A 144179-nucleotide genomic window follows, 5' to 3' on the forward strand; every position below is an offset into this window, starting at 1 on the left:
GCCCATACTCCCTACCTCACGCCATTACTCCTTGTTTGATCAACAGTCCATTGGTGGAGTGATGGCCTGGGCAAAAAACTGAACTGGTGAAGTGCCTGTTCAAGTCGTTTGCCCATTTTTAAATCAGGTTGTTTATTTTCTGGTTGAATTTTAAGAGCTTTTTGTATATTTTGGATAATAGTTTTTTTTTTTTATCAGATGTGTCGTTTGCAAATATTTTCTCCGTCTGTGGCTTTTCCTCTTCTCCTGAGATGCTAGAGTTTTTTGCACCCAGAATTAGCGGGACTTGCTGTTATACAAACCCTTCCAGATCTGATATATCCCCAACCACACATTGATGGAGGAGCATGAGAATGAAGACCCACTGACTACTACTGTGGAGAAGCAGATGAGGTGATCTGATCCCAAGTAGCCCCTTGCTTTGGGTTCCCATAAGGTCCAGTGCTCTTGTAATTTGATTTGGGGGAAAGTCCTGAAAGATTTCTTTCCTTTGTTTCTGATGTTATTTTCACAATCAATTCCCACTACCTGAGTTCACCTAGATGCGTCTGGTCTCTACATCTTACACCTAAAATGACTGGTGGTGTAAAATGATGAGCCAAATAATCCAGGGGAAAAAAGCATTTGGACACTGTGGGAATGGATGCTGAAGATTAGAACCACCCAAATAATTCATTTATTTAAACAAAAACATTAATATCTTAACCTGACACTTATTAGTGGTTGAATCTTCAGGTAATCTGGAAAAAGTTGATAGCCAAATATTTTCAATCATAGTTTCCAATGTATTCATTCATTTCTTCACGGCACAGGTGTTAACTGAGCACTTATTATTGGCCAGGCATGTGCTCCATGCCTGGGTTTCAATAATCTCAAACCTAGACACACTAAAAGCTCTAAAAAATCCTTCAGTATAGTGGGGGAGATATAGCAGATAATAACCTTACTGAGTGGTTATTTACATGCTAAAACAAGACCTGTGAAGAAGGAATCAGTCTGAAGTTATTCTAGAAGATGGAGTTAAGAAAAATTGTCCCACAGAAATCAACCTTTAATGTGTAAGATAAGTAGGAGTTTGTAAGTGAGCTCACATGATCAAATTTGATTTGGGACTGTGAGAATATCACTCTGTGGTGTACAGGACATATGGGTAGGAACAGAGAAGCAGAGGTAAGCTGGCATAACATCCAGGCATCAGATGACTCCTGTTGGTCTAAGTGGTGGCACTGACCACAAAAAAGAGAGAACAATTCAATATTTATAAAAGAGAGAAAGTCTGCAGAGGTTCACGATGGGCAGAGGTTTGCTATTGGTAACAGAGAGGCAGGTGTTCAGAATAAATTCCTAAGTTTCTGGCTTGTTCAACAGGAAGGATGGGAGTAACTTTCCCTGAGATAGAAAACCCTGAAGGAAGACTAGCTTTGGGTGGCAGGTCTGAGGGGTTAGCACAGATCATGGATTTAGTCTTGGTCATATTGAATTTGGGGCGTCTCCAAGTGAGATGATTGAGCTAGACCTTAGAGATCTTGGCCAGAGATTAAATGTAGTGACACATCTGTATATAGATGTTGTTTGAAACCAGGGACATGGATGAAAATGGATGGAGAGATAATGGCAAGGGCTATGTCTTCAGAAATGCCAGTGGGTAACGTCCCCTGAATGACAAAGCTCCTGAAATCGAGACAGAAATGGGGAGACAGGGGAGTGAGGAGGAAACCCAGGAAATCCTGTTATCATGGCGTTCAAAGGGATCAAGGTATCAGAAGGAAGGGCGTGTTTGAATCCAATGCTAATGAAAAGTCAAATAAGATGAGCCCTGAAATATATTCACTGCTTTTAAAGACAAGTGGACTGAGTGATGGGGAGAAATGACAGACTGAATTAGATTGAGTACTAGGGCAAGCAATTAGAAATGAATAGAGAAAATTCTTCAGGGAAGTTTTAGTGTAGAAGAGTTTAGGGGTGCTATTTAAATTAACAGCAAATGATACTGACCACCGGCCAAGTGCAAGAGCTCAATTAAGGACTGTGGAGGATTTACAGTTTAATGTGGCATCTTTGTCCTAAAAAATTCAAAACTGATCACGACATATACCCTTGATGAGAATATAGAGAGAATTCATGAAGAGATGGAAGAAAATATATTTACTGAGCATTTATAACATTTCAGACATTTTTTAAAAATACAAATAACCCTGTGAACTAGGTAATTGGCATATTTGTACTGTAAAAGGGATACGTATTTGATGTAAATTAGTTTAGAAAATCTGGGTAAGGAAACAGAAAAAAAAAAAACACCTCCTACACAGGTATAAACATATTTTGATGTTTTTAAAATAAACTTCTCAGAGAATTTAAGTAGTTTATACACTGCCACTCAACTGTAAGAAGAGAAATCAGAATTTGAATGTTATTCTGTCTGATTTTAAAATTTCTGTTTTCTCTTCCAACCGCACTGCCTGATAGAAGCATTCGCAAATGTAAGAACACCTGCTTGATAAAGTGCATGAATCAGACATTCCTAAAGGAGAGGAGCATTTTGGGTGACTGTCAAATGTATTTCACCCAGCAGCTGGAGTTTGAGCTGGGTCTTGAAAGACAAATAGGATTCAGATTGGGGTCAGCAAACTCCGGCCCTCAGGCCAAATCCAGCCCGCCACCTAGTTCTGTATGGCCTATCAGCTAACCACGGTTTTGCACTCTTGAATATAAAATGTAAACAAGGCTATTAACCTTTCAGCAAGAATAGTTGCTCGATTTTGCCTCATGGTTCACAATGCCTAAAATATGTACGACCTCACCTTTTACCGAAAAAGCTTAGCTGACAGCTGATTTAGAAAAATACGTGAAAAGTGGGGCCCAGATGAGGACAAGGCCACGAGCTCGAGTCTAGAGGAGGAAAATTTGAGGGATGTCCCAGTGAATATCAGGACAGGCACGTGAGGACCTGCCGACTGTGGTCAGGCTGCAGTGCCCTCATCACGAGGCACAGAAGTCTGGACAATACTCTGCCACATAAACATTTGTCTAATTATCCCCGAACTAGATGTTGAAGGTCTCCTGGGCCACAGTCCTATTTGTCCTACCCGTGGGGCCTCTAGGAGTCTTATACGTGGCTGGGCACAGACTAGTCCTCAGCCAGCTCTGATGCCGGATGTGCACCCAACTGCGGTGTAGACAAGAGAAGAGGCTGGCCCATTTGAGAGTGCACGTGTGATCCTCCAGCTAGATACAGCTTATGCTGTGGTAAGCAAGGCGCCCACACCCACGATGGAAATAAGGATGTTCAGCTCACAATAAACTCTGTTCCGAGCACGAGGCTGAGCCTAGAGGCCCTGAACAGCGCAATCCAGGCCATGATCGATGAGGTGTCGGCGACTCTGAGACACAGCGAGTGATGCATCCCATCACCGAGGGCCTGAGTGCTTGTCGCCACGTCCCAGCACCTGCTGCTGACTGATACCTGCGATGCAGGAGCGAGCCAGGGAGGAGGATGCTCTGGACAAGGCCTGCCCACCACCACCCCCGCCCCGCCCACAGCTGCTGGGAGGAAGGCGGCGGACATCTGCCATCGGGAAAGACAAAATGTATCCACGCGGGGAAAAGTGGCGTGGGGTGGGGGGGGGAGGCGTTGCCGGTGCCAGGGGAGGGAGAACAGGTGCTCTGAGGCAGGCTGGAGGCTCCGGGGCCCTGGCCGCCTGCCACGCCGCAGAGCCGCGCCCGCCCGCTGGCAGACACAGGACCACCACCGTGAGGCCGTCTGTCCCTTAGCAGCTCTGCTCTCCGAAGGACTAGGGGTCCTCCGGGCGGCCAAGATACCCCACCCACAGCCCTGTTTTCCAGGAGAGGGGAAAGCATTTCCCCCCCACCATGAAAAATGATTTTTCGCATCCTTGCCCTGTCCCCCAATCTTGCTTTGAGCATTGACTTGCCAGCAAATTCCAGGTTGCTCCAGATTGCTCTTGCTCTCAGCATGTGCAAGGTATGGATTGTTCTGTGTTCTGTGTCTCCTCTGCCAAATTTGCCTCCTCTCAGGCTCTCTGGGAGGGGATTTGTTAAAGCCACAGTTCAGTTCAGGGAAGGAAAAAAAGGGAAGACAATGAACTCTTCAAAGCTATCATGTGTTAAAAAAAAGTATTATGTAGATGAAGCTAATGTGGCTCTAAATCCATTAAGTGTGTTAGAGGGTTAGTCACCCTGGAGGGCACAGAGAAATTGGCCGAGACCATTATGAAGGCTGTGGTGGTCGACCTTTATGTCTGTCCCTGCTCTTCTCAATACAGTTTGGAGGAGGGCGCTACTCAGGAGGGGGTTTATCAGAATCCCAGGGGGAGACTCTCACTGAAAAACTAAAAATATATACCTTCTGGAAAGCGTCTTCTTGTAATGGCATGCCCCTTTCCACTCCCAGCCCCAGGTAGGCTGAATCCCTAAATGCAGTCTAAATCAGTACCAGATCAACCAGTAAGGAAATTGAAGCCACCAGAACAAGGAGCCACTGTAAGAGTTTCACAGTCACTCCTCAGGCCTGAGACTCCAGGAACTAACACAGGGAAAGCCAAGAGTGTTTCCATCCTCACTGCTTTTTTAGAATTTGGAAGCATGTAAAGATTGCTCCTTTTTGTAGCTCCATGCAGAGAGCTGGAAAAGTGGGGCAGCCGATCTTTAAAGGCACCTGTTTCCTGCCTGACCCTTCCAAGTGCCGGAGGGGGCCCCTGAGGAACCTTCAGGAGCAGCAAACTTCTGTGGAGGCTGGCCCATCAGCTGAGCCCACCAAGGGTGGTCATCCATCCCCCAAACCGCTTTGCCTTCCTTTCAGCACTCTAATTACTGTGTAATTTACACACAGTAAAATGCCCAGATTTTTATTTATATGGATCGATGAGTTTTGACAAACTGCATACACCCATGGTCCCCACCACCCATCAAATACAGATGCATCCTCCACCGAAAGGTGCAGATACACCCATCACTTCAACAAGTCCCCTCACCCCCTTTGCTTCCATCTCTCATCTATCAAAGGAAATCACTGCTGCACTTTCTGCTGCTGTAGATTAGTTCGCATTTTCTAGAGGGTCACCTCAGTGAAATGATACGGTGTAGAGCCTTTATTGCCTGGGTTCCTTTGCTCAGAACAATGTTATTGGTGTCCATCCGTGCAGTAGTATATTTTCAGTAGTATTAGTAGTGTGTTCCATTGGTTGAGCTTAGATGTTATGTCTAAGCATTCATCTGTTGAAAGACATTTGGGTTGTGTCCAGATTGTGGCTCTTATGAATAAAGCTGCAATGAGCATTCTTAAACATTTCTTTGTATGACTATATTTTGTCATTCGTCTCAGGTAAGCACCTTGAAGTGAAATTTCTGAGTTGTAAGTAGGTGAATGAATTCAACATTATTAGGAACTACTGAACATTTTTTTTTTGCAGAGAAACTGTACTATTGTCCACTCCCTAGAGCAGAGTGGGAAAATTCCAGTTGCTCCACATGCTTTCCAATGCTTGACACTACGAGTCTTGATTGCTTTACTGTTGTAGTCTGGGAGCAATAAGAATTTCATTGTGGCTAAACTTTTCCAGAGCAGTCATTTTCCTGGGGACCCAGTGCTGAATTCTAGGGGAGCCTTCACTTGGCAGGGAGGGGCAAGAATAGAAATAGGAGGAAGGTTTCTATTTAGAGTCAGTCTGCATATTTCCATTTTTAAAAGAAAACCTCCCAGCAGCCATTTGAGTTCAACATTCCTCCCCAGAACTCTAGTTTCCTTACCAGCTGTTTATAAATATTTACTTTCACATTTTTAAGGATGACAATGTCTACAGCAAAAATACCAGGCGCTTAAAATTATAAATATTTATCACTGAGGTTGCCAGTTGTTTTTATATAGGACATAGAGAACTCTGCCTGTCTCCACCTACAGGTCTATGGGAAGCTTTTCTGGAAGTAAGTGATTGGACGCAACCACCCAAAAGAGTGAACTTCTTTGCTTTGAGTCCTTTCTCTGCTAGCAGTGTGACTTAAGGCAAGTCATTCTGCCTCTTTAATGGACCATAATATTGCCCTTCACGCACTGCTGTAACAATAAATCTATCCCCTAGAGTTGTTATGAGTGTTTAGTGACTCGGTGTGTCTGACATGAAGCCCACCGTCTGGCCTATGGGCACTGTGTCATACATTTTTTAAAAAGCAAAAAAGCAAACTTCCAGGGAAGGCTGACCCTCTTTCATTCTCCTTTCCTCCATCCTACACAACTGCAGGGCTGGCTTGCTATGTTTTGGGCCACCCAGAACTGATGTGCTGGGTCCAAGGGGCAGTAGGCAGCTGGTGCATGACATAATTTCAGGCTTCTAATGAAACTCTCTCTGAAGGAATATATCTCTGGCAAATAGGACCTGGAGGGATTTGTGAAGCCCTTGACAGTCCAAGCAAAATACTGTGAAGCTTCTGAAATTGTGTTCAAATGTGCATTTTCCCCCTGGGATCCATAGCTTACAACAGAATCTCAAAGGGGCCTGGGATCCCAGATCCCTTTGGAGTCACTGCAAAAGAAAGGACGGCCACTGGAAGGTATGAAACAGACCTGGGGGAAAGAGAGGCTTAGGACTGAGTTTCAGCTCTGCCGTTCATCAACTAATCATCCTGGGGAGAATTACTCAGCTACCCTATGCTTCCATTCCACGTCTTTAAGATGGAAATAATAATAATAGAGTAATAATGTCTTGTCCCTTACAGGGCTACTGAGAAGCATAAAAGAATGTTGTGATGGGCATGAGGTCACCGAACAAATGTTAAGTCCCTGTCCCCTCCACCGACCCAGATTCTTAAGGATGGAAGTTCTCCCTTGATGCCCTTTTTATTCTGTTCAGTGGCTCTTTTACAGAAAATCTTTTGACTTCTGATTTAAACACACTTCTAGTCTCTTCTTTACGCTTCGGGGATATGAGAGACAGCAAAAAGATTCCAATGGCCTTAGGACATGGCGGAGAGGCTGGTCAGAGCTGTGATCTGGGTCCAAGGTCAATTGCTTCATCACGACTGAGCAACTGGGCTTCCTTATGCTTGTTTGGGAGTTTAAGATGTTAGAAGAATCTCTGGTCTTTAAAAAAGCAAGAAGAAGAGAAACTGGTTGAATCAAAAAGAATTCCCAACATAGTGGGTTTCATACAATTTATTTCTTCTAATCTTTTTTTTAATATAAAATCTATATTTTATATAAGTCTCCTAAAAGACTTTGAGGACTATAAATCAGGAACTGAATATAAGAAAAATATAAACATGCCAGCATAAATGATGCGGAAGGAACAGAGTGGAATTTAAAGAAGTTGAAAAATCTTGAGGAAATGAATATAGAGTAATTTGAGCTGAACATCTATTAAATGACTGTGAGACAATGATAATTAACTCAACAGCAAAAATCAAAGTATTTCTCATGGAAATAAAGTATTATGGAAGGAGGATAAATGGGATTAAACTTTAGCCAACATAACCTCAAAGAAATTTCTAGGTCTCTGATTCAAAAGGATACTTCCTTATTTTTTTCAACACAGAGACATTTTGATTCAAATTCTTTGGGGGCTTTGTTTTCAGAACTGTCCAGAGGAAAAGCAACCTATGTATCAACATTGAATGTGGAAACAGAAAGGACTCAGAAAAAATAAGCCCAGTGAGGAGGGAAGGAGGCTGGGGAAAATCTGCCAGTCACAGCACTACTGGCCTAAGGGCAGGGACAGTAGATGGAGACAGGATGGAACTTGTCTTCTGACCCTCATTCTGAAACCACATATGAGGATGGTACTTACTAAAAGGATGGATGGGTATTAGCAAAGTCCAGGGTTTCAAAAGTAACTTTTCCTTAAGACTTTCTCTGTAAGCTCTGAAATGACATCTTGGCAATGCCTGAGATGTCTCCATCTCTACATTTCCTTACTCCAGGGTGGATGGGTGGAGGATGTAGCTGGAAGTGTCCCTTCCCCTTCATGAGATGGGGCTGAGAACAGATGCAGAGTTACTTTAGCTAAGGTGAAGCCAGGTTTTTCTTCCTGATTTAGGTATTTTGAGCAGAGCTGACTGCACATGGTGGGGAGAGAGATAGAGAGAGGGAGAGGGAAGGAGGAAGGGAGGGAGGGAGGGAGAGAAGGGAACAGGTTAATATGAAAATGCAAAGATCCTTGGGATCGGGTTTACTTTTGTATTAGGTTCCCTTGGTTCTGGAGCCAGAGATGGGAATTCTTGTGGATGCAATTGTTGACAGGTGGCTCTCAAGGGAGACATGGGCAGGGGGAGTAAAGGCAGCAAGTTAAGCAGGGGGTGGGGTCAAGTAAGAGTAGCCATCTACCTTTAAGCCTCATCTCTTGGAGAGCTCTGCAGCAGAAACTGCACCACAGAGTAGTCCCCACCTTGGTGCAAGGGACAGCTGATTGGGACCTGCCGTCTAACATCCTTGGCTGGGAACACTGGCTGCTGGCCATTCCCAGGGGATGCAGCAATACCCAACCTGCCCGCTACCTCTCTGTCTAGCTACGTACAGATGAAGTGATTTCAGTTGCCCAGTGTCACTTAAAGTAGAGGGTCGCTCTGAGCCATCAGCAGCCAATACTCACAGCAGCTGTGGGAGGGGTAAAACAGGCCATAAAAAGGAGGTGTGGTGGGGGCGCCAATGGCACAAGATTTGATCACTTAGAAGGAATGAGTAAGTCACCCAATACAGTGGGGTGGGTCACTAGGGCTGGGATGTCTCACAAGCAGTTGACTTCTGGCCAAGGCTGGAGTCAAGGCAAATCCTCCTCCATCTAACGCAAGCATCTCCCTTTCTCACCTGTCTGTGTATATGGAATTACATGCATTACATCTTTTATTTGGAGTTAATCATGTTTTTTCAAAAGCATAACTTAGTATGTATTGAAAAGGTGGTGTTGCTGACATTGCTACTTAGGTGTAGGTCCTAGAAGTATTTTGTTTCTATAGATGTAAATGCGTTTTCTCTTTTTCTAAAAGAAGGAAAGTGATGTGTCTTCACTTGGTCTCCTTTAGATGAGAGAAAGGTTAACACCGTTCTTATTTGTTTCTACTCCTTTTAAAGATGGTCTTTGTTCTATTTTATACTTAAATTGTAAGATAGTAGGATGGGAAATCCTATTCAAAATAAAAATTAACTGCAGCTGCCTTCATATATTTTATCGATACTAAAATGCATGCTTTCCCACATTCTACTATTGCCAAAATCATGATGCATGTTGCTTCTTATAATCCCTGAGGGTTAGGTCAAAGTTGAGACCTAGCAGCATTGCCTGTGCCTACAAAAACTTGGTCATCCCTTCATTTATTTTGTGTATCGTGTTGGTGCTGTGTTCTGTTTAATTGTCTTCAATAACTCGACCTTGAAATGAAATATTTCTGAAGGCAGAAATGCACACTAGAGCTTTGGGGTATAAATTTGATATTAATGAAGCAAATATTTGATGTTAGAGGAATGAACACAATTCCATGTTTTCTTGCAAAGCCACACCAACTGCGTTATGTGAATAAAGAAAGGAAGATACTCACAAGTAAAGTACTGAGGCACAAGGAAGAACATGACCTGTCCCATGCCAACCCATGCAGCTGAAGTTGGAGAAATGATCATATCCCTTGGAATATGTGAAAAAATAAAATAAAATAAAATAAAATAAAGCCACAAGAAGCAGATGTGACTGATGCAGGCATGTCATTGACTATCATAGAGGCGTGATGTCATAGTTTAATCGGCAGCGTGTTTTCTTTCTTTATTGGTACGTGTGCACTTCATAATTAATAACACCTAACCTTTCATGAAACATGGTGTTAGCCGACTGCAGAGTTATTCACGAGAAATTATTTTTGAAAAATAACTTGATGGGTAATGAAATCTGGATGATGGTACCATAGGGAACATACCTCAAGTAAACAAGATGCCTTTATTTAGGTAGCTGCAATAAAGGAGAATAGGATTCAGGGAAAGCCTGGGGGCACTGTGGTAAGGGGGGCTGGGGAGAGGGTGTTTGATAGGATGTAGACTCAGGATTAATTTAAAGAGAAGTTTAGGAAGCAGAGGCTGGTGCTAGATTGGATGATGCCAAGAAATGTTCTTTTTGTCTGGGAAGCAGGAGGACCAAAGCGAGGTGAGGCTTGCCATCATGGAAGAACAACAGTCACTCATGTTCAGCAGATGAGGGGACAGGTGGTCCTTGTGGTGGTGTGGACTGGCCTTGTCTCTGTCCTGTTGTGGCAATGGTTGTGATGTGACCTCATCTCAGCATTCCTTAAACTCAGCTGGGAACATCGTGTCCCGACCGCAGTGGGGCCGTGGTAGGAAGTATGTGAAAAATTCACTGGACTTGGAGTTAAGAACTTGGGTTAAAGGCCTCACATCTTATGGGTGTGGGAATTTGTTCAGTTTTCATAACCTTTCTGAACTTCAGTCTTTTAAACTATAAAATTGTTCTACGAATATGCATTTGAAGTGGTTGGTGCAAAGATAAAATGGAAGTATGTACATGAATGGCAGTCATGAGCAATCAAAAGATGCAGATCCCTTCGGGTTGCTTTGGACAGAGAGTCCAAGCCACTGGAAGGCCCTGGGCCTTGGTGGAGGTGGAGAGGTTTGGGGGGATACATCGTTAGGGGTGCTGGGAGGCTCTTGCTGCAGAGCAGCACATTCAGAAGCAGCATGTTCACGACACTTGTGCACAGCTGGAGAGTCAAGAGCCTACTGAATCCATCTGAGACCAGGTTCTCCCATAAGCAGACCCTGAGCCAAATATTCCTGTGAAGCTGATTTATCAACGAATGGCTCCCTGGAGAGGCCAGTAAGCGATGGGAAGCAGGGATGGGAGAGAGAGGAGGCCATGCACAGGCGTGATTGCAGGTGAAACCCCGGCTGCAACTGGACCCGGCGAGGGGCCCGGGAGCATCAGTGACATGTCCAGGCAGAGGGGTCGGGCTTTTGTGCTTCTGCATCCATCAGTCATCAGCTATGGGCTCCTTTGCCAGGCAGGGTCTGGGCGGCTGCGGTGCCCACCGTCACAAGAGGCAGCCATGAGCAGCAAAGCCTGCAGAAGCCGTGGGAAGTGGGTGCCCAGTGCCACTGGGTGACAGGATGGGCCCCTTCAGTGCCCACCTGGGCTGAGGGAACCACCCCAAAGGGCCTTTCCTGGGCATATTCCGGGAAATCTCCAGCTCCCCAGGACTGTTGGGACATCCGACAAGTGCCGTGCTCACCCAGAGAAGCAACTCTTCCTCAATCATCTGTCCCTTGCTGGTGCGTAGCACTGATGGCAAGGCTAGCATTTCAGATGAACTATGTCAGAGAGAATATTTAAAAGCTGTCACTCTGTCTGGTATGTCACTGGTATGTGACACGACCAGGGGGGCCCTGTTAGGAGTAATGAGGCCAGATTGAGCTGGGGCAGATTCATTCCACCAAGCACAGCTCAAGGACTGAGCTAATATTATTACTGACCGTAAATGTTGTTAGGGAGACGTGGGAGGATGTTAGTGCCACTAAGCATTACAATCAAATCTCAATAATGACCAGCGAAGCAGGCTAATAAATTGTAGATTACGTGAGCCATGCATATTCATTGCTTCAGAAACCTCAGCTTCCTAGCTGCAAGGATTTAAAAGGCTTCTGTTGGAAGCACTGGGCTTAAAGCCACACAGAGGGGGAAAAAAAAAAGCTGGCAATTCTATTAGACTTCTCTGAGTCTTCAGCTATTGAGTTACCTTCCTTCCTTCCCACAAATGAAAATGGAAAAATAGAGTAAAGATGCAGATTTGCTACGAGGTGGGAAACTCCTGAGTGCTAACCACACATCCACATTGAATCAGGACTCAGGAAACCAGAGCAGCTTCGGGTATCACTTGGAACGCACTGTGTAACATCAGGCCTCCCAATCTTATTTCTCTGGCTTTGGGGCTTGCCAGGCGTACTTTGGAAAAATAAAAAGTCCTTGTCATCAAGAAAGGGGATGCTATGTGTGTGCACTTGTTAAAAATAAATCTGCTCTCACCGAAAACCCATCCAAGAAAATCTAAGGAAAACCCTTCAGGAGAAATATTACCGTCGCAACAATGAGTTTCATGTTCTGAGGTTCCCCTGGGAACCACGGTTTCTTTAGAACTAGAGCATGATTTCTGAAGATTTTATATTTCTTAAAAAAAAAAAATTCGTTTTGGTGGGCCTGTTTCCTTACCTCAGGGTTTAAGACGTGGAAGAGGATGGCAATTCCTACGTGCTGTTAATGCCTCGCTGACCTCTTTACCCAAGATGCTGCTGCCCCCTGGAGTCAGACAAAGGAATATACACATTTTTCTACGCTCCGTTCCAAACCACTCTACTCCCAAGTCAAGTAAACAAACGTATCGGAAAATGACAACTCAGCAGTCTTGTCTTTGGCCAGAAATAGAGCCTTGACATAATCATGCTCTTACAATTCATCTGTCTGTTTCCACTCACCTTCTTATCTTTAAGAAAAGTCAAGTTCAGAAGGAGGACCTGATTGGCAGGAGCCACAGCAGGTGGGCAGCAGCTGCAGGCATTGTGCCCTCCCACCACAAGCACCTGAAGTTTAAGTCAGGAGATGCTGCTTCTAGCATTGGTCCTCCAGCCGTCAAGGGCATGGATTTTGAAAAGAGTGGGTTTAGAGGTCTTTCTCATTCCATAGTAGCAGTTCCGCACGGAGTCGGAGCACAGGAGAAGAGAACCCCCTGTCTAGAGACTGAGATCGGCGAAAATTCTCCTGGAACTCCTGCATTTTCTCCAAAGTGAAGGCTAACTCTCTCAGGCTCACATTTGGTTTTCCCCGGTCCCAGGGAACCTCAGCAGTCTGAATTCACATCTTGGGCTGAGCCGCCTGGGCCTGGACCAGTGGTTCTCAACCCCACATGCTCTTCCAAGAGCCCTCGGTAGCTGGAGCACTGTGGCTCATTAGGCTCATTGGTGAGGAGGGGATCCTGCTTAACTATCCTGGGAGTCATGGGTGTTTACACTAAACAACAAGGAAAGGAAAGACCAAAACACCCTTAAACCGATCTGATACAACTCTACTATTTGCTGCCTCTTCATCCTCAAAATTATTCGTTTAACATGGAAACATAACCCTTAAATATTAGGATGAGTCATTTATGTGTTGGCATTTTAGAATTTTCTGAGACTATCTTCTGTTACTAAATATTGGAAAAACAATTTCATGGAAATTAAGTATTTTCTTTTCAATCTTCTTCCTTCCTTCCCTTTCTTTCTTTCTTCCTTCTCTCTCTCATTCTTTCTTTCCCTTCCTTCCTTCCTTCCTTCCTTCCAACAGCTCTATCTCAATCCCACCTGCTGACCAAGAGACCAATGCATGAGGTGGAGGCACCGAAAAAGAGCAAAGGGAAAGCAAAGACTGGAAAATGCTAGAGACAAAATATCTAAGCCCCCTTTTTTCACAAGGATGCCACCAGCAAACTGTCTGACTACGCAGTTTAAATTTGCAATGTCTCAGACCCTTTTGACTATCTCTCACTAAAGCTTAATTTGGTAGGGAAGATAATTGAGTCATAAGAAACTAAAAGCTTTCATGTACTCATTTGGCAAATATTTAACGGATTTTTGTTACTTAATTGTCATGACAGTAATTCCAAGTGTTTATTCCTTTCTTAGCAAGTCATCGTCAAGTCCCCTAGATTAAAAAACATAAAAACTGATTGATCTTATTATCTGAATGACTTGGAGATAGAAAGGAGGGCAAAAAAAAAAAAAAAGAGTCAAGATCTCACACATTCATAACCCATCTGCCAGTGCCCGCTGATGACTTTTGAGGGCACATTTATTTTCAGGAGGAAACAAGAAAGAAGGGGGAGTAAGAAAAGGATTGCTGTGGTCCAGGCTATACATTTAAAGAATTTGGTCATTTAAGGATAACCATACATAATGGAAGCTAGAAAGGGACAGTGAGGAAATAGGAAATTGTAAATAGCCTTGGAGAGTTACTTCCACAGTGTCCATCAGTGGAAGACAATCTGTTGATCCTCGAAATTAATCTGTTGACCAATATGCTATTTTAGGTGTCATTCATTTATTTTTATTGCATGCCAGACTAATATTGAATACTGGAGATACAGCAATAAAAACAGCAGACCTAACCACTGCCTTTATGGAGTTTATCACTTGTGATTTATTTAGTATCTACTACTCATCCAATCCAACCCATATTTATTGTGTAACTATTTTGCATACGGTTATGTGCCACGGGTTTTACAAAGAGGAGCGAGATATAGAACTATCATCAAGCAGTTTATAGCCTAGTTTCCGTAGAAAAGATAAATATTGAATTCAATTGTTAAATGTGTATGGTAGCTTTGCTTACAGTATCTCAAAGAATCGTCACAAAAATCTTGTAAAAATTTAAATATGATTGCCTCTTCATTATTATTAATGTTTCTTAATAATTGAGAAATAAAACTGAGATGCAGTAGATTTAAGTGATTTGCCCAAGTGCACAACCAAGGAATGGGGAGACGGCTGGCCTTTGGCTTTGACTCCTTGTTTTCTTTAAATTACACAGTCTTCTTTCAGCAAGCATTCAAGTACAAAACTAACAGGTCACTTTTTTAAGTTTTAAGGCTATCACTTGGTTCAGAAAAAATTCTTGTTTGCTATGCGTGATATAAGGGATCATGAAAGAGGAGACTGGAATTCAAAGTTGAGCAGTTTGCATAGAAGCAAATGCTGTTTCTAAGTGTTTATGACATTTGTAGTTAGAGTAGGGGAGTCCATGTGTCTCAGTGGAAAAATTTTGGGTTTGGGAGTCAGATAATTTGAGCTTAAATCCTGATCTTGAACTCACTGGTTCAAAGACTTCAAGCTAGTTATTTATTCTCTGTACTTCAATTATTCATTCTCAGAGGCCATGGTGAGGTTTACATAAGACACTATATATAAAGCATCTAACTATTACTAATCAGTGTTGTATATAAAACCCTTATTTTGGAAAACAAATGTTTTTTATAAGGGATCATGAAAAAGTTTATTTTTCTTCTGCCTATCTGTAAGTCAGAGGCACACAGATTACTGCTTGATTGAATAACTAGGGACTAGAACCTAGCTAAGTTGCCATATAAAACTGACCATCACAGTCCACCCCTTGTGAACTGATGCCCATACACATCTCCTTAAGCCATATTTAATAATCAAATTAAGACAGTAACAGAGACATACCTCCCCCTAGAATGATATGACCATCCTGTGCACAATCGAAAGAGCACTAATCCTTTCCCCAGAAGAGTATTCAAAGTCCTTGGGTGATGTTCACTCTTCTTGGTATCCTGCAAATTAAATACAATGATATAAAGTTTATCATCAATAATATCGTGTTATATGATAAGAATAAGAAAGAAAAAACAAAAATATTTGTTATTCATACACACACAGACATGCGCATAACAAAATAAAAAGGCATATTATAACTATTGAACTCTTAATTTCTGCAGTTGACCACATGGTTTTAGCCACATAAAGGACCTTCTTCCACTACCCAATCTGTATTCCTTTTTTTAAAAAATTTATTTATTTTTTAATTGAGTTATAATCAGTTTACCATGTAGTGTTAATTTCTGGTGTACAGCACAATTTTTCAGTCATACATGAATATACATATAGTCATTTTCATATTCTTTTTCACTGTGAGCTACTACAAGATCTTGAATATATTTCCCTGTGCTATACAGTGCAAACTTGTTTATCTATTCTATATATAACTATCATTATCTACAAATCTCGAATTCCCAGTCTATCTCTTCCCACCCTCGTCCCGCTGGCAGCCACAAGTTTGTAATCCATGTCTGTGAGTCTGTTTCTGTTTTATCTTTAAGTTCATTTGTCTTCTTCTTCTCCTTCTCCTCCTCCTCCTTTTCCTTCTTATAGGTTCCACATATGAGCAATATCATATGGTATTTTTCTTTCTCTTTCTGACTTACTTCACTTCGAATGACATTCTCCAGGGACATCCATGTTGCTGCAAATGGCATTATGTTGTCATTTTTATGGCTGAATAGCATTCCATTGTATAAATATATCACAACTTCTTTATCCTGTCATCTGTTGATGGACATTTAGGTTGTTTCCATGTTTTGGCTATTGTAAATAGTGCTGCTATGAACATTGGGGTGCAGGTGTCTTTTTGAATTAGGATTACTTCTGGATATATGCCCAGGTGTGGGATTGCTGAGTCATATGGTAAGTCTATTTTTAGTCTTCTGAGGAATCTCCATACTGTTTTCCACAATGGCTGCACCAAACTACATTCCCACCAACAGTTTAGGAGAGTTCTCTTTTCTCCACAGTCTCTCCAGCATTTACCACTTGTGGACTTTCGAATGATGGCCATTCTGACTGGTATGAGGTGATACCTCATTTTGGTGTTGATTTGCATTTCCTGATATTTAGTGCCAATCTGTATTCCTTTTGTCCTCAGCATGTACCTCAGTTAACCATGGTTCTTTGCCTGGTGGGGTGACCCAAACCATTACTCCTGCATTCCTGAAGGGTCTGGGCCACTAGCAGTCCTGCCTTAGTTGGATTGTTGTAGATTTCCATTGACTTTAATCACAGGGCATGGTGTCTCTGAGAGACAACTTGAAGGATCTCTTGTATTCCAGACATGCTTCTTTTTACTTCTAATTACAGCCTGACTTCTACTTGATAACCAAGGTCAATCACCCCCGGCAGTAGAGTAATATCATCTTTGCTTGCTGATTCTGAGACACGAGGCATCCAAAGGGGCCAGGTGGCGGTCTGAACTTCTGTTTCAGTGGAATCACTGTTATGTTTCCCAGTAGAAGAATTTCTCCCTTTGAGATCAAGACTTCTAGACCACCATCACATAAGGTCATGGAGACAGAAGGCAGAGAGTTTTCTCCTGGGTCACTGGCAGTAATAGTGAGTGATGCCTCTCCATTTCCGTCTCTGATTCCTGGACCTGTCAACCTTGGCTATGAGAGAATCACCACCATATTGGATACTTATTTAGACATTACTGCCAGTTCTGCAAGGTATTTCCACCCCACTGGGACTGTGATTGAATCTTCAAAAGGCTATCCACCTGTTCTTTCAAACAGCTGCTTCAGTATAATGGGAAACTTGGTGGGTTTCATGATCCTGGGCCTCGTTGTACACTTCATTTGCTGTCAAGTGAGTTCCTTGACCAGAAGCAATGCTATGTGGAACCCAGTGACAGTGAATAAGGCATTCTACATGTCTACAATTTTGGCAGGAGTATTTGTGCATAAAAAGCTAATCCATATTTGGCATAAATGTCCTTTGCAGTAAAAATGTACAAATTCTTGGCAGTGAGGTGAGGTCATTCTTCAAGGAGACAGGGCCTTCTCTTCATTCAGAGGATTCTGAATCTTTAAACTGAATCAAATCTGGGCATTAACTGAGGAGACATGCCTCTGTTTTGGTGATTTAAGTTAGGGTTCTGTTCCCTTGACCTAGAACTCTTCCCCTTATACAAATGAAGTAAGAAGTTAATAGACTGCCTCTCTATTTATTTTATAGGAATACCATGATCAGTTAGCCAACATCATAGGTATCTGTCAATCAGATTATTCTGATTACTGCTTTGATTCCCCTGTCCATCGTGGTAACTGCACCCACTTTGATTTGATAATTAAGTTATGCCATTGGACCCTGCCACTCTGGGATCAGAGTTTGGTGGCAGGCACAGCCATTCTGACTTCCAGAGAAGAGCAAGCACAGAGTTCTTCAAGGATGCTGGGGTTCCCCTCAGAAATTTACTTCTCACATATAGTGAAAGGACTATGCCAGGGTGAGTGTGCAGGTCTTAAATGATAAATTCATTCTAACATTTCAATCTCTCTAAGACTTTGGATCCCTCTCCCCAGAGTAAACAAAAACAGTCCTGGCATTTCAACTTCATTCACTTTTGGTCCATGTTTTAGCAAACCAACCAACCTGATAGAGCTTTTCTAACTCCTTGAGCTGCAACATTAAATGCAGAAAATCAAAACTACAATGAGGTATCACCTTACATCAGTCAGAATGGCCATCATTAAAAAGCCTACAAATAATGAATGCGTGAGAAAGTGTGAAGAGCAAGGAACTCTCCTACACTGTTGGAGGGAATGTAAATTGGTGCAGCCAATTTGGAGGACAGTATGGGACTTCCTTAAAAAACTAGAAATAGACATCATGTAATCCAGTGATCCCACTCCTGGGCATATATCTGGAGAAAAATATAATTCTAAAAGATGCATGCACCCCAATATTCATAGCAGCACTATTTACAATAACCAAGACACGGAAACAATCTAAATGTCCATCAACAGATGATTGGATAAATAAGATGTGGTATACACACACACACACACACACACACACACATACATATGTACACACATACACACACAAACAATAGGATACTACTCAGCCATAGAAAGAATGAAATAATGCCATTTGCAGCAACATGGATGGATCTAGAGATTATCATATTGAATGAAATAAATCAGACAGAGAAAGAAAAATATCACATGATTTTACTTATATGTGGAAGCTAAAAAAAAAAAAGAAAAAAGAATCAAATTCTATTTACAAACCAAAAACAGAACCATGAACATAGAAAACTAACTATGGTTACCAAAGGCGAAAGGGCGGGGAGGGTAAATTAGGGGTAGGGGATTAACAGACACACATTACTATATATAAAGAGATAAATAAAAGGGAACTACTGTATAGCACAGGGAACTATATTCAATTTCTTCTAGTAACATATAATGGAAAAGAATCTGAAAAGAAAAACTAAATATGTATGTATATGTATAACTGAATCACTTTGTTGTACACTTGATACTAACATTGTAAATCAACTACACTTCAGTAATTTTTTTAAAAGAACAAGGGATGCAAAATCTTAGGGCAGTAAAGAAATTATAATTAAAAAAAAATAAATACAGAAACTCTGCTGAGTGTGCCCATATCAGCAAACGTGATCTGATAAAACTTTTTATTCCTTACACCATTATACCACATCCTTTATATCTATTCTCACACATGGTACCCAGGTATCTGTCTGTATAAACCGGAAAGTCATGCTGCTTCTACGGTGTGGTTTAGTTCATTGAAGGTCACACTTTGCAGCTCATTCTCTGGAACCAGGTGGAAACTGAGTCTAACTGAAGATCTAGAAACAAAGAAGAATGGTGGGGGTAGTTTCTGAGGGGAATCAAGAGTGTTTTTCAAGAAAATTACCTCGGGAGAGGCCATTATGGCTCCTTCAGGCAAAGCAGGTTTAACCCCCTCAGGGAGAAGCAGAATGGCCTCTTCTCCTGCCAAGGAAGAGTCAACAGGATTTAGGGGTTCAGTGCACTCAGGTTCACTGGGATCTTCTGTAAGTCTCGATTCCAAACTTTAGGATTCCTTTCCTCCTTAATCAATGACCTCGCCTTCACAGAGGATATCCATTAAGTTTGAAAATTCAATTTGCATTGTAATTCAGCCACTCTCAGGATGAGAGTCTGGGTTTGGCATTTAGAAATCTCAGCACTGCAGCTACAAGAGATGAATATTTCTTTCAAAGCAGGCATAGAACCTTTCAAGTCATGTACCCTTTTCCTAATGTCTCCTGTGCAAGTAGAAGCAACCAGCCAATCCCATTATTTTCCTTACATGGACTCAAATGTTCTACAGTATCAAATGCATGGGCACCCAGAACCTTACCTTCTGTGGGTATTTGATAGTATCCAATGGTGATATTTTGCCTGTCTCTACCACCGATACTGTGAAGTATCAGTGCCCACTTTACCCCTGGAAATAGTCATCAGTGCCTTTAAATATAATCAAACTAGAGAATCCACTCCAGGAAACTCAGTATCAGTTCAGAAACCTCATTTTTAAAACACTTCTAGTATAAAAATCTGTATCACCCAGGGTTCCACAAGAGAAACAGGCCCATAGCACGTGCGCGCACACACACACACACACACACACATGCACACACGCACATGCACATACTTATATATCTATCAAGAGATTTATTATAAGGAATTGGCCTTTGCAATTGTGAGGGCTGGCTAGGCAACTCTGAAATCTTCAGGAGTGGGCCATCAGGAAGAGAAGGCTGGAAGTTCTTGGGCACAAGCTGAAGCTTCTGTCCGCATGCAGAATTGTTCTTCCTCAGGGAAACGTCAATCCTACTTTTAAGGCTTTTCAACTGATTGAGGGTGACTCATTCAGATTATCGAAGATAATCTCCTTTACTTAAAAGCTTCTGGTTGTAGAGGGTAGTACATCTATAATATACCATCACAGCAACATCTTTAGTGGTTGATTAAAAGACTGGACATGGACTGTTCAGTCCATGAGTATAACCTACCAGGCTGTCACATGAAACTGACCATCACACTATCCACCCAAGATGAATTCTAAAAGTAAAATTCTGTTCATGCTTTGCTTCAGTTTATGCTACCCCTATTTCCAGTGTGCTCACATTAAAATATATATATATATAGAGAGAGAGAGGGAGAGAATTTTTAAGTTGAGTCCACAGTCACTGCTTGTTACTGACGTGTTTAGATCAGCCCTGAGTACCACATTGCATGTGTCTTGTTTCACAGGCATCAAAGTCCACATGGAATCTGGCTCACCAGGGCATTCAGCATGCCCTGTTTCACAAAAGGTTAGCCAGGAAAGAATGGAAAGTAAACGGATTTTGGATGTGAGTACAGTGACCAGCCCAGCAGGTGTGTATTTTAAAATGTTAGGACATTTTTTTCCCACTCTCTCTTAACCCCCTCACCTATCTGAGGTTTCCCTGTCTTGCTACTCAGGAGTCAACTCTTTATCCAAACCCACAAAAGCAAGGAATTGGCCCCGTGTTCACAGTTTCTATGGGATGAATCCACTCCCAGCATCTCTTCTTCCTCCTTGCCCCTCACCCCCAGAGGCAGTAGGCTCTGAAGAATGCTGCCTTCTTCTCATTTTTCTCAGGTTCCTGTCTGTAGTTGACTCACCTGAGGGAATAAAAAGTGCTGGAGGAAGTCAATAAACTGCATTCATTCAGTCTCAGCAGTTTTTTCTAGAATGGTCTATGCTTCATTCCATGCATACGTGAATGGCTTGAGCTAGGCTTTGAAGCACTTGCCTTACCAAGGGCATATAGAGAAAACATCTCAAAATAGTAATTTTTGAGCTTTCACTTTTTATGATTTCCTTTTTATCATGACCTGTCCCCTTCTCAGTAAGAGGCGTCTACATTGCCTTGAGGATGAGTAGATCATTAGAGAGAAAATTAAAAGAAGAAGCAGTCCATGTTCAGACTTCTGACTTCCAAAACAGTCTTTTGAGAATCAAAAGGGATGGCTTGAGAGAGACAGGGTGCTGTTTAGGCTGTAGTCATAGAATTAGGAGAAGAGTGAGTCTTCAGGTCAAGATGGCATCTTTGCTGCAGTCATACAGCAAGAGGAAAGAGATCTGTTCATGAGGAGACATGGATGGATTCAAATAAGAGACAAGCATTCCCCAGAACAAGGAACAGAATAGGGAAAAAAATGGTGATCAGAGCAGAAGGTAAGACTTTGTTGTACTTTGAATGTGAAGTAGGCGGTAGTCACAAGGGGTTTTGTTTTGATTCCTTCCAAGTCAGGAGGATCAAAAGGCCTCCACCGGGGATGACGATGCTTGAAGGGACACCTCCACTTGCGACAGGAAGATGAAAGCCCCATGCCAGTCTTTTCTCAGAAATAGAGGCCCTAGTGAGCTGAAGCCTGAGAAAGCTGGGGACAGAGACATATCTGTGTGACCAGGAGCTATGGCAACTGAGCCACTGATCTCCTGGCTCTGCCACGTTCCCAGCATGACTGCTGGGAATAGAACCCAGCTTCAGATTACGGTCCAGATGGGTCCCAAAACAGACACACAAAACAATTCATCATAAAGCAAATAAAAAGGGGATACTAGAACATTTTGCCAAACCAACAGAAGGTAGAGAAAGAGAATGACCTCAATAAAGAAAAAGCATGGTTGTCTCAAACCAAAACCAAGGTGATAGAAATAAACCTCACTAGACTCACAAAAAAAAAATCACATTCTTATTAAAAATCACAGTTTGTAAAATGGAATTTGAAATAGGCTGCTTCAGTAACACAAAGGATACACCTAAAACAATACCATGAAGAAAGATTCAAAATAAAGCCATGAAAAACAAAATAAACAGAGTTTAAAAATCACTGTAAGAAAGGTAATACCTGGAAAAATAAAATTTAAGACATTATTAGGGTAAAAAAAATGACACCACAGAATTATGAGAGAAAAACAAGCCAATGGGAATCTATGTGGATCATGAATTTGTAGGCACTTCAACTTAATGAAAGTAAAATTTGCAGAATTATGAGGAGAAATGAACACAGAAATACTGGAGATTTTAATGAAACTATCAAAAGTGGAAAAATTAAGAAGAATGCATTTAAACAACAAAGTTTATAACATTGATCTGTTATACAGAATTTTTTACAAACAAAATTACTGATTGGTAATGTGACTTCTGACATATGCTTGTTTTTCTTGTTCTTTTTTGTTTGTTTCACATTCTATAAAGAATGTTTATGGATTAAAAAACAAATATGTACTGAAATATTAAAAACCTTAGTGAGAATTATAAACACTGAATTGATGATCATGATCTGCTGGAATTTGCAAGGGAGAGATGGTTTTTAAGTTCTGAAGAAACAAACACTTAGGAAAAGCCAAGCTAGAGGAACATTGCCTGGGATGGGAAGTGTGGTGTAAGTACCCACTTATGTCTGTGAGTCTGTTTCTGTTTTGTAAATAAACAAGGTTCACTTGTGTCATTTTTTAGATACTGTATGCAAGTGGTATCATGTAATATTCATCTTTCTCTGTCTGACTTACTTCACTTAGTATAGTAATCTCTGTGTCCATCCATGTTGCTGCAAATGGCATTGATTTCATTCTTTTTATGGCTGACCATTAGTCCATTGTGTATATATATATGTACATATGTATGTATATATATCACAACTTATTTATCCAATTATCTGTCAATAGACATTTAGATTGCTTCCAGACTCACAGACAGAGAAAACAAACATAGTTACCAAAGAGGGAAAAAGGGGACAGGGATAAATTAGGAGTTTGGGATTAATAAGTACAAACTACTGTGTATAAGAGAGATAAACAACAAAGTTCAACCCTATATCCCAGGGAACTATAATCAAAGCTTGTAATAACCTATAATGGAAAAGAATATGAAAAAGGCTATAAATATATATATACGTACATATATGTATATATATATATATATAGCTAAATCACTATGCTGTACATGAGAAACTAACACAACATTGTAAATCAATTATACTTTATTAAAAATAAAAGAAAACACATACACACATACATGTGCACACACACACACACACACACACACACACACACACACACACACACAAGAGTACTGACCCAAGGGAACCACAGGGAGTACTTGGAATCAGAATTGAAAGAGAGCCATGTCCAGTTAGTGTCTAGCCCTGAGAACTAACCCAAGACATCACCTTGTGTTAACGCGGTGTGTGTCCCAGGTAGAAGAGCTACAATAGGTTCTCATCTCTCAGAATGGATATTGCAACTTCCACAACAATGGTCAGTATTTGAAAAGAACATCCTATCTAGAGAGATGTTATCACCTGAAACCTGTCTCTTTGGAATACACAACTGATTTCTATTTATTTAATAAAAGTTAATCTAAAAGAGAAGGATTTTCACTGGGAATTAGGAAAAGATATTTTTTGATCCTCTTTTATTCATTCTTTCTCCAGGTTTTCACAAACTCCTTCATCTATCTCTTGCTCCACTCTGCACATTCATATACAACTATTGACATGGCTTGCTCAGATATGAATGAGGCCTTCTTTTGCAGATTTTTGTGAGACCACTCTTAAGATCCTGTGTCCAGCAGTCTACCTGCTATGGACTGAATGTTTGTGTCCCTGCAAAATTCGTATGTTGAAAGTCTGCCCACAATTTGATGGTATTAGGAGGAAGAACCTTTGGGAGCTAATTAGGATTAGATGAGATCATGTGGGTGGGGCTGTCATGAATGGGATGAGTGCCTTTTAAGAGCCACTAGGGAACTTTCCTCCCCTGCTCTACTCTCCATCACTTGAAGATAACAATGAGAAGCCTGCAGTCTGCAACCCAGAAGAGGATTCTTGCCAGAACTCGACCCTGCTGGCATCCTCATCTTGAACTTCCAGCCTCCAGAACCGTGAGAAACGAATGTCTGTTGTCTATAAGCCACCTAGTTTCTGAGTGTGTTATTAGAGTAGCCTGAGCTAAGACTCCCTCCTACATTTTTTCCTCTCTTTTAGTCGCCCCTTGCCTGTCCCCTTCTCTTCCTTCCCTGCCTTTTCCACCACATTTATTGAGTGTGTTCTACCTGACACTGCTGTGCACTGTGTATACAGTGGTGAACAAAATGGAAACTGGGCCTGCTCTCTCATGAGTCTTATGGCCTAACGTGGAAGATGGGTATTTAACAAGGAACACAACTGAGTATGTAAATGCAACTTCTGAAATGTGCTGTAAAAGAAAATGACTTCTGTTCTGCAAAAGAGAGAATAGCATGGCAACAGGCTTTGGTTTGAGGGCCCAGGGAAGAAACAGCCATTGAACTGATTCTAAGGAATGATGAGTTAAAAAAAGGTGGCCAGTTAAGGGGAGATGTGAGAGCTTTACAGGCTGAGGAAATAGTCTCTTTCAGATGGCAGAACACTCTTTCCCCAGTAGGAAGGGAGGAGAGCATCTTTCTTTGGTTTATACACATGAAAGAAAGCTTGGTTTATTTTAAATTATGGGAGTCTCACATTTTCTCCTCATAATCCTGACAGTGGTTCTGGCATCTAAATTTCATAAAATAAATCAAAGGTCACCCACATTTTTCTTGTTTATGTACATTTTTTCTCATTTGTATTGTTTCTGTTGAGTGTTTGTGGTATCCATACACTATTTTCTTACATTTAAGACTTTCACTGTGTGTTAGAAGCATATCCTCAATAATTATTTTTCCCAGTTCAGATCTTTATTTACTTCAAGATATTTTTTCATTGTGTTTGGTTAATTCGATCTGATATCAAGTGTTTGTAGTGTGCATCTTTTTTCTCTTTTAAAGAAACCCTGATTATTCATATCTTTACTCTCCATTCACTGCTATAAAATGACATTATAGTCTCTCCAATTGTTTTTACTTCTTTTCCTCCAGATTCTCACGGATACTCCAAAGTGTTCAATGCAGGATCATTTCCCCTCTTTATGGAATAACTATCTCTTCTCCTCCAAGAATTGTTGGCCCCACACAGAGCAGCTGAACTCCAAGGTCCTTTTCATCCTCTGTCCTTACCCTGTCACCATGATTGACTAGATAATGAATAGGCATCTATCCAAGCCAAGCTCAGGAGAGTTTTCTCTCTCCCAAGAATTTATAACTGGGATTTAGAGTGATATTTGGGCTTTAACAGTTAGTTCCCAACTTTTGATTCTAGACCCTTCTCAGACCTACCAGGTTACAGGGCCCACAATAAGCCTTGTATCTTACTATTAAGTTCTCTTATTATGTTTGTGTTTGTACAATTGTGTTTTTGTTACTTGCAGTCAAAAATGTTTGCCTAAGTCCAGGTATCAGGAAGAATTATTTCTGTCTTCTAAATGGCTGCTCACTCTAACCTACACATAGAGAATTTGGAAATATTTAAAGAATTTAAAATTGATGAAAGACATTTTTCTGCTTGAACAGCAGAAATCTGAATGCAAGTTGTATATAGTGAATACTTACACATTGAAGATTTGAAAAAAAAGGAAAGAAAAAGGATATAAGGGGCATTAGGAGCCACCCCCCACTTCAGCTGTATACTGCCTTTGATGTTCATGAAGCCTGCCAAATCCCCATCAGACAGGCAGAGCAAAGCAGAAGGAGGTCTGTCATTTCCCACAGCAATGACCATTTCTACTTGATCCAGGAGACACTATTTTTTAATGAAAAGTTCGGAAGTAAAATAAGCGTTTTTCTTATTGTGTGGAGGCAGAATCCAAACTTCCGGATCAAAGCAGATCAATAATAGAATAAACTGAGATAGCATGGTCAAGGTGAGATTAGCACCTTCTCAGTCCAGTAACTGGTAGCTGAGAAGAGTATCTACCGAAGTTCAAGTGACCACTCAGCTTAGCAAGGGATGTGAAAGAGGATAAATCATTGTTTCCGCAGCTAAAAGACAAATCCGAGATGTCTTCAGTGAACTGGGAGCCTTGAGAGCCATCAATAGTCTCATGTGGAAGGCAAAGTCTTGAAACAGAAGTACAGCATTAAAAAGAGCAGAACACAAGATGATCCCAATTTTGTGAGTTCACGTTTGCATAGACCAAAAGAAGAAGCAAAGGAGTTTATTTTTATTTAACAATTTATTAGTAACATTAAATAACAATAAAACCACTACTCACTAAAATTTGTGTGACACAAGTAATGGTTCTTAATGGACAAACAACGGCCTTAAAGGCTTATGCCAGCAAGAAGGAAGACAGACAATTAGGGAACTAAGATTTCAGTGTAAGAAAAAGCAACACCAACAAAAATAAGAAGACTAATCAAGCCAAAAGAAAGCATTATAAATCTAAGAAGTAAAAGGATGTAAGTAACAAAGCACAGCAATTTGTATAAAGAAAACAAATGTACTGTAGATAACAGCAGTAGTGCCAGCCCTTATAATCCTCTGACAACCTGTAACCCTCTAACAGGATGTATGAAGACTAAAGGGCACAAGTAAAGATGTAGATAATGCAAGGATAACAGAGGTAATCATGGAGAAATGTGCACCATCATATTGGAAAATTTCGTGAAATTGAAAAAAACAGTTTAAATCCTGCCAAAACCGTGTTTGGGAAAGGATGTGAAGCAAAAGAAACTCTTGATTGCTCATGAAAGTATAAATTGAAATTATGTTGGAAAATAATTTGATGTTACCCAGTAATATGCATATCATTTAATTGTTCCATTCTATTCTATTCTATTCCTCAGTTTGTGCCTTAAACTCCTGCACATGTGTACCACGGAAGATGTACTAAAGTGTTCAGAACAGCACTGTCTAACAGCACAATTCTGCAAATAACCTGCATTAGTTTTCTATTGCTGGCTAACAAATGACACAGATTACATGGCTTAAAACAACACACATTTATTATCTCACGGTTTCTATAGATCAGAAGTCTATGCTTATCCTAGTGAATTCTCTGTTCAGGGTCTCATGCTGCTGGAGTCAAGGTGTTGGCTGAGCTAAATTTCTTCCCTTCTGGAGTTCAGGGTTCTTTTCAAGCTTGGGTGGTTGTTGGCAGGATTTAACTCTCTGCAGTTGTAAGACTGGGGTCCCTATTTTCTTGTTGGCTGTTGGTTGGTGGTTACTCTCAGCACTAATGGTCGCTAACAGTCGGTTGTTACATGGCCCTCTCATGTTTCAAATCTGACTTCTTTTAAGGGCTCGCATACATAGATCAGGCCAACTCAGGGATACCTCCCTAACAAAGTCACCTGATTAGGGATTTTAATTTCATCTGCAAAGTCTCTTCACAGTAGCACCTAGGTTCGTGTTTAATTGAAAAAATAGTAGAAAGTAAGTGTATGCCAGAGGGTAGGCTTCTTGGGGGCCATTTAGAATTCTGCCTGCTACACAATCCAAATGTTCAGCATCACTGTAATAAGTCATTTTATTGTTTTATAATAGTCATATGACAGTGACATATAATGTATAGCAGTGAAAACAAATGAATTTGAGTTACACATTTGTACCTGAATTCATGTCAAAAATGTTACATGAAAATTGAATCATAGAATATTACAGTATGATTCCACTTATATAAATGCTAAAAATGTGTGAAATTATATACAACTTAGGTTTATACTACAGGTGTGGGAACTCTAAACATAATGAAGGAAATTATTAGCACAAATTTAGGAGAAGATATTTTTTGAGTTGGGGAAGGAAGCAAGTGTAATTAAGGAGGGGAACACAGTGGGATTTAAAATTACTATTAATGTTCTATTTCTTAAGCTGGTAAAGATTATAAGATTTTTAAACCTCTTTACTGTGGTATGGTTCCTACACAGTAAATTACATGTATTTCAAATGAACAATTTGATGAATTTTAATAGATATATACACCAATGAAATCACTACCACAATCAAGATAGCTAACATTTCCATCACTCCCCAAGAGGTGCAATTTTCAAATTCCCAATTTATCCCCTCACACCCTCTTTACCCTCTAGTAGCCATAAGTTTGTTCTCTAAATCTGTGACTCTGTTTGTTTTGTAGAGAAATTCATTCGTGTCTTTTTTTTTTTAAGATTCCACATATAAGCAATATCATATGGCATTTTTCTTTCTCTTTGTGGCTTACTTCACTTAGAATCTCCAGGTCCATCCATGTTGCTGCTAATGGCATTATTTTATTGTTTTTTTATGGCTGAGTAATATTCCACTTCTTTATTCAGTTATCTGTTGATGGACATTTGAGTTGTTTCCATGTCTTAGCTATTGTAAATAGTGCTGCTATGAATATTGGGATGCATGTGTCTTTTTGAATTATATTTTTCTCCAGATATATGCCCAGGAGTGGGATTACTGGATCATATGGTAAGTCTATTTTTAGTTTTTTATGGAAACTCCATACTCCATAGTGGCTGCACCAATTTACATTCCCACCAATAGTGGACGAGGGTTCCTTTTTCTCCACACCCTCTCCAGCATTACTGTTTGTAGACTTTTGAATGATGGCCATTCTGACTAGTGCGAGGTGATAGCTCATTGTTTTGTTTTTTTTTTAATTGAAATATCATCAGTTACAATGTGTCAATTTCTGGTATACAGCACAATGTCCCAGTCATGCATATACATACATAAATTCATTTTCATATTCTTTTTCATTAAAGGTTATTACAAAATATTTAACATAGTTCGCTGTGCTACACAGTAAAAGCTTTTTTTAAGTCTGTTTTTATATATAGCAGCTAACATTTGTAAATTTCATATTCCCAAATTTATCCCTTCCTACTCTCTTTCCGCAGTAACCATAACACTGTTTACTATGTCTGCAAGTCTGTTTCTGTTTTGTAGATAAGTTTATAGTGTCCTTTTTTTTTTTTTCCAATTCCACTTATAAGTGATATCATATGGTATTTTTCTTTCTCTTTCTGGCTTACTTTACTTAGAATGACGATCTCTAGGTCAATCTATGTTGCTGCAAATAGCATTATTTAATTCGTTTTTATGGCTGTCCTAGTTTTGATTTGCATTTCTCTAACAATTAGTGATGTTGTACTATTAATGTTCTATTTCTTAAGCTGGTAAGGATTATAAGTTTTCTTAAAATACTACGTGTACATAATTGGTACATTTTTGTGTGGTAGATTTATAAAAGCAAAGAAAGTATGAAATACATAATAAGAAATGTGCAAGTTCAATATACAAAGTCCACTGAATAGCATAAAACATGACTTGAATAGAACTATATCTTTTAAAAAATAGGACCCAATATTATAAAGATGTCAAAGATATAGTTTAAAACACCAAATTTGTCAGCCTTTTTTAAAATTGAATTTACAGTGGTTTGTGTGACTTCCAGCTTAATACAAATATCAGAAGGATCAATCTTAAATCATGATTTCCATGAAATGCCTCCTTCAATTTTCTAATCTTTCCTTGAAAAATGAAACTTCAGTAACTTGATGTCATTTTATTGCCTACCTGGAGCAAATTATACAGAGAGGGGAGATCTTCATGGTGTTGCCATAAGGGTCCATCTAGGGTGGCACGCTCCCTGTAACTGATGCATTTAAGGAGCGTGAAGGAGAATTGGCCCCCATCTTGTCTAATTTCCCAAATAATGTCTGTGAATATAAAGTCTTCACAACCTGGCTTTCTAATTAAGAAAGTGACAAGGTTGGAAAGGATTTTAAATGACAGTGTTTGTCAAGCTGTTTGTTTAGTGAACTCTCTGGGTGTGCTGTTACACAAGAACTATCTTAATTAAGGTTAATTGGTGCATAATTAGAGCCGCTGCTGACTTTAAAGATTCCACTGGTGCTGAAGTGATGAGAACCCTCAGTGTCTAGACTGAAGGACAAAGCAATCACAATAAGCCAAATTTCAAGACGCACTCTGTCTCCAGTGCACAGGCCATACCCCTGCTCTGACCTGTTTAGAAGAGCATGTCTCATCCAAATGGTTGAGAACCGCTTGTGAGCTCTGGATAAAGGAAATCTGATTCCAGCCTCATGGTAGTTAGAAAAAAACAAAGAAAAATAAATATATTGGTGGCTGCCTATTCTAAACAATGTTACAACTTAGGTAAAAGGCAATCAACTCCACTTTCTCTCCACCCTTATCTTTTCCTTTGCATAAAGGGAGAAGTGGGGTGGATGGGAAGATGGGCATGGAGAAAAAAGGCAAAATTGTTCTTGGTACTGGAGAATGGGCAACCTGTTCTCCACATCTACCAGGGCACCACAGTGCAGCCCCCAGACTTACGCTACTTACAAGCTTGGGCTTCCTGTTAGTGAGGGAACCAAATGCCAAAATGAACTCAAAGAAAGGTTACAAAAATATCTTTCCCTGGTATTTTACAAAACAAGATGAAAGCACCTAGAAATGGCTGGCTTTATTAATAACTTATTTGGTAAACAACTTAGTAAATGAATATGAGGGAACACGTGAGAAAAAAGATCTTTCTCTCACCTGAATTTCAATCTCAAAAAGAAATCACTGGTTACAGGTTTTTATGTCACACAAAAGAATTTAGTAAAATAAAATTATTGATTTATCTGAAAGATTCAAGAGCTCAAAGAAAGAAATTATAGGCACCACAGAGACATTAATAAAATGCTCTGCTCAAAATAAAATAAAATAAAATAAAATAATTTCACTTGGAAGCTAGAGATTCACTAGGACTTCTGTATGGAAGAACCTGTATTTTGTTCTTTTGTTTGTTGTGCACTTATTTTTTAATTTCCAATCCATTGTGGACCAATATTTTAGTAAAATACAATATAAAAGAACTACTAAAATTTTTTTTAAAAGACATAAAGCTTAAGTCCAAATATATTAATAACAGATCCAGTAGATATAAAATGATTCAGTTATTTATATCCAGTTGTTATAAAAGCTTGTAGGTGTTTCTTTTCAATTTCTGCCCTAACCCTCGTGCAGAACCGTAAAAAGTAGCTGGGCTCGGGCGGGACCCGGGGTTCTCTGCACCAGACGCCCCCTGGATGCCCCGCCCATCAGGGGGCCAGATTTGCCGCTGGAGCATGCTCAGGCCACTCCCTCACTTCTGGCCTCCAGAGGTCTGTCTGTTACAGCCTTTCCACTGGAGCCCTTCCTCTGAGCCCGCCAGGCTTCTGGGCGAGACTCTGGTGCAGTGTGACTCTGAAGGACTCGGAAGGGGCAGGGGAGGCAAAAGACCGTGAGCGTTGCGGTTACGCGGTGGGTGGTTTGAGCCAGACTCCTTACGAGGAGCCTGGGAGGAAGGGCCTCCAGCACCCCAGGCACCCAGGGGATTCTCATCCCGGGACTGCCTTGCAGCGTCGGTGGAGCTCCTGAGATCCGGGGAGATCAGGCTGCTTCTGGGAAGAGTGGTCAGGGCTGCAGCGCTTGGTCCTGATTCTGCCATTCTCGGAGCCTCCTGCGACGCCCAGCCCATCCTCTGCCCGGCGTCCAACGGGAGCCACACACCGGGAAATCACAGGGCAAACCCAGTGGGCTCCAACTGCGCCCTGTGTAGAAGGAAAAAAAAAAAGGTGCTACTCCAGGAACCCCACTAAGAATACAACTGGACCAGATAATGTGTCGAAGTATTTCCTTCTCGCAAGTTTTGAGCCAACTTCACATTATTTGCTTTCTCCAGATGCTTGTTGCTTAATAGTTGTTTTCTAATATATTTTCGCTCTTCATTATGGAGACGTGAAATGTCCATACATGCATAATGCCTTTTTTCAGGTCAGAGCCACCTACCCTTCTGACATAGTCAGATATTCTTCTAAGAATACGTTATTGCTTCAGAGATACGATTTACTGCTCACTAAAAAGAATAGGTGCTAACAGGCACATTGCTTTGCTTTTGTGTTCAGTTTGAATATTTTGGACTTGGGGAAGATGGACTTTTGATAAACTCCATCCCTCCCCACTCCAACCCCCTCAACAGATAACGCAGTGGCATTATGGATAATGAAGTAGTGAGCTTGGGACCAGTTTCCTCTACCTGGCTGGACCTCGCCTGGTTGTGTGTTCCCCTGGAAAGTGAGCCTCTATCTGGGACATTTAGTGGAAAGGCTTTTCTTATGTGATAACAATGGTCACTGAATATAAGGAAACTCCCTCCCACTGTGGGTCGGGTTAAGATGCCATCTTATTCATCAGAGTGGGCTCTGGCAGGTGAGTGACCATACTTCCTAATGGTACATCCTAGTTTGTGAGGCGTTGGATCGTAGACACATGCTCTGAAGGCCCAGGATTTAATTTATCATCTGAAAACGGTGGATATGACAAGTCTCTTTTCATAACAGTTTTTCATGTTCAGAATGATAGCCTTTATAGACTCCTGGTTAGCGCACATCAAAGTTGACTCTGTACACCATCATTCTGTGAGGATCAGCAATTTACAAGTTTTCAGGAAATTGAGAAGCAATGAAATATGTAAACGTCTGATGCTCTGCTGAACTTGACTAAATCCTCCTTAATGGCTTTGAAGGCAGTTCAGGATTTTCCCATTTCTCTGTGTAATCATTAAAAACAACACTTCTCACAGTGCAGGACAGCATACATAAAAGGATGGATTCATGGTCTGGTTCTCCTTTATTCTGTGACACAGTCTAGCTGTTTATTGAGCAAAAAATCTAATAACTTTGTTCATCATTCAGCCATTAAAAGTACAGTTGTAGAGTTAGGGGTGTGAGTGGTTATTCAAGCTTTTCTTATAATTGTTCCATGTATAAGACTTTTTGGTCAAAGCATTTGCCCTAAGAGAGCAATTTTTTAAGCCATTTTATTGTTAATGTTTTCCAAATGGAGCTTTTAGAAGAACCTCCCTGATTTCTTGTTTTCTCCTCCTCTAATTATAAGGGAGCACTCAACCTCATGGCTGTTGATACAACTACCGAGAATTAATCAGAGCAGTGCTGGACCACTCACTAGGTGGTTTGTATATGCAAATTAGGGACTTCTAATTGATGTGACCTAGGGAATTGCCAGAAAACAACTTAGGTTCTTGGTCATTTAAGAAATATATTTTCCCAACTAGAAGTAGACATTTCCTAAATAGAAAATGTCCCTTTCAAGTGTGGAGAGGAAACTGTTTCATTGAGGCACATGAAACTGCCATTACTGCGGGTTAAGAATTGTCAAGTATTGGCAATTTCATGTGGTGATGAAACAGATGATGCGACATGTGTTTTTAGATTATTTTTAAGGTTTGAGTCTAAAGTGATTCTAAAAAGAGCAACTTGGATACTTTTGGTGGGTGGCCTGCAATTTGCCAGAATCTTGCCTTCATAAGAGCAATTTTAAATTAAACTGGATCCGCTTATAAAAAAGAAGAAACAACAACAAAAAAAACATTTAGCTGTCACATCCTGGTAGTACAGAGGAGGACACCTAGGGACAGTCAACGAAGCGGTTTAATGAGCTCTAGGTGTGGCTTTTGAAAGCCTTGTGATTCCTTTTCTTGATACTCAAAATGACATTTGAGAGAGATGCATTAAAGTGGATGGTCATTTGAGGAATGTTTCCCTTCAGTGTTGATTTCATGATATAAAAGTATCTGTGCATAAATCTGTGTATTCATTTAAAGATATACAAAGCTTTGTGTACATCTTTGTGCTGATTTTTTTTCCAGTGCACTAAAGTGGCTAATCATGTTGCCTTTTTCAGTTTATTGTTGATTTCAAGGTACACAACACCTGGTTCTGTGGGCAGCTGACATTGCTCAAGTACAATCCCGGTTTGGAAAGAGACCGACCTTTCTATAAGCCACATACATGGAGGATACGAGGAAGGACCGATTTCCAGGTGATTTTATTTGGTATAACTTCCCATTGAATTTGGATGTTTAGAAAGTAACTTCCACTCTAACTCTTGCCATTTTCAGCAGTAATTTGGATCTTTAAACATCTATATTATGTATTGGAATGATATGCCATGGTTCTGAGCAGAAAGTTGTTATGTGAATATTTGGACAATGATAAAAGCAAATGTGTCTCTGATTTCACATCCCTAGTGCTAGTCAAGATTTGGTAGTATTCCTTTCCAAAACGTATGTATTTATATACTTTTTCAGTAACAACAAGTCATTTCATTCCAATCTAGTAAGCAAACTCTTAAGAATTATACGTATATTGCTCTGTGCTTATAAAGCATACATGTATATAAATATATAAAATATGTATTTAATTACTGTGGTCCAACTTTATTGTCACATCTCCTTCTTAAATGCATTAATATCAAATTAGCATCCTTCAGAGTTTTTTCATATCTATCTTTCATAAATAAAACAAGTTGTTTGCCCCATACCACCAGTGTGCTGGACCCTGAACAAAATGTTTTTGTGTATCTTAACCCATTTCATTGTCACTTGCAGCCCTGTAAGTAGCTGTAATCCCCATTGTCTATCCTCAGATGTAAAAGATCACACACCTAGTGACTGGTGCCAGATCTTTTCTCTATTATAGTGTAAGAATTGCCCTGAAATGCACACTGCAGGAATAGCTAGATGTTATGAAACTTCTACAGTGGTATGTCTCAGATTTTGATAAAGGTCACCTGGGAATCTTACTAAACTGCTGACCCTCCGTCAGTAGTTTGGGAGGGAGCTGGAGGGTCTGCATGTCTTACAGGCTCCCAGGTGATGCTGATGATCTATGGATCCTGCCTGGAGTGTAGAAGGTCTGCATGACTGAATGCGTGGCCAGGTAGAGACTTAATGCCTGCACTTTGAAATGGGATAACTGCTTTGAGGAGAAGCAGGTGTCAGAAAACAACGATACCCTACAGAGCTGCCAGCAAACGTAGTACTGTAGGTGTAGGGGCTCCTGGAGCTCACAAAATTAAGTAGGAGTTGGAAGATGTGGGGAAATTGACCAATGGTGTTTCAGTTTGGAGGGGCCATACAAGGCAGGAACAAAGGAACACGAGATGGTCAGAAATAGGACAGTCAGGGATGAAATAAGGAAGAGACAAGTAGAATTTGTGGAGTTCATGGGGAACCACTTTCATACCCTGTTATGAGTGACCTCTGGTGAATCAGTTCTTAAAAATAAAAGATCATGTACCTGAGAATACACCTTAATTGGAGCACTCATCACACAGAACTGTCAAGGCTAGTCTGATCCTTTGTCTCCTCCTGGAGGGCAGAGACTATGATTTGCTCACCTGACTATGAATGTATGGGAGCAGGAAGATTTTAACTGAGATCAGGCACTGTCTCACTCTGGTTATTTGTCAACCAGACTTTGGTTAGTGAGGATTAGTTCATTTGTCATGTAGTAGCTTACTATTCAAGATTTTAATATTGGTAGCAGCAACATCACCTGGGAACTTGTTAAAAATGCAAATTCTTTGTCCCTGTCCCAGAACTGCTGAATCAGAATCTGCATATTAGCAAGATCCCCAGGTGATTCCTATGTACATTAAAATCTGAAATTCACTGATACAGCAAAAAGCAGGAGCCTAGGAGAAAGGCTCAAATGGCTGCCAGATTTGGATGGCAACACAAAGGATGTGGGAAAGAAAAAACTGACTTTAGTTTATGGGCTTACAAAAGAGAAGAAGCCCAGAGGATGCACGGATGCTTCACTAAACCAGTGATGCAAATCTAAAGCTACTGCTTGGAGCAGAAAAGAGCTCTTTGGATAACACTATTAACTTGAACACATCAGGCAATTCAGAGTATTGCCTGCCTCTCAGAGCCAGAATGCCTATGCAGTTACTTTCCTGGCAGCATCAGTGACCACCCATTACCTGATCCAAAACAAGAGGATTTGTAGCTCAGTCCAGCTGCAGTCACCTCCATCACTTGAGTAACCTTGCTTCCCAGCCTGGGAAAGGTACTTATGGGGACCGAAACATATGTTTAAGTTAAAAAAATAATAGCACACAACTTTCTCCTTTATTGGAATGCTTTCACTCGTGTAGAAAGCTACCTCTTAAGGACACTTGAGGACATGACACTCATTACTTTAAACTGTAGTGTCTAGGTCAAAAGCAGCTGAGGAAGAAAGAAGCCAGCTGCTTATAGCTCCTTGCCTCTTCCTCTGTTACGAGATTAAGCATGTTGCTGGGATTGGTTTATGGGCAGTATGAATTAGCATCTCCTGTGTTACACACCATGCTAACCCATATTTACTTAGCTTAGGATTCTGGACTCATTTGGGCAGTTCTTCTGGACTTAGTTGGCGTGTGCTTGTGGTCAACTGCTGGCTTGGCTGGGGGCTATCTGTTCAAGGTGACCTCTGTGGCCACTTCACCTAAGCTCTGTATGGTCTCTCATCCTCCAGGAGGCTAGCCCAGGCTTGTTCCAATGTCAGTAGTAGGTTTCCAAGAGAGCAAGCAAGGTATGTGAAGTCCCTTAGTCCCAGACTAGAGCCAGCATGCAGTCACGTAAGTGCATTCCATTGGCCAAAGTCACACGGCCAGCCAGACCCAAGGGGTAGGGAATAGACAGAAAATGCTTTGACGTCACACTGCCACTGCTGTCAATACAGGAAAGGGGAGAACTGTGCCCATTTTTTGCAGTCAGTCCACCGCACAGATCAGTTGAAGAGCCAGAAGACTCACAGACAGGGAACGTGCTGCATTCACCTGGGTTTCTCTGCTGCCATCTTGGTGTGCTCAGCATCTAACATGTTTGGGCATTTAGCAAGTGGATAGAAAGAGTTTAGTTCATTTTGATTTGCTCTTTAAATAGGCTTTGAAATCTCTGATCGGAATCAAAATTCTGTTAAAATGTGATGATTACCATACTCATAAAGATTACCTGATTACCCTGACTATGAGAAACCTTTTCAAAATTGCTTATTTAACAATGTATAGGAAAAGTCATGGTAAGGAAATTAGAAAACATGAAATCTGAATGACCTTGTTGAAAATAGGCCTTGCCTCACTTTAAAATTCTGAGAAAAAAGTTTTCCCAAAGATTTTATTTATTTATAAAGATAAACATTGTGAGAACAATAAAAGTATAAATCTAAATTGAAAGGATGGTTCCAATATATCCACATGACAGGATATTAAACATCTTATAAAGACATCAGTGGAAAATGTTTTATACTATAATTATAATGAATATAATATATGAATATTCATATGAATATATTTATGTTTATTGTATTTATATTAAAATGCTTAAATATAAATATATATTTATAAATATTATTTATATTTACAGAATATATGCATATTTACAAAGTGATATATAACATTAATGCAATGTTATATAATGTAAACATGAATAAATATAAGACAAGAACTGTGATTAAATATCAAGTGTGGATATATCTGGGCAGATGAGCTACAGTTACTATGATTTTGCTTTTCTCTAGTTTTCAAATATCTTGTAATATAAATACTTGTTAAGCCTAAAAAATTAAAAGAAAGAACAAAGGAAGGAAGAAGGGGAGAGGGAAGAAAGATAATTCCTTATCTTCTGTAAGGACTCTTTCTGTAACATCACAGGTTGTTCTTTCGTCATTTTATTCAGGCCCCTAACTTCTAGTAGTACCACAGCAGAGTGACCCAGAAAGTCCCAGGGAACAAGTTCAGTGGTTCAAGAACCTTCACAGTTATGGAAATCCACTCTCCTGGAAGTTTTCACTGGGAAGAGCATAGAAGGTTCATTCTCGAGAACAGCAGATATATGGGCACAGAAAGCTAATTTTGTGACTTTTCTAGAAAAGTTGAATGTCAGGGACAGTCTTGAAGAGGAAATTGAGTGTCTTGGTGGAAGTGGAGGTTGAGGCTGAGAGGGGACACAGGATACCAGCCTTATTTCAGGAAGCCATGTGATGAAAGGGAAAGGATGCAGATGACCTAGGGTGAGGAGGGCTGGGAGGCAGAATCCTCTGACTCAGGCTCACACATCAACCAGTGACAGAGGGGGTGTTGGGAGACGAGGCTTAGGAAGGAATCAGAAGGTGGTTTCAGTTTGGGGTCATTATTGTGCATAATTGCTCTCTGGGCTAACTTAGAATCGAGAAACACCAGTTTTATCATTTTTTTAAATCATTTTTAATCTCAGTCAAGAAATCTTCTTTTCCTTCCTCTTCTTTTTCTCCTCTTTTTTTCTTCCTCTTATTTTTCCTTTTCTTCTTCTCACTATCTCCCTCTCGCACGTCTCCTCTCTCGAGTCACCACCAGTCCCCAGCACAAGAATGATCTCTAAAGTGATGGATGTGTAAACCCCCAGTCATGATTTGATCATCCCTGAGTGTAGCTGCTCTCCTCCAGTAGTCAACAATCATCCCAGTTCACTCCCACCTCAGTATTCTCTTCTAAATCATTTAAAATCTCTCCACTTCAGACTTCTTTCCTCCCTGATTTATAATCATGGGATGTCAGAGACTTTCTGCAGGCTGGTTCATTTAAATATTAAAATATTTCAGCAGTGTGCAACTGCCTTTAAATTTCAGCTTTCATGGCTTGTGCTTTCACTAAATTAATAGTCAGTGCTTCCATAGCATTCGTGATTTTCAAAGCAGTCCACAAACATTAATTAATGCTAATGCTACCCTCTGAGAATGCTATAGCTAGCTAACTGACTGAACTTTATCTCAAATTATTTTTAAATGGTTTTCAACTTGGGAGGGAAGTTGCAGAGAATGTGGAAGAGTGTATAGTGTTTGCTATCATTTACTGCCTCCTAAAAGTAATGATGCAGCAAATTGAAGTGAATCATTCTCAAAAGGATATTAAGGTTTGATCCACCTGGAATTAATCATCTCTAAGAATTACCTGTTGCCTAAACTACATCGACCAAAGCAGCGCTTGGAATAAACATCTGAAGACAAAAATAGTTCGTCATCTGGTCATCTTTTCTCTCTTTTTTCACGTTAACTGCAGTCCTAAGATTTTGATCATCCTGCCTTCTTTGCTTCTTACTGCTATTTGCAAAACAAAAACAAAAACAAAAGATGAACAGAATAAAAATATAATTTGCTTGCAGTCAGTCAATAAGCATTTATTTAATACCTACTAAGTGTCACATTACTTAGTTCCAAGGGGAAGAGAGAAAACCAATCAAATAAAATAACAACCCATTGTTTTCTGCCTTAGGGTAGCCTTCTATTCAGTCATGAAATCAAGCTGACATGTAAAAATGATAAACAACTACTAGGTTTTGGGTCCACAATGCAGTAGGGAAAAAAAAAAAAAGAAATCCTTGTGTAGCTGGGTGCGGCTTCAAGGAAGAATTGGATGTGGAGTTGGCATAATTAGGTGGATTGGTGGGTTTTGAACCACACTGGAATATTAAGGGGGCCACTACAAGTTCCTGAGCAGGAGTAGAGAGAGAGAAGCTCTATTTTAGGCTGAGAGTCATAAGCAGGATACCTGGAGGTTGGATAGATGAGACATCAGCTGAGGACTGAGTGGGAGGTAGGTAGGTACAGTGCTTCCAGAAGAGTAGTGTGATTCGAAGGTGAGCATTGGACTCAGAGGAACGTGGGCTCAAACCCCTGTCTTTTGTAGATGGATGATGTTGAGAAAATTCTATTCTTCTTGAGGTTCTGTTTCTTCATCTGTAAAGGGGGGTGATGACAATTGTGGCTTATGTGTGGTGATGTGAAATTTCAGTGAGGTAGGACATGAAAAGTGCTACACTTGACCCCAGATAAAGGCTTGATAGAAACTTGTATTAAATGATAGGGATCATTTTGTCCTTTTGATGAACAGATGAAGCGTTTTTCCATCTCTGTCCTAGGTGTGCATTCTCCTTCAGGGTGAACATCAGTCTGAAGGCTTGCTTTTCTGTTTTCTTGGGTATGTCAGAGGGCTCTAAATGGCCATACTATTCGAGCAAAAGAAATACCCAAGAGCCCTTAAAAACAGAACCTGTTCAGATTTATTATGGAGCTGACAAGAAAGCAAAGAGTCTTTGAAAGCTAAAAACTTAGTGAAGGCAGGAATCCAGCAGGTCAGAGGAAGTGAAGAAATGGTTTCCAGAAAGCATGTATTGAACCAATGTGATGTGGAGCCTGGGTTTTCATAGCCTCCTGGGCGTGCACAAGTTAGGTGATAAAGCCTTCAGCCCACACCACTCCAGTGGTCAGCATATTAGGATGCTCCCCTCTGCCCCTCATATTGACCACAGAGGACTGTCTCTGGCTGTGAGGGTGAACTGGCAGTAAATCTGCCTCACCTCCTGCTTCCTGACACAAGGAAGTTTGTTCTCTTGAACCTCGGCTCTGGGTGGGAGGGGAAAAAAGTCTTCTTTGAGATTGCATAGTCAGCCCACACGTGAGTTTGAATCTTGAGTTAATTTGATTTGTGTGCTCCAAAAGAGCCTCCAGCTGGGAATTTCATATAAAATGCAGTGATTCCTCCAGGTACCTGGCAGAAAAAAATGCCACAAATCAATATCCTCTCTAGACCAGCCCTTCTTAAATTCTACTGTGCATGGGGTTATAAGTAAATGCAGATTCTGGTTCGGTGAGTCTAAGGCTGGAGATTCTGCACATTCATCGTCTCTTGGGTGAAGCACATGCTTCTGGTCCATGGGTCATACTTAGATTGAGTTATGAAACCCACATTCAACTCAGGTCTCAAAGAAGCTCCACAGAAAACATCCCAAGGATATGACATTATAACCCATAACTTTAAAAGACAAAAGAAAGCAAAATCCAGCAGGAATAAGAGAGAGAATAAGATGAGGAAAGACTTCAGATGTTAGAAATTATCCAACTCAGAATATAAAATGGATACTCCATGCATTTTCATAATTTATGAGATTGAAAATGAGAGTAAGGAGAAAAAAAAACTTATATGAATATCTGATAAGGTGTAACGAAATGGAAAAGAACTTCCAGACGTGCAAAAATGTAGATCTGTAATGATAAAGTTTTGTAAGTTAATGGATGGGTTCAGTAGCAGATTAAATCCAGCTGAAGGGAAAATTATTTCTTAACTGCAATATAGATTTAAAGAGTGTATTTAGCCTGAAACATAAACAGACAATGGAGAAAAGGAAGTATTTGGAGAAATATTACTAGATAATGCTCTAGAACTAAAGTAAGATGAAAAAGCTTGAGGTTCAGGATGCCCAACAAATTTGTAACAGATAATATATAATAAATCCATGTCAAAGAGAAGATACTCAAAGTCATTTAGTGAATAAGACAATTAACCTCCCCCAAAAGAACGATAATTAACTAATTGCCAAATAACAATGGAAACCAGATGATAGTAAAACCATATTTTCAATAATTTGGGAGAAAATAGTTGATCTAGAATTTCCTATCTGATAAGAACAGATACTACACTTGATCTTAGCCAAAAGGCCGAGAAGTGATAGAATTTCCCATCTGAACAAACCAACAAATAAAAAAAAACAGCTATTTTTTATAAAGATAATAAAGCTTTTTCAAAAGTATAAAAACATAGTTACATACATGTTTATAAACATGAGATCTATATGCAATAGTCTATGTAAAGGAAATTCTGGACAATGTATTTCAGATGAAGGGAAAATGATTCTAGATAGAAATTTAATGAGGCAAGGAGGAGTAATTAGTAGAAAAACGTCTGTTTTTTTTAAAAGAGATATAATACTTGATAGTAACAAAAATAGGCGTGGTGATATTGGATTTACCATGTTTAATGTCCTTTTATTGTCCCTGATATTTTAAAAATTTTTTACTGCTTATCAGCTTTATTTTTTAAACATACCACTTATTTTGTTGTAATTGTCAAAGACTGTGTTTAGATCTCAGTGCTCTTCTTAAATGTCTACAACAGTAAATAGTTTGAATTTAATAAATGTTGTTGTATACTGATCAATGCATGTTATCCATTCAGCCATTTTATAGATCATCTATTTCTTTCATGTGTAAAAGAGATACTGGGAAACTTTTGAATTTGATAAGTTCTTGTTTTCAGTGTTTAAGGAAACCAACAGAAGGAGAGAAGCAGAATGTATAACTTTGAATCTAGTGGAAACAAAATGAAAAAAAATCAATCCAAAGAAAGAAAGGAAAGAGGAAGTAGCATAGAAAAGGTGGCTGACATTAAAAAACACATACACAATAGAAATAAATAAACCCAAAGGTAATAGTAGAAATTAATGTAAATGTAATAGATTATAATGAGTAAAAATTGATTAAATATTTCAGACAGAGATTGACATGAGAAAAAAGGGAAACATTTTGCTGAGTGGGACCGGCAACCTTAGCGTCACCTGGGAAATTGTTAGAAATGCAGATTTTTAAACCCACCTCAGACCATCGGAATCTCTGATGGCGGGTGCTTTAACAAGCCCTTTGAGAACCACTGCTCCAGCTATGTGTTTTCTGCAAAAGGAATGTTAAGACATGAATAGAGAACCCCGGAAGGATGATGGTAGCTGAATACACAAGTGGTCACATTGTGTTCTGCAGAACAACCATCTACTTTATTTATCAAAAGTGCAGATTCCAGGGCCTTACCCTACGTCTGATTATCAGTCTTTGGTTGACCCTACTATTTGTTATTTTAAATGTTTCCTATGTGCCCCAAAGTGTAAGAGCCACTGTTCTACTCAAGTGAAGTAGAAAATCTTTGAATTCCTAAGCTGAATAGGAGTCTGGGGATTAGTGTGACATGAGAAAAGGAAAATGAAGAGAAAAGTCAGGTGTGAAGTGCGGGGCAGAGGGCATGTGGGAAGGCAAGTGGCCCATGGACAATTAACTGTAAAAGAGTCTTACGAACAGTGATACCTGATATTCCCTGTTAGTTGCTGCCACGGCTACAGTATACCCCCAAACTGATGGCTCTAAATCCTAAATGAAATCGGCTGCACCCAGACATGCATTGTGGTTGCTTTTTGTTTTCATATTTGTTTCTTGAATGTTGATGAGAATGAGTTCCACGTGGAGACTTATGGTGGGGGGTGAGGGAGGAGCAAGTAGGTGCTGATGATGTGGAATGAGAAGCCTATCTTCTTCGGCAGGTGTGGGAGCTCAGAGGGGCTATATTAAGAATGCAAGCATCCCAGGACTCCTCAGATGTTGTGGGGGGAAGAATTTGCTATTCCACTGAGGACAGACTGGGAACGTGAACACACCTACCCAGCTCTGGAGAGTTAGGGACACCCCACACGATATCTGGCTCCACATCTGGTTCCTGTGCCAGTACTGGTGCCATACTTGCTTGTCAGCTTGCTTTTACCATGCCTTGATCTCCATTTCTGAACAGGATATGTAATTTTAGGTCTAGGCATGTGAATTGCCTGACAGCGGTAAGAATGCTGCTCACTTTCTGTGGATAGCCAAGTTTGAGAATGTGATCATGCCCTTAAAATATATGCCTCATCTCAGGTTACTGAGGCTGTGTTTCTTGCAACCACCTCAGAACCAACTCTATCTCTACTGTTATCCATCTTCAGGTTACTCCAGGATTTGAGCACAAAGCAAGACTTATACTGTGTCCTAAATCTGTCAGCAGCAAGTGTTAAGCAATATAAAGTACTAGATAAACAACTTAGAGTAATAACTTGGATTTAAGATGCTGTTGGAAAAAGTTATGATGTAGTCAGGATGTATTCAGCCTGTTTGCTGAGTAAAACCTTTTCTTTTCTTTTTTTTTTTTTCCTGTGTGGAAAAAACATGAAGTCAGTTTTTCTCCTTCCTGGGATCCATCTTGTGCACTGAAATATCAAATAAAATAGAATTTGAATTTCATGTTTCAGATTTCCTCCTTGAAGAATCTCAAATACTTGGCAGGGCTATGGATTACTAGGTGCCATCATAAGGAAGAAAATACAAATTATAGAGGCACCAGTTGCTTTTTAATATTTAGGGTGAACTTATGTCCAGTGTTGGCCTTGAGAGGAGAGCATATTTTATTGAGAATCAATCCCAATTCAGAAGCTATACTTTACTATGGCCCCGAATTTGATTAAATGGCAATCATGAAAATTCAAGAGAATTGGACAGATGTGACTGCATGCTTATTTTGCTTATTAGATATTATCTGGGGTTCACCAGACCTTTAAAATGTAGGACAATATACAGTGCAGCTCCCAATTCCACATTCTCAGCCATTCCACATCCTGTGAAATCTCAAAGTCCACCCCATGATTTCTGTGAGTCCTAGAAAGCTTACAGTGTCTTCTGTTTCTGAGCTTCTGTTTTCATCTAGAATTTATGTCCCATGCCATGTTGACCCCAAAATAAAAGTCTTCTCTTGATTTCCAGAAGACACTCCAATAAAAAGGAAGCCATGCAAAAATCCACTCTCACAGATCATGTAAATGGTGTAACTCATGATCTGGGATCCTTGGAGAGGTTATAATTCACACTGTATGTTTGAAAGCTATGGGTCATTAGCATAAACTTTATTGCCTTTGCCCCCTTCCCTGTCTCACTGCAGACACCCCATGTCTCCTGGATCATCTCCTAAAGAAACTACTTGGTCCCATTTTCTGTCACGGGTTCTGCTTTTGGAGAAATCTAATTTGTTAAATCCAGTAATATCCCATTTCATAGGTAGCTGTTATAGGTCAAGTAGTTTTGAGAACTAAATGAGATAATTTATGTAAAACACATGAACAATGTCTGGGATATAGCCAGCAGTCAGTGAAATATGTGGAATTCATGGAAATCACTAAAGCTTTCCTTTCTGTGAGTCTCCATTCAAGATTTGGATTTGGAAAAGAGAATGTGATTGGATTGGAGGGTGTCACTTGCCCCACTCTGGCCAGGATGATGGCCAGTGAGTGATAGCCCTGTGAGGATGGCACGGAGTAGGAACAGATTAGTGTCACTAAGGAAGTGTCAGCTGGGAAGACACTGCCCCCTGGAGTTCTAAGCTCTGTTCTTTGTGCAAAGAAATGGAGGCCTAGAAAGATTCTGGAATTTGCCAAAGTCACACAGCCAACAGCTGGTAGAGCAGACATTGTATCCATCTCCTTTGATTCTAGATCTTTCTTCTGCAGTGTTGGTGGAAAAACAGAGCATGGCCATGATTTGGCACTAACTGCACATAGGAGCCTGAAAATGTACTTAATGTACCTATGCTTGAATTGCTGGCATTAGTGAAATTGTTTCATTTGTGCTGTTTTGCTTAAAATGAGTTGTAGAGAAAACAAGCAATTGATTTTCCAAATCTTCTGCAAGTTATTGATGAAAAGTATTAAGATTTCCAGTTGGGCTCTAAAATGATAATAACCAACGAACACTCCCTTTGAGCACAGAGAAGGGCATTAGAAGGTTGCTGCAGTCTGTGTCAAGGCAAGCTAACTGGACCAGAATCAAGAAGGAAAAAAGAGCTGCTTTTGGGGGCAAAGAAAGATAATACAGCGTTACAATAAAATGTGTTTAAATTCCAACCCAGAGGAAGAAGAATTTGGCATGCAGCGACCAGTCATAGTTCACTTTATTATTATTGTACGGGAAACCACGGACAATTTAAGACAAAGAAATAGTCCCAGTGACCAATGGGAATCAGACCAGCAGGTCCAATTATAACCCAGAGGCATAGTTTGACAGTTATGTGCTTTGGAAAAAAGACTTTTGGGCTCCCATAAATCACCCCAAATATCCCCACTCTTGACAGCGCCACCAGTCAAGGGTTATCTTTGAGTTCAAGGGATACCATTACTAATGTAAAAGGTCTTCAGCCTATTCAGGGAACAGGCACTATATATAAATCTAAAAAAACATAGTCTCTGAGAATTAATTCAACTTTTCCCACATAAAAACTTTCTGGATTCCAAGAACAGATGTCACCAGCCAAGGAAATTACCTATTTCCATTGCTCGGTTCAGTGTAGGAACGTTTTTAGAATAAACTGTGGGGCTGTGACCCCCATTTCACAACCTACCCACAATAAATTCACCTTGTAAATTCACCCAAACAATAAAGTGACCTTCTTTGGTAATCAGATGCTAGTATTTTTACGATATGCCTCACAGAACAATTTTCTGTGTTTTTGCAATAATGAAAATTATTTTGACCTTTATGCACCTAAGTTTGTTTTAAAGAAACACAACCCTTCTATTTCTAGCTACAAATCAGACTTTGAAGGAACTTTTGGCTGTGGTTCTTATTTGGACTGACTTGGCAGCTCAAACAGATTGTTTGGATCCGTGTTGAATCTGGGCAGTCATCATTTTTGTGCATTCAGGTAGATTTCAGATAATTATGTGTGCCTCTTTTTAGTGCAAAGGATAGCCATTTGCATCTGTATTCCTGTTAGAAATCAGGAAACAAACTACAGAAACAACAGAGTAACACCCTAATGAATTTAATTATTGGAGGCTTGGAGAGATTTATATTTAGATTTGGGGCTAAACAAAAATCAGAACTCAGTCCCCCCCCCAATTTTTTTTGAATTAAAGAATGCTCTAAAGTCTATTAATCTAAGAAGTATTTTGTGATAACACACTAGACCCTCTCCTTTTAGGGTCATGCATGATTGCCAGGTGAAATCATATGGATTTGGGCTTAGTTTGCGTTTACCTGAAATTGTGCCTCGGAAGATGTTGAAAAATTTTAGTAATACGTATAATCTACACTTAATAGTCCTTTCTATGTCCCAGTTGCTTTTCTGAGTTTTGTTTGGGTATCTATGTATGTATACGTATACATACATACACATTAATACGTTTAATCCTTACACCACCCTGGAAAGCGGGTACTATGAGTAACATTTCCACTTTGTAGATAAGGAAACGGAGGCACTGAGAAAATAAGTAACCTGCCAAAACTGGGATGAGAGAACCACGGTGGGGATCTCGGCACTCTGGCCCAGAGCCTGGCCTCTTAACCACCACATTGTACTGCCCTGAGGTCAAGTTCTTACTCAGTTTTTTCTTGTAGGAGGGAAAGAACTTCTGGATGATTGGGGTGCTGCGGCTTGCTGGTGTGGGCATAGATTAAATCTCCCTTTTTTTCCTGCAATCAGCTCCATGACCTTGGGAAAGTCACTTTGGGGCTTGGGATTCTGTTCTTTGCCATGACTTAGAGGAGTGAGTTTAGACCTGAGCTGTCTGTTATGGTATCCTCTAGCCTTGTGTGACTACTAAGCACATGAAATACGGTCAAATTGAAGTTCCCTTAGTATAAAACCCACACCAGTCTTCAAAGCCTTAGTATGAAAAAAAAAAAAAGAATTTAAAATGTCTAGTGTTTTTTATATTGGTTCTGTGTTGAAATGATAATATATTTTGCATCTACTGGGTGAAGTAAAATATATTTATATAATTAATTTCACTTTATACTACTTCTAACGTGACTACTAGAAATATTAAAATTTCATGCGTACTTACATTGTGGCTCCCATTATTATTTCTGTCGGATTGTAGCAACAGTTCTTCACCCACATTCCCCGATATTTCCATGTGAGACATCCCCTATAGGCACAGGCAGAGAAATGCACAATTCTAGAAACATCAGCTTTAATATCAGGATTTTCTCCCTTGCTCAAGAAGTTTTAGACTGCAAGTGCATGACACTGACAATATAAAAATAACTCAAGTCCATGCCAAGTCATTTAAAAAAAGTTAATTATTTGAAAATATTGCTGTTTGTTATTAGGAACAAAATTGTTTGGTCACATATCAAACTGAGGCGTCATTCTGGCATGTCAGGATATCACAAGTGTCCTAGATAGTTCTAATAATCCTTCCAGTTCTGAGATTCTGCAGTTTTATTCTTACAGAAACTCAGTGTGTATTTTAAGATGAAAATGGAGGAATAAAAATATAGGGCGGAACACACAGCAGCTTTATAGTTGGGAAGATGTCAGGAGTACTGCCATCTTTTTCCTTTTAAAGAGGAGCTAATGAATAATCTTGGGAAGCTGCCAACAGAGGACCCAGTGGAGGAAAGCAAAGTCAAGGGGATGGGACTGAATGCCCCACCAGGAGCACAGACCTGGCGTTCCTTTCATGGTTTTGTAGTTCTGCCCCTGGGTTTGCTCGCTTCACAAACAGCTCTGTGCACACCTGCACCGAGGTGTGGCCGGAGCAGCTGGGCTCCCAGTTTCCACTGCCAGGGCTTGCTGAAGGCGAGACACCTCACGCAGCTGTCCCAGCGAGCCCCAGGGATAATCTTGCACTTTGCTTTTGCCTCTGCCTCAGCAAGTTGAATGATAGAGATCAGCTTCAGGTTAGAAGTTATATGTCTGGATAATTTACCATCTCAAAGGTGTTGTGGGGTGATTCATGATGTAGAAGGTGTCAGGAGTCAGACTAGGATAATAACTCAAAAAATAATTCTTAGATTTTCTTAAATAATGTTGTAAATTGTTTCGCTAAATTCATGCAGTATGCAACAAATGTGTCTGAGATAAGAGATAAATTTATCAAATAACAAGTCGGTCAGAGCCAAAGAGTAAAAAACATTTGAAAAACTTTCCCCCTACATTTCCTTTCCCATCCTTCAGGTCCTAATACGAAGCCATAACAACACGGTTTATCGTCCAAGCTTTCTGCACCAAAGGGGTTAATATTGGAATGCAGTGGTGCTCAAAGTGTGGTCTCCGGATAACCTCAGTTGCATCACCAGGGGACCTAGAAATGTGAATTCTTAGGTCTCACCCCAGACACTGAAGCAAACGCTCTGGAGGTGAAGCCCAGGAGTTGATGTTTTAACAAGCCCTCCAGGACATTCTCACACATGTTAGGGTGGGAGAACCTGGGCTGTAGTCAGCGCTGCTGATACTGGACCAGGTTCCCTTTACCTGCTTGTGCGGTCACCTGTGAGTATCTGTGGGCAGCTGACGGCCTAGAGCTGCAGCCTTCAGCAAACAGTTGTCCTTGGTTAAAACAACTTGCCCAGACACAGGGAGACTTCAGAGGGGAGCCACAACATCTACTCTGGAGCCTGGCCAACCAGCAGCTGAGGTGGGGATACAAAAGCCCAGCCCCCTTTGCTTCTAGGCAGGAAGACTCCGTGGTGTGGTTTATACTCCAGAGCTCCTCTGTGGGATCAGGCCGAGGTTAGACTTTACCTGGCCCCACATCCTTGCTCATCTCCTTGCCCGTCCCTTTCCTGCTCCCCTCCTCCCTTTTGGAGATTCCTCCTCAATAAAGCACCTGCACCGAACCCTTGTCTCGGGCTTTGCTCCCAGTGAATCTGATCAGCTACAATCACAGGTCAGCAAACTGTGGCCTTGAAGGCCAGCCACCCGTTTGTGCAAATAAAGTTTTCTTGGGAAATAGCTATGCCTGCTATTTCTGTATTGCCTGCGGCCGCTTTTACACCACCACAGCAGACCTAAACAGTTGCAACAGAGGCGTGCAGTTCACAAAGCCGGGAATATTTACTGTAGAGCCGTTGATGCCTCCCTGAGACATAGCCAGAGTCAGCTGGACAACAGCTAGAAGGGAACAAAGACTCTCCTGTGTACTAAGCCTGTGTCACAAGCAGTGGTGTGCCGGGGCCAATGGTGTATGTCTCTTTCCAGCTCTGCACTGTGACATCATGTTGGTAGCTTGCAATCAGCCATGAGGGGAATATTTCCACTATGGAAACTGGAAAATTCTACAAAGAATATATATGTATTTTCCCCCCTGGAGAGCCAGGTGTTAAGTGTTTACCAGCACACCACCGGTTCTAAACAAGGTGTGCTGCACCCTGTAGTATGGTACAAAGTATCAAGACTTAAATGGAAGGTGAGAGGAAAACAGATTGAGATCCCCCAAGTGCATGCAAAAGCCTTCTTAAAACAATGGTTTAATTTGTTTTAATAGAAAATATTTCTCTTGTGGCCACACATAATTGCTGACGTCTATCTTCATGTTCTTTCCCGCATTTAAATGTTTATACTGGTCTGGGCTATTTACTAAATTTACTGTGAGATGGGGCCCTCCCTCAGCTTGCTCTAACAAGTTGCTCCATGGTCTCCTTGTGGTCAACCTAGGTACCCACAGTTTTCCTAACAGATTCTCTTGGGCATCCCATTGTTCTTGGCACTTCCAGAATCTAGACAAGCCTAAAATTTTGTGACCCCAGAGCAATCTCTTCCTTGGCTTTACTAGTAGGTGTGGCTCATGGGCTCTACGTGGTTGATGCTTTAAGTGAGGGTGTTGGGGAATTTTTATTCTCCTAAAATAGAAGAGGGATAGGAGAAGAGTAGATTCTTCAGAAAAATTTCTTTTGGGGAATGTGGTAAGCAGCCTATAAAATGACCCCCAGTAGTCCCCACTCTCTGTTACTTATGTCCTGTGTAATCCCCTCCCACGTGAACAGAGATGCCCAGGGAGAGAGGGCAGAAGTGACTTCTCAGGATAAGTCATACTTTGTGCCCTCAGATCCTTCATTCTGAGGGAAGCCAGTTACTGTGTTGTGAGGACATTCAAGCAGGCCACTGAAGAAGGCCTCAAGGGCAAGGAGAGGAAGCAAGTCCTCACCCACGACAGCACCTTAGAGGTGGATCCTCCATCACAGTCAAGCCTTCAGAGGATGGCAGCCCCACCCAGTGACATTGCTGTCAAATCCCTGAACCGTAGAACCATGTGGGATAACAAATACACGTGATTGTGTTAGGCCACTAAGTTTGGGGGGTAATGTGTTACGCAGCAATGGAAAACTAACATATAATGATTATGCCCTTCAGTGGGGGTTCATGCTCGATCAAAGTTTGAAATTATCATCTATGTTTAAAAGCTAGTACATCCCAACAGTCACCGGGAGACAAATTATTTTTACTCCGGTATGCTGCATAGCAAAAAGTATTTTTGCCTCAGAAGCCAAGGACAGGTCATATTAACCTGTGACTCCTCCGATATGAGTAACTGCCTCACTGCCAAATGGCACATACTAATGTGCCAACCCGTTACTCCAGGTCAGAGAGCAATTTTGCTTAATGATCCTGATTCTAACTGATTGTATTTAATTGTGATACATCATTTTGCAGCTGAATCATCTGAAATGCTCTTCCTGGCACTGGAGCCACAAACGACATCTATGAGCTAAATCCTCCAAGAGTTGGAGGTAATGCTACCACAAGCTCTTTGCCCCCCAAGGCCACCTCTTCAAATCTGACCCAGGTAAATTGCTCGGTTTTCCTTGGGAGACCACAAGGTGTGTTCAGAGCCCAGTGTGTCTGGGCTTCCACCCGGATGATTGAGCACAAAACTCATTTTCCACCTTTGCTAAGTTCCTCATGAAGTTACAGCTCTTTTTTATGTCTTTTTATCAGGTTCTGTACATTTTTACCACCTTAATTTGACTTTTCCTTAATTGGAACTTTAAATTTGCATCTTTTTTCCCCATTTAAAAAAAAAAAACTGTACTGGGAGAGAATGACACTGAGGTTTCTTTAAAGCAGTATTTAATGCATGGAAAATCTGAACCATTTAAAATGTCCTGTCCTGTTTGGAAAGCTTATCTATTTGCTTCTAGAGGAGTTGGCTCGTCTCCACTCTGTGGAGTAACATGGGCTAGGATGCGATTTTCATGGATGATTGTAGCCATAAAAACAAGTCTCCAATCATGTGTGATTCCTGAATAATAATAATAAAAAAAGCTCTTACCATGACAATACCAAATTGGCACTTGTTTATAACTTTAATAACAGTCTCTCTCTCCTGGGCAGAGGTTCTGGGTGGCAAAAGTTGGCAAGAAAATCTGTCTTGCCATCTTCTTCCTATGTCACTCTCTAGTCCTCTCTTGCTCCCTCCTTCCCTCTTCTGGGTCCCCTTCTTCCACGTCACCCCTCAGTCCCTGCCCAGGCCTCATCTGGACCCCGTCTCCGTCTCCGTGCTTCCTGACCTCGTCTTCAGATCACATTCTTCCTGCCTTAGCGTTGTGTTTTGCAAATGCTCTTTATAGTGAGACTGTAACAAAGTCTTATACGCTCCCCCAGTAGACAGATAGATAAAAACAATGTATTTTAAAATATATTTATTTGCAATTTTCAGTTCATCAGATTTACTTATTATAAATTCAACCAGGAGATTGTGAAGGATGTTGCCTGAACACAGATATAAAAGCAGGGCTTACTGGTGGCATTTGGAATCTTATGCCAACCTTATCGTATAATTTTTCTCATTTTCAAAAATATTTTTTTGCATATAGAGTTCAAAAAAAGCCCTGATTTAAACAAATAAGGTGTGGGAAATGGTAACAAGTTTGTAACAGTTCATCGTGTCATATCAGTATACACTTAAACATGTCCACAAATTTGAAAATGGATTAAAATAACATTTTTTCACAGTAAAATTATTTAAAATACCTATCTAGTTATTTTAAATATCAAATTTTGATAAGCATTCATTTTTGGGTAATGGAAAATGTTTTTCGGATATATTTAGTAATGTAAAATATTCAGAAATCTCGTTTAAAAAATTCTCAGTGCTCATCTCTGAGCAATGTACACAAAATTTCAGAAGAGCCATTTTTTTTTTCTTTTGCTGATATTCTCTGAAATGTTTTATATGCTTCTCTGTAAGGCCAGATCAAGCTCATTCAGCTCAAGGAAAAGAAAAATCCAGCAAGGTGTGCAAGGTTGGGCATGCACGTTACCTCTGAGGTGCAGCTAGCTCACGGAGCCTCTCTGTACTTCAAGAATTATTGACCCTGCCCTGCTGACTTCTGACTGTTAACATGGGGTCAAGCACAGGGGTTACCTTCAAAGGAACTGTGTTCAAAGGAATTGTGTTCATTTTGCTCCTTCTTAAGCGTCCCTTCACCTGGGGCAGCCAGTGCCTGGCTCCCTCAGTTGAGGATGAATCAAGATCTGGGTGGGGGAACCTAGCTTACATGCACCCTGAGATTGTCTCTTCCTCTTTTCCAGGCCTTCGTTACCTCCACCCTTTCCGCTGACACCTTTCCTCTTCAAACCCGGGGCTGTTATGTCTTGACCATGTGTGGCCAAGACTTCACCCTGTTACTGTGTACGAAAGGTAATGAAGATAAACTTACTATTCTGAGAACAGAGCACCTGTGTGCACACACAAGGCAATGTGCCTTCTCACCCTCTACTCATACTTTACCTATGAAGATATACAGGGTGTGTATTTCAAAAGACATAATCTTAAGAACCCCTCACCTTAGGGCTGCCTATAAACATCTTTAGGTAATGATAATGTTTGGATATCATCACTGGTGTTATTTTAGAGAACTCGCAGAAATCTAACTGGAAGGCCACCTGTCATAAAAATGACAACATTGGTGCTAGCATCCAACACTTGTGACAGATGTTGGCATCACAAGTCAGTGCTTGCCTAACTTTTCAGCAGTGTTTGGATGAGAGCTTCCTTTCCCGCTGTTTGTGCCGCTGCCTGTGCACCATCAGCGCAGGTGGTCTGACATACAAGTGCCAAACTAGATGATGGCACGTTGACAACAGTTGTAACCCTTTAACAGTATATTCCCTGCCAGTGTTTTCTAGCATCAGTCTTCCTGATGTTCATCTGCAAAGACACGCTTCTCAAAATATAAAGCTTCTCAAAATATAAAGGCCACAGGATTGGTCCTCTTTGTGTCCAGTCGAGTTAAATTGACAGTGATGGCCACTTCGTTGATGGGATGCGTTGGACAAAGCCTGGGTACTCCCTGTTATCATCAGGCAAAGGTACTGTTGGTGTGTTGTCGCTGCGTGTCCCTATCCTGCCCTCGCTCACGTTGCAGTAACTCCTTTGAATGATACTATAGTGTATTTTGTATTTTATTTCTAAAAATGTATAGTGTATTGTAGTGTATTTTAATCTTTGTGTCTAAATGTTGCTTGCATCCTTTTTTATAGAAAGCTGTGCAATTTTTATGCTAAAAGATGCTGAAATCCTTATTTTTAGATCCTGTTTGCTTTAAATATGGCATTGTAACTTGGGAAGGGCTACAGGAGAAAAATAGGGAAGTTTCACACATAAAACACAGTGACTTGGGCAGTTTTTACTGCCTTACAAAGATGAAGCCAAATTCCTAATCACCATCCCTGTGCTCTGTTGTGCCCTGCAGACTTGTGGCAGTTTTCACTATAGGATTTTCATATTGTCATCATTGTGATCGCCTATGGCTAAAAAACCCTTTGGCTGATCATATAGGATAGTGTGTCATTTCCTCTTGTGCCTGCTCAGATTTCCATTCTATCAACACATTACTTCTTATTTTTTCATCGTTTTAGCTGTGATCCATTTCTGGTTTTAAGGCTGATTTTTCACCATCACTTGAAAGATTATGATAACATTTATGAGTACAAGTGATAGACCCAAACACTTAAAATCCGTAAAGGCTAAAGCTCTGACATCATCATGGGAAACTGTATTCCATGTTCACTTAACTGCATAATTTCCTGTGCTGGGAGCAGAGACTGTGCCCCACATGGGCCCCTCTGGCGTGGGATGGAACATGGTGAACACGAGCTGCTGTTTGGGGTTCACACGCATAATTTTATATGTGCAGACTTGCCTACTCCTGCAGAAAACTATGAGTGCAGAATTTAAACCTCATCTTGCATGTAGAGAGTAGATGCGGGGTATAGTAGAAATGAGCACAAATTCTAGTTGAACTGGCAACGTGGCTTTAAGTTGGTGGTTTCCAGTGTGTTACAAATTTGGACTGGAACACATTTGAGCATGTAAATGATTAAATTAAAGCTTTAAAATATTTTAAGAACAGACTTTGAATCACACATTTTGCTGGGTCCCTACAGCATGTTCTGAATGTAGTTTGATAAATGCTGCTTTCATGCAACTTAGCTCCCTATACTGAAATTCAATATTGAGGGATGGCCTGAAGTACATTAATGTGCTTACTTTAAAAAAGGATGCTTGCTAACCCAAATAAAGCTCAAACTGGTAGCACTGCAGGAAGGATAACTGAGTCTAAGAAACATTGCCCAGTGAGCTGGCTAAAAATGCAGAGTCCTGGGCCCCATGCTCATTGATTCAGGTTTAGTGAGTTTAGGGTGGGTCCTGATATCATAGATTTTCAAAAGCACCACTGGAGATTCCGATACAAGTTGTACATGCATCATACTTTGCAAAATACTGGTCTAGAAGCTCCAGTTATCTGAAGGAAAGCCAGTGATGGCCAGTGGTGGCCGTTTTCCCCAGAGAGCTGTTGGAGTTGTGTGAATGTTGGTCTTTCTAGTGCCACGTGTTCACTTCAGACTCTGCCATGAAGTAGGAAGATGGGGTCACTGTTGCAAGCTCTTTCTTGCACCAAGATAACTAGCAGTGGCCTTTTAAAAAGACAGATACTGTAAAATCCAGAGAAACCTGGTAAACGTTAATTAGCTTTGTCACCACAGTTTTTCCCAGCTGTCAGTTAACGGTGTTTCCACAAGGAGAAATTCTCCCCGCACGGTAGTAATTCTTTTAATCAGAGTCACAACACTAGAAATGGAATGCATCATTCTGTTTTATGAAGCAAATCTCACCAGCCACTTACGGTGTTGTCACTGCACAACACGAACAAGAACACCCTTGGGAAGACTTGGGCCATGTTGGGGTGTGGTTCTGATGATGAGACAGGAGGCATCCATGCCAGTGGCAGTGACCTTGGGAGCCTTCATCCACGTTTCTGTGGTTTAGCCAGTTGTACCTGGGCGAGGCTGCTGCTGGAATCCCACCCCTCTCCACTCCATTGCCTACCACCATTTGATCATCTCTTCATCTGAGTTTCCCTAGGAGAAGGTCTTAAGGGCTTGAGTGCAAATTGTTTCATGGGGAGATACAGGAAATAACCAGGTGGGGAGAGGCCTGAGATAGGGCCAGGAAGAAAGTCAGTATAGGGTAGAGGCTGCGTTGCCAGGCCGGTGAGCCCTGGGGGCAGCTGCAGCTCCTTGGGGAAACTCTAGGAGACTGAGAGGTAGAAGCCCTGGGCTGACCTGCATGGGGAGAAGGCACTGGGGTGGGTCACCTTCGGCTTCCTGTGCCCCATGGCCAATGGTTGCTTCTCACGCTGTTTGGGCTTCCTTTTTGTGCGGGTGGAGCAGGCTCATGAGTCAGAAAAAATCAGCTAAGCCAGAAAAACAAATTCATCCTAGAATCTCCATCTGAAGGATTAACTCAGGTGTGGTTGAAAGTGGCTTACTATGAACAACAAAGGTGTTGCTCTCACCTCTTACCACTCAGGAAATTACAAGGGATATGGGAGCTCTGTGCCAGGGACCAGGGACAAAGGCCAAATATGTATCTCTTATTATGTGATAATATCACAACCTCTGTTAAACTGGTTATGCAGATTAATTCCACCAGGTGTCTTTGGAATCCACTCCTTTATTTCTGCCCTCCCCCAACAGGTTGTCTGTGGTCCTCAGCATCTTTCGTCTGGTTATTGCAATAGCCGTGTTCTTGGACAGCAGGTACACATGCCCCTTCTGAGTTTTCCTCTGTATTTCTCCCAGTGATTTTTTTTTGGAAAGCTAGAATTCTTCGTATATGCAAAGTGTATAAAAATAACAAGTACAATGACCCTTGAACATAAGGTTGGGGCACTGACTTTTCACAGAGTCAGAAATCAGTGCATAACTCATGTTCAGCCTTCCTACACATCAGGTTCCTCCATATCCGTGGTTCCGCATTTGCAGATTCAACCAACCACAGATCGAGTAGAACTGTAGTATTTACGACAGGAAAAAAACAAACAAACAAAAAAAAACCTGTGTAAGTGGACCCATGCAGTTCAAACCTGTGTTGTTCAAGGGTCAACTGTATCTTGTATTTACTCATCATCTACTGTAAAAATATATACATCCTCCTGGAGCTGAGTCCCTCTGTATAATCTAGATTCCTTCTTGTTTCCCTGCTTGAAACTGTTGCCCTGACTTTGGTGTTAAGCCTACCCGTGCATTTATTTCTTTATAATTTTACTACATGTAATTGTATCAATAAACAGTAGGTAGATTTTTTTTTGTATGTTTGAAAACCTTATAGACTTTATGTTGGTCTGAGTTTCTTCTGTAGCTTGATTTTTTTTTCCCACATAATAATAGCTTTTGAGATTCTTTTATATTGGTAAGTACATTTGTAGTTCTTATGTTTTCACTGCTGTATAATATTTCATTGAATGAATGAAACAATATTTCTCCATACTCTTCTTGGTGGACATTTATTCCTCTCGTTTTCCTGTTGTAACTGCAATGATAATACATGTCTCTTTTTGTCTGTGGGTGAAATTTTCTCGTGGATGCTTACATAGAAGTGAAGTTGCTGGACTGAGCGATAGGATCTTTAACTTGACGAGTTTTGCTGAATTTCTCTCCTAAGTGGTTTCCCACATTCATGTTCTCTCAGTAGAATATGAGCATTTCCACTGTTTGACCTCTTTACCAGCACTAGGTATTGTCAGATAAAATAATATACAATTTTCATCATTTACTAGTGACACAAAGAATCATTTGGTATTGTCCATTTGTACTTCTTTAAATTTCTTGCTCAAATCTTTTATTCATTTTCAGATTAGCTAATTTGTATTTCTATTATTGATTTGTAAGATATGTAGGTAGTTAGCACTAGAGATAGACACACCACAGACAAAGTAATGACCCCCCAAAGATGTCTCTGTCTTAACACCCAGAGCCTGTGACTATGTTACCTTACATGGAAAAAGTGACTTGGCTGATGTGACTGAATTAAAAACCTTGAATGAGGGGAGTAGATTATCCTGGATTATCTGGTTGGAAGCAATGTAATCACACAAGACTTTAGAAGCAGAGGCAGGAGGAGATCAGAGAGGTGAGATGAATGAAGGAGAGATTCAAAGCATGAAGGGGACTCAACCTGCCACTGTCGCCTTTGAAGATGGAAGGAGGAACATGGGTGGTATCTAGGAGCTGGCTGCCCTGAGCTGACATCCTACAAGGAAATGATGACCTCAGTCCTATAAATACAGGAACTGAATTCTGTCAGTAACCTTAAGGAGCAAAGACACAGGTCTCCTTGAGAGCCTCTAGAAAAACATACAACCTTGATTTTAGCCTGCTGAGACTACAGAACTATAAGCCAGTTAATTCATATTGTTTAAGCCACCAAGTTTGCGGTACTTTGTGATGGCAGCAATAGAAAACTAACACAGTCATGCCTTGGTATCCTTGGGGGATTGTTTCCAGGACCCCTACAGATACCAAAATCCACGGATGCTCAAGTCCCTTTTTTAAATTAGTGTAGTTCAGCCAGCCTCCCTGTCTCGGGGTTTCACATCAACAGATAAGGAGGGACAGCTGTACATGTATAAAGAGGGTACTATGTCTTTATGGTGTATGTAGCCTGCATATATTTTTGCAATGGTGGAGTATCATTGCACTTTTTAAATACTGTCTTTTAATACACAGAAGTTTTAAAATACAATGTCAAGTTAGATTCATCCTTTTTTCTCTATTGTTTGTGCATTATAAAATAAATTTTTTCTGTATACTATGGTCATAAAGACATTTTCTGCCATTAACATTTACAGAAAATTTTAATTTAGGGGTGAGTTAGTATTTTTATTACTAATGCTTTGAACTATTTATTTGGTAAATTATTTATTTCTGTTTTATTAGTTGTTTTGGTCAGGGGTTTACTTGTTCTCTCCATTGAAATGAATTCCTCTATCTTCTCATTTTGCTTAACTCTGTTTTGGGGAGGGTATAGCTCAAGTGGTAGAGCGCATGCTTAGCATGCATGGGGTCCTGGGTTCAATCCCCAACCTCATCCAAAAATAAATAAATAAGCCTAATTACCTCTCCCCCTCAAAAAGCAAAAACAAATTAACTTTCTCTGTTTCTATGAAATTAAGTGAAACAGTGGTTTTGTGGTCTCGAGGGGGTGTCCTTGTGTGGGAACATTCCTATATAGTGTGTGGGCCTTGGTGGGAGAGCTGGATCTGATATGAACACAAGTCACATATTTTCTCAATGTGTGCTAGCCACTGTCACCTTGATGGGGGCTAGGGATGGAGATGGAGGGGCTAGGGGTAGAGCCAGGCATGAGCCGGAGTTTCTCCTTTGCTAGGTGGCTGCACCACCCTGTTAGGTACAGGGTCGGGTTGCAAGTTGCTGGAGCAGAGTCCCTGAGGGTCTGGTCCAAGCTGGCTTTGTTCCCTTTAAGTGTGCACTCTTCCCTCTCCGGGAACTGGCTCCCTCGCCCCAGAGGGAATGAGACCTGGAGTGAAAGGGGCTGGTACAGGCACCCAGCATTGAGACATGTAATCCAGCTGGAATTTTTTTTTGTATGTTTTGTGTTAGAAATGCAATTTATTTCCAATGGATAATAATTGCCCCAGGATCATTTACTGTCTAGCTCATTCTTTCTTCACGAACCTGTGCCTCAGTCAGAGATCAAGTTGACATGTCTGTGGTTCTGTCTCTGAGCTCACTGTTTGGTTTCTTTATCTCTTTGCTTATTCCTAAACCAGTAATATAGTATATTAATTATAATACTTGTGCTTCAATAATTGTTATTTTTCTAGGCTGAGACCCCCTACCATGTTCTTCAATTATCTTAACTACTCCTGGCCTTTTACTCTTCCTTATGAATTTTAAAATTAGTTTTCAAGTTCTAAAATTAGATTTCTAAGGACCCTGTTGGCGTTTTGGTTGAATTGACTTAAATTTATAGATTAATTTTGGGAGAGCTGACATTTTTATAATATTGAGCTTTACCATCCATGAACCTGGTTTATCTCTCAATTGCTGAAGAATTCTTTTATGTCTTTGAATAACAAATTATAATTTTATCTATCTTACATAAGATTTATGAGTATTTTTATATAATGCTTTGAAAAAAAGTGTGTTCTCAATTGTTAATTCCTGGTATCTAGAGATGCAATTTTTAACAAGGATTTTGTACCTACTAATTTTCCTGAACTCTTCTATTAACTCTACTAACTAATATTGAGTTACTTATGTTGACAGTTATGACAATTCTTAACATCTATGAACAATGAATATTTTGCTTACTTACAGTATTTATATTTTAAATCCCCCTTCTTCATTTTAATAGGCTCCTTTTAGGATCTCTTGTACAGTAGTAAATGGAACATTCATAGTGAGTGTCTTGTTGCAAATTTTAAAGGAAATGATTCCATCGTTTACCTATGTGGATAAATTTGCTCAATGAGGTTTTAACAAGTTTCCTTCTATTCTTAGTTAGCAAGTATTTATTTTTTTTAGTACGTATGTTGGTTTTATTAAATGATTTTTCTGTATTTGTTGAAAATGATTTTTTCATCTCTTAATCAGCTTATATCAAATTACATTAATAGATTTTTTTAATGAAAAGGATATTTCCATTCCTATAATAAACCCAACTTTTCTAAATCATGTTTTACACAAACGTTTAAGTGTCTGTGTACAAAAAAGCAGGGTTCACTTTGCTTATATTTTATCTGGATTTTTTTTTTTTTTTGCCTATGGCCATAAGTGATACTCCTGTGGAGTTTATTTCTTTGTACTGTCTTTAAATTTACACATCAAGGTTGTGTCAACCTTAAAATAAAGAAGAAAAGAGTGAGGGGATAAAAGGAGGGAGAGAGAGAAAGAAAAAAATGAGAAAGAATGAGAGAGTGAAGGCAAAAAAGAACAAAATGAACAGGACTGGTAAGACATTGATAATTACTGAATGTGGATGGTGGACATATGGGACTTCACTGTATGCAGTGTTCTTTCCACGTTGAGGAGAAATAAACGACTTTTAACGTGAGGAATTTCTAGAGTAGTTTTATCTGTAGAGCTGCCATAGAGTACAATTTCTAAAGAATATCTTAAGGATGTTTTATTTCTTGAATATTTCTTTTCAGCCTTCATATATGGTCACCCTTTCCATGGAAATACAGACTCAGATTCACTAGCTTTTGGAGGTATTTGTTGTTGCATGCTGATACTGAGTGGTACACATAAAACAATTACTCATTTCTCTAACAGTCCTAATGTTCCCCTCCTCCCCTGGAGGTGGGGGTCAATCTGCTAGCTGGCATCTCTTAGCTTCTGATTTAAACTCTCAGTTTTGCACAATCCAGTCTCCTTTCTTTTCCCATCTCCCTTTGATTTTCCTCAAATGCTGCATCAAGGAAGAAGTCCTGTGGTGTGTTGGCCGAATCCTTAGAGGCCCTAACCTGGAATCATCAGTGGTCCTAGCCGTGGGTGACTTGTCTTCTCTGGTTCCTGGAGTGGTATCTGCTGAGGTGTGACGGGTCCTGTCTTGCCTTCTGAGTTGTTTTTCAGGCATCCGCCACTGACTGGTGTAACCCTTTGCCTCCTGCTGTGAAGCACGCTCTGGCTTCTTTACCACATGTTCAGATCGTTGCCACACATCTTTACACCCATCTCTGAGGCACAAGGGAATTTTGGCACTCTCCAGATTCTTCCCAAAGACCATGAAGAGACAGAAGACCTTTGTGCCTACCTTGTGCAAATGCTGTTTTTCCAGTGCACATTTGAAAGACACCATGGAGAGCATGGGGCTTCCTTTAGAGAATGCCCTACCCTTAAGGCTGCATCTATGAAATGGGTCCATTCTTCCTTCTCCTGATGTTATCAAATTCCCCTATAATTCTATAGAAGTCAATATATTTAGCACGTTCCTCTCCGTACTTCCCACCATGGGGACCAGTGTTCTGTCCAAAGAAAGGCAACATAGACAGATGCTTTTAACCTCTTCATCTTCCTTCTTCTTTCTTGTCCTGGAAATACTCTCAGTGCCCAGAAACCTCTCTATTTATGCCCAGAAGGGGGAACTGTATTTCATATCCTTACATCCCCTCTCTCTTCTAGGTTTTATCATGAAGTTGTCATGCTCTGACTCCCTACTGGATCTAGCTGTTATATAATGAGAGCTTTAGAATTGATACATTTCTTTTTAATCACCACCACTACGTCTTTAATTATGAAGCATGGGCATTCTTTTACAGGTGTTGAAAACTTGAGTAGTCAAGATTAAGAAATGTTCTGCTTCTTTAAAAAATATTGGAGGATTACACTTGCCCAAACCTCCAGAATTTAGTATGGCCGACTTTTGGTTGATCAAATGTGAGCAGAAGTAACCTGCGTCACCTCTTGCAGACGTTCTAAGGTAGAACGCACAATCTGCTGTGTTTCTTTTTCCTTCCCTGGCAATTATGGAAGTATGTTTCAAGGGAAAGTATCAGAATCTTGAGTTTCTGAATGATTACAATGAAAAGATCCCCTGCCTAACTACACAGGGCTTGTACCATGAACAGCAACAACAAAAAATATATTTTGTATTAAGCCACTGAGATCTGGGGGTTGTTAAGCAGCTGTATAATCTAGACCATCCTGACTGATGCACAGACCTTTAGGTATTACCGTAGAAAAATAGTCATCATGTTTTGTGTGTTTGTGTAATAAAGCCAATACGATCTCAATTATGTAAAGCTGAGTGTGTTACTAATTAGGATTAATAAGTGAACGAATGAATTCTTCCTTTCAGAAATTTTGGGAGCAGTAGCTGTATTCATGACTGGCTTCTATCTTTTGATTAGCTTTTCTGTGTTTGGGAAAATTCCCTTGTGAGGAATTCTGTCTTTCCAAAGAAGAAATCACAACTTGAGCTTCTGTTGTAACTAGGATATAGGTGAGTGACTTACCTGCATCTGTGGGAGATACTGGCTTGGAAGAGGGAAACAGAAGGGGATTAATTTGAGTAGAATTCTGTTTTGCTCACAGACAGCCTCTGGATTTGGGGGATGGTCATGGTTTCAGAGTCAGATTCTTACCATAGAGTGGTGCAGCCATGGGATTCTATCTCTGTATCTCTGCCCATCGATATAGCTATCCAGCCAACCAGAGAGATTTGTTTTAAGGAAATGACTTACGCAGTTGTGTGAGTTGAATGAGCCAGTTTGAAATCTGTGGGACAGTCAGTCAAGAGGGGAGATGATGAGCAAGATGGAACTTTATGGGCCCAGGCCAACAGGCAGAATTTCTTCTCACTTTTTCAGGAAAGCCTCATCCCCAGTTTTTAGGTCTTCTGACTGGTTCAGTAAGGCCTACTCAGGTTACTCGTAACAGTCTCCCTTACTTAAAGTCAACTGATTAGGGTCTTTAATTACATCCTCCACACCCCTTTGTAGCAACACCCTGATTTGTGTTGAAGTAACTCAGGACTGTACCATAACCCAATAGACATATTTTAAAAATCCCTCACAAGTGGCATTAGTACATGTGGCAGAAGTTGTAGAAAAACCAAATTCCTTCCTTTCAGTGTGATGTGACACTGGCATTGATTTATTTTTTTTTATTCTTTTTGAGTCCAGCCTATTCAGCAGCATGACTTGTACTTTGTTTTTGGAAGCTCAATCTTGTCTATTCCTCCAGGTAACAACTAATTCTGATAGCCACTAATATTTTTTAATAAATACCTTTCTAATTAATCTAGACAAGTGGATTTTATTTACTTTAATGAAAGCATCTGACCAATAGTAAAGTTAATCTTCATAGGGAGAAAAATCACCTTTTTCTTATAAGACTGTGGTCCTTGGTCACAATGACAATGCAGAGATTTCTGTGTTCTGTTTACAGGCTGGCTTTTTTCAGGCCATGTTCCTTTGCTTTTAGGTCAGTCAATTCCAGAAGTCATGACTTCTCTATGGAAGGGTACTGCCATGCTCTGCTCCTCTATTTTTCTCTGTGGGTGTCTTTGCAACCGAAACAGCTAGTGTAGTTACTGGAGATTTTCAAACCTTTTGGTCCATGGAAATGTCAATATCTCCCTTTTGCTGCTTGGTGTGCACACAGCAGAGGCTGAACTATAGATTATATGGAAAATGGAAGAGAAGAAGAAGATTAGAAAAGTAGGATAGAGAATGAAGTTTCTATTTTAACTAAGAAAAGATTAAATGATGGATTATAGCTTTTTTTTTCCCAAAATATGTATGTACTATATTTTCTCTTGGCTTGGTTCTTGTTAAAAGTTGCTTTAGGTGTACAGGAAGGGGATTCAGTTATTCATACATATAAAAATCTGTTCTTTTTCAGCCTCTTTTCCATTACAGTTTATTATGAGATATTGAATATAGTTCCCCGTGCTATTCAGTAGGCCCTTGTTGGGGCCTGAAACATTGTAAATCAACTATGCTTCAATAAAAAAAATGAAAACAAAATAGACTGCATTATGAAATATCATATCACAATCATAGTCAAGTGCTCTTACCCTGACTTTGCGTTAATGGTACTTCATATACCTATATATCTAGGTATATTATTCATACGTGTATACGTTGGTTAAAACATTCCCTTACTACTACTTACAACAAAATGGTGACGAGCACAGCTTTTGGAGAGAAACTACCTTGTTTTGTGTTGTTATTGTTAATTTTTTTATTGTAATAAAATGTACATTATATAAAATTTACCATTATAACCATTTTTAAGTGTACAGTTTCTGTAACATTAAGCACATTTACAATTGTTGTGCAACTATCACTATGATCCACCTTCAGAACTTTTTCATCATCCCATAGTGACATACTGTACCCATTAAACAATAACTCCCCATTTTCCCTCTTTCCCAGCCCCTGGGAACCACCATTCTACTCTCTGTCTCTGAATTTGAGTATCCTTAGTACTTCATATAAGTGGAATCATACATTTATTTAGCCTTTTGTCTGGATTATTTCCCCCAGCGTGATGTCTTCAAGATCACTCATGTTGTAGGTGTGAGAATTGTATGCCTTTTAAAGACTGAATAATAACCCATTGTATGTATATACCATGTTTGTTTACCCATTCATCTGCCAATGGACATGTGAGTTCTTTCTGTTTTTTGTCTATTGTGAATAATGCTGCTGTGAAATGGATGTACAATTATCTGGGTTCAGTTTTCTAGTTGCAAGAGTGTTTAGCTTTAAATTTCATTTCATGTACACCAGAAACTAACATCGTAAATCAGCTATACTTCAATTAAAACATTTTTATTTTATTAATAGATACGAGCCTCTTCAGGTCATCTGTTTTCTCTTTTCTGGAATATTGGTAGTTCGTATCTTTCAATGATTTTTCTAAGTTTAACTTATTGGCATGATGTTTTTCCTAATATTCTCTATGTCTTTCTGTTATGTATAGAAACTGTGATATTATTTTTCTCACTCTTGGTGTTGTTAATTGTGTCTTCAGCCTTTCCTCATCAGTGTGACTAGGTGAATTGCTCTTAACTGGTGTTTTCAAAGAACTAGCTTTTAGTTTCATTGATTTGAGTCTGTTTTTTTGGTTTCATTTCATTGATTTATCTTTTACTCTTTATAATTCTCTTTCCCCTGATTAATTTGGCTCTATTTTGTACTTCTTTTTTCTAATTTATGTAAAAGCTGTAGTCATTTATTTGAGATCTTTCATTTTTTTCTGATATTGGAATTTATTTCTATAAGTTTACCCCTAATTATTATGTTAGTAGCATTAAACAGATTTGATATTTTGGTTTTCAATTTTGTTTAATTCAAAATACTTTATAATTTCCTTTTTAAAATCTCCTCTAAGCTGTGGGATTACGTAGAAGTCTGTTACTTAGTTTGCCAAATATTTGTCCAGTTTTCTAGAGTCTTTCTGTTATTAATTTCTAATTTAATTCCATGTTGGTAAGGTAAAATACTTTGTGTGACTTATGATTAATTTTAAATGCATTTAGACTTGTTCTGTGTCCCATAATATGATCTATTTTGGTTTGTTCCATGTGCCCTTGAAAACGCTACTGTTGGTGTTGGGTAGTGTGTTTAACTGGGTTAAGATTGTTGATTGTGCTGCTCAAATATACTGTTCCTGATAGAACTTGTTCTATCATTATTGATTGAAGGGTATTAAAGTCTGACTGTAATTGTGGATTTGTCTGCTACAGAATTCCATTTTAACATCCCGTTACAAACAAGGGCAGTGTTATCTCTATGTGTATGTAAACGATTGTGCATTAATTTTCTATTGATGCCAAAACAAATTACCGCAAACTTAGCAGTTAAAACGACACCCTTTTATTATCTCACAGTTTCTGTAGGTCATAAATCTGGGCATGGCACTACTCAGTTCTCTGCTCAGCATCTTACAAAGTAGAAACCAGAGTGTCAGCTGGACTCAGCTGAGATCCTCTGCCAAGCTTGCTCAGGTTGTTAGTGGAATTTAGTTCCTTGCAACTGTCGGACTGTGGTCCCTATTCTCTTTTTCCTCCTGGCTGTCAGAAGGGGTTGCTCTCAGCAACTGCAGGCCACCCTCAGATTTTAACCAGGTGGTCCTCTCACACCATGGCAAGTTACTTCTTCAAAGCTGGCAAGAGAACTTCCCTTCTTTCAGAAAGGACTCAGGACCTCTGTTGAAGCCTTACATCACTAAGTCTGTCCCATCCTGGCTAAGCTCCCTTTTGATTAAATCAAAGTCAGCTGGTTAGGGGCCTTACCGACATCAGCAAAATCCCTTCAGATGACCATAGAGTGATATCACCTCATGCTTACAGGTCCCACCCATACTCAAGGAGTGGGAATTATATATCATGGGCCACCTGGAGTCATTTCAGAGCCCTGCCTACCACACATTGTATGGCCAGAAAAATAATCTGAAATAATACACACTGAGGTGGTAATATTTGTTGCATTTTAAGTGTGGTGGGGTGGGTGGAATCAATAGGAACAGGAGGGAGATGTAAACAACAAAAACAACAACAGCAATAAAAATAACTATGGGACATTGGGGGTGGGGGAGCCACAGTATAAAATTAAGTGAACATATAGACCACAAAGTCCACTATATGATGAAAGTATAAAAATGTAACCTCTTGAATATGTGCATGGTTTAAGATTGGAAGCTATGCTAAAAAAATAAAAATGCTAACTTTGACCTCAGTTAACCTCAGGATAGAATTATGGTTGATTTCCACCTTGCACTTTACTTTAGTAGAAGGTTTTCAGTAAAGCAAACAAAAAAAAACAATTAACAGGAAAGATTTTTATACTCAGCATCCATTCTGAAATGTCTCTTTCTTTTAGAGATAATAGCAATTCATGCTCAAAACTGTTTTATCTTTTATTTTTAGTGTTTTCCTTATCCAGAGGGTTAAAGTTTATCAGGGCAGGCAAGGGATAGTCGTGATGGCAGCCAAAGAGGTAAAGGATTCTTGTGAGAAATCAATTTCTAAAGGGTAACAGCTCAGCATGCCTTTGATTTTTTCATAGGATGCCACAATTTGAGATAATCTCACTCATCTCATTCACTAATACTTGAGTGAATATGGGTGCTTCATCACATTATGTTAGCATTTCAGGGTTATTTGAAGACGCCGTTGTTTTTTGTAGCTGTTGTTAGGCACATGGAAGCCCTGATTCTGAACAAGAATTTCTCCCTTTTTTTCTCCTCCACACACATTATATTAAGCTGTCATTCACAGCCACAGCAGGAACACAAAACTGTCTCAGAATAACTTGGATGACAGAAGCTCTCTCACGGTATGCAGCTCTCAAAAAAAAAAAATCACATCACAACAGATCTTTCTTTTGATGTGTTCAGTATTTCCAGATCCATCTTACAATGACAAATTAAAACATCTGTACAACGAACTTTGACACTGGTATGAATACACCTGTCCCTGGTCCTATACAATTTTTCTGTTTTTTTTTTTTCAGTCCCGTATCTTTGATAATACTCTCAAAATTCTCTGAATCCCTTCAAAAGCAACTCAACAACAGCTGGTAGTTGAGAATAAGCTCTACATTTCCCAGCTCAGCCAGTATAACCCCTTTTGAAAGAGGCTTGTGTATGAAGCTAAATTCTGAAGAGTGCAGTCGTAGAAAATCACATTCTGAAATTACTGCTTTGCAAAACGTACTCATTATACAATAGGCTCGAAACACCATACCATTCAGCCTAAGCTGTAGCTTTCTAATAAACAATCAGCTATAGCATTTTTTTCTATGACCACATATACTTGTTCAACCATCTCACTTTGTTGTATTTAGAAGCCCACTGTGATTTTTGTTAACAGTGATACCAACATGATATTTAGCAATTTTCTCTCAAATTCAGTTCCTAATTGGGCATAGATAATTTGTGAATTGTAGAACCCATCCAAAGGGCAAATTAACTGCTATGTCCAATGGAACAGAATGTACAGAAAAAAAATCTAAGTAGTTAAAATTTTTTTCTGTTATTTTGAAATTCTCAGTAGAGTTTCTACATTTCCAAAGTTGTTTTCTTTCTCTTAAGTATCTACTAGTTTCTAATTTGTTGCAGATGTTTGCTTGGTATTAAGATACAGAAGCATCAAGGATCTTTGCCTTCCTGGGGCAGGTAACCTTCCTACAGAGGCATTTAGCACTGGTAGGGTATATGTAAGTTATGGTCATGATTTTGTATTAGCATTTGGTGAGTATCCATTGGTGGGTTTCATCGGTCATTCAACATTCACTGCCTGAAATGTGCCAAGCATCAGGCTGAAATTATATAAATACATAAGGAACTAAAAAAGCAGCAGGAATGAGACCTCTTAAATGAAATTATACTTCCACATGATAAATTTAGGATTTGTACTATGTAAAATGTAGAGAGTTATTGAAGACAATAAAGCTTGTCCTTGCCTATTATGTGTGTGTCTGTGTATGTGTGTATGTGTGTATGTGTGTAGTCTATGTATCTATCTACCCACCTCTACCTACTTACCTGTCTAGCCACTGATGGGAAAGGAACACAGAATCGCACAAGGAGGATTCCACAGTTACAAGTAGGTAACCCTTGAATTGTATATAGAGTATGAAAATGGGACCCATTTTAATATATTAAAGCTTGGGAAGAAAAAAAGTTAATTTCTGGAAAAGAAAAACGTTTAGGTCAAGAACAGACTATACATGCAAAGACTGATTACATGTATAGAATGTACCAGGTGTGAGAGACAACCTTGGTGGCAGATGCTCTTGTTGGTCCTTGCTCTTTCCCCTCTGTATTTACCATTTCTGGCCCCAGTTCCCACTGTTCTGCCCCTTCTTATCCGGAGTGTTTTCTCTGTTTCCCAGCCTACTCCATCCATGCACGTGACCTCAAGTTCTGGGAGATACACCCGCCTCATGATCAGCTCTCAACCAATGATAGATGGAGGTTTGTGGATTAAATACCCCGGTTCTCTTACCACCCTGGTGGTAGGATAAATTCTAAACTTTATCCAGAGTTCCCCAGCAGGATAAGAATCTAATTGTCCACAGTGGTAACAGTTTGACACTACACCCCTGTGGCTGCCTTCCCTTCTCTGTGTCACCTCCCCATTCCCTAAAGGATCCTGGATCACTTCCCAAATAAGCTGCCTGCACTTGAGTCTTTGCCCCAGGGTCTGCCTCTGGGAAAACCCAACTTAAGATACTATCCATTCCTCATAGACTATAATTTCTGTCTTGAAGGAGTTTGCAGTGGAGTGGAACCTCCCAGTCACTTCATCAAATTATAAGACTACAGTACCTAGAATCATGGATAGATAGACAGATAGACAGTACTTGAAAAGTGATTTTACCAAATCTTTCACTTTTCTACTATTGCTTGAATCCAGAGCTCTTAATTTCCCACCTAAGCCTCTCACCGCATAGTGAAGCTGCATCAGAAGGAAGGTTACTACTACTACTTCTAATAAGCAGGTGCAATTGAGATTTCTGATGTGGCTGTAGCCATTGTTGCATAACAAGTCACCTTGAAACTTAGTGGCTTAAGACAATTACCATTTATTATTGCCAACAAGTCTATGAGTCATGTGGGTGGTTCTGCTGACCTGGGTGAGGTTCAGCTGATCTTGGCAAGGTTGGCTTATGTATCTTTGGTCAGCTGCTGGGTACACTAAATGCTAGCAGTTGGCTGGCTGGGACAGAGGGAGTAGCCTCTCCTCTTCCAGTAGGTTACAAGCTCAGACTTGTTCACGTTGATATAGGCAGGGACCCAAGAAGGAAACTGGCAACGTGCAAGGACTTTGAGTCCTAAGTTCAGAACAAGAATCACCTATAATCTTTCTATTTCTGTGTCTAGCAGGCCTAAGACGAACTTAAATTCAACAGGTGGAGAAATAGCTTTACCCTTTGATGGGAGTTTTTGCCAAATCACATTGTGAAAGGAGGTGGATACCTGGAGAGAAATAATTGCAGCCATTTTTGCTTCAAACAACCGATCAGCCTCTGGCTAGTGTTGATCTAAATGCATTCTGTGCTGATCAAACGCCTAGGACATTTTATAAACTGGGGGGAGGGCTGCCGCAGTTACCACTACACAATTTTATTCAGTCACCCCGAAATACATTTTTCTGTTATTCCTCCCCTTGGCCACTTCCTGTGATAGTTTTCTCATGTTTCTGAAATTCTAGTGTTCGATCCACTGATTTTTTTTTTCTGTTTTATTTAGTGTTCTCAGGCTGCGGATTAGATCCCTGAGTTAATTGAACTATGGAGCAGCCATTAGAAATGTTACAGCAGACAAGGTTGTATTCTCCAATTTTTATAATAACTAGTGATAGGGAAACCTGCACATGGTGAAAGAGGTTGGGAGAAAAAAAGGAGAGAGGCAGGAAGTGTATAAAGGCAGTCAAGAAACAGCATCCTTGCCACCCTGTGGAAGTTTCTGAAATTGCATTATCTCAAAGCACTGAAAATATGGCTACTTGCACTCCTTTGTGTAAATTTCTGTGCTGTGCACCAGCGAGGGGTGCCAGGCAAAGAGACATCTCCGTGTGGCAGAATTGAACAGAGCCAGCACATCCACCTGGTTCTGTCACATTTCTAACCCTGCCATCAGCCTCATCTCACTGGTGATGGGAGACGCTTGAGCCTTATCTCAGGTTCAGGATTTTAGGGTCAGAAGAAACCTTTGAATTAATATAACTCAAATTTCAGAGATTTTTGTTAGGTTAACTTTTTTTTTTCCTCTTAATTACAACGTACATACAGAGAAGTGCACAGATAATTATCCCAGTGAGTGCACGAGTGAGTTCACCACGTAACCTACACCCAGAACAAGAGGCACAGATTACCAGCACCCCAGAAGCCTGCCTCAGGCTCCCCTCTGGCTATTACATCTCTCCCTTTACCCTGACTTCTAACAGCATAGTGAAGTTTTGCCTATTTGGGAACTTGTTAATAAGTGGAATTACACTGTTTTCTTGCATTTGGCTTGCCCACTCAATATCCTGTCATTCATGTTGTTATGTATTCTCTTAGCTCATTCATCTTCATCACTGTGTTATATTCTGATACATGAACAAATAACATTGTCATTCATTTCTGAGGTTTATGGTCACTTGGGTTGTTCGCAGTTCTTGGCTGTCACAAGTTACCCAGTTCTGAGCAGTTTAGTGCACATCTTTCAGTGCACACAAGCTCTTACTTCTTTGTGTGTCTGCCCATGGGTAGGATTCCTAGGTCGTATGTATTTGGCTTAGTAAATTTTGCCAAACAGTTTTCCAAAGTGGTTGTAGTAATTACAGTCACCGTAAAGGTTATAAACTTTGGAAGGGTGATTCAGTCCATACCATTAGGGACTCCTGTTTCTCTTAACTGTTAACTTTCAAATGATTATTTGAAAGATTTCTAGGAAGTTGTAAAGACATGTACAGGGGTGTCCTGAGCACCCTTCATTCAGCCTTCTCTAACGTTAACATCTTGCATAATCTGGTTTTTTTTTTAATAAGTGGAAAAGTGGTCTGGCTGAGGCCTCACAGCTTAATGAATTACAAGGTTATTGCTAAAGTACAGGCTTCCTGATGAGTCATGGAAAGCTGTGCAAATTCTCCTTAACATTATCTTATCCTTTTATGATTTTAAAATTCCGTTGTCTCTATGATCTCTCAGTAAAATGCAAAAAACAGTTACCTATATTCTAGGATGTAGGGGAGAGAGAGGCATCGGGTCTGCTACAGGATCTGTGTTCAATAGATGGTTGTTACGTATTATTAACAGAACTGTCCCATGCACTGGACATTTTTATCTCCATTTCTTAGTAGAATGATGTGATGCACAAAGACATGTGATTTTTTTAAGGGATCAAGTTGATAAGTCACAGAGCCTGGACTTGAGCTAGAACCTCTGACCCTATACTTCAGTTGCTGATAGTGGTAACATCCTTGGTGATACACACTGTGTTGTGTTCCTTCCCTTCCCTGTCTCAATTCACCACTTCCCTACCAGTGTTTTCTGGCATCACATCCCAGGTAAAGTACTTGCATTAAATTCTTGCTCAGGATCCAAACTGAGACACTCATATGCACTATTTCTTCTCCTTTCATCTACCTCCTTAACTTCTGTTCTGGTCCAAAAATCAATTCCCAAAGAGTGGTTTCTTGGTGATACTGTCAAGACTCCTCCATTGTTCCTAAAAAGTCAGCATATCCATGACCAGTTCTTTCTGCAGGATTGATGTTTTGTGTGGCCACCATCTTCAACACATGGTTTGATCCAGATGAATTGCTTGAAGGACTCTGGCTTGGAAAGGTTTAGTTTTCTTCCTTGACCTTCCTATGAGGAATATTTACATTTTATGGGAACAATCTCTCTCGTTCCTTGAGCTCAACCACTCCAAGAGAAAGCCCTTCCATGTTAGAATAAAGGTCATGCTTTCTTCAATTAACAGCAAGTCCTGAAGTATGAGCATTTAACTAATGCTTAAATCCATATTAAGTTTAATTACATGTGGATGAGCATATAGCGTTCCACCCCACACCCCAAGGACTTACGGAATACAAGTATGCTGGAATATTGCCATTTGAATCCAAAGCAGGAGAAGGCGGCCCAGCAATCACGAGGACAACCTTAGGGCAGAAGCCATCGCTGAGCATTAGTCAGGCCGTTAAGATCAACATGGGATGGCACAGCCCTCCATTAGTTACTCATCAGTAAACAGAAAAAAAAAAACCCCGAGAGCTGGGTTATAGCTCTTTGCTGTATTTTTTCAAATGAGTAAATGGAAAAGCCCAGAGGCTGAGCAAGGGTCCAAAATCATGCAGCCCGCTAAGGTGCTGAGCCACCAAACACTGAATCCTCTCAGTCCTAATCCATTGTACCAACAAGCATCTCAAGGAGTGAGGAGATGTGAGGGCTAAGTCAGTTATCTCAGGCTTCAGCATGCATCTGAATCACCCAGGGGACTTGTTGATGCACGGATTGCTGTGCTCCATCACTCAGGATTTCTGAGTCAGTAGGGCTGGGATAGGGACCCTGAGAATTTGCATTTCTCACAAGTCCCAGGTGATGCTGATGTTGTTGGTCCAGGGGCCACGTTTTGAGGATGACTGCACTAGTGGGATCGACTTATTCTGAAATGGGTCTCAGGTGGTACACGTTCAATGAGCCTGGCCATCCCACTGGCAGATGCTGGGCATGCTATTGCTGGAAGCAAAAGCTTAGCCTTTAGGCCCAGGCAGGGAAGGTAAGATACTGCAGTGTCAAGGAATTAGGTCTCCAAATGAGGCTCCAAGCGGAATTCAGATTTGCAAAGATCAGTAAGACATAAAGTAGAAATAATAACGAAGTTTATAAATGCTGAACCGAGAATGTACCAAGGTTCAGAAGCACAACTCATGCTCTTCCAACCAGTTTGATTTCTACTTGGCTTATGACAACAGAGGGAGGAGAGTTTGTCATCCCAGGTAAATGCTGAACTCTGAGGAATAAAGGTGCAAAATTAGTATATTTCTTTTTTCCTCTAATGCCTCTACCTGGATGCTCTCTATAATGGATTCTGATGGATGCATGGTTGTCAACTGCACTCCAGAAACGCCTTTGGCCACGACCTTCTCCTTCTCCCCATCATTTTCTGCCTCCCTTGCATCCTTTTGTTTTCTGCTCCAGACCTCTGTTGATTAACTTAGTTATGAAAAGAAGCTTTTTTCCCATCTATTTTATTTAAATATAATACCTTTATTCACTAATAGTAGGTGAGGACTGAATTTAATGCAAGTATCTTGGGCTTCAGAATTTTACATAATTGACTTTCAAATCTTATCCTTGGAATTTAATGGCTTTTGAATCTTGATCAAGTTATGAAAACTCCTTGAGATTGTTTTTCTCATCTGTCTTATTCAGCTTGGAGTATTATGGCCTGGATGGCTTAAATGACAGAAATTTAATTTTTTGCAGTTATGAAGGCTTGAAATCTGTGAACAAGGTGCTGGCAAATTGGGTTTCTGGTGAGGGCTCTGTTCTTGGCTCTCAGTGGCCTTCCTGTTGCTGCGTCGTTGCATGTCCTTTCCTCTCTGCATGGGTGGAGGAGGAGAGAGAGCAAGCTCTTGCATCTCTTCCTCTTACAAGGCTCCATCCAGTCCAATCAGATTAGGACTCTACTCCTGTGACCTCATTTAACTTTAATTACCTCCTCAAAGGCCCTGTCTCCAAATATAGTCACACTGGGGGCTATAAACTTTGGGGGGGGAGACAGTTCACTCTAAAACATTATCTAAGTCAAATGGGAATAATGAAGTTTAGCTCAGAAGTGTATTGTTGTGAGGACTGAGATGATGTAGGTCTTTGCTAAATGTGAGATCGTGTTTTATCTCTGTTTTATTGTCTTTCTCCTCCTCCTGTAAAATAAATTGTTCATTTGTTAATTATGTCCTCAATGAACTGAATACTTACTATGTGCCGGTTCCATTTCTCAATGCCAGAAAAATAGTCGACTCACCACACATAGGATTTGCCCTCTGTTTGGGAGACAAATTATGAAAAGTAAATACACCTACTTTTATGGCTGTGATAAGTAATATGAGGAAAGATCAGCAGGAGGTGATTTCCTTTGTGGTGGTCGTGCAACGCCTCTCTAAGAGGTAATCTTTATCTGGTGGGAAGGGAGGAGGGGCCAGCCCGTGTCGGGACCCTGAGTCAGGAAGTTGTATCTTTCCTTTCTTGTAACCGTAACAAACAGTCTTCCACAGTCATTCCTATTTGGAGCAGAAAGAAAAGCACACAAGTTACTGGGCTCTGTTACACCACAGGCAATGAAGTTTGGTGATTTTAGAATAAATGAAGTTGAGTACAGGTTTCTTTCTTCACTTGCTGTGGGACTAGCAAATTACATAACCTATTGGAGCCTCGGTTTCCTTACCAGGAAAAAAATAGCATCTTGCTCATACAGCTTCTGTGAGGCTTAAGAGAACTATTGCATGAAAAGACATAGTGAAGATTCAATAAAACTCCATTACACCATCATTGTTACCACGGTTAACCAAGAGCTAGTAACTTTCCAGAGATGTTTGCCAAACTCCTGATAATGTTTATGGTTTATCTGGGATTTCACTTTGGGAAAACTGGTGATATTTGAACAAAGATCACGTATGAGGATACAAAACCACCCTTCCCTTCAGGGATTAGGGAATTGAAGGAGTGGGGCCTGTGTGTGTATGTGTGAGTCAAAAGTACTGCATTTGGAATTGTCTGGAACAGAAAAAAAAGAGACTGGTGGAAAATTTGGTGAAGTGGAAAATATGGTAACCTCTTTGTAACATTGTGCCCATGTTAATTTCTCAATTTTTGTAAGTGTGCCATGTTTAAGTAACATCTCCACTTCAGAGGAGCTGGGAACAGGGCGTACAAAAACACTCTGTGCTGTCTTTGCAACTGTTCTGTTAATCTAAATTATCTCACAATAAAGAGGTTGTTTTTTTTTTAAGTATTGAATTAATGAAGAAGGAGCCAGAGACTGTGGCTTAGTTTAATAGCGTTGTATGGGACACACATTTATTTGGTGAAAATAGGTTTTTTTTTTTTTCTAGAAGTAGCTAAAATGCATCCAGAAACAGGTTATGGTAGAGAAGTGCTATGTGTTCACCAAAACCAATTTCCTCTTTGCTCTGGGCTCAACCTTAGACTACATGTCCCGGCCTCTCTTGCAGTGGTTGTGTCTTCTGACCACGTCTGGTAGGACGAATGTCATCAGCAGCGATCAATTCTTTCAGGCCTGGGCTATGAAAACCTCCCACCATTGTCTGTTCTCCCTTCCCCACCTAATGTCCTTGGGGAAGGAGAGAGAACAAGACAGAAGGAAGCCAGGCCCTGAGTGAGCATACAAGCCTGCCATCCAATCAGAAATTAAATTTGAGCTTTGAGGAAATGAGAAGCTTTTTTTGGGGGGGGTGGTTTGAATTACTGAAACTAGTTACCTAACTGATGCAAAAATCTGGGCAGCATGCTATGGAATTCAACTGGGAAGTATTGTTTTGGGTTAAGCATAATTGGGCTCTGAAAAAAAAATCCCACAAGAGGTAAACTTTCCTAATATAAAAGTCCAGGGTGGACATTTTGAAATGAGAGACCTTATTTTATGTATACTTTCTGGCATTTGTGTTCTAATAGTTTATGTTCACATATGATTCAAAGACTATAAGCATCTTGAAGGCAAGAGACCATGCCTGTCTTGTTCTTGGCTGTATTCCCAGAATTTAACACATGCATTCAGGAAAAGTTAATTGAATCAAGAAAACATGGAAATAACTGAATGACTGACGGATTGATTCAGACAGAATAAGGAGAGGGTTTTTTGTTACATAAGTTGAGACAAACACAATGGTGAGTTGGTTCTTTCTGTAGCTAAAATACAACTGTATCTCCTCTGTTTGAATTACTAAGAACAAGCCTGCACAGTCCTCTTTGTCCCACACTATGTATTTTAGTTTTAAATTTTCTGCCTGGCACATAGTCAGTGTTAAGTAAATACTTGTGGAATGAGTGCATGTTACAAATGCTATTCAGCTGTCTTTGTTAGATCAGGGGTGGATGTAAACGAGGACTAACTACATCTTACTGCTTGAGGTCACTGATGATAAATAAAATTACAATTGTATGCAGTGGAGACCATAAATGCATATCCTACAAGGGCACATTACAGGTCCTAGATAAAATGTAGTTAGTGACTGACATAGGAGAGCACAGAAGAAAAGCTCAACTCTTATTTTGACTGATGGAGAAAACTTTCCAGCATTGTCTATATTGGATTAAAGTAATTAAAGGAATAAGGATTTCAAAAATGGCATGTAGTTCTGAGAATGAATTAGAATAAAAATTTCCTCTGCTATAAATCCAGTTACTGCAAGAAGATTCTTATGTGCATTCACTTGTTCGTGCCCAATAGTTTACTCTAAAAGAAATTAAAAAGCGTGAGGTGTCCTCTTGTGAGATACTGACATTCTAGTTTTTGCTGTGTGCAGGGTTTCCCAGAAGCTGCTAAAATTAATTTCTAAACTCTACCCTTTAGATTGCAGCTGCCAAGAGGAAAAATACAGGGAAACCGCAATAGAAATATGCATTATAACAAATGAACTAAGAATATCTTCAAGTTAATAAAGTCTTCTAAGGAACAACACTACTGAATAAAATATGACATGGACGAAATGGAAGTACCTGAAGTAGTTCCATCCTGAAACTGACACAGAATAATATTAAAATAAAGAGCTTTGTGTCAGGATATTTTGGGGTATACTAACCTGTGTTTTGGATCCACTGCTGTGTCATAAGCAGACAGAATGAGGGCTGTCCGTGTCTCGTACTCTGTCTTTCCAGCCCTCTCCACCCCGTTCCACCTGCTTCCATGCCCGGCAAGCAGACGTCGTTTCCCTTTGTTCCCTTGCCTCAGTTTAAAGTGTTGTTTTAAAACAAAAGGCAGGTAAATCCCTTGAAGAAGGAATTTTTTTTCCTGTCTTATGTTTCAAAACCGAAACCTCAGTAAGATTGGACGAGTCACTTGCAAGAAGGTAGGCAGGAACTTTAACTGGGAGAAAGAGAGAGATGAGTGCTTGTCAAAGAGAAGAGTTAGTCGAGGTAAAAGATGTTTTCCCTAAGAATGGGAAGGAAACTTGCATCTGTGTGTTCAGCAAGAAGCAGTCACCCAAGATTCCTCTCCCCTGTCTCCAGATGCTCTAAAACTCATCAGAGCCACAGAGGAGATGGCTGTGCAGTGCCTCTAGGAAGCAGAACAGAGTGGATGAGGTTTCAGAGCTCATGAAGATTCTTGGCCAGGGTGCCTGGAAATCTCCAGAGCTCCTAGGCTTCAGGGACCGAATTAGCTGGAAGATGAATTTAAAGATGACTAGTACACGCTGACAGTCAGTCTCCCTAAGTGTTCTGTTCTGCCCGAGAACTCTGTTACCCTTGAAGGAATTGCCGAGTGAGGGTGGAGGGAATGTGGCAGGTGAAGGGAGAGTGGTGGGATGGCTTCTAATAATTAACACGATTTCATTTCCCTTCAGACTTGAAGTTGGATTTAATGTGATTGCGAGAACATTAAGAAATGTGACATTTCTTTGATTTTGAATTGTAGGGATAGCAAATTCATACCTCCTACACATTTTTAAGATTATCTATACTCTATGGTATATTAGAGAATAATGCATTTTACTTAAACTAAATAAAGACTGTTTTGATCTCAAAAGCAATTCTTAAAGCAGAAAATGCATGCATGCACAGAAATTTTCTTTCAATAAAAAATTGATATCAAAGCTGTTGCCAGTCACTGGTGCCATTTCCAAATTAAACAGCTTTTCTGATGATTATAATTGAGCTGAACAGAAGAAAAAGGGGAAGGAATGTATTTTCTGTATGCCACCTAAAATGCATACTGCTGAGGGATTTTATTATAATGTCACATTTCTCTTCAAGTGACCTATAGCCTAGAATGTACAAATATAAAATGATGAACTTATATATATTCAGTGATGAAGCAGCATCTTGGAACTGAAATACTTGTCTTAGTTCTAGTGAACTCCAAATACTTCTGTTTGCTGTTCCATACTTTACCAACCACAGGTGTTACATTACTGTCCCGTGTTATTGATCCCTTTCTGGAATCACACACTCTGCATTTATTATAGCTCCTGTTGTGAGAGTAGGTGGAGTTTACTTTCCCCACGTAGCTTGGTCTTAAGAAGGACTTTGGCCAATGGTGTGCTGGTGGATCTGCTGCATTGAAGAGGTTTAAATGTCCCCTGAGGCTGTGCTCGATTTCTCGTGCTTCTACCCTTTATCATGTGAAGAACCTGCATCTAGTAGCCACTGGTCTAAGAAGAATTAGAGACATGGAGATCAAATCTGGACCCACACTGCTGCCTGGATCCCAGCCTGATTGAGCACAGCCTAGTTCAGCCAAATCCCAGCTCACCTGAAGACACATGGAAAAGAAATCAATGTGTGTTGTTAGTCACTGAGATTGGGATAGTTTGTTACACAGCATTATACTGTATGTAGCAGACTGATGTCTTTCCACTCTTTTCAGTAGACCTCCAAGCTTCTTGTAGCACCTTGACTATTTAGATTAGTGAGCTTTTCCTGTTTATTCATCCTTATTTAGGATCAAGGGAAATTTATATGCAGTGGCTCCATTCAGAACAGAACAAGCTTTATTTGAGACTGTGATTCAGCATTCAAATCCAATTTATTTCAAGAAAGATTTATGACACTGTAGGAGGGAGTAGGATTTGAATGTTAATTGGAGATTGTTCCGAAGGTCAGATAGATAGACAATTAACTAAAAAAAAGTGGAAAGGTAATATGCTTCTGGAGAGGTACGAAAAATATGTTCTGATTGTCACTTTAAGCTGGTCCTTACAAGAATACAAAAATTAATAGACAGAAAAGGTGAGAAAGATGTTTCAGTGGGAAGAGCATTAATTTATCCAGTTTTTATTTATTTTCTCACCGAATACATGTTTAAAAAGCACTTTCGATGAACCAAGTATTAGTGACATATAGTGGTAAAGGACACAGTCTTGGCATCTGGTTACTGGGCGTGGCAGGAAGAAGAAACAGGCTGGGGTAGGACAGTGGTCAGCTCCTCTGTGTGAGGCAGGGTCCAGTTCAAGACCAAGGAGCTGAGCAGTGGACAGCATTATGTCCAGAGGCCTTTGCAGCTCTGGGGAGAATCAGGAAACCATTGCTCTGGTGTGATCTGACCCAGGAAGTGTTCTGGACAGTCATCCAACCCAGAAGTCAGGCCGGACATAAGCTGGTAGTAGGGAACTCTTCATGTCGCCAGATCCGTTGGAAAAAGATTTAGGGAAGAGCCTTCACCTCCAGGGAAGAAGATTTTCAAGGAGACGCACAGGGCATCTTTGTCTTCGTCCATGTCCAGTGGGACATTTTGGATTGGTGACCATGTAGCCTTGTGTTGGAGTATGCAGAGAAGAGGGAGTTAACAAGGACAAAGACGTTTTTAGTGTTGGCTTTTGATAAATAACATTGAACAAAATAATTAAAGGAATTGGAAAGGGTTCAGCCACATTTGTGGATAGAAATTTCTTTCTGATATACCTCCAGCATGACACAAGAGATTAAACAGAAATGACTAATAAGAAAATCAATGCATGAAAAGTGACACAGGATACATTTGTAAGTGAGCTGATGAATGGTGATCATCTTTGAAAAGAAGCTTAACGAGTGCTGGTTCCATATTTATAAGAGAATGGGAGGGGACAATGTGACCGTTAGACAGGATAATCCTTGCCTCTAATGGGATGTCTGTAAGGATGCTGAAAATGGGATCTACCACAGGGAAGGGAGTTGCAGGCATGAGGCTGGAGGTTTGCAGCTCGTCAGCTCACCAGAGTTCTGGAATGGGAGTCGAGAAAGAGAATTGTAAGTTGCAGCCACAGATAGTTTCTGTTCTGTTCTTTGCTCTGCTATCAACACCTTGAACACTGTCTGGTACATGCGGACGTGAAGTAAAAGTCAATATTTGTTGAGTCATGAAGAATATATAACTTGATGCAAGGGGCACTCAGAGGACTAAATTATTATCAGTTCATGGGATAGTAAATGAAAAAAAAAAACTTCAGCTATTTTTCCAGACCCTCGTTGGTAAAGAAGGAAGAAAGCTCCATCTAGATATCAAAATTTCTCACTCACTGAGTCAGAGCCCAGTGCTGATTCTCCAAGGGTGGCCTCCGTCTACACAGGATGGGTAAGGATTTGCGGTGGTGGCTTCCTGCAACTTCACTTCAAGCACACTCTCCAGGGATGTGCACTCAAGATTTTGACCTTCTGTCTTTGCCAGAACCGAACTTGCAGATGGGAGGTTACGATTGCTGTCAACTAGACCAGTGCCACTCAAGGTCAGGTTGCAGACTAGCAGCTTCAGCATCACCTGTTCCACAAGAGACATTCAAATTCTCAGGCCCCGCCCCAGACCTCCAGAATCAGAGTCTCGGAGGGTGAGGCCCTGGAGGTAGTTCTTAGGGGTGCGAATGTTTGAGGAGCTCAGCGCTGAAAGAGGCTGAAGAGGTCTCCTTGCTGTTGTCAGTCGTGTGTCAGGTGCTTATAAATTTCCACTGTGCTTGCTGCATCACATAGCCTGAAACTGACCATCCCTGGCACAACAAACATCATTGATTTTTGACCGAAGGATAAAGGGAAGTTGTCGCATATCTGAACAGACCATGAATGTGTTCTCCTGTCTCTCTCTCCTTGTATGAACTTTCTTTGAATTGCTGTGAGGAAATCCAATAACATTCACCTGGGTTGTATAAAATAATGATTTACGACACGGATTTGGGGCCCCGAAAGGTCTGGTGTCAACTTCTACTCCACTGTTTACTAACCAGGGGACTTTGGGCGAGTTCATCTCTTTTGTCAGTTAATTAACCTATGAAATAAGCAGTGCTTATGTCATAGGAGTATTGAAAGGATTGAAAAAGGGAATTCATGTGATACGCGTAGTACCATGTTCCTTCTATGCTAAGTGCTCAAGAAATGTCTGCTGTGATTATTACTATTGTAACTATGATAAATATTGATATGTTTAATTTAATTATAATAAATACATAAAATAAATTTAAATATACATGACATAATAATGCCCCAAGATGTTTCTCAGTTATCGAATGGGTCACTGTGAATTTGTGGCACTGTAAATACACATATTTAGAAAAAACAGAAAATAGGATTACAGATATTGATGACTAAAATATAAAAATCACATACCCTTTCATTCTGTGCATCAATTTTTATCTCTCATTGTGTGTTTTGAATATAGGCCTCTTGATTCCCGCTTTGAGTTCAGCAACATTTGTGGGCAGAAATTTCTTTCTGATAGACCTCCTACATGACACCGGAGATCAAACAGTAATGACTGGAAAAAAAGAAAACCTCACTGCATGAAAAGTGATACAGGCACATTCGTTAATGTTGTTCATCCCTGAGAAGAAACAGCACATGGAGGAAAGCAACGGCTTTTGTAAAACTCAGCAAACTCCTTTAAAGTATTTTCTTTCAGCTCCCAGGTTCGAAAGGGGCAATTTGCGTGCACAATGGGAGAACAGGCCTGAGCCGAGGAGGGTACAGGTGAACCCGACCCCTGTGTCCCCTCTCCATCGCCCCACCCTGGTCTCACTAATGGTTTAAGAAAGAAGCAGATGCTGCGGCCTCGACAGGGAAACAGAATCCTTTCAGGCCCCAGGCAGTCCTTCTGTCGGGAAAGGTCGAGGTCAGACACAAAGAACATCAAAGTGGAGAAAGGTCTTCGGGGTAAAGAAGGATCTTGCGTCCCTATGAAGAATAGAGAATAAAGAGGAAGCCAAAGTCCGTGTTCTGTTGTTTCCTCATAAGAAGCCGACTGTAGATTTGCCCAGAAATGAGGTTGACTGCTTTTCTCCTAATTTGTATTATCTGAAAATGCGTATCTTTTTATTGCTGAGGTGTTCACATTATGTGGTAAATAAACCTCTGAGCATCTAGTTATAAGCATGTGCCCTCATTCATTGTGTTGGAACTTCCCCCCAAATACCAAAACGGGCTCATTCAGATTTAGTGATTTCTGTCTTTCTGAAATGAATAAAAGCACTGCAAAACACCATTTTTAACTGATATGGCAGTGGGGTTAATGAGTTGGACACAAAGCTGGCATCTTTACATTTTACTGTAGAGTGGATATAAAGTAAACCCCTTGATTCCTGTATTACCAATTACAGTTTAATATAGAAGAAGGAAGTAATATAAAGTAGCTCTAATAACCTCATGATGTCTCCTGCCAGCTTTCTTTACAGGGAGGCTGTTTTTCAGCATGATCAGCTCCTGGGTACCATATGTTCAGAACATTCAGCATTTTATTTCTCTGTAGAGTTTTTTTTTCTTGACAAACTATCCTTTTGATCTTTTTCTAATGATGAGGGAGGGAAGGTGTGTTGATTTGAATTTGTCTGTCTGATGCTTTATTTCAGAAACTCCCTGGATTCTTGAAAGGGAAATGGTTTCTTATAGTGCTATCATTTAGAATTCTAGTGATTTCTTCCTTAGAATTATGGTAAATAATAGCTAGTATTACTGTCACATTAGTATATAACCTTTTGAGTTTGGCAGAGTGAGTGTATTTATTGTGATACGGCATTAAGTAGATTTATTTGTATATGCAGCCTATCTCAAAGCCAATTTCTTTTAGAATCAATATATTTTTGCATTCCCGTACATGTTGACCTCAAAGAGATCCCTGAAACTATCTTCTAAGACCTAAGTTGTCTAGTGTCTGGAGAAAGATCATCTCAAATTTCTTTGTCTGTGGTGTATCCAGGGAGCCAATGAGGACAAGCCAGAGTTACATGGAAACCAAGATTTTAGTTGTTAGTTTTCGGTGTCTTTAGGGATTGCCATTGGTAGGAGGGGCCAGAATTGGGTCCATGGGGTGGACCCTTTATCCTATTTCCCTATGATTTTAGATTTTTTTTTTTGTAATTTGCCATTTGGAGTAACTATTAGGTAGAACAGGAGAATTTTTCACCAAGTTTTGCAGGATCCCAAAGCAAGCAATATGTTCAGGCCCCAAAGTGGAGCATTCAGGGGAAAAAAAAGTCAGATATTGAGAGAGAGATAGAAAAATTTTTTTTCTCACTGGCTTTGTATCCTTATCTGAGTTACACAACCTCTCTGTCTTCATTTCCTGTACTTGATCATGTGGCAGGAATGAAAATAAGCCTCTTAGATTTCTGAGTGTTCAGGGAGACCTCCCTCGGGCTGCTCCCAGTCAGTGAGCAACAACAGCAGGGATGTTAAGGGAAGCCCATTTGAGGAAGATGCGGGGATTGTCTGGTGGGTGACTTAGCTTGGAGGCTCTGTGGCGGACAGAGTAACTGCCCCGTCAAGATGTCCGCATCCTCATCTTCAGCCCCTGTGAATATGTTACCATATTTGGCAGAAGGAATTTCTGCAGATGTGGTTAAGTTAAGGATGTTGAGATAAAAACATTATCCTGGATCATCCTCGTGGTCCCGATGTCATCAGTAAGTGTTCTTATGAGAGGGAGGCACTAGGGTCAAAGTCAGATAAAAGAGACGTGATGACAGAACAGAGGTCAGAGATGATGGTGGAGAGGGAGACTTTGAAGACAGTGCACTGCTGGCCTTGAACATGGAGAGCCACACGCCAAGGAACAGAGGTAGTGTCTAGACCCCAGAAAAGGGAAGGGAACAAATTCTTTTCTAGATCCTCCAAAAGGAAGGCAGCCTTACCAACACCTCGATTTTAGGACTTCTGACCTTCAGAACTGTAAGATAATACATTTGTGTTATTTAAGTCACAAAATTTGTGGTGATTCATTACAGCAGCAGCAGAAATCCAGTACAGACTCCCTCACTGTCCTTGAGATAATGCCTTGGAATTTGCATTGCAGACAGAGACCCTTCCACTAAATCTTCCTTTCTTCTCTCCTTTACCTGGGGCTGTCTGCTTCCTCTGACTCCTAATTTTCCTTCATGGGAGTTTCCCCTAATAATTCTCTTGTACACGTAATTCCATTTTGGTGTCTGCGCCCTAGAGGACCCAGACTAATTCACCTCATAAACTTAATTTGATGGTTATAGGCATGTAAGGGGCCTGCTGCATGGTTTCAGTGTCCAGAACTGTAAGATTATTAGTTGCCATAGCACCAGGAATATAGGGCAAAATGCAGTTAACCTATTCCTTGGACAAAATCTTGGAAAGGCTAATAGTTTACTTGCTTACATTCCAGCAATTAACTTTTCCACAGTCATGTTGGTTCCTTGCACTGCCTCTGTTCAGCAGTCATCATGTCCAGTCCAGCATGAGTATAAACTCCAAACTTCCTCCAAAGTTAATGCTGTAGATCCAAGCTGCCCTGGATGGGTTGGCAGGTCTAGTGTTGAGGCTCAAAGTTAAGGAGCCCATTGCTGTTAAATAAACATCAAGGTCATGTCCTTTAATCCAGCTTTTATCCAGCAAGAGAGTTGGCATTTTGAGACCCATCTGCTTCAGCTCTTACTGTCTCTCAAGTTGGGAAGAGAATGTGTTTGAATGGGCAGTAGAGGAAGTAATAAAGCTATTGTCTCCTGTTAATTCATGAGTTCCACTTAAATAGTGTTACTGCTGAATATGACAAGCACCATCAAAACTCAGCACTGAAGTGATGGAATAGTCAATGAATACTATTTAAAAAATTGGTTTTATAGCTATGAAAAGGCATGAAATTAGTCACACCACACATAAAAATCAATTTTAGACGGATTATATGCCTTAAAATGTAAAAGTCAAAACCCTAATAAATGTGGAAGAAGATATGAGTAAATATCTTTATGAAACCAGAGTGGGAGGGTTTCTTATTTAAGACATAAAACGATATGGAATTTGCATTAAAATATTGATAAATGCAATATAACATAACTTACAGGTAGGTTGCAAATTCCTCCTATCCTGGCTGTCTACTCTTTGCAGTGTGGTGTCAAAGCCCGTTAGGAGTCTGTGGCTTTCCTGTCTTGACTCTGGGCTGGTCTTGAGGGTCTCTTTGAACAATAAAAAGCAGTGGGACTGATGGGGATGACTTTCAAGCTGAGTCCTGAAGAGACGTGAAGCTTGTACCTCCAGTCTCAGAACTGAGCTTCCCTGTGAGGAAGCCTGAGCTTGCCTTTGGGAGAAACAATGCAGAGGAGAACTAAGGGCCCCATCCAAAAGTCCCAGCTAGACACAGGAGTGAGACCATTTGGGACCAGCTATTCCCACCAGACCTCCCAAATGGCCACAAACACGTGAATGAGACCAGCCAAAACCACAGAGAGCAGAGACGAGCCAAGCCCAAACAGCCAAACCATGAAATCTTAGCAAACAATTGACTGTAGTTTCATGCCACTGAATTTTGGGGTGGTTTGTTGATAATAATAAATAAAAACTTCTGTGCTTCATGAGGCACTCTACACAAAGTAAAAAATAAGCCACAGACTAAGAAAATTTTTGAATGAATATTAATTGTCAAAGACTTATTACAAAAGATGTAAAAATGTTGACAACTCAGTCAGAAACAGATTAAACAAATTAAGCATTAAGAAAGGATAGGAACTGGAAATTCATAGACAAGGAAAAACTACTGTTTGATAAGTATATAAAAAGGTGCCCAATCTAATATGTACTCTGGGAAATTAAAACTAAAACATATATGAAAAGCAATTTCATACCAATCAGTTCAATAAAAAAAGTATGACAGATTTTGCTAAGAAGATAGAGTAATGACAGTCTCTTATGCTAATTGTGATAGGATAAATGGGTACCATCACTTTGGAAAATTTTGGCAATAGTGTAAAACTGACAATGAGTACAAGGCGATAGATGTAAGAATGAACATCAGTGTGTCCGTCAAGTGAATGAATCTTACCGTAAAGCCCTACGCAGAAATGGAAATGAGTGACCAAGTGCTACATCTAGTGATGTGAACAAAAAATCACAAAGTCAAAATGTTGAAGGAAAATAGCATATATATAGATGCACTTTAAAAGCATAAAATAGAATTCTGTTTTTATTGAATAATTGATAGAAGAAAAAACATAGAAAATTATTTAAAAATTAGTAGGAATGATAAACATCACCAGCCTGTAGTTGCTTTGGAGGGAAGGGATGCATAAAGGACATGGGATAAAGGATGAATATTTAATACATAAATAACTTAAGTTGGTTGGTGGCCACACAAATGTCCATTGGCTTATTCTAAGTTCTGTCTCCCTGAGTTATTTTATAATTAAAAATATAGAAAAACTAACAAACAACCCATGTCAAAAACTAAGATTTGCCTGAATTTCCTGAGAATCTGCTGTTGTTGTGTGGAAGTAAACATGTAGGAAAACAGTTTAAAGATGTTTATTTCCATGACTGACAGACGTAACTAAGAGCTTTGAAAGCTGACAGTGTTGAAAGTGTCTCTCTCCTCTTTTCCACACCAATGAAAAAAAGCAATCACATTTTTTTACCTGAAGATGAGCAAGAGATTTCAAAAAGAAAGAAGATGGAACATTTGATGTAAATACATGAGATTATCTCTTGTGCATTTGCAACCAGAGTCAAAGAAATAGATTTTTCATAAATTAGAGCAACTCTCTGATTTTAAGCAAGTATTCTTAAAGTGACAGAGAGCTGGGGAGAGGGGTAGGAATGCATTTGATGGGCAGCTGCTAACTCAGTGATTCAGGTAACTTGGCTGTTAGTCATGGAATGAGGAATGCCTCTCGCATTCCTGGGACTTCAGAAGATGGAGGATGAGGGCTGTAAGGGACTGAAGGAAGTAGACCAGAGAAAAGTAAGTTAACAAAAATGGTGTAGTTTCAGCTCCAAGTCCAGCCTTGTTGTGATGCCATGAGTTGCTGTGGAAAGTAAACAGTGCCACAGACTTCCTTCATCTTGAGGCAAGAGGGCTGGGTGGTCCGCTGCATCAGTCAGTCATTGGCTGTAGGCTGCATCTTGGAGGCAGGAGTAGAAGAGTATAATAGACTAGGAGAGGCAGCTCCCATCAGATGAAGGCACTTCTCCGAGAAGGGAGCAGCTGTGAGTTTAGCAAACAACCCTGCAGCTGTTGGATGGGGATACCTGCTGGTGAAGGGTGTCTGAGTGGCACACCAGCAGCACCCCATAGGATCTAAGAAATCATCTGAGTGCTCCCCCGACCCCGCAGAATTTCCCCGTGGGCAGGGAAAATCTCAGGGCTCTCACAAATTCCAACTTTCTTACTTCCTTTTCTTAATTCTCATTCCTCCCACAACAATTTCCATTAAATCTAGCCCAGGAAATGACATTCTTGTGCATTCCTCCCTATGGCATAGCTTATGATATAAATGTGATGTTCTGAGTTCTGCAGCCTCCTTAGCTCTTAATATTCAAAACCAGCTTTCAACTCAAAAGACCTGTCTTCCTGTCATCACCAAGGCTCTTGCAGTCAAATGTCTCCATTTCCAATGCTCTAATCTCCACAATCCATTAAAAAAAAAATTCTAGTCAGAAACTCTCTTGATTTTTTTTTTAAAAACTGAAGTCTGTCTTTGCTGTCCTTTTCAGGCAATAAGTACCATCCCTTGAATGAGTAATGAGCCACCAACAGGTATCTGAAAGTATAGTGATGATCTCTGAAAAGTGATTTGCATGATGAAAAAAGTTGAGTTTCAATTGCCACACTTTAGTATTGTCTGAATGAATTTACAATGAGTACGAAATTGAAAAAGAAAATGTTTCGGGAAAAGAGAAAGCACAGGGATTTCTGGAAAACCTGCAGTCCTGAGAAACTCCATAGAAAGGATATCCTAGGCCTTATGAATTCCATGTCACAGTTACAGTGAGATCTCGAGGTTCCTCCATGCCGACTTGGCTGAGTTATCATCCCCCAAACCTGAAGAAGGATGTGGCATGGAAAGGCAGAGGATGGTGAAGGCACAGTCCAGACTGGAGGGCAAATGGTAGGATTTATGGTCAGCAGTAGCTGGCACCTTGAAGCCATTCCCAAAAGCCAGCCTGTACCAGGTGGGAAAACAGCAACTCAAAAGCTACTGATGACGCATAGGAGAAAATATGGATCATAGAACAACCCACAGCATTGAGACTGAACTACACCCAGAATCTTCCCCTATCCTGAGCTCTCTTAGAGAAGAAGAGGGCAGTGAAACAATTATTATAAGGAGTGTAGACTTTAAATTCATTGATCAAAGACTAAAGAATCTTTAAACAAGGAAATAGATTACCATGAAACAACAAGTCTCTGTTTGGATTTTTGCCATCATTAAAAATTGAAATTATAGAATAAATGGTGTCAGTTATAGGAAATGAAGAATGAGATATTTTCATATTGATTGTTGAAACGGCAGCTTTGTCACAAAAAGAGACATCCCAGACCGCTAGTTCTTGGGGAGGGGTGTGTGGAAGAGGGAGCCATCTCTTTACTGAGATATTATTGACATATAACATACGTAAGTTTAAGATATATGGTGTTATGTTTTGATACATATATATATATATATTGAAAAATGATTACCACAGTAAGGTTAGTTAGCACTTCCATCCTTTATGTAATTACCATTTTTCGGTGTGATGGTAACATTTAAATCCAGTCCTAACAATTTCAAGTATATAATACAGTATTGTTAATTATAGTCACCATGTTGTTCATTAGACCCCAAGAACTTATTCATCTGTAGCTAGAAGTTTGTACCCTTTGACTAACCTCTCACCATTTCTACTACCCTCCAGCCCCTGGCAACCACCATTCTACTTTCCATTTCTATGAGTTTGGCTTTTTTAGGTTCCACATGTAAGTGAGAACATACCATGTTTGTTTTTTTCTGTCCTACTTAATTCACTTAGCATCATGCTCTCAGGGTCCATCCAGGTTGTTGCAAAGAATAGAATTCCTTCTCTTTTGTGGCTGAATAATATTTCATTTTCTCTGTGTACCACATTTTCTTTATCCATTCACTGTCGATGGACACTTATGTTGCTAACTTGGCTATTATGAATAATGCTGCAGTGCACATGGAGATGCAGGTATCTCTTTAAGGAAGGGATTTCATTTCCTTTGGATATAAACCCAGAGCAAACTTTCAGGATCATATGATAGTTCTATTTTTAATTTTTTGAGGAAGCTCCATACTGTTTTCCACAGCACTTGTATCATTTTACATCCCCACCAACCATGCACATGGGTTCCCTTTTCTCAGCAGCTCCTCCAACATTTATTATCTTGTCTTTTTGATGAGAGCCTTTCTAACAGATGTGATGTGATATCTTTTTGTAGCTATAATTTGCATTTCCTTGATGATTAGTGATGTTGAGTATTTTTTCATGTACCTGTTGGTCATTTCTGTCTCTTTGGAAAATGTGTATTCGGGTCCTCTGACTATTTTTAAATTGGATTGTTAGTTTGTTTTGTTGCTTTTGAGTTGTATGAGTTCCTTACATATTTTGGAGCTTAACCCCTTGTCAGACAGAAGATGTCCAGCAAATATTCTCTCCCATTCTGTAGATTACTGTCATTGTATCAGTTATTTTTTTGTTTTGTTTTTGTTTTTTGTTGTCTTGGGTTTTTTTGTTTCGTTTTTTTTTGTTTTGTTTTTGTTTGTTTGTTTGTTTTTCTGTGTAGAACCTTTTTTAGTTTGATATAGTCTCACTTGATGAATTTTAGCTTTTGTTGCCTGTGCTTTTGGTGTCATATCCCAAAAAAATTCATTGCTAAGTCCAATGCCAAGGAGCTTTTCCCCTATGTGTTGTTCTTTTTGTTTTATAGTTCTGCATCTTAAAAAGTCTTTAATCCATTTTTGGTTCATTGTTGTGAGTGGTGTAAAATGGGGTACGGTTTTGTTCTTTTGCATGTGAACATCCAGTTTTCTTAACACCATGTTTAGAAGAGACTGTGCTTTCCCCATTCATGTATTCTTGGCTTCCTTGTCAAATGTGAGTTGACTGTGTGTGTGGGTTTATGTCTGGTCTCTCGATTATGTTCCATTGGTCTCTATTTTATGCCAGTACCATATTGCTTTCATTATTATAGTTTTATAGTAAGTTTGAAATCAGAAATTATTATGCCTCTAACTTTGTTCTTCTTTCTCAGGATTTCTTTGGTGATTTTGTGTCTTTTTTGGTTCCATATGAATTTTATTTTATTTTTCTATTTATGTAAAAAATGCCATTGGAATTCTGATAGGGATTGCATTGAATCTGTAGATTGCTTTGGGTAGTATGGACATTTGAACACCATTGATTCTTCCAATCCATGAACATGAGATATCTTAATTTATTTATATCTTCATCAATTTCTTTCATCAGTGTCTTATAATTTTCAGTGTACAGATCTTTCATCTTCTTAGTTAATCTTTTCCTTAAGTATTTTTATTATTTTTATGGTATTGTCAATGGGATTCTATTCATTATTTATTTTTCAGATATTTATTGTTAGTGTATAAAAACACAATTGATTTTTGCATGTTGATTTTTGTATCTTGCAACTTTAGTTAGTTTATTAAATCTAACCTGTTTTTTTGGTGGAGTCTTCAGGATTTTCTATATATAAGATCATGTTATCTGCAAACAGAGATAATTTTACTTCTTCCTTTCTGATTTGGATGCCTTTTATTTCTTTTTCTTACCTAATTGCTCTGGCTAAGACTTCCGATACTATGTTACACATGAATGGTGACAGTGGGCATGGTTGTCTCTTTTCTGATCCTATCAGAAAATCTTTAAACCTTTCACCATTGAATATGGTGTTAGCTGTGAGTTTTTCATATACTTTATTATGTTGAGGTACGTTCCTTCTTACCAAATTTGTTGACTCTTATCATGACAGGCTTTTTAATTTTGTCAAATTCTTTCTCTTCATATATTGAGATGATCATATGACTTCTCTCATTCTATTAATATGGTATTTCATGATTATAGATTTGCATATATTGAACCATCCTTGCATCTCAGGGGGATAAATCTCCATGGTTTATGAGCCTTTTACTCTACTATTAAATTTGGTTTGCTAGCATTTTGTTGAGAATTTTTGCATCTATATTTATCAGAGATACTGGTCTATAGTGTTTTATTTTCTTGCAGTGTCCTTATCTAGCTTCAGTATCAGGGTAATTAAAATGAGTTTGAAAGTATTCCCTCCTCTTTAATTTTTTATAAGAGTTTGAGAAGGATTGATGTTAATTCTTTTTAAAATGTTTGGTAGAATTCACCACTATAGCCATCTGATCCCAGTGTTTTCTTTGACTTCATGCTCCCCAGGACATACTCAGCCATCCTGACGGCTAAGGGCAGCACAACAGGTGAGAGGCTCTTTAATTGATCATTAGTTTTTCCATCTGAATTGCTGTGTTGAAGACCCCTGTTGTTGTCAGATTCCAAATGACAGTTGAGTAGCTATTGTCCATAAAATGTGTCGCTCTCAATGACCCCTGGAGAATTCCTAACTGCTGCTGTATGCACTAGTAGATGTCTGTCCCATCTGTGGATTTTTCATATTTAGAGAGCTGATGCTGTGTGAGGCCCTCCATCCCATCACTGCTGAACCATAAACATGATGTCTCCTTGCAGAAGAAGCTGCTGAGAACAATGCACTTGATGCCTTTGAGTGATTAAAGGCTTGATTTTTACTTTCATTCTTGGCTTATTGCTTTAGTGGGTTACTTTGGTTTGGGTCAAGAATAGGAGGAAAATGGAAAGATAGCCAGGTGGACTTACATGCTATAAACTGTCTTTTCTGAAAAATGTACATATGCGGAGAGGTTTTTATGCCATTTCAAGGGTCTAGTTGGATATATCAGCTGTCTACTGCTACAGTAATACTGCTTTAAAACTCACTGACTTCAAAAAATAATTTATTACTACTCATGGGATAAAAGGTCAGCTGGATAATTTTGCTCATGCTGGGTCAGTTTGGCTTAGGAAACCTTTGGGTCTTGGTTAAGACTTTTTTTTCCTTTTACAAGTCTAACATTCAACAGGCTGTTAGCTGATCTGGAATGACCTTGGCTGGGATGACTGGCTCAACTCCACTTATCTCTTCCTGCAGTAGGCTAGCATAGGTATGCTCATCTGGCATTGGAGGAGTCCAAGAGAGGAAGGACAAAGGCTTAAGCACTTACTCAAGTCTCTGCTCATGTCAAGTTTGTTCATTTCCTGTTGGCAATTCACATGGCCAAGGCCAGAGTCAGTTTGGGAGGGCATGGAAGCAGAGGGGCCATTAATGGAGGCCATTAAAGCAGTTGATCTGTGTGAACACACACACACTACAGTCATGCACATACACACAGCATACACCCACACACCCACATGACAAATGTATGAATACTATGAGGAAAAATATCATTTTCTTCAAGGGACTACTCCACTACCTTTCTGTTCACAGCTGTCTCTAGTTTTTAAAAAAAAGCCCAGTGGTACTTTGACCCATGTCTAGAAGCACAACTGGAGGCTTTTAAATGACTTATAAATTCACATTATGCACCAAAGAATATGATAAGTGAAAGTCATCTTTTAGAGACTAACTAGTCCAAACTCTCCATGTTACAGGTATAATCTCTGGCTCAGAGAAGCTAGGTGACTTCCTCAAGTTCATACAGCTTATTCGATGTGGGGATGAGACTGGACTCCTTGTCCCCTATCCTAGTGTTGTGGCTTGCTGCACCATGGAACTTCCTTCTGAGGGAGCGTCTAAACTTTTGAAGTGTAACATAATCTAAATGTGCCTAATGTGCTATCTTTTACTACCACTTATGTAGAATGGAGGCTTTGGTAGACTGCGCCCTTTGAAGAAATGGTTAAGCTTTATGTGTGAATTGGAAAAATGCTCTGTTGAGCATGCTCAGGGAAATGTGTCCAGCCCTAGCCATGAAGGAATCGCCCACTGCTGATAACACGATTTCAGGAAGGTAGAGGTAGGAGCAGAGGTCCCATAGTCCAGAGTTCAAAAACTGCATGGAACAGTGATAGCTGAAAAGGAATGACTTTCCAGAATGTGGGCCCTGGAATAAAGTCACTTATAATTTCTTGAAGGATATGATCCCCTTTGAGAAATGTCATACCAGCTTTAGAACTTTTTTCTTAAAAATCTACACCCACCCCACTGCCTTTTGCAGGCAGTGCCATGCAATTCACACTCTCCCTAAATGAGTTAATAATCTCTAGTTGGGAAAACAGAACCTTTTCTAAGTATTTCCAATAAAGGAAATTAAATAAAGATAATCAGTTGCACAGATTCTGGAAGGGAAAAATTGCAAAACAAGAAGGAGCTGGATGAGCCAAAAGGAGGGAGAAGTGATGGTCAGAATGAGAAGCCATGAAGGCCCCTGGAGCTTCCACAGCTGATGTGTTGTTGGAGGCCATGGGCTCTTCTCTGCTGCTTTGGAGACACACGCAGAATTCAGAAGCCTGAGGACATCCACCCCTCCTTTCCTCTCAGCTTTGGATGTCTCACCAGGGTCTCCTAGCTGCAGAAATGCCAGATATCACTGACAAGGAGGTCAAAAAAAATATAGTGGGAGGACTTTCAGCCACCTTCAGCACAGAACAGAGGAGACATGGGTTGATATGGGAACTGAGAGCAAAGAGGCAGATGACCGCCACAGTAGCTGAAGCACAGACAGCAGATTCAAATAAGGATGTGTGAGTATTTCACAAAACTCAAGGGCATGAATAATAACAAAACACGATTAATCCCAAAACATAATGTGTGTGTGTGTGTGTGTCCAGATTCCAACCACAAGCTTGCTTCTGGATGTTAACAGAATACTGGCATTTAATGAATCATGTCTAAAGCTTGGTCCCTGAAATCTTCTGAGTTATTTGTTTAAAAGGTAGATTCGTGGAAGCTATTTCAGATCTGTTGAATTAAATCTCCTGGGTGGCCTTGGGAGTTTTGAGGACCACTGGCTCTTGTTGGGAAAGTCTGATCCTGTTTTACCACGGTGATGGTTTTGGCTAGTATTTGATGAATCAGTGGGTCTCTAACTTCGGCAGACATGGGATTGCTGGGCCCCGCCTTCGGAATTTCAGATTAAGGAGGTGTGGGGTGGGGCCAATAATTTGTAATTCTACCAAGTCCTCAGCTGATACTGGACTTCTGATTCAAGGATCACATTTTGAGAACCAGAAATATGAGTACTCTTTGTGATACTTTTCAAAGGTAGATGTGCATTTGGTCTAGTCAAGTCCAAGTAAAATTCCCAAAGTCATAGGACTTCGGGGCGGAGGTAGACTTTGGAGATAATGATTCCAAACTCCTTCCGTCGGCACTTGAGTTGAAGGTTCAGTGACTCCGCCTTGGTCGCTAGGCAGCTCAGAGCAGACGGCTGGGCTTTCCGGCCTCCCCGTCGAGTGTGCTCCCCACTGACCGTTCTGCTTAGGGACATGTGTCTTTATGTGCTTCTGGGGCCAAATTATCACTGACCCATAAAAGGTAATCTTCCCAGCTGAAATTGTTAAAGGTCAGAGAGGATGATGAAATTAGAGGTTTTCATAAGACTGAACAGAAAACAAGAGGTCATCGGCCTCCCAGTTAAAGAGCATGTTGAAGGACTTCTTTTGCCTTTTTGGGTATCTTAGTTAAATCGTCAGAAGAGTAGTTTCTTTTTATGGAGGATATTGAGAAAAGCGCTGAAATCTGAAGCCATCGTAAATAAAGGCTGTAGTGTTGGTTGCAGAGCTTGTGACCTGCTGCCAAGGAAAATATTAACAGAGAAAACAGATAGTCTGAGAGTCCATGGACAGTGACAGTTCAGATAAACATTCAGCTCATGACCTCAGGACGCAAAAATATAAGACAACTTTCTAGAATGTGTGGCTGCACAGACCCAAGGGTGGTATAACATCGGTGTCCAGCTTGCGGTTGACGAAAGGAAAAGACATTTGATTCATCACAGATGAGCAGTAATTGTCTTCAGAACTCATTATTTATATCATAGGCCATCTGTGATGCTTTCATGATTTCCGAAAGAGAATACACTCCACTTGAAAGGGAGGGGAACTTGCCAACTTAGAAATGACATCTGGAAGGGTTTGGAATGGGAAGGCTTAGCAAGAAAAAGTAGACCTGCTCACTGACGCCAAAAGTTGAAGCAGATCTCTGAGTCACTGCATCTGTCCTAGACCCTGGGGTTAGACTGGGTTCCTTGGAAGTAAACCCTGGAGGCAGGGATGCATGCAGGGCATTTTAAATAGGTGATGTTCCCAGTGGGAAGCCAGGACGCTGGACGGGAAGCGTTGCAGAGGCAGAAGGAAGTCAAGCAAGAGTAAAGTCTCTGGAAGAGAAGATTCATCTGACCCCACAGGGGAACTAAGGTGTGTTAAGTTATGCCTCAAAGTTGTTCTGAATCCCAGGAAGTTGGGCTTCTGCTCCCCCACCTGTCTGCCATTGGCCAAAGGCTGCCCCCGCCACCACATCTGCCTCCCTGCGAACATGCACAGTGCCCCAGTAGCCCACATGAGTGCTGACAGTTTCTGGGAGAGCACATAAAAGCTGGGAGAGGGACACATAAAACATGCTACAATGTCCCTAAGGGAACTCGGCCTGTCCACCTCGAGACCCAAACCCTCCCGTAATGTTAGGATTTTCCAGAGGAACAAGCTTCAGGAGAATTCTTGGGAGGTCTGCTAGCTCCCAAGTAAGTAATATTTTCAAATATAGCCTTACTGGTAATAGAACTGATATTTTGATATCAGTTGATCTATCTGATGGATCTTGACATCTTTTCCTTGAGGATTTTTTTTTTTTGGTCATTTAAAAAGTCCCCTTAAATGCTTCTAAATATGTATCTCTAATTGCTACATTGGAACATGCCTCCTTACAAAATGTCTTTAGATGACACTGGCAGGTACAGAGCACTTAGGTGTCACCTAGACAACTCCACTTGCTCATCTTACAGTCAGACCACAGTTTAACGCATTCGGGAATCGCCAGCAGATTGTCAAGGGTCAGTGCAGCTGTGCACCACGCCCTGCAGTTTGCCTTGACTGTGTAATGTCGAATTCTGGCATCCAGATATAATGTCCTGATACCCCAGGGAGGCAGGAGAGGAAATAATTTCTACTTTAGAGGACATGAAATTATCACTCTATAAAGAGACATTTAAATCATGTGTCAACGTGTCGTGTCCTCTTAAACTTGCAATTGTTTTTCCAACTATTTTCTAACTCTAATTCCTGTTGAAATAGGAAGCAAAGAAAAGGTGTGGGAGCCATCTTCTGGAGAGATCTGTTAACAATCCTCCTGGACTGTGCACCCCTTCTACTGTATTCCTCCCCCTGCACGTCTGTGGACACTGAACCCACAGTCTTTTTCGTCAAGCCTGCTCCTCCAGGCAGGACCTGCTCCAATGAAAGGTGGACCATCCATGTGTTTGCTCAGTTCAGAAACTCTTGGAATCATTCCAGGCTCCTAGGTCTCGCTCATCCATACATCTAGTCTTGTTCTTAAACTCGGCCTGTTCTCTCTGCCTCAGCACCAACTTCTTTATACAGTTCCTCACCGTTAACACCTGAGCCCCCGACCATGCCTCCTGTAACGTCTTCCACCTCTAGTATTAACTTTACTCAATCCATGTTTATAACACTCTTAAATGCATATGTTTGTAAGTTCTTATTTTCTCTGACATAAATCTGATCCTGCTGATCCTCTGATTTAAATGAGTCCACACATCCCATTGTGAATGACTGACCATGGCTCCCAGAGATGTGTCCACAATCTAATGTCTGGAACCTGTGAATGTTACCTTGTTTAGGGAAAGGATCCTCGCAGATATAATTACGCTCAGAATTGCGAGGATGAGGAAATTGTTTCAGATTATCCCAGTGGGCCCCAGATGCCATCATCAGTCTTTATGAGAGGAAGGGAGACTTGGAGAAGAGAAGACAGTGTGAGAACGGAGCAGAGGGAGACAGGGCCTTCAGCCAAGTGTTGTGAACAGCTCCCGGAGCTGGAAGGGCCAAGGAAGGGGTTGTCCCCTCGAGCCTGCAGAAGGAGTGTGGCCCTGCTGACACCTTGACTTCAGACTTCTAGCCTCCCACGACTGTGAGAGTATGAAGTATTGTTTGCAGCTCCCCAGTTTGTGGTAATTTGTTACAGCAGCCCCAGGAAGCTAATAGACCCATTGTCCTTAAGAAAATGGTCAAACTATTTTTGCACTGTTCAAGGCCTTTTGTGGTCTGGGCGCTGCCTTCATTTTCTAGCCTAATCTCTCATCATTTCCCCAGACGAACTCTGCGCTCTAGTGACTGGGAGGATTGGAAGGTCTTGAATTGTGCCATTTCCTTCCTCAACTTCCTGCGATTACGTATGCCCTTACATTTCTCTGGAACTATCGAACTCCTCTTGAGGTATAACAATCAGCTTAAGTTACTCGAAAATCTGTGTGTGGAACGTGACCGTTCTCCTGGGTGGGAGACGGAAGGGGGATGTGGAGGCAAGAGTCTGAACTCCTAAAACTGAAACTAATCAGACAGGGAAATTTGTGTAAAAAATGCATTGACACGTGTGACTTATTGTCACTCAAGCATACATGAAAATGTATCCTTATAAAGCTTATACTGATCGGATTTATAACTATTGTGCTAAGTCATTCCAAGGGTGATGGTTGAAGTCTGAGAAAGGAGTTTTTTAACACTTTCCAGGATTAATCCCTGCACATACATGGCCAGTGTGATAGATCACGTCGATGTCTAATCCAGATCCCATTCTCTCAATTACTGGGCCGGGTAACCAGGCCCTAGCTGCTGAGCGTTTGGGCTATTTTCTTCTTTTCCCAACTTTACTGAGCTATAACTGACATACAACATTGTGTAGCTTTAAGGTGTACACACCATGTTGATTTAATATAGTTATGCATTGCAATGTAATTAACTGAATCATCTCAACTAATACTTCCATCCTTTCTTTTTTGTGGTGAGAATATTTAAGACCTACTTTCCTATCAACTTTCAAGTCTATAACACAGGATTGTTACCTATAATCACAATGCTGTGAGTCAGATACTGAGAATTTACCCGTTTTCTAACTGGAAGTCTGTGCTCTTTGTCCAACATCTTCCTCACTTCTCCCACCCTCCAAGCCCCTGGTGACTACCATTCTGTTCTCTGTATATACAAGTTCAACTTTTTATGATTCCTCATATAAGTGAAATCATACAGTATTTGTATTTATCTGTCTGACTTATCTCACTTTGCACAATGTCCTCAAGGTTCACCCATGTTGCCACAATGGCAGGATTTCATTCCTTCTCATGGCTGAATAATATTCTATTGTATGTATATGTGTATATATATATATATATATGTATGTATGTATATATATGTGTATATTTGTGTGTGTGTATGTATATGTATATGTATGTGTGTATATATATATATATATACACATCACATCTTTTTATACATTCTCCTGCTGATGGACACTTTGGCTGTTTCTGTTATCTTAGCTATTGTGAATAATACTGCAGTAAACATGAGAGTACAGATATCTCTTCAGTATCCTATTGTCATTTCCTTTCCAATTAAAAAATGAGCAAAGGACCTGAATATACATTTTTCTAAATAAGACATCCAAATGGCCAAAACATAGATGAAGTGGCATTCAGCATCACAAGTCATCAGGGAAATGCAAATCAAAACCACAAAGAGATAACACCCATGACTGTTAGACAGGTTGTTATCAAAAAGACAGAAGATAACGGGTATTGAGGACGTGAAGAACAGGGAAACGCCATGTACTGTTGGCGGGAATATAAATTGGCACAGCCACCATGGAAAACAGTATGCAGTTTCCACAAAAATTTAAAAATACATTATTGGCTCTATTGTTCACAGCTGTCCTCTCTTGTCCAGCAGCCTGCCACCAAAGACTGACTGACAGGCAGGTACAAAAACCAGCCCCTGTGCTTCAGGTGGGACAACTCAGTGGTGCAGTGTGGTCCAGGGCTTCCTCTGGGACCTGAAGCCACGCCCCTTCCCCTGCCCCATCAGCTCCCCTCACTCCATTTCTCCTGAGAGCACTGCCCCAAGAAATCACTCATACTCAAATTCCTCCCTCAGACTCTGCCAGGGAATGTGACCTAAGACAGGCAGAATTCCAGACTTTACTGCTACCAGTCCTCACAGCCCAAGTCCAAGATCAGCCAAGAACTGCAGGAAAACCTCCATTCTCTAACACCTTTCACATGCAGTATGATAATAAATGCGAAGGTAGCATCAGAGAGTTTGAATCTCTAAAGAAATTCTCTTTCTCCACAGCTATTTATGGAATGCATCAGTGAGTGCATAAATGCGTGAATGGATGTTGTAAAAATATAAACAGCTTGTGACAACCTGCTGTGGTAATTTCCCAAAAGTACATGCAAATGCTGCTGCTCTTTGGTGAAACTCATTCTTATGCAAAGAGTTTGAAAGTCAGCCTCTCCCTTGCCCAGAAACATCCCCCACTGAGAGCCCACACCACCCTCCAGTCTGCCGAGGCCACCTCTACCAAGGCTGAACTCCAGTTCCTCTTCCATGAAGCTTCTTCTAGAAGTTGGCTCAATCCCCAGAAGGGATTTTTGCTCTCCACTAAACACTGTGTTGTCTGAATAATTTATTTGGCTTTTATCAAACACCTGTCTAATGGATCAAAGTTACTGCTGCTGAATAAGAGGGTTTTGAGTGTTGCAGACAAGTCAAAATGACTGATAATAACCTGAAAACAATCCCATTGTTAAAGGCAAAACAGTCTTTAAGGAAAACAGCACTTCAGAATGTGAATTGAGAAAGGGGAGGTGGGGAGGTCTGAGAGCCCTGGACCTGGGGGAGAAGAACCACATTCCCTTCCTGCTGTGTGTGATTCATGTAACCTTGAGTAGGTTACTTGACGACATCACGATGTCATGAGGAGAAAAAAGGCATAAAGCTTGTGGGTTGTGAAAGTGTTTATTATTATTGCTGTGTTCCATGGCTCAGAGGATTGTTCATCTGTCCTTTATTCATTATACTTTCAGGAATCAAATTTTAAGAAGGCTGGTGACTATTGTAGATGTATTAAAAACACATCTTAGATTTAATACAAATGCATCCCACTCTTCTACACTGAGTAACTGATAAAACTACCATGTTAATAACCTTGTATTTAACTTGAAAGTAAAATTATATTTGTTAACCTTTAGAGTCCATTACATGCAGAGAAATTAATTACCACCTAGGTGCCAAGCACTACCCTAGGCTCTCCTAAGATATGAAACATCATGCATCTCATTGTAGAGAAGCAAAGATAGACATTATACTGATATACACAAGAAGGATTATGTACTTAGAAATTGTGCCAACTTCCAGGAAAGAACAGCATGGATGTCGTGAGATAGAGACTTAGAAAGGCCCTCTGATAGATGGCAGTCAGAGTGCCTCTCTGAGGAACTGATTAGCTGAGATCTGCATAGTAAGCAGGAATCGACCAGGTGAAGGTCTGGGCAAGGAAGCTCTCAGCAGAACAACCACTGGAAGGGCCCTCAGTTAGGAAACGTTGTGTGCAGTGGATCAGTGGAGAGATGTGGTAGGATCTCAGAGTGGATTTTAGGCTAGAGAGCTAGGGTTCCACAGTTTAGAAGAATAATCAGCAAATCATTTGGAGCAAGATAATAAATCTCTCTATGTCCCCTCTCCTTGTCCATAAAATTGAGCTAATAGTAATGTCTGCTCTTAGGTTGACATCAGTTAATACACAGAAAGAACTTAAAAATTTGCTCTGCACATGTGAATTGTTGTACAAATGTATTATTCTTAGTATATTCGTATAAACACAACTTGTTATTTTTAAGTTGTTGACTCAATCATTAGTGACAGCTCAAGAACATTTAATTACATTTAAAAGCATAATGCAAATGTTTTAAACCTTGGAGCACAGCCCAGCTGACAGAAATATGTGGAAAAGGAGGGAGAGAAATGTAGGGAAAGTAGCCGTCTTAATTACTCATCTCACAAAGCAAGAGTCCACGGCTAAAATTGATAGCAGAAGAAAGCAGAGTTAAGAAAGCTACTTACAGTTACCAACGTAACCACAAAGGACGTTAGAAGCAGTGATGCTGCTGTTGAGAAGAGGCGGGGAAGGAAGAAAACAATGGACTAAATCTTCATGGAGCAAGAACAATGACCACTTGCATTCATATTACCTGGCAGTTAGGACAAAAAGCAGAGACAACCGATGTCAACGTGACTGACTTGTTTGTACCAGAAAAACTTGGCCTGAGAAAGAAGGACTATTCATCAATAAATATAACGTTACCACCACCTTCAGGAAATGCTACCAGATCTTTTTTTTTTTTTTTTTTGAGACAACAGCTCACTTGGGAAAACATCTCGCTTGTCCAACATTTTCTTATGCAGACGCATTTTTGAGACCTTCATTTCTCTATGTAACAATCCATTTCCAGTCCCAACTACACAGGCATAGACTTCAAGGACCTGCAAAGGTAGGCCCTGACCTTCCCAGCTGAGACACTACTGAGCTCTACCAAGCTGGTGTCCTCTCTGACTGCCTCATCCTTAGCTTTGCTCTGTTTATGGTTTCGTAGTGTTCTGGAGGAATTCAACAAAGCAAAAAGTCAGAAGATAAGGTCTAGCTGATAGTTCAGCAGACATTAGTAGAGATGTGATATCTGGAGATTTGAATGAAGCACCAGTAAAAGTACAAGAGAAATGTATAATGAAGCTTAGAAACAGTCATCTCAAGGACGGGATGAAGGAGAAGAGGGTTGTTTTTCATCCAACATTTTCTGCATTTTTTCAATTCAACATAGGGATTTTGCTTGACCAAAAACAAAAAAGTTACACTAAATGAGAAGATAGAAATGATCAGAAGTACAAAAATCAGCACTAAAATATTATCCTTAATTATTCCAGAATGTGACAGCCTATGGGCCTTTCAAGAGTTTGCCCAAATTAACTTGATTCTGCTGACCCATGCTCTCTGACTGTCATCCATCAGAAGGTTAATATCAATTAACTTGATATCTGGACCAGAGTAGGTATTCAAATTCATGAAACATTGGTGGCATTGATCCTACACTGGAATCTCACAGCAGTTAAAAATACTTATTTATTTCCAGTGGTTAAGATGCTGTTTCTTTAAATTTCAGTTGAGTCAGCTGCCAGTTTTGGGAGTGTGTTTGGAGACCCTCCTTTGGGATCAGGAATAAAGTGGGTATGGAAGAGAGACGGGAGTTCACCTGTTTGAAGTTCACTCTGAGCTCTTTGAGGATTCAGTGGTGCCAGGTAAGTGTATGTGGTGGGTAAGGTAATGTCCCCTCCAGTTCTTCCTTCCCTGGAGAAACTTCTGTGAGGAGTCTGTTAGCTGCTGGCCTCCAGCTGCTGCCCTTTGGAGCATCATTCACACTGTCCCTGGGCCACCCCTGGCCTGTCACTGAGGACAGTGAGGGACAGAGGCACGCAGTCCCAGCCCCAAGCAAGACTCCCTCTAAAGGGCAGTCTTTGGCCAGGGGCTGCCCACTGGCCCATCCAAGACTTTCTCAGGGCTGTGCTGTGGTCAGAGGCCCACCCCACCCAGGCCCCTGCCCTCTCTCTCCTCTCACAGGGCCAGAGGCTTTCTCTTCCACTTTCTCCTTCCCAGGAATTTCCCCCAACAAATCTTTCACAATCTGTTTCTCTGTAGGCACCTGCTTCTCAGAACTCCTGACCTGATGTGTGGATAGAGCTAAGGAATTAGTTTATGGTGGTGAGAAGGGAGCAGGTGTTAGCCCTTTTCTTTCCAAAAAAAATGGAAATATGTCGAGGGGCCCTTCTCCTCTTATTGCTTACAAGGAACTTAAGGAACGTTGGGAAGCCTTCTTGAGAATTTCCTGGAGAAATGAAGAAGTGGGGCTCTTAATGCGCATGCCTCCTTTCCTGGTTAGCTCCTCAGAGGATCAGACTCAGGCATAGATCTCAGACATGGGGCAGCTGCTCTGTATTTTAGTAAACTTGCTGAAACAGGAGCGCCTCAGCATCCACAGAAAGGCGAGGTGCTGTTTCCGTGTGAAAGTGCAGCTTGTATGATGTGGGTTGTAAGAGAGAAACAGCCAGGTATGTGAAGTATAGACAAGGTCGACGCCACTGTGGTTGGTGGGGACGGGCAGCACCCAGACCCCCCACCTGGCCACGTTTGCCCAATGAGGCATAACTCTGATGGACAATACTCACTCCAGCGCTCCCCAGTGGGTTGGTGCTTGAATCTTCCTTGCAAGTTCAGCTTCCCCTTTGCCTCCCACAAGTGTCAGTCCTGAAGAAGCACCTGGAACCCCAAACTGTGTTTTGGCATTTGATTCTCAAGAATACAACCTGCATCAAGCACTAAGTCTAAGTGTGAAAGGAACGAAGAAGAGAAGCATTAATGGTTCACAGCAGCCCTATTTACAATAGCCAAGACATGGAAGCAACCTAAATGTCCATCGACAGATGACTGGATCAAGAAGTTGTGGTATATTTATACAATGGAATAGTACTCAGCCATAAAAAAGAATAAAATAATGCCATTGGCAGCAACATAGATGGAACTGGAGATTGTCATTCTAAGTGAAGTAAGACAGAGAAAGAAAAGTATCATATGATATCACTCATACAGACTCTAAAAAAGAAAATGAACTTATTTACAAAACAGAAACAGTCTCTCAGACATAGAAAATAAACTTATGGTTACCAGAAGGAGAAGGGAGTGGGAAGGGATAAATTGGGGGTTCGAGATTTACAGATGCTTACTGCTGTATGTAGGATGATAAACAACAATTTTCTTCTGCATATATATATGTATATATATATACTAATATTTAGTAGTAATCTTTACTGAAAAAACATGAAAAGGAATATATGTGTGTATACGTAAGACTGAAGCATTATGCTGTACACCAGAAATTGACACAGCATTGTAAACTGACTATACTTCAATAAAAATAAATAAATGGATTCACAGAAAAGGAATTTGCAGCATGTAGGGAAATAAAAGTAAATATGGTTGTGCTGGTTTCTTAGAAGACATTTGATAACCCTGGGAAACTACTTTGAATTATTAGTGTATTCAGTGTATAGAACAGGAAAAGAATTATCACTTCCCTGCGTCTCAGTGTCTCCATCCATACTGCAGGTCTTAACAGCCGTCTCTTAAGGCTATGGTGAGGGTTAAATGCACTTATTGGGGGAAGCCCTCCAAATAGGTTGGTTAGTGTTGTGTCTGGGGAATCCTTGGTCAGTTAACTGAGGCATGACCCCATGAGGAGGAGTATGTTGGTTAAAATCTCCTGTATTAACCAGAAGCCACAAGGGAGCCCTGGACACTCAGAAAAGTAGCTTCTAGAGGCAGGTGGTTACATTCGTGGAGCTGAGTCATCTCTGGTCCCAGCAAGGTGGAGAAAGGCACCGAGGCCTCAGAGACGGTCACTCCCTATAAACTATCGCCTGTGCCCTGAGCTTTAACACAAGTTCTTCATCTTTTATTTGTCCCAGTCTCCAGTTCATTTTGTCTATGATGATGACTTCATAAGCAAAAAATCCTCTACCAAATTAGAGACTTGGAGGAGGGGGGTGCTCAACTAACGCTAGGTGCTTAAAAACATACTAAATTCGAATGCTAGGAAATTATCACCTGCCTTCCACATACACACACACAGCACACAGCTCATGGAAACATTTCAGTGACAGCATGTGTGCTGTGTCCTTTGGAAAAAAAAAATAAAATCCAACCTATGGCCAGCAGATGGAGACAGTTGATCACAGTTAAACTACAGGTAAATCAGGTTTTTTAAGAAGTAGTTTTTGAAAGCACTGCTCTCCTCAATTACTTTTTGTTTGTTGTTTGTTTTCTTTTCAATAAAGTCGAGATTGCAACTCAGAGCAGAATTAAAAGCAATCATGAAAATAATTGTAAGGAAGCGTACCAACTCAAACTAGGGCTCAAAGCTTTCAAAAACATAGTTATATTTACTTTCAGGCACTTTTTAAGGACAAGTTTTGGAAGGCGGAGGAGTAAAGGGCCAAATTCTTTGGACCATCGCCCAATGTAGGTAGCTTGATTAAAATCACTGCTCATTTTTGGAGTGCTCAGAGGTACTGCATCCAAGATGTGTTCTTTATATTTTTGCTCTCACATATAATTGTTGGCCCAGCCCCTAGAGGATACATTTTACAGGTCATAAATGTTCTGAATGTTTGATTCTTTTCAGAGCTTCACAAAGCCACGTGAATTCCAGGGCTGAGTTTTTGCTTCAGTTTATCTGTCCACCATCTTCAGTAGTGTGCCTGCAGATGGAATGCCGGGGCGGGGGGTGGCGCGGGGGGAGCACTCTGTGTCTGGACGTGGGAAGAAAAGCTATTGGAATGTTAAGTTTCTCTCTGGACATAAACGTCTTGTGCCAAAATATATTGTAATGCTGGGACACATAGTTGTCCATGGAGCAAAAAGAAGGGCTGAAAAGAATACAGGAAGAAAAAAAAAAAGCCAAGTGTATAGTTATTGTGAAGGTCAGTGTTGGGATTGGGGACATTTACAAAATATGTTAATGACAGCAAATGAAGATTGTCCACATGCTGACTAAATATTTCCTCGCTTTTAAAGATGACATTAAAATGGAAGATCTGTAGCCATTCTCGAAGTAGTCCTATTTTAAAGCAGTGTGACGCATAAGAGGAAGGATGTCCATCCAAGCAGGCAAGGTCAAGCTGGAAGGCGAGAGACGGGGAGTGGAGGGCGTGTGTGTGTGTGAAGAATATTCTTATCTCCACTCTGTGCCACAGATCCTAGGCCTGGCTCTTCTCTGAGTTTTGGCTCTACTGTAAAGCTTGCTGTTATTTCGAGATCTAAACTAACTGAGGGTCTTTGCGTCCCCACACAAAATCCTCCTGGGTGTCTAGCTAGTTATGCTCATCCAATTAGCGAGGGTATTGAAAAACAAAGCAACATAGACAACACACACACAAAACACATTTTTTATTTTTATTTTGTGTTTTTAATTTAAAAATTAAGCATAATAAAGTCCTCCTTTCCTCCCATCCTCAGTTCCCTTCCCACCCCCCACCCCAAGTCAGAAGCGATCAGATAATGAAGTTAGTGTCAATCCCTGTGGTCTATAAACAGTATTTATAATACTCCGCATGAAAAACAATTTTTAATGAAAAGTTTCAGGATTAATGTTTACCTTGTAATTTTATCCCAGTTCATGTCTTCATTGAATATCCTGAATACATTTTTGGACAGTCAGCAATAAAACAATATATCTCTAACATCTGCTTATTTGTAGAAGCGTGAAAACTATTAATGTGACTACATAAGGGGAAAAAAATGAAGAAAGTCAATGTAAAACATAGATAATTTCAAAGCAACTCATTTGAAACTAATTTCCAACTATTTAAAAAATCTGAATCTAAAAATATTCTTTAGACCATTGATTGAATTTCACCCGTTTTTTTTTAAGTGCAAAGATTTGAACATAGTACTTGAATTAATGTGGCACTAGAAACCATTTAAAGGTTAAAAATCAAGGAAATCGTTTAGCAAAGGAAGGCAGGTTTATTCATGAAGATGTTTATTGTTAAAAAAAATTAAGGACATGAAAATGTATGTTCCTAATACTTTTTAAAAACGTAAAGTTACAAAATTGTATAAACCATATGAATGCTAAAATGCCATCAATTTTAAAATAATGTCATAGGAAATGAAACTGGAAGAAAATTCTCTAGTATATTCATAGTAGAAATACTTACAAGTGATGTTTTGGTTAGTTCTAAAAAATTTTCCTCTATTATTTCCGCCCCAATTTTAGTGATGCTTTACTTTTTGTTGGGAAGATGCATACAGACATGTAGAGACACCCAGTTAATGTTGTGTGTGGTTGTGTTTCCAGCCTCAGTTTATTCTTTCTCAAAGTGAAGGCATTCTGGTATCCCCTGGGTCTGTAGCACAACAACCACCTGAGTGTTAAAAAAGAAATGGCTACTTAAGTAAATACTTACAATGACTAGGGAGAGTCTGAATTTGGGAGGTGGCTGAGTAATGATGCTTGCTTTTAAAATGAGATTCTTATTTAGGGAGAAATGTGTCCTTGGCGATGTCAAAGAAAAAATGAGGGGCCCCTCTTTCTTCCCTTTTTGTAAAGGTTTCCGTTCCTATGAGATGGCACAGTGTCTGACTTGGGACCCTTAGAGAGTTATTCCTTTTGGTTAAAATTCTGAACTCTAGAATCCTCCTTGGAAGTAAAAGTGGAAACCTTTTAGAGAGCCAGCTTTCCTGAGTTTTTTTGAGTCCTAAGGAGCAGTTTCAAGTCTGACAGGGTGGGGCTGGGGAGGAGGCTGGGGTTCGGGGAAGGGGGCCTCTCCCCATAGTTCTGCCCTAGGTGGTTTCCAGGTGACACTGATTACTCAACCCTGCTCACAACAGAAACACACATAAGCCCAGGTCCCCGTGGCCTGGGCCTCGGAGGAGACAGGGCGACCTGCTGAGACCCAGCACCGTGGCCTTCAGAAATGCCAGGCATCGGGGGTCTCCTCCCGTGCCCCATCCTCTCCACTGTGTGCAGGGCAGCCACGCCCTGCGGGCGCTGGGTCAGCAGTGAAGAGGGAGGGCATGGCTTTGATGAGGGCAGCTGAGCTCTGCACAGTGGACACAAGGAGACCTCATCTGGGCCTTGGACCATCCATCCCCTCACTGCCTCCAGTGTTGGTGAGGACAGTCAGGAATTGACTGTATTCCACCAGATGGAGAGCCACTAGTTTTTAGCAGATTTCCCAGAGTTCCTCCTTCTCCTTCTGAAATCACCGGTGTGTACTTTTCCTGCCTGTATTAACAGTCCATGAGAAGGTAAAGGACAGGGCGCAGCAAGCTCACTCAGAGGACTTTCTATGCAAACCCAAGAAAAAGAGACCCATTTACAACTCTGTGGTGGTGGAGCCCCCCTTCCTGCCCCACGCCTGTCACTCTTTGTCCAGTTTCCTGGGCTTTTGTGGGGGTCTGTACAACTATTTGTCTTTTTGCATAGAGTAGAAGGGGGCGGGAGGAGGAGCAGGGTGAGGGAGAGAAGAAAGGAAAGCACGGCTGTGGCTTCTCCAGAGCACGCTTAGGGCCCAGTCATTTTGGTTAGGGGTTTGTGGAGTCATTGCTGGACTTCCCACAGATTCAAGTGAGCTCTGATTTCACAGTTCAACCAAATACGCATTCGGTGGCATTATTTGTGCTGCAGAATAGTCACACAAGAGGCAACTGTAGTGCACATCAGCGACATCACAATCATTTCAAGGAATAAAAGTCAGCAGTAACATATGGTGATGTATAATAAAACAGGTGCCAATCTGTGACCCCCAAACCTTGTGAAATTACAGGCCCTTCCCCCCTCCTTATTCTAATGGGTATTTTATAGGATCATAACGGATGACACAAAGATCTAGTAATTGCTGAAACTTACAGAGTGTTTGCTAGAGGGCAGAGACAATTCCGAGGACATACAACAAAAACAAATTTTTAATCTTGTTGATTTGAACCACTTGCAATCAGGTACAGAGCCAAGAATTAAAATCTTTAGAAACAGTCGTAAATTGGGATCACATGTGCTTGTGTATCAAACATGTCTATGCGTTACTGGAAGCTCTTTGTCTTAAATGTGTACACAAAGACGATCTTAAGACTATGTATTTATAATATTTAAAAACATGTTTTAGATATTTATGCTGCACAAAAGCACCTTTGATTTCCCATGGCTTTCTGGGGGCTGGGGGGGGGATTGCTTTTCAATTAGTTTTGGTGGCTTATTAAGTCTGTTTTCCAATCTCTCCATCCCCTCACCCCTTTCTCTTTCCCAATCTCTGTCTCTCCTCAAAACAAGGCAGCTAAGTTGCCCTTGAACCAGTTTCAGACTTGAAAGATTTAGTAAACAAAAACGCTTTATAACATTTTCGGTGGGAGTTCTCAACAGATGTATTCGTCCTCTTGCGGCTTTCCCTGCTGTTTGATCTTTTCCTCCAGAGCAGCTCGTTATAATAGGATGGACAAAACCCCAGGCGGGATAATTATGCTGAAGTGGGCCAGCAGCCAGGATGCTGCGTCCGTCCTTCAGGACGAACGCTGTCACCCCTGCAAGGCTGCCCCAGCCAGTGTGGCCGCGGGCCCCCAAGAGACCCAGGGGAGGGATGGCTGTCTGGATCCGGCGACAGGTCAGAAGCTTGTAATTGGGCTGGGCTTCTTTTTAGCCGCTAGAGTAAGCCTGACCCATGACCTCTAGGGAACAAAAGCATGGAATGAGGCTGAAGCGGTGGAGATATTATCATCGAATCAGGATGTCTGGTCAAGCAGTTTTATTTTCTTTTGTTTTGAGTTATTTCAAGTTGCTGTTTGCTGCTGTTTCTAGAGTAAAGCAATCAAGTCAACATAGAGAACTCAAGTCTTTCAGGAATAAAGCCAAATGTGCTCTTTTAAGTTATGCTACTGTAAGGTGGCAAACGGGTACTTATTGCTCCGGACAGTCATGTAAAGGGAGGTTCTTGTTGGTGGGGTGAGGTTTCTGGTGAGCATGGCAGATGAGTCCTGCCACCCCTCTCTGATTGCCTGTGTCACCAGGAGGCGGGAATACTTCTAGCTCCAGTTTCAGTGCCCCTCCCGCCCCCACCCACCCTGTGTCCCTGTCTAACAGCCACAACATTGAGAGCTGAGGCCTTGTTCAGTCCAGCCAGCAGCTGGCCACTGAGCGTGGGCCTTGGTTATCCAGCACCTCTAACCTGGCAATGGGCAGGGGATTGGCGGGAAGTGGCATCGGGCCAGGCTTCCTTCTGGAGCCCTGCTCTGGTCTGTTATCCCACATATGACTGTCATCATTTTCTGTCACTTTCTGACAAGTTGCCCCAAATTTAGTGGCATAAAACAACATGGATATGTTATCTCAATTGGTGGCTCAGGCGTCCAGACTTGGGTTAACTGGGTCGTCTGCTCAGGCTGTCACCCGGCTGAAGTCACGGTGTCAGTCAGGGCTGCAGTCCCACCTAAGGTCTTTCAAGTTCACGGCCGAGGCCAGATTCACTTCTTAAACTTGTAGAAACGCAGCCTCAGCTCTGAGAGGACTCGCACTTTCCCTGCCAGTTGACCACCTTCAGAGCGTGGCCATTGGCGTCTTCAAAGCCAGCAGCAGTGTGTCTCTGATGACGTTCTCCCTTCCTGACCTGCACAACCTCTTTTAAGGCACCTGACCTGATTATGGCCGGTCCAGAATAATCTCCCTTGTGATTCACCAGAGTCAGATAGTCAGGAACTTTAATTATATCTACAAAATCCCTTCACTTTTGCCAGACTATATAATCACAGAGTGATATCCTGTCATCACCACAGGTCCTGTGCGCTCTGGAGAGGGAGGGGATTATACAGAGCATGTGCCCGGGGAATGGGGGGGTGGATCTTGGAAGAACTCCGCCTGCCACACTGATTAGAACATTCCTTTTATTTCCAAATTAAAGTTTTAATGTTCTAATCAGCCAGTTGCTACTGTGGTTTGGATATCCTAGGTATTATAAACATTTCATTATTTGTCTAGTAATGAAAGAAATTCAAACTAGAAACTCTTGAGTGGGCATAATGTCACAGTCATTGAGAATAGTTACAGCTCTACACTTAATTGTAAGTTTTGTTAGTATCACATCTCTGTTACTCAGTCTAACTTGTATATATCAGAGAAGCCTAAAGGCATGAAGTAGAGATGAAGGTGACTTTAGAAATATTTAGTGGTTCCAAATTTGGGGTTATCAGAAAAGAATATATGTATATGATTATTTTCACACAAATATAAAACTATTAATTGAAAAAAAACATAAATCTATAATAAATTCAATAACTTCCTAATCTTGTATTTTATTAATCACAAAAATATGCCCAGCCTTTTAAGAAGTAGTGTGTGTGATGTGTAAGTGTGTGTGTGTATGTATATAAAGTATATGTATTACAATATATAGTTCTATGTATAAAATTACATGTAGCCTAATTTATTCTATCCATGGACAATTCTTGAAACACACAGATTTTTATGCCTCGGGCAATACATCAATACCTGTCTAGAAAAGAACTGATCTATTCTAGTTTTCAGATGAGGGGCGTATCATTAAATAAAAGCCTATGGAAAAATGAGACTGGTGTAGTGCCCCAAGGTTCATGAGAAAACTGAAACTAGAATAAAGATCTCCCAGCCCTGTGAAGCTTCTGAACGTGTCACGCTGCTTAAACTTTGAACCACAAACGTCTAAGTGTCTCTGCTCAAAGAACATCTGCAAGTTAACAGATCCTTTTTGCCTGGTGAGTTCGAGAAGCCACTCTCTCTACATATTACAGGCAGACCTTGGAGATACTGCAGGTTCATTCCAGACCACTGCAACAAAGCCAGTCACACAAAGTGTTTGGTTTCCCAGGGCATATAAAAGTTATGTTTATGCTATACTGTAATCTATTAAGTGTGCAGTAGCATTATGTCTAAAAAAAAATTGTACATACCTTAATTGAAAATACTTCATTGCTAAAAAAATCCTAACCATCTTCTAAGCCTTCAGCAATTTGTCATTTTTGTTGTTGTTGTTGGTGGTGGTGGTGGAGGGTCTTGCCTTTATGCTGATGGCTGCTGACTGATCAGGGTGGTGGTTGTTGAAGGTTGGGGTGGCTACGGCAATTTCTAAAAATGAGACAACAGTGGAGTGGGCCACATCGATTGACTCTTTCACGAATGATTTCTCTGTAGCATGCAATGATTTGATGGCATTTTACACACGGTGGAACTTCTTTCAAAATTGGAGCCCATCTTCTCAACCCTGCCACAGCTTTATCACCTAAGTTTCTGTAATATTCTAAATCTTTTGTTGTCATTTCAACAGTCTTCATGCATCTTCACCAACAGTGGATTCAGTCTCAGGAAACTGCTTTCTTTGCTCATCCTTAAGAAACAACTCTTCATCCCATTATAGTTTTATCACGAGACAACAGCAATTCAGTCACTCACATGTTCAGACTCCACTTCAAATCCTATTCTCTTGCTATTTCCACCTCATCTGCAGTTACTTCCTCCACTGAAGCCTTTAACTCCTTGAAATCATCCATGATGGTTGGACTCAGCTTCTTCCAAACACATGCTTATGTTGATATTTTGACTCATGGATCCTGAACATTCTTAATGGCATCTAGAATGGTGAATAATTTTAAGAGTGCCTTCAATTGACTTTGCTCAGAGGAATGACTGTCTGTGGTAGCTATAGCCTTATAGAAGAGATTTCTTAAATAATAAGACTTGAAAGTCAAAATTACTCCTCAATCCATAGACTGAAGAATGAATATTGCGTTAGCAGGCATGAAAACAACATGAATCTCATTTTGTGTCTTCAGAGCTTTGGGGTGACCAGGTGCATTGTCAATGAGCAGTAACATTTTCAAAGGAATCTTTGTCTGAGGTCTTGAGAGTGGACTAAAATGTTCAGTAAGCCATGTTGTAAATAGATGTGCTGTCACCCAAGCTTTGTTCTTCCATTTATAGAGCACAGGCAGAGTAGATTTAGCATAAATCCTAAGGGCTGTAGGATTTTCAGAATGGTCAGTGAGCACTGGCTTCAACTTAAAGTCACCAGCTGCATTAGCTCCTAACAAGAATGTCAGCCTATACTTTAAAGCTTTGAAGCTAAGCATTGAGTTCTCCTCTCCAGCTATTAAAGGGCCAAATGGCATCTTCTCCCAATGTAAGGCTATTTTGTCGACATTGAAAATCTGTTGTTCAGTGTAGCCACCGTTGTTAATCATCTGAGCTAGATCTTTTGGATAATTTGCTGCAGCTTTTATATCAGCACTGCTGTTTCACCTTGCACTTCTATGTTATGGAGATGACGTCTTTCCTGAAACCTCATGAACCAGCCTCCAGTAACTTCAGACTTTTCTTCTGCAGCTTTCTCACCTCTCTCAGCCTTCATAGAATTGAAGAGAATTAGGTCCTTGCTTTGGATTTGGCTTTGGTTTAAGGGAATGTTGTAGCTGGTTTGATCTATCCAGACCACCAAAGCTTTCTTCATATCAGCAATAATTTTGCTTTCTTATCATTTGTGTGTTTAATGGAGTAGCACTTCTAATTTCCTTCAAGAACTCTTCCTTTGCATTCAAAACTTAGCTGTTTGGTGCAAGAAGCCTAACTTTCAGCCTGTCTTGGCTTTTGACATGCCTTCCTTGCTAATCTTAGTAATTCCTAGCTTTAGATTTAAAGTGAGATGTGTGCAACTCTTCATGTCACTTGAACACTTAGAAGCCATTGTCAGGTTATTGATTGGCCTAAATTCAATATCCCTGCTGTGTCTCAGGGAATAGGGAGGCCCCAGGAGGAGAGAGATGGGAGACCAGCTGGTCCATGGGGCAGGCAGAACACACACAGCAATTATCAATTATATCTGCTGTCTTATATGGGCACTGGTCATGGAACCCCAAAATGATTATAATAGTAAATCAACAATCACTATCATAAATGTAATAATAATGAAAATATTTGAAATATTTTGAGAATTACCAAAGTGTGACACAGAAACACAAGGTGAGCAAATGTTGGAAAAATGGCGCTGATAAACTCGCTCAGCAGAGGGTTACCACACATTTTCATTTTGTAAAAAGCACAGTATCTGTGAAGTGCAATAGAGCAGAGTGTAATAAAACGAGATCTGCCTGTAGTTGGGAGCAGAAAACGACTGAGCAGGCAAGGTAGAGAAAGATAAAGGAAACAAGGTTAATTCCGAGTTCCTCTTGAATGAGGTTTTCTTTCCATCATAATTTTGTTGGAAGTGAATTAACTGAATCTCAAGCAAATGCAAATTCAAATATAAGTCAGAAAGCCTGCTTTAAAGCAAAATGCAGTGACAAATCTCCTTGGTTAATCTAGAGTTTGGGATACCGCATGCAGCTGTTCTCTTAAATCAAGATGGAAAATAGAGATTTGATTATAACTCCTAAATGAATTTTAAACAACTTTATTGAGATATAATTTACAACATAAAATTTACCTGTATTATGATTTTTAGTACATGTGCTGAGTTTTGCAATGATCATAATCACTTTTAGAACATTTTTATCACCTCAAGAAGACACCTCATATCCATTTACAGTTAATCCTATCCCATTCCTAAATCTCATCTTTTGTCCTAGCCCCCAGTAATTACTAATATACTTTCTGTTTCCACAGATTTGCCCCTTCTTAACATTTCATACAAAAAGAATCACAATATTTGGTCTTTTGCATTTTTTTTCTTTGACTTGGTATGAGGTTTTTGAAGTTTATGTTGCAGAATCGACCAGAACCATATTTGTTTTTATTGCTGATTAGCATTCTATTGTATGGATCTAGTTGTCTCTCAGTATCTCTAAGGAACTGGCTTCAGGAACCACCATGAATACCAGAGTTTGTGGATGCTCAGGTCACACAGTTGTCCCTCCTTATCTGCAAATTCTGCATCCACAGGTTCAACCAATCTTGGATGATAAACCCAGTACTATATTTATTGAAAAATGTTTGCATGTAAGAGCCATGTTGTTCAAGGGTCATCTGTCCACCAGTCATGGACTGGTGGACAAGAGGTTTGATTCCACTTTGTCTATTATGATAATCCTATTATGAACATGGGAGTGTAAGTCTTTGTGTGAATATATGTTTTTCATTCTCTTGGATAGATACCTAGGAATGGAATTGCTGGTTCATATAGTAAATTAAAGTTTCACTTTTAAGAAACTGCTCAACTGTTTTCCAAAGTGGCTATTCCATTTGATTTTATCCCATCAGTAATACTTAAGGCTTCTGTTCCTCTGTATTATCAATGGTATTTGTTATTTATCTTTTTTAAAAAAGAAATCATAGCCATTCTAGTGGATGTGAAATGACACCTCATTATGGTTTTAATTTGCACTTCTCTAATGACTAACGGTGTCGAGCATCTTTTCATGTACTGTTCGCTATTTGTGTATTATCTTTGGTGAAATGTCCATTCAGGTCTTTTGCCTATTTTATGATTGGGTTGTTTGTCTTATACAGATGGTCCCCAACTTACGACTGTTAGACTTATGACTTTTTTGACTTTACTATGCTGCAAAAACAATATACATTCAGTAGAAGCTGTACTTTGAATTTTGATTTCTTTTCCCCTAGACTAGTGATAGGCAGTATGACACACTATCATGACGCTGGGCAGGGGCAGTGAACCACAGCTCCTAGTCCCCGACACAGGCATGATGAACAGTCAGTACACTTACAATCATTCTGTATCCATACCATCATTTTGTTTTTCATTTTCACTACAGTATTCAATAAATTGCATGAGATATTCAATACTTTATTATAAAATAGGATTTGTGTTAAATGATTTCGCCCAGCTATAGGCTAATGTAAGTATTCTGAGTACATTTAAGGTAGGTTAGGCTACCCTGTGATGTTTGGTAGGTTAGATGTATTAAACACATTTTCAATGTACAATATTTTCAACTTACAATGGACTTTTTGAGCTGTAAGCAAATCATAATTCAATGAAGATCTATATATTGATCTGTAAGATTTCATTTATATTTCTAGTATAAGTGTTTTTTATCAGATATATGATTTACAAATATTTTCTTCCAGTTTACAGATTGTCTTTTTATTTTTCAGATGATATCTTTTGATGCACCCAAGTTTTAAATTTTGTGAGGTCAATTTATTATTTTTTAAAATGTATCCTGCTTTTATCGTCATATCTAAGAAAACTTTATCTAACTTAAGGTCTTGAATATTTTCTCCTCTGTTTTCTAAAAGTTTTACAGTTTTAGCTCATACATTCAGGTCTCTGATCCATTTTGGGATAATTTTTGTGTATGGTGTGAGGTAAGGGTCTAAGTTCACCTCTTGGTGTGTGGATATCCAGTTGTCCCAGCACCATTTGTTGAAAAGTTATCCTGTCCCCATTGATGTGCTTTGTTATTTTTGTTGAAAATCAACTGACTTTAGGTACAAGGCCTTAAACCCACTTTCCAGCATGACTTTGATCTTGCTTTTGAACATGTGAGATAGTCCAGGATCTGAGCCTAACAATAAGACAGTGCTGTGAGGAACGGGAGATTTCTGAGCATCTTTCTGCTTGTTTCCTCCCTCTTCTCCATTCGTTGCATAGTCACTTGCACACACAGTGCCATCTATTCAGACCTGTGCAAAAGATCAGCACGACCTCATGTATCAACTTCCAACATGTTAGCATATATCTTCCCAAGGGAAAAAATTTGATGACAAAATGTTATTTCAAAGGCTTTCCTTCCAACTTTGGATTAGTTAGAAGCTACATCAAATAAGATAATGCACGTGAAAATGTTTCAAAACCATAAAATGCCAAACAAATGTTAGGAATTATCATTATTGCACGCAGGGGATAAGAGTAAACAGAAGCAACAGTCAAGCTTTTAGAAGACTTAAATAGACAAAATATATGACAATGTCAACATAAGAAGGTAAAAACCAGATTTGCAGATAATCCACCTGTGGGTTGTTGAAAGTCAACTTTATCTGCATTACCTAAAATATCAAGGAGTTGGGTCAGGATCAAAGAGGTTCCTTTTGCTTGGTTGGATACGGAGGATAAAGTTGTCTTAGTAATCGGCATGTTCTCTTGAAGTGAAGTAGAAACTTTGCCCTGAGATATTGATTTCTCCTGTTAATGGATGGCCTTCCTTCAAGGGTGTAGAAAGAATTAGCAACTGCTTTTATAATGCCAATTTAAGTATGCAGAAAACCCCAAATAACTTAAAATCTCTCCTCTCCACAGTGAGATATTTTGCTTGAAATGTCCAGGATTAGTGAACACGTTAAGGGTAATTTATGCAGGTCTATGTATTTGTACTGAGTTGAGGCACTGCTCCTAAAACCTAATAAAACACTTTCCTAGGGTGATAGCTCTTATTAATCCCGTGGCTAGCTGCTGTCATCTAGTGGATAACTAAGTCCTGGGAGGTTGCACAGGGGCCAGATCAAATTTGGAGAGAAGGAATTAGGGGAAAGTGGTAGAATCCTGTGCAGGTTGCTGCTGGAGCAGGTAATGTAGAAATGGGAAGGTCCAGGCGATTAGCAGGAATCAAAAGGGTATTGCTGCCCTAAAGTTCTGGAAAGAGATCCCAAAGAGAGGGAAGGCAGAGGCGGATGGTTGTTCTGTGTTTCCGTTGCAGAATTTCACCTCTGACCATCCCTGACTCTGTTAATGGTGGACATTAATATTTTCAGCTGGCAGACTGCTCTGAGTTCTCAATCCTTAGACTGTTCACTACATCATTTCATTTAGTGTTTCTCAAGCACCTCCCGTCCCCTTCCAGCATTCAAATCCTGGCTATTTCGTGACAGTGTTTATTAGTTTTTATTGACCACAGCTCTTCAAGGATGGTTATTTTTGTGTTCCCTATTTTATAGAACAGAGAGGTTTGGAGTCTTGCTCTAATACAGGGCATTAGAGGTAGACCCATGATTATAATTATAACAGAGACCCTTAAGCTACACAGCTTCAGACAATCCTGTCTAAAAAGATTGAATGTCAGAAGATTGTGAGGAAACTAAAGCCGCTGGAATTTTACAATGGCCCCAGATTCATTCCCTAAAATAACTTGCTGTGAATACTTGGGCAGTTGATGCCCAGAGCTTGTGGGCTCAGGAAGATTGGAGGAATGCAGCAACCATTTTTCAGTTCTTTGAGTTCCAAGGCTCCCTGTAGGTCTGTTAATAAATCAAAGCACATATGGGGAGTAAAAAGGCAGAAGAAATGGGGAGGGGCTCCAAGCTTAGAGATAAAAATTCCCAAGATAGATCCTGTCCTTATAGATGTAGAAACAAGTTGGGGAGAGAGAGGGTAGGAAAATAACAAACAAGAGGAGTCATCACAGTGCCCTGGTGTGACACACAACAGGGGCTGGAAAACATTCAGCATTTGATATTAGAGAACAGAAGAAGGTGGGAAGCACATTCTGAGAATAACCTTAGCACCTTCTGCCAAGGCTTCCGCGCTGGGCTTATAGGTGAATGCAAAACAGAGCCCTCAGCGGCTGGTGTCCTACGCCCCAAACGATCTTCTCACTGACATCGGTCATTCCAGAGTGGGCTTTGTATTGGTCCCTCCCACACTGCCCAGCATCAGCACCTGACTGTCCACTCTCATCCCTCTGCATCCTTCTAGATGTCCTTAAGATCACTGTATGCTGACATTTTAATAGGGAGCTTTCACATGTCCCAAGTATACACGCATATCAAAACTGGAATTAAAAGGAGCTATTCTCTTTGATTTGGCCTTGGTATCCTGATGGCCTTCTGTCGGGCCCACCCTGATGTGGTCTCGGCCCTAAGCATCTGGGCAGGTACATTTTTAGGGCTGACTTGGTTTCTCTTCTGTTGCACCACCTCCAGCTAGTTTTCCTTTTGCAGCAATTCTTAATCACATCCAATTTGCTTTCTTACTGACACTGGATTCTTTGGCTGGTCTGACCAGGCACCCATATTCATCAAAGCAGAGAGACAGGGGGAGATTTAGAACTATTTGGAAAGGCATTGTTGCCTTTTATTACCTATAGATCCCTATACTTCTACTTTTAGATAAACTCCCTCCTCTGTGGTCCCCCATGTAGCTAAACTACCCCATCATCCCTCAACTTTGGTACCTGGTATACCATCTTCCTGTCTGTTCCTCTGTGATCAGCCACCATCGTGGTTGTCTTCATCATCCATGTGGAGGGACTCTTGTCTTCTTACACTGCAACAATGCCTGTCCCGCCCCTTGAGCCACTGTCTGCTGGGATCACACTCAGAAGATTGGCACAAGTCGGGAAATCTTAAACTCCGATATTCCAACTACTGACCATAATTATCCCTACATTTTTCTCCTTCCCCCATTTCCTATATGCAGGTTGTCTAAGACCTCTAATTATCAACTCCTTTAATCTCCTTCAGTCCACTGCTTCCTTCCATCGGTAGCCCAACCTCTGCACAATGAAACATTAATTTTCATGATACTTTTTAGGTTTCCTCACTATTCTCAAGGACTTGCAAATCAGTGTTAATCCAGCCATCTGTTTAATCTCCCTGAAAATTAGCCGATCAGTTCCCCCTGCCACCAGTCATTCAGCTGTGTACATTCTATTCCTACAGATCATCGATCACGGTCTCCAATCTCTAATGAGCCTTCACTTGGTATGAAAGTTCCTTTTACACAATTTTCACTTACTTGCTTCCTTGGTTACTCACAAGGATATTCCAAGTCTTTAGAACTCTTTTCATCCTCACCTGCCCACTTCCCCTTCACTGTATCAACGATGGTGACCTTGCTTCTCCTTTACTAAGACAATAAGAGCCATCAGGCAGAACTCCATCAGTGTTCCACTCCTGCAGTTCAGGGGAAAGAACAGCTTGTCCTCAAACTCAGCCTTTAACCTGCATTGTGGATCCTGTTACCTTCCTCATTGCCTCCCTCAATTTGCTCTGTTATCTGTGCTCTGATCCCCTTTCTCCTTCTTAATCTCCCTCCTAACCTGTAAGTAAACTCAAATTTATCCTATTTAGAATAATGAAAGAGAAAGCCTTCCATAGTCCTGAACCTTTCCTATTACCATTGTCCTATCTTTTCTATTTTTCAGAGCAAAGATTCTTAAAAAGATTGTTTATATTCTTTGCCCACATGCCCTGTGTCCAATTTGCTTATTTTTAGTATTCACCATTCTTACCAAACGCATGCAGAAAAACTTAGAAGCCAAGTCATATACATGGATAATAATGAAAATACTGTCCTCTTGAATGCTGTTCAACCCCTTACCCTTGATTTCCCATTCTCAAACACTTTCATCTGTTTCTACAGGTACTTCTCTCCAAAGCTGTACTCCCATTAAGCCTCCTTTCTTATCCCTGTTCTTATTTATTGGCCACAATCTATATCTATGTCTAACTACACATATATGTTTTTATTCCTCTGAAAATATTAATTCTAGTGTTGTTGTTGTTTACAGAGGCAGGGAGGATGGCTCCTTCTAGTCTCTGACCTTTCCTCATGGTGCCAGTCTCCCTCGACTGTGTTAGGGGCTCTTCTCACGTGACTTGTGGTCTTTTCTTACTCATTTGCACTTAGGAATGAGTCGCCATCAGTTCCTTGGGAACTTTGTGGCATGGACAGACTTGTGTCAGCCGGTCATTGATTGGGCAGGAGCCTGCCCACACGAGGTGATGAGGAAGGTCAGGTGTTAGTATCTGACATTTCGTTGGAACAGAATCCTTCAAACTCTAAATTGTGCATCTGTCTAGGCCCCAGCATTCTAGGGCCTGTAATAGACAGGGGGCTCAGAGGTCTCACTGGTTAGTATAATGACTTTTATTTGATCTAGCTGTTTCACGTATGTGGAGCTTTTGGCCCACATCTTGACCTGTCGATTCCAATTTCTGAGCCTTTTCACTGTTATTTGTCTTAGTCCATTGGAGCTGTTATAATAAAATGGATTATAGGGGACTGGGTGGCTAATAAACAACAGAAATTCGTTGCTCACAGTTCTGGAGGCTGGAAGTCCAAGATCATGGTGCCACTGTGGTTAGGTGGAGGCCCTCTCCCAGATCGCAGAGTTCCTGTATTACACGAGGTGGAAGGGGCTCAGGAGCTCTCTCAGGCCTCTTTTATAAGAGCACTCACCCCATTCATGAGGGTTCCGCTCTCAGAACCTAATTGCCTCCCAAAGGCCCCACCTCCCAGTACCATTGCATTGGGCGTTAGGATTTCAACAGATGAATACTAGGGGGCCACAAACATTCAGCCCAAATCTGTATTGAAATGATTTTTTTTTTCTCTTTGGTACTTACAGACAGTTTTTATTTACTGTTATCACCTCTACTGATTTTTCATCTTCTCAAAATTTGTTGGCAGCTGTCATCTGTTGGGTCCTCTCCTGTTTTCACTCTTACAGTACACAGTTTTTAACTTCTTGACTCTCACTATGCTAACTATAATGTAGAGAGTAAATTCTTTACCCTCAGTTATTGAAGAAGCAGAATTAAATATATAATGTTCAATCTACCATGTTAATTGGAAATCTCCCAGCTCACCCTTTAACCCTATTTTAATCAGACTTTTGGCCCCATGCCCTGTTTAAAAACCAATGACATCCTTATTCCTAAATCTAATTGACCATTTTCAGTTTTTTATTCTACTTGTCTCCTGCAACTAATGTCTAATCTTTTCATAAAACTTTCCTCTCTCTTGGTTTCTATTAAACTGCTGTCTTGGTTTTTCCTCTTTCCTTTCTTTCAGTCATTCGTAGTCCAACTTGCTGGTTCCTCTCCTTTTGCCCACCTCTTAAAATACGATTTTATCAATGACCTATTCTTGGCTCTCCTTGTCTCGTTTCTAAAAACGTCCTGACTTTTCTCAGGCTCTAACCAACTTTTTTCATTTTGTTTTTCACATTTAAAAATTTATTTTGCTTTCTTCCTCCAAAGAGACAAAAGAAATGATCAAATGAGCACTCCTGCAACTCGGTGCTGTGCCTTCATTGCCCCGTCTGCATCTCCACCCAGTCTCGCGTCTGTCTTCTTGTTACGTTTTGTTTTGTTACAGGTACTTGTGTTCTTATCTCAATGCAGTTCTTTCACTCCCACCTGGTCTCTTCCCCTCTCACTGTTTCAGGACTTACCCTACTATTGATTATGTCTGTTTCTCTCATCTATCTTCAACATCTTTACTGAATTTTTGATAGCAGTTTGTTAACATGGTCAAGACTCTCCCATTTCAGAGACAAAAACAAATATGGCACCAAACCACTTCTTCTCTATCTACCAATGAATTGTTTATATATTTTGTTCCCTTTCCTCATCTCCACTCACATCTCAACATCCAACCTTAATTTCAGTCTCATTGGCGCAAATGAGCACATCTCTTCTCCCTGTTACTAAACCCAGCACACAAATTTCAGTTCCTGTCTTAGGTTCTCAGTGACATTTTACTCTCTTGACTGTTTCTTCAGTCCTTAAACAGTTCTGTCTTCAGCTTCTGTGGCAACATAGCTTTTTGATTGCTCTCCTCTCTCCATGCCCCTGCCTTCATTTTCTCTTTTGCAGGCTTCTTCTCTGCAGACTCATTAAATACTGGAGCTCATATAGCTTCATTGGAGCCACTTGTGACTTCTCTCTTAGTATATTTTCCCCAAACAGTCACTGCTCCCATGGCCACAGCTATCTATGCACTTAAGACATTTACTTTTTAAAAAATCTCAGGCTAAGTTGAAGGAAGAACTCACCATTTATTAACTGAAACACAAAGCTGAATTTGTTACTTATTCATAAAGGAGAGTTATGATTTTTTTTTAGGCAAAACCTCTTCCAAACAAAGCAGACTACTGATTTTACATTGGATTTTCAGGAATTATCCAGTTCAGAGAATGGGCTGACGACAGCTGGGGAAGCATGGATGCTTGGGTAAGGCTGCTGTGAGTTGGTGGACTTTTCAGTATGTTCACGGAGTGAGGCACTTGCCAACTGATTATATTTCAAAAGAGGGGCACTGTTGCTCCCTGGTCTGCTTTCAAAAACCTGTTCTCTGAGCATATGATTGATTAAGCCAATTTCAAGCTGGTTGTAATGGCAACTGGTTGCCATGCCTACAAAACAATAAGTCTGTTTCAAGGACTATGGGAAATTATTAAATTCTTCATTGATCCATTAAAAACCAAACAAATAAAAAACAAAAACTGAACTTCAACTGTCCAAACATGTATTTGTTTTTCCAGCTTGGATATCTCAATAGCACTTAAATGCAACATGTCCAAAAATTAAGTGTGTGTTCTTCCTTCCAAACTTGACCCTTCTCTTGAAAGACCCATCTATCCATCTAGATTAGGAGTTGGTGATTTTTTTTCTGTAGAGGGAAAGATAATAAGCGTTTTAAAGTTGTGAACCACAGAGTCTCTGTCATGACTACTCAGCTCTGCCATTCAAATATGAAAGCAGCCGTAGGCAATACGTAAACAAATGGGCATGGTTGTCTCCAATAAAACTTTATTTACAAAAGCAGGCACTAGCCCAGGAGTTAGGATTTCTTACCATAGTTTGACCATCACTGATCTAGATGGTCCAGCCATTAACATAGGAATTGTTTTGGACAGCCCTCTCTCTGTCATGTAACATCCTATATATATGCCAGCATGTTATGGACTTTGCTTTTTGGACTGAGCCATTTTCTATTTTCTTAGAACAGCACGTCCTCCTTGCTGAGAAATATGCCTAGAAAATAGCAGTGCCTCCCAATAGGACCTTACCCCTAACCATAATGTTTTTTTTCTAAGGATGGACAAGTGATTGAAGTTTGACTAATCAGGGAATTTTTTTCAAATGGAATTAAATTTCAAATAAGATTCTTTCTTCTCTGGCTGTAAAGATGGGAATCTTGGGCTACTGGCAGGATGTTCCCCCACCTCTACCTCAGCCCTCATTCTTGGCAGGCAAGGAGCCACTGCTCTGAGAGACAATGCCCTAACAATGGTGTCCCTGGCTTCCGTCGCTGCCATCCCTGGGTTTCCTGAATTTGGGGAACTGTAAGCTAATAACACTCTCCCCACCTCTCTTTTTTTCACCCGTATGAGTGTTCAAGTTACATGTACCTAAGGAGTCCTGGCTGGTAGACTTCCTAAATACCTTCTAAACCCATTCACTTTTCTCTTGTCATTATCCAGCCACAGTCTGGAGCTCCTCCCGTCTCAGGAGACCACATAACTTTACCCCTAACACTCTAGCTCTCTTGGCACCTACAGTGCTTTTTCTCAAACTGCCTTCAAGATAATCATATAGAAAATAAAATCTGAACATGGCATTCCCCTGCAGAAAACCTTTCAATGTATTTCTACTGCCCTTAGGATAAAAGCAAAGACTTTCCCCACGTCCACTTGCATGTCGGGCCACCCCCACCCCCTATACCACATCCCTCATTTCCTCTGCTCTAGCCCCTCCTGCTGTCTTTTCAGGTCTTAATACCATATTCACCTCAAGGCATTTGCCTATGCTGTTCCTTCCTTCTGAAATGCTCTTCCCTTCACCTCTTTATGTTGGTAGCACCCATCCATCATTCAGCTCGCAACTCAGTTTCATGCCCTTGGCAGAACTTCCCTTCTCTCTACAGACCAGGTCAACCTGCATTTTACTTCACCATACCTTTGGCACTCTGATGTTTCTTCAGAGATTTCAATATATTTTATAATCATATGATTCTCTGGATAAACATCTGATTTAGATCTAAACATCCTCCTACTCTGTAAACTCCATGAAGGTAAGGATTGTGTCTGTTTTGCTAAATACCAAATTTCCAGTTCCCTGTGATAGGTAGAATGTCCTTCAAAGATGCCCACACCTTGATCCCTGGATCTTGTGAAAATGTTACCTTACACAGCGAAAAAAACTTTGCAGATTTAATTCAGGTTATGACCCAGTCTACTCACATGACTTCTTAGGAGCAGAGAAATTTCTCTGAGAGACACCTCAGAAGAGGATGACAGCAGAGAAGTGTGACAGGAAGGAAGTCAGGTCTGAAGTGGGAGGGGAACGCCACCTTCAGCTGCAGCAGGGTGCCCTGTGGAAAGTGCGACAAAGAAGCAGGCTGCCCCGACAGCGAGCAAGGAAGTTGGGGCCTTCAGTCCTACAACCACAAGAAAGTAGATTCTGCCAATAATCTCAATGAGACTGGAAGCAGTTTCCTCCATCCCCAGAGGCTCCAGAAGGGAACACAGCTCTGCTGCCACCTTGATTGAAGCCTGGTGAGATGTGGAGCAGAGACACCTGCCCAACCAACCCAGACTCCTGACTAAGAAAACTGGGAGATGGTGTGTGTGTTGTTTTAAGCCACTCAGTCTGTGGAGGTTTGTTAGCACGGAAAACTAATGTACTACTCAAGTGTGCCTGACATGTTCTAAGTGCTCAGTAAATACTGAATGAATTGGGCAGTCTTACTTGGTTCTAAGAATTCAACTGCTGAAAGACCAAAGTTGAGTATTCTAGCCTAAATCTGTCTCCTCACCTCCTGGTCTTGTATGTTCAACTGTCTAACAGAGATCACTACCTCTGTGTCCCATAGACACTTCAGATCTGACATGTCCAGAAATGAACTCCTTTTACAACCCCATCTATTCTCATTTTCCATCATTGATTCTCTCCCTTCCTTCACTTTCCTCATTCAGTATAATTCCTGTGATTCTCTCTCATTAGCACTCTCATCGCCTTCCTAGCCTCTGGCCCATTGCTTCTTTTAGGAGTCGTGTTCTAACCAAGCCTTGGCTGTCTAAGACTATTCAAGTCTTGTGTCTGGTCTCCATCCTCCTCTCCCACTTGCTCAGGCTCTACGTCCCTGCAGGCCTGCACGCACTCTTCTCTGCTACAGCTGCAGGCCACTGTTCCTGGTGCTGCCCTGCTGCTGATGCTGGATGCCCCTGTTCGAGAGGCAGTCCAAATGCAGTCCGTCTTCTCAAACTTTTCATGCCAGCTCCCAGCCCCACCCACACATCCAGGTAGCCTTGAGCCTTGTTTCCTTTGCACCCCATTCTTTCCTCCTTGCTATTCACACTACCTGTTAAACATTATGAAATGTATGGGCCTGTCTTACTGCCCTGGGCTTTATTCAAGTGTGCATCCCAGAGCCTGGCAGAGGGTCTGGGTTATAGCTTTTGTGACTAATGACTGAGGAATGAATACATGGACCAATGAATTCTCTTATTGCCTGGTTTTGTGTCAGTGAACAGTTCTAGACACGTGCTACTTAAAGTGTGCTTCTCAGAACAGCCGCAAAGGCAGCACCTGGAGAAATGAAAATTCTTATTCCTCCTTCCACCCCACCCCACACCCTTCACCCACCAGATCTCTGAGAGTGGGACCTGAAAATCTGTGAGTAAATAAGCCCTCCAATTAGTATGGTATCGCTTATATGTGGAATCTAAAAAATGCAACAAACTAGTGAATATAACCAAAAAGCAGATTCACAAATATAGAGAGAATAAACCAGTGAGAAAAGGGAAGTGGCGAAGGGTGATATATGGGTAAGGGACTAAGAGGTACAAGCTGTTATGTATAAGATAAGCTACAAGGACGTATTGAGCAACACAGGAATATAGCTAACATTTTACAATGACTATAAATGGAGTATATCCTTAAAAATTGTGAATCACTGTATTATACACCTGTAACTCATGTAATATTATACAGCAACTATGGTTCAATAAAAATTTAAGTGAGCCCCCGCATGATTCTGATGCACCCCAGTTTGAAAGCTGCTGTTCTAGAATGCTCCTGGGGTTTATTTTTAGAGAATCCAGGAGAATGCTTCCAACTCAGCTGAGCTTCCACTGCAACCAACCAGAACCAGTGACTACAGAAAGGGGTGCGGCAGGAGATGCCCCTGTCACGGACCAGAGATCTGCAGTGCCTGACCCCAAAGAGGAATCAAAGAGGCACATTTGATCCGCATACAGGCACAGGTCTGAAGGTAAACTGAGAATCGCTTTTATGTTCTGGAATTCAAATTGAGGCAGAGCATTTTTGTGGCCTTGCTTTTTTATGTTTCAATGGCACCCCTGGAATTTTGCCCTGCCGCAAAGCATGTTAGAATAAAAGAGAAAAGGGCGGGGATCTGTTTAAAGAACTCCAGAGAGTACGCTGAAGTATCCACACGACTGTTTCCTCCAATGGTAGGTTTTGGCCACAGAGAAAAGTAGGAAAATCCAGAACTACTTTCTTTCTTTTTTTTTTCCCCTCAAAATCTGACTCTGCCCAGCCAATCACTGACGTCTGGACCCTGAGCCTGACTTGTGTGGTCCTGGTATCCTTACTGGAGTGGTTTTTCATGAGTCAGTGTGATTATCACTGGTGCACACATTGAAACAGGGCAGACCAGGCAGGAGGCAGCCTTGCTCTGGGGAGAGAAGGGAACCCCCCAACCTCCTTCCCCAAACCCTGCTTGTGACCAAACATATCTGCTCCCACAGGATTAGATCTGGCCAAGAGCATAACCTTGTTCACCTCACTTATTTTTTCCTTACAGATATTAGTGGTACGCACATCTGTCTGTGTGTGTAACATGTGCACACACATGCATGTATTTCCTTAGGAGCTTTGTAGTTTTGTTTGACTTTTGCTATAGACAGTAGCAACAGAAACACATACTTTTTTTTTAACCTATATAATTCCATAACCAAGTAGTCACAAATGGTGAAAATAAAATCTCTGAAAGTTTTCTCAATGACTGATTTAGCCTTTTAACTTCTCCTTTCTTCCAAGCAGTATTTATATAACACACTCTGAAAAGCAATGCTTGTAATTGTACCCAAGTGAATCATTGTAGTTTTCAGCAAATTCCAGGAGGCAGTGGAGAAGAAGTACCAAGCCTTTGAAATAAGACTGGCTCCACTGAAGTAATTACACCCTCTTGGCCCAAGTAAGGCTGGCGTGGAAAAAGCACTCGCATTCCTCAACCCAAGGCATGCCATTTTCCATTCTTTGGGATTTAAACATATTCTGCTAGTCAAAATATTAAGATTTGAGAAATATCTGTGGGGTTCTTTTAAGTGGGGATTTTAAGCATTTATTTTCTTTAGAAATTTGTATATAATTATTTGGATAGAAAACTAGAAGAACGCTTTATGTGCTTCTAAAAAAATAATGATTTCCCAGCCACCTCAGACAATTCCATAAAATTGCCACTTGTGTTTAAAATGGCACTAATTACCTTCACCACACTTATTATGCTGACCATTGCCTTCCACGTGACCTACAAGAGCAACAACCGTAGACCTTCCTTTTCTAACATCCGCGTGACTAAGGAATTAGCTTCAGACTCAAGATGACTATTTGAGGAGATAGCTGCCTTTTGCTTTCTCTGTCAAATATATTAGAGAAACTTAAGCAAATTGCCGTAAACTGCTCTATATATTACCAGAAATACATGAAAAAAAAAACCTACTTCTTTTGGAATTTTATAGAGTAATCAGGCTTAGAGGTTTTAGGCTTCCATTGTCCATGATTCCAAAGTAGTTTGTTTGATGGATGATCATATCAAAGAGAAATGCTCCCTGTTCTGCACCTTGACTAGCTGTGATTCCTGGAAGACTGAGGTACACAAGTAATTCTTGCCAGTAGGAAATTCAAAGGCAAAGGAAATTTCCTTTTTTTTTTCTTCCTTCCTGTGTGCTCTAAAAGTGATTTTTTTTTTTTTTTTTGCTTTTCTCCTTTTAGTCACTGCTCAGTCAAGGGTGGTTTTTATTCACCTGGGAAGTTGTAATTCTCAGACCACAATACAAATAACTCTTACACAATTAATGTCTCAAGGCAGAATTCTCTTAAAACATGAAATGGATGTTTTCTGATTTAAAATTAAAAATTCAAGGCTTATTCTCAGTTCTCATGATGGCTTTCTATTAATAGGAGCCTCTGACATCTTTGGTGTGTGTCATCATTGTATTGTTTCTATTAGCTTCTGCTCTCGTGTGCCCTCTGATCAACTCCTCAGTGCTGTCCCTCTTCCTCTTTTTGTTTCTGTTGCCATTTCTGCTGCTGTCCCTCATCTCTTCCATCCTCCTACACTGGTCCACAGCCAAGAAAATTCCCAGGGAGAAACCTTAGCCTCTGGACCCTGCAGCTCCTCTTTTTGTCTTCACTTCTGGATTAGACAGCACCAAGAGGTATCCACGCACAGGTGCTCCACTGGAGAGCTGGCTGGGGAACACAATGAACGCACCCAGCACTGTAGGGTGCAGACTGCTGTAAACACTGGTCCAAAATACATAAGAACGACCTGCTGATAATGCTCCAAACCAACTTCTGACTCCCTAGGGGAGGTTCTTAGAAAGACTGGCACATGTCAGATATCCTACATGTGGTTTTTTGCTTTGGGGTTTTGTTTTTCCTGTAGAGAAAACATAATGTACACAAGACTTTCTGGTTTAGAAACATGTTAGCCCCTTAAAGGAGGACTGTCATAGGCCATGTGTTGATATGAAGGAGCATCCTGGGGAAGAAATTTAGGCTCTCTGAGAGGAAGTTGAAGGATGTATTATTGGCAAGGAAGGTCTTCAGATGAGCCTATAGAGGGCTGCTCATTTGTCCAGCCCCACGTATAATCTTCTGAGAAGATAAACAAACAAACAAACAAACAAACAAAAATTGTGTCTTATTTAGTTGTACATTAAATATATAAGCCTAATCCAGAAAGATCACCTTGTGCTTTTCAGAATGTTGGCTGGCTCTTTCCATTTCTCGGGCTGTAGAGGGGAGGCCCTTTCCCTTTATCTCTTCCGTGTGCTCTTTATCATCACGGGTCCCCCACAGCAACATTTCTCCAAGTTGTCCTTGGAATAAATGGCATTAGGGCCATTTTGCACTTAACACACTTACATTTCTTATGACACATTGTGTCATATACTCATAATATTCTAGATTGGCCAAGACTCCCTTTTTTGATTTTTTTTACAGTATGAATAATGAAGAGATTTATTTACATAGCTTTCAGCTCGTGAGCAAGCCGAATACATGTGGTTCCCTTGTTCCATTCCAACATAGGTGGGAGATTTTTGTGCCTCGTAGCCTCCGGTGCTCAGTCAGTCTATTTAGTCATGGAAGGATACCCATAACAGTGCATTGGACTGGTGTTGGCAAATAATTTTGTGGTCAGAAACCCCACATATCTCCAGCTCTTGGGATTACAGTCATCTTCTTGAACTAATCAGTTGGATTGCTAGCCAGGAATTACAGTTCTCCTCCCTTAATGTTGGAAAGTTGGAACCCTCCTTACTGGCACCAGGCTCCATAAAGAAAGAGATACAACTCTGTCTGACCAAGAATAAACAAATGACCCTTTGAGAACTTCAAGTGGATAATCTTTCTTTTTCTTCCCTAATGAGTGAGGGAATGAGTCTAGTTTCTTGTTAATTAAAACAAAAGCTGAAGGCCAATGGTAGCTTTTAATTCTTGGGTCCCTGATAAAAAATATTTGTAGAAGAGGGCTGAAAAAAATAGCAAGGCATTTTATATACTAAACTTATTTATAATTGATCAACATAAAATACCTACCTCTGATAATGTGTATACATTTAACCCCTGAGGGATTTGAGGAAAAATTTTACTTTAAGATTACCATGAGTTTTCCGTGTAATAAATCTCAATGCATATGCAAAATCATCTTTACATATGCTTGTATCTAACCGATCTCATAGAAATGCTGTCAAGTTAATTTGACCTGGGACCTGTGGTTTCTTTGCAGAATTCCTGAGGTATTGTGATTCATAATAAGAAATGTCTATTTGATATTTGTCCCCTTTTCTGTCACAGAGGTACAAAAAACCTTGGAATTTCCTTTGATAAGAGTGCGTAAAGGTGTCTTTTGTTAATGAGGTGACTTTTGGAGAGGGAGCCAGAATTGGTTGTCAGAACCAATCACGTGATTAGAGGGTTGGACCTTTCAGTCCCACATCACTTCCTAGACCTTCTGTGAGGGGTGAAGGCTAGAGGTTGAGTTCAGTTGCCAATGGCCAATGATTTGATCAGTCACACCAATGTAATGATGCCTGCGTAAAAACCCTGAAGGACTGGCTTCAGAGACCTTCAGGGTTGGTGAACACGTGGAGATTCAGGGAAAGAGATGCTCTCAGGGAGCATGCGTGCCCAGGGCCTGTTCCATCACACCTTTACGTCTGCTTCTCTTCCCTCTGACCGTTCTTAGGTTCCTTTTCTCATAAACCAGTAGCATGGTAAGTAAAATGTTTCTCTGGGTTTTATAAGCCGCTCTGGCAAGTTAATTGAAGCTGAGGGAGGGGGGTCATTGGAAGATCCTGTCATAGCCAATCTGGACTTGCAATTGGTGTCTAAAGTTGGAGGAGGCGATGGTTTTGTGGGACTGAGATTTTAATCTGAGGGATCTGAAACAGCAGGATCCTGTGGGGTCCTCCCTGGTACAAATCCTTTCTGTGCTCCACCCACTCCTCACCCATTTCTTGTTTGTAAGAAATAGGCTTCATTCAGCCTCCTCGATCTTCCCTGAGTTCCAAAGGGTAGATTCAAACAGTTCCCTCAGGAAAGGGAGGAAGTGCAGAAATGAGGGAGGGATAGTCAAGAAATAGTACCATCTTGGGGCAGGGTCCTGGTTCCGCCTCAAGGAATACACAAAACAGTATATTTGAGTTCTTCTGTGAGAACTGAGGCCCCCACCCAGGTGAAGGATGGCAACTTCAGGCTGAGAACAAGTTTCCTGGAGCCCCGCCCTGTTACCTCATCACCAAACAATCAGAAGAAAGTTGCACCCCCTGCAGCCCTCATCCCAGATTTTGCCTATAAATACTTTTGCCCCCAAATCGTTAGGGAGTGCGAATTTTCCCAGCATGAGCTTCCCATTCTCCTTGCTTGGCCCTGCAATAATCCTACCTCTGCTCCAGACTGACGTTCTGGTTTGTTTGGCTTCACTGTGCATTGGGCAAATGAATTTTTGTTTGGTAACAGATCTGACACTGTCTCCAGGTGGATGGTGTCAGAACTGAATTGTTGGACACCCAGCTGGTGTCAGGGAAGTGCTTGGTGTGGGGAGAAAATGAACACGCTGGAACTGGATGTGGAGCTGTTGTTCCGTGGCCTGCTCCAGTCAGACCTGACCTCCTACCTCACCAGACTGTGCGCCCATCTGCATCCACTGCTGAGTGGCCTTTCTGTGCCCTCCATGTGTTTGCCCGCAGTTAAGTCTGTTGACTGAAATAAGTGTGCAGCCTAAAAGATGAGAGTTATGTTTTATTTGGTGGGAGGACTCGAGCCGGGATGACAGCCTCTCAGATTGCTCTGAGGGACTGCTCCGAAGAGGCAGGGGAGGGGCTAGGATATATAGGAGCTTTACAACAAAGACCAGGTAGTTGGAGCAATAAAAGATTACTTGTTATCTAAAGAAAACCAGGTATCTCAAGTTAAAGCATTTAGTGCTTTTCTATGTATGGGAGGAAGCATACATTTAGGCTCATTGAATTCATTCCTTTGACAAGCACCTAGCTATCTAGGGCCAGTATCCTGTCCTTTCTTATTCTGAGTCCCCTCAGAGTGCACCATTGTGAGTGGCTGCAGAGGCTGGGCTGCAGGCTTGTCTTCACTGGGGGGTGGCGGCAGCTGCTGATGACTTGATGGTTGCAGCATTGTTTACTAATGTGGTTTACAATATTTTTTGTTCACAAGTCTTAGCTCTTCATCCAACTTCACATCTCTAACTGCTCTGTTACTTCTCTCTTGCAGCTTCTTGTCCTTGATCAGTTATCATGCCATGGGTGGAGGGCTGGGAGCAGGGTGAGTGGCTCCTCTGGTCTCTTAACACCCTTCAGGGCTTTCCATGCAGGGCACTCCAAGCTCCACACTCTGGGCTCTTACCCTTTGCCTAAGAAGTGCCCTCAGCTGGGGCCCCCCTTCCTCTTACCCTGCACTCCACTTGTCCTGTCTCTCTCAGGCCTCCTATCCCTTCTTGGAAGTTTTGTTCCCAAGGATGCCTTTTAGGGCCCCTTGGAAACACATTGAGAGCCTTTTCTGTGGGCTTCCAATACACCTGTCTTTGAGCTGCACCCCACAGGCCTACATTGCCTGTACTCGCCCAGCTTCAAGACCCAAGAAAGAGCCTGGAGTCAGTGACAGAGACATCAATGGTTTAATGGCAATTTGATCAATTATTGCCATTGTTTAGAATTTAAGTCTGATCTGACATCCAAGCCATGATCATATCACCCCTTTGGCTTCCCTTCACAGGGGTCTGTAAACACACTCCATTTCTGCCAGGTGGGGCAACCCAGGGTCTCCTGCAACTCTTTTCTACATTTAGCACAATCACGTTTTCCCTTCTGAAAGTCTAGGTCTGGGAGCCATTGAGTTTGGGTTCAGAGCAAGAGAAAACACCAGAACAGTAGTTTGAATCTGAAATAAACCCATCGGAAAAGACTTGATTTAAAGGTTTTCAGCACTTAGGGTTGTTCGGCTTAGAGGGTGGAGATTTTAAGGGACCCAGGAGGCAGGAACACAGGCATCACATGTAATTTTGCTAAAGAGATTTGAAAAGAAAAAAAATGGTATTTTCTTACGAGTAATGACAAGGTAACATTTGAGAACAGTTATTATTACTAGGTACATCCTGGTAATATAGGGCTGGACACCAAATTAAATTGGAATTTTAGGTCTACATTGAGTAAATTTTTCACATAAGTTTGTACCATGTACTGCATGAATCTGGCATTAATGGAGTAAATATCTTAGAGTAACAGGATATTTTCTTTCTGCTCTCTTTAATCAACTGGTTGCTATCTATGGATGGATAACAGTTTTCTCCATCTGTGATTCTGGATGCCGGAAGTTTGTTTGGTTTGTGTGTTGTAGTTGCAGTATCAGGCCAGTGTTCACACAAATATCTGAAGACCTGTCGCTCTTTGTTCTACCTCTGTGACATTTGTACTTTTGTCTTTATTAAAAATTTGAGGCTAGGAGAAAATCAAGGTCATTTTACAGTAAAAATGGTAAAAATACCACCCAAGCATGAGGACTAGAAGAATGGAGAGAGCAGGGGTGGGAATAAAGACAAGGAAAGAAAACTTAGAAAATGGAAGCCCCTGTTGTTAAGGGTGTTGTCTTAGCTCAGCCAGCTGTAGTAGCAAAGCACCATATACTGTGTGGCTTATAAACAAAAGGAGTTATTCTTCACAGTTCTGGAGGCTGGAAGTCTGAGATCAGGATTCCAGTATCACCAGACAGGGTAAGGAGTCCTTGGAGAAAGAGAACAAGTTGTAGCTTTCTTGACATAAGAGAAGCCATTTTATGACCAAGCCTGGGCCACAATGCTTGCCCTTGCACAGGTGTCAGAAATTAATCCTCTTAAGGGAACAAAAGAATGCAGAAACAAGTGACTGTCACCAGACATGCGAAATAACAATTGTGAAGTTAGCACATCAGTTGTAAAGACTCCCAGTTCTGCTCCGGTGGTATAGACCAGCCTCAACTGTTCACCACCCGGTCAGCTGGATCCTAAGGGATGATGATGTTGACTTTTTCTGACCCAACTGACTTCAGTCAGCTGAAGCTTGGACTCTGTTGACTACCCAAACCCCTTCATGAATATGCACGTACCTCTAGCTTAAAACATCCCCAGTTTTGCTGTTTGGGGAGACACTGCTTTGGGAAAGACCCCCAGTGTTCTCCTAACTTGCTGTAGGTAATAATAAATCCTTCCTTCTGCTCTTCGGCTTTGATGTGTCTTTTGGCCCAACACCCACCAACAGGCCAACCTAGTTTTGGGGTAACACCAGCAGAGTTGGGTTCCAGTAAGGGCCTTCTTCTGGGCTGCAGATGGCAGCCTTCTCACTGCTGTGCCCTCACATGGCATAAAGAGAGTGAGCTGGCTCTCTGAGGCCCCTTTTATAAGGGCACTAACCCCATTCATGAGGACCCACCCTCATGACCTAATCACCTCCCAGAGACCCCACCTCCAAATATTACCACATTGGGAGTTAGGGTTTCCACATGTGTATTTTGGGGTGACTGACATACAAATGATAACAACAAACCAATGTTTTGTAAGCCTAAAAAGAGCTAATACAGATAAAAATGAAGTCTAACAAAATATCGACCCAGAGCTTATGACATTAAGGTATGTAATGTATTCCATTTCATTATTCAGATTTAGTAACAGTTTGCCAAACAGACTGCACAAATACCTTAGACCTGGGGCAGCAATCAGAAAACGTGACAATTCCTCTGAGTGTCACAAGAGCTATATGCACTGGTGCTTGAGCACGGGGCATATGGGGAATGGCCACAGAGGTGATTCCCACATGGTAAAAGCACAGTCCATTCACTGCAAACAGGATGAACTCAGGCCAGGCCAGGCCGGTCTTTCATGGCAGTCAGGTGGCCCTATACCTGCAAGACAAGACAGGCCTAAAGGGCTGTCACATGCCAATTCATTGTGAGCCTGGCCTGACCCTTCCCAGTCTCGAGATGACCACACACAGAGAATCTCCTGGAAGTCCGCATGTGGTTGTCTTTCTCTAGGATGTTAAATTCAGGTTTGGAGGAGTTTTTCCATTTCAATATCAGTGTTGCCCAAATGATGCATATCGATTTCCAATAGAATTGTGCTCTGACAGAGTAGTAAATTCTGCTTCCAGATGATTGTTTTACTAATAGGACAACGATACTTATAAGTTTCTGTGTGATTCCTACCTCTGCTCTCTGCTTTTCTCGGCACTGGAAAGGATCACCAAGGCGTAAGATGTCAGGAACTGATGACAGGCATCTCTGATTTCTTAATCTCCTCTTGAGTTGCCCTGACAACATCTCTGGTGAAACAAATTTATACAACAGCAGGGCAAACTACTTAAAGAAAAACAAAGCTAAATATAGCAGAAGCGGCTGTGCTGAATTAGAATTAAGAGTTGAGGGTGTCTTAAATTACTATCAAAGAAACAACTTGTATGAGAAAAAAATTTCTTTCATTTTCTGAATCCCTTAAAGTTTTAGGCCAATAGTACCTGAAAAGGAACAGAATTTTTCTGGATCATTTTGTGGTTTCGGCCTCCTGAATTTTATCTGAGTCGTGCATGTATTTTATGTAACCCTGTGTGGGGCCAACTAACGTCCTTCAAGGCCTGGGCTCTAAGATGTCTGCCTGTGATCCCTCAACAGATAAAGGACATTCTTTACTGGGTGTGTTTCCCCTAACACAATAACAGCCCTCAGTAATGCCTAATCTCACAGTAGCTCAGGCTGGCTTGTTGCAGCTCACTTTATCAGTCATAAACCCCACCGCCCTTCACAGACCCTAAACTTCTTGCCTCACCTACAACCCATCAGAGACTTGTGCACAAGCTGGTCAGGCACCTTGTGACCCAACCTTATAAAAGACCCCAACAAACGGCCCTTGGTGCTCATGCAGGCACCACTTGTCTGTGTGGCCCCCTGTTGTCTATGGCAGCATACCCTAATAAACTCCTTGTCTATTCTCACCCTTCATCTCTGGTAAATTCCTTTACCAACCTGCATCACCAGCTCACCGTGTCAACTACCACCACCATGTCCCACAACAATCTACAGCTTGAAAATGTAACTATAAACATATATTAAATATCAAGCATACCTTGGAGCACATGCATGCTCTTTTTGCAAATCAATTTCTGCGTAAATTCATAGTCAGGTGAAAGGTTAGAGCTAAGACCATGGGGCCAAGCTGGGTCTTAAATGCGGGAACTGTGTAAGAATTAAGTGGAGGAGTGCTGGCTCTGGGTTTGTAAAGGCATCAGAAAAGAAGCCTGTGGTTTTTACTATTCTTAAATGATTTTCTCTGTCTCTGCACCCTGTCCTATCTACCAGACTTTCCTAAAATGTGTTTTATCCTTTTACTACACAAAGTGCAATCTTATCTTGGTTCTTAGTTGCCTAGTTGCAATGGTTCTCAAACTTTGTTGTGCTTTGGAATCACTTGGAGAGTTGTTTATGCTCTGGTAGCCAGAGCCCCACCTCCTGGAAACTCTGAATTGGTAGATGAGGCTGGGCTTCTGTGTTACTAATAAGCTTCCTTGGTGATTTAAAGTTTTAGAGTTTTAGAACTCAGCCAAAGGGCTTAGGTCCAAATTTTCTATCCCAGTATGACAGGTCCCCAGGAGGTGATTTTGTTTTTTCCCAGTATGTTCTAACTTCTGACAACCATTTAATAATTTTTTTTTACCTCTTGGCTTCCCAAAGTTTGTCCCAGACAAGCAGTATGTACAGCAGCTGGAAGATGGTGAAAATGCAGAATTCCAGGTCACATCCCAGACTTACTGAGCTGGAATCTGTATTTTAACAAGATCCCAGCTGACCTGTACAATGAAGTCTGAGGGGCACTGCCTTAAAACAAAGCTGCTTGGATTCTCTCTGCATCCATTGTGCCCACTCCTAATCTTAACTTTTAATTGTTTGCTGTTCTTGCCCTAAATAACCTCTTTTTTTTCTTCCAAGAGTAGCTTACCACCCCACCTCGCCACCCTGATCTGGGAACTTTTCTGAAATAATTTCAGCTAATGTTGCCCTTTAGATTTCTGGCAGCCCCACAGCAGGTAACAGCTACTAAGTGTCTCCTGCAGTGTTTGCACAACAGCCCAACCATAGTTGAAAAATAAATGAATTCTTCATGCTTGTCATTCTCCTTTTAGCCACAGGGCTCTTGTATATGTGTTTTTTTGCTACCCCAAACTCTGCCTCTTCACTTTTTTTTTTTAACCAATTAACTCCTAATTTTCCATCAGAGATCAAATGCAAGACTTAATTCCTCAGGGAACTGTCTCTGAACTCACTAAGTAACAGTTTCCCAAATAGAGACCCTTAAAGTACTTCTCTACTCTTTGTCTCAGCTGTGGTTTTATGCTGCTTAAGCAAAGGGAAAGATTAGAATTCCCCTGAAGGTGAATGCCCATATCAAGCTGTCATCAGGAGACTAGACCTTGGACTTGGAGCAACAAAAACTTAGAGCCAGGAATGAAGCTGTGGGGACTTGGGGGATGGGAATGGCTACCAACAAGGCACATGCTCTTTTGAAAGAAGACACCCTTACCTGAACCCCTAGTTTTCCACAGATCAAGATTAATAAGATTAAACAAGGAACCAAACTACCATGTGAAAGAGTCAGCGGAAACAGCAAACTAGAAACGCAGATGCCGAAAGAGTTGAGATATTGAAACTATTGCTTGGAAAATATAGGGGAAAAAACCTGAATTATGTAATACTTAAAGATACAAAAGAATCATTTAAAAAAGAGTATGCAACAACACATCATCAGTAGTAACCAGAGAGGTTAAAAAAAAACTACACAAAATATTTAGAAATGAAAAAAATATAATTGCTGAACTAAAAACTTGAATGTATGGTTTAAACACTAGTTTAGACGGTGCTGAGCAGAGAATTAGTGTGAGGAAGACAAGATGTGGTGAAATTGCATGGACTACAACACAGAAAAGAAGAGAGCCACATAGTAAAAGGACATTAAGGGTGCAGGTGATAAAATAAAGTTACCTAATGGCTAAGTCTAACCATTAGGGGGTATTGCTGAACATTTTCAGAGTCAATATAAGACATACATACACAAACAGAGGCATCAGAACTGACAAATAGTTTTAACAAAAGTAAATTCACACAAATACTGAAGCTGCAGAAGGAAGGGACTATTCAGAAGACCTTAAAAGGCAGTCAGAGAGAAAATTCTCATCACCAACAGGGAAACGAAAATTAGGCTTATAATTGCTAGTCAGTAGCATCTCTGGAAACCAGAAGATATTATAGTGATACCTGCAGCATAGTCAGAGAACAAAACTTCAATTTGCAAAGAAGATCTTTCAAGAACAAGCACGAAATACTCTTCTAGAATAAAAGAGAGAGATTAAATTTACCACAAATAGATCTACACAAATCAAGCAAGCTAAATCACTAAGTTAAATTAAAGAACGTAAAAATAATTTTAATAATAAAAGAAAGCTGGGGACTATATGTATAGTTAGGAACTTACATTTATTAAAATGTAAAAATTAGGAAATGCCCATTTTTCTCAAGAACTCACTGACCATTTTTTGCTACTAGGTCATAAAATCAACAAATGTCAAAGGGTTGGCGTCACAGAGATCTCCATATTTGATCATGATGCAATTAAAATAGAAATCACCAATGAAAATTATTTATAAAACAAAAATTCTTATATATTTGAAAAAACAGAAATGCACTTTTAAGGATTTCCTGTGATAAGGAAGGAATCCCGACAGAAATTTAAAATGCTTAGAATCTACTGATCCCTTTTTATAGTTTCCAGTTTGCTACTAAAGCTTTCAAGGGCAGCATTAACTTCCTTGACCTCTGTAAATGTTGATCAGTCACCAGTCACTATTCTGTGCTTGTACATGATATTCTTCATGATTGGAGTCCCTGTGGGTCTGTTTCTGTTACAGGTTATATCTGCTTGCTCAGGAGCTTTGTCTCCTTTTTCCGGTAGTTTATTTTTGAATGATGGACGTTTATTTAAAAAATTATTTGTGGAAATATTTTGAGGCCTAGAATAGTGATTACTTCTGGAAAGAAAGAAGGGATGGAGGATGGGAGGTCAAGCCCTGGAGGTCCACCAGTCCCAGACAACCTTAATTCATTTAAAGCCTGAAGTCCCCTGTATCAGCAGACGACAGGACGTACTCCAGGGAGGACTGTTATCACTGTGTCATGCCTATTTGTGGGAATGGAACTCATAGTTCTTTTCTCAAGTTCGGGTAGTTTTTTGTTTAAGTTTCCCACTCTTGATGGAGTCTAAGTTTTGATTTCTGTCTGTGGGGTTGTGAAAGTTCAGCTCAGATATGTGGCTGCTTTCTTGGGATCAGAATATTTGTGCTCAGGAGAAAAGGAGCTTTGATTAACTGTGCTTTTTATCGCTGAATTTATCTTCTCCAAAAATTAGACAGGGAGTGTTTTCCTATCTTCTGAGGTCTCTGATACTTTCGAGACATTTTTGTTTGCTTTTGATAATTGAGCTTTCTTTTTTAGTGGTCCTCACTGGAGGGTTTATGTGAATCTGATCTAGCATTACTGGGATTAGAAGTTCAACATTTTTTAAAAAAAATATGAATGCATTCCTTTTCTTCAAATTAATGAGGGAATAACAGTTGAAATAAAATTGCTTTCATTTTATTTGCTCAGTTTTCCTGGGGTGGGTTGGATTAGGTTTTCCCTTTGTGGGGGACACGTTTTGTGCCTTCCCTCACATCTCCCTAGCCCATATTTTATTCCAGTCACTGCCGTGGTTATAGGATTCATACAGATGTAAATGGCAGAACTTGACTTTACACTGTCGGTCCCTTGCTTTCTTGCCTTGGGATGGAAGGGAGTTAACATCCCATGGGATAATACTTGACCAATGGAGAGATGGAAGCCAGTGGTTATGTGTCCCCCTTTTCTGTTCCTGAGATGGACAGTTCTGAGATACACTCTTCCTGGGTCCTTGATGGTTCCAGTGATGCCAAACCAGTGGCCCACTGGCTCTCACCTTTCCCTGTCTCACTCTCCCCAACCCTCTACTTCTGTTCTCCAGGATTACTTATCAACATAACCTTACATGAAGCAGGAAGCAGACTTCTTTAAAAGGGTTCCATAAACTTCTGTGCAATTTGTTTTATTTGACACCAAAAGTGTGCTTTGAGAAATCATCCTCAGGGCGAAAAATCTCTAATATGTGTCTCCTACTGTGTCTGAAATGTCTTGTTAGGATGACTATTTACTGTTGTTTTATCAGGTGTTAGGTTGGAAACTGAGAAAATATAATTGAAAAAATGTTCCAGAACAACAAAAGGAAGCTCAGGATTGGTTGGGATAAGACAATGTAGTTTCCTGAGCGACTCCACTGCCTTGGGCACCAGATAAAGAGAAACTACAACTTCCACTCATGTCTTGTCCACTAAGCTCTTGAGCTGTACGCCCTAACTTCTCTTCCCCATACATGTGCTAGCTAAATGCTGGGCACAAGAGCTCTGTCCTCTGCTCTTCCCACCATTAGCAAGTAGCCAGCTGAACAAAACTATTATCTTAACTATTGATATAATTCCTATTAGGAAAGCAATATCCTTTTATAAAAGTGTCTTAATAAATTGCTTGATGGAGAAGATAATTTCAGAGGTCATAGATTGACAGTCAAGGACATGGGATACAGAAATAAAATATGAGGATGAAAATGAATTGTATGTGAGAACAGAGGAGCAGGGAAAAAATAGGATTGTCCAACAAAAGGGTAGATTTACCAAAGGATTTCTCCAGAGCTGGCATTTCTAAAATTTAGCCTAAGGCCATTTGCTTCATGAATTATGTCCTTAAACTTCCATGGGTTTCTATAAAATTATATCAGACCTGAATCCTTGTGGCTCAGAATGGGGACATACCAGTGACTAGAGGCCAAAGTAGCAGCAGGAGTCCAGAGTGAGGGGCACCATAAGACTATGTCCTTTCTCCTCAGGAGAAGTAATGATGGGACCTCTTCTAAGCAAGAAGTGGGAGTTGGACCTGCTCTATCTGGGTCTAAAAATGAATGTCCCCCACTGACGTTGGAGGTCTCACACAGCTTTGGTGCTGAAAATGCAGGAGGTGATTGCCAGTTCCTTGGCATCACATCTAATTGTCAACACCATACACTTCATTCACTCAACATTGTTTATCAAGAGCACATTATATGTCACATCTTTCTTCTAGGTACTAAGTATGCAGCTGTAGACAAAGCAGGTAAAAATCCTCACTATCACCAGGATTCACCTTAGTAGGGGAGACAGAAACAAGATAAGTGAAATGTATAGTATGTTTGATAGCAACGATATATAAGGAGAAAACAGGAAAGCTGGTACAGGGAATAAGAAGGCAATGTTCTACTGCTAAAGCAGATATACATTCCAGAGGCAAGAAACAGAATAAAATGTTTTACTTTATCCTCTTAATGCCAAAAGACTTAGTTATGTTGGGTTAGAGCAGCAAGTGTTTCTTTTAATTTTGTCCTTTACTTGACAGTCATAGTCATAGGGGATTTTTTTTTTTTTTTGAAAGGAGACCCTTGGAAGATCTGGAGGGAAAGTGAGTTGATTTTTTAAGGTGGCTATTCTTTCTTAGGAATTTAACGTGGGGGGATTTCCTTGAACCTCAAGGATTAGAAGCGGAATGATCAGGCTTCCCTCCATCTCCAGAAAAGGAGACATATGGGACGTGATGGCTCAAGAGACACCAGAGGTATCATTAGGACTTGTGGGTCAGGAGAGGCCAAGAGAAAACAGAAAATCTTAGAATTGCCAGGCAGGCCCTTACACGTGTTTATTGCAAAATCTAATTGTAGCAGGAAGGAAAGATAGTTTGAACATTCCCCAAACCCAGAAGGCATTAGGAGGAAATAATTGACACATTGACCCATTCAAAAAAAGGGACAAGGCAGAGTCAGGACTGGATTTTAACCATGTACCTACCATGATGGTTTCCCACTGATGGAAGGTATTCCTGCTACAACTAACAAAAGGGCATGCACTTCAGACTTTGCACCATCCTTTCACTGGGAGAACTCAGCCTCATTGACTTTCTATAATCCAGTTCAAACGGTCTAGGCTAAGGGCCTGAATGTAGAGATGTCTCCATGGTTTCCTCAATTCCATTTAGAAAACCAACTGGAACACTGGTCTGTTTTCTTTTTACATAAAACACAAACTGAGGCTGGTCTTGATATAAAAGATATAACTCAAGTATTCTTTGCTTAAACCCAACAGTGTGGCCTGCTAATGGATGGTCACCAGCAGTGTCTAAGAAGTCGTCTCACATGGCTTCCAGCAACCTCCACATTCCCTTCTTGTAGTTGCATGCTTTTCTAATATACCAAACAGCAAATTTCACCCTAGATTACTGCAGTGTAGCGTGGGAAGTTCAATTACAAACTTACTTTCTGAAGTAGACCCATAGGAGATGACTTAAAAAAAAAAAAGGTGGGGAGAGGTACTCCCTCCCCTCCCCTAACATTAGGATGCTCTGAAATAAACATTAGCTCATACCCTCATATCCAAAGACTAACAGAAAATGAACTTGATTAGTGTTTTGGCCATGGGAAAGGTGAGGCTGCAGCACTCCTATTTTTAACACTATTCATTTCAATTTTGAAATTCCATTGGGGCATCTGCTTGCTGATGGGTAGAACCTTTGAAAATTTTTTGGCTCTTAGAAACTATAAGAGGTTTTCTTAAAGGTTTCTCATACTCTGATTTCAAGATGAAGTGGGGAAAGAACATGAGAGAGAAGGATGGTTAAGGAATGATTTAAGCCATAAGAAGTCAACTCCTAAAGACTGGGTTGATGCGGGCAGGAAGAAGGTGTCACCTCCATCTCCAGGTCTCCAACGATAGTTCAAGTCCCACAGGTCTGGAGGTATGGGGTGCTGTGTTTCCAAAGAAGAAGCAATAAGCCTTCAAAGTTGGTAGTAATTATCAAACACAACACCACATGGGAAGCTCTAAAAATGGATGCTTGAGATACTGACCAAGACTGGTCTTCTAGAGGAACCAAGGCAGGAATCTTCTTTATGATTTGGTTCATTTGAGAACTTAGGATTCTGCATCTGGCACAATCTGTCAGGCCATGGTTAAAGATTCACCTGGCTTAAAAGCTTTCTCTTCTTAAATTCAGGTCTGGGTGGAGGTAATTAAGCCTCTAAGCCAGCTTCAGTGCCTTTCTGTGATGACTCAGCTTCTTATTCTCCTGATCTAATCCTAACTGAACATGGACTCTTTGTAAACTCAGTTTTGATCAGATG

The 144179-nt window shown here is 40.7% G+C and overlaps 2 long non-coding RNA genes and 1 pseudogene across 3 annotated transcripts; 1 reads left to right on the top strand and 2 right to left on the bottom strand.

Annotated features, from left to right (window-relative positions):
* The first annotated feature begins 33728 nt into the window (after nt 1-33728).
* On the top strand, nt 33729-82838 carry LOC140687244 (uncharacterized). Of its 2 annotated transcripts, XR_012061420.1 has the most exons (6): nt 33729-34128; nt 51166-51298; nt 53047-53155; nt 53634-53826; nt 56497-56559; nt 82132-82838. It is a non-coding gene; the product is annotated as an uncharacterized lncRNA (long non-coding RNA). The 2 variants fall into 2 exon arrangements; XR_012061419.1 differs by having other exon boundaries at nt 53047-53826.
* On the bottom strand, nt 40153-42614 carry LOC140687243 (uncharacterized). Its single transcript, XR_012061418.1, has 2 exons — nt 42540-42614; nt 40153-40659 (listed from the first exon to the last, which is right to left on the bottom strand). It is a non-coding gene; the product is annotated as an uncharacterized lncRNA (long non-coding RNA).
* Nucleotides 41504-41618, bottom strand: LOC116279147 (U2 spliceosomal RNA; annotated as a pseudogene).
* Nucleotides 82839-144179: the final 61341 nt, after the last annotated feature.

This window comes from Vicugna pacos, chromosome 19, assembly GCF_048564905.1.
Source record: "Vicugna pacos chromosome 19, VicPac4, whole genome shotgun sequence".
NCBI lineage: Eukaryota > Metazoa > Chordata > Mammalia > Artiodactyla > Camelidae > Vicugna > Vicugna pacos.